Source organism: Hyla sarda, chromosome 5 (genome assembly GCF_029499605.1).
Source record: "Hyla sarda isolate aHylSar1 chromosome 5, aHylSar1.hap1, whole genome shotgun sequence".
Taxonomy (NCBI): Eukaryota; Metazoa; Chordata; class Amphibia; order Anura; family Hylidae; genus Hyla; species Hyla sarda.
The window spans coordinates 142,201,220-142,345,398 of NC_079193.1; the positions used below are offsets into that span (position 1 = coordinate 142,201,220).

The 144,179-nt window shown below is 42.6% G+C and overlaps 3 protein-coding genes and 1 long non-coding RNA gene across 17 annotated transcripts in view; 1 reads left to right on the forward strand and 3 right to left on the reverse strand.

Moving 5' to 3' along the window:
* Positions 1 to 4,350, reverse strand: part of LOC130272594 (uncharacterized) — a 6,608-nt gene extending 2,258 nt beyond the window's left edge. The window contains exons 1-2 of the long non-coding RNA XR_008843633.1: positions 4,294 to 4,350; positions 1,804 to 2,461 (exon numbers count right to left, since the gene is read on the reverse strand). This is a non-coding gene — a long non-coding RNA (uncharacterized LOC130272594). The remainder of the gene's footprint in view (positions 1 to 1,803; positions 2,462 to 4,293) is intronic.
* Positions 4,351 to 37,435: 33,085 nt separating this feature from the next.
* KBTBD2 (kelch repeat and BTB domain containing 2) lies at positions 37,436 to 82,872 on the reverse strand. 3 transcript variants are annotated; one of them, XM_056520417.1, is made up of 4 exons: positions 82,635 to 82,872; positions 48,757 to 49,269; positions 42,466 to 42,631; positions 37,436 to 40,792 (listed from the first exon to the last, which is right to left on the reverse strand). In XM_056520417.1, exons 2-4 carry the CDS (start codon positions 48,924 to 48,926, stop codon positions 39,260 to 39,262), a joined length of 1,869 nt encoding a protein of 622 aa, XP_056376392.1. In that variant the 5' UTR covers positions 48,927 to 49,269; positions 82,635 to 82,872; the 3' UTR covers positions 37,436 to 39,259. The 3 variants fall into 3 exon arrangements, with proteins under 3 accessions (XP_056376392.1, XP_056376393.1, XP_056376394.1); XM_056520418.1 differs by lacking the exon at positions 82,635 to 82,872 and adding an exon at positions 82,298 to 82,423; XM_056520419.1 differs by lacking the exon at positions 82,635 to 82,872 and adding an exon at positions 70,879 to 70,896.
* A 68-nt stretch (positions 82,873 to 82,940) lies between these two features.
* LOC130273487 (uncharacterized) lies at positions 82,941 to 99,096 on the forward strand. Of its 8 annotated transcripts, XM_056520408.1 has the most exons (7): positions 83,458 to 83,537; positions 89,034 to 89,165; positions 91,641 to 91,795; positions 92,610 to 94,466; positions 95,822 to 95,944; positions 98,096 to 98,206; positions 98,749 to 99,096. In XM_056520408.1, exons 2-7 carry the CDS (start codon positions 89,107 to 89,109, stop codon positions 98,781 to 98,783), a joined length of 2,340 nt encoding a protein of 779 aa, XP_056376383.1. In that variant the 5' UTR covers positions 83,458 to 83,537; positions 89,034 to 89,106; the 3' UTR covers positions 98,784 to 99,096. The 8 variants fall into 8 exon arrangements, with proteins under 8 accessions (XP_056376388.1, XP_056376389.1, XP_056376386.1 ...); XM_056520413.1 differs by lacking the exons at positions 83,458 to 83,537; positions 89,034 to 89,165 and adding an exon at positions 82,941 to 83,062; XM_056520414.1 differs by lacking the exons at positions 83,458 to 83,537; positions 89,034 to 89,165 and adding an exon at positions 82,999 to 83,105.
* Positions 99,097 to 112,428: 13,332 nt separating this feature from the next.
* RP9 (RP9 pre-mRNA splicing factor) overlaps positions 112,429 to 144,179 on the reverse strand; it is a 42,302-nt gene continuing 10,551 nt past the window's right edge. Inside the window, exons 2-9 of one of the 5 annotated variants that reach the window (XM_056520420.1) lie at positions 126,727 to 126,858; positions 126,243 to 126,323; positions 125,022 to 125,204; positions 122,115 to 122,145; positions 120,465 to 120,594; positions 119,692 to 119,783; positions 117,810 to 117,871; positions 112,429 to 112,796 (exon numbers count right to left, since the gene is read on the reverse strand). In XM_056520420.1, the coding sequence (XP_056376395.1) occupies positions 112,622 to 112,796; positions 117,810 to 117,871; positions 119,692 to 119,783; positions 120,465 to 120,594; positions 122,115 to 122,145; positions 125,022 to 125,204; positions 126,243 to 126,323; positions 126,727 to 126,858 (886 nt within the window). In that variant the 3' untranslated portion in view covers positions 112,429 to 112,621. Of the gene's footprint in view, positions 112,797 to 117,809; positions 117,872 to 119,691; positions 119,784 to 120,464; positions 120,595 to 122,114; positions 122,146 to 125,021; positions 125,205 to 126,242; positions 126,422 to 126,726; positions 126,859 to 135,486; positions 135,533 to 144,179 lie in introns of those variants that run through there. The other 4 variants (XM_056520424.1, XM_056520423.1, XM_056520425.1 and 1 more) reach the window with 4 other exon arrangements.

Below are 144,179 nucleotides of genomic sequence, written 5' to 3' on the forward strand. Positions count from 1 at the left end.
ACGGGTGCACGCTGCTGTGGCAAGTACAAAACATGTTAAAAAAAAAGAGAAAATGGCAGCAGCACACTTGGTCAACAAAATGGAGGCTCTTAGCACACTTTTTGATCAAAACGTGTCCCCCCATCCACCACGTGGAGGTGGCCTCATATCGGATGGGACCCTAACACAAAAACTGGGCCTAACACTCATAACACTCACCTCTACTGGGCATGCAGCCTCTGACTGGGTGACATGTTGGATCCACTATCAATCCAAACCCCCTCTTGTGAAATAGGGGAGGGGATGCACGGCTACAGAGGGAGCCACTCCGCCCAAAGTGCACAGCAAAAACAAAAAAACAGAACCTATACCCAATACACAGGTGCACGCTGCTGTGGCAAGTACAAAACATGTAAAAAAAAAAAAAAAGAATATGGCAGCAGCACACTTGGTCAACAAAATGGAGTCTCTTAGTGAACTTTTTGATCAAAACATGTCCCTCATCCACCCCCATCTAACACTCACGTTTTGATCAAAAAGTGCGTTAAGAGCCTCCATTTTCTTTTTTCACATGTTTTGTACTTGTCACAGCAGCGTGCACCCGTGTATTGGGTATAGGTGCTGGCCACATTTTTGTTGTGCAATTTGGGGGTAGTGGCTCCCTCTGTAGCCGTGCATCCCCTCCCCTTTTTCAGAGGAGGTGGTTTGGATTGATAGTGGATCCAACATGTCACCCAGTCAGAGGCTGCATGCCCAGCAGAGGTGAGTGTTAGGCTCAGTATTTGTGTTAGGGTCCCATCCGATATGAGGCCACCTCCACGTGGTGGATGGGGGGACTCGTTTTGATCAAAAAGTGCGCTAAGAGCCTCCATTTTGTTGACCAAGTGCGCTGCTGCCATTTTCTCTTTTTTTTTTTTTTTTTTTTACATGTTTTGCATCTTAATTTAAACTTTGTGAAAATGAATAAATTGGGGTTACACTGAAATTTTAGTGTAAGAAATTAAAAACTTTTTACACTAAAATGCTGATGTAACCCTGAATTTTTCACTTTTACAAGAGAAAAAGAAAAAGCCCTTTCAAAATGTGTAACTCAATTTCTCTTATGTATCCAAAGGCTATGCTCCAACCACTATATTACGGACAAGTGAAAATGAGAAATTGAGCCTGTAGAGCAGAAATCTGATGAAAAAATTTCACATTGTCAAAAGTTAAAGGGGTATTCCAGGAAAAAAAAAATTTTTTTTTGTCAACTGGCTCCAGAAAGTTAAACAGATTTGTAAATGACTTCAATTAAAAAATCATAATCCTTTCAATAATTATCAGCTGCTGAAGTTGAGTTGTTGTTTTCTGTCCGTGCTCTCTGCTGACATCTCTGCTTGTCTCTGGAACTGCACAGAGCAGAAGAGGTTTGCTATGGGGGATTTGCTTTTAAACTGGGCGGTTCCCGAGACACGTGTCATCAGAGAGCACTTAGAAAAGAACAACTCAAATTCAGCAGCTCATAAGTACTGAAAGGATTAAGATTTTTTAATGGAAGTAACTCACAAATCTGTTTAACTTTCTGGAGCCAGTTGATATATATATATATATATATATATATATATATATATATATATATATATATATATATATATATATATATATAAAAAGTTTTTTTTCCTGGATAACCCTTTAAATAATGGCCAGAAACAGTATACTTCTTATGTACACACACACAAGGGACAGCTTACACTGAAAAGCTACCTGAATCCACAAATATGCTTTCAAACAAACATTTTGTAGATCATGAGGTATCCATTTTTATACTAAAAGTGTGTTGAAAACCTTATAGATGTAGGAATCCGTTCTGCTCAGTCCTGCAAAGTTGATTCCTTCATTCATAATAACAGCTGTTTTGTAAAGAAAAATAAAGATCATTTAGAAAGTGACAATTGCTGTTTTTAAAGACATATTAAGATCTCTGCATTTACCTAAAAGCTTATCGGAGAAAACATCACAAAGGCTTCCTATAAATCACCACTGCACTTTGCCTATAAACACCAGTGCATTCATTCCAAGGGAACTGAGCCAAGAAAGACTTAGCTAGGAATGGAACCCACTGCCGCAGAGTCATAAAGAAACCAGAGCAGAAGTTGTAACTCCCTAACCCACCTCTCTGGCTGGCTCCTATCCTCAAATAACCCTTTGCATGATGTTCGCGCACAGCCTCTGGTAATGCAATCACAGCCAATCAATTTTATCAGGAGCTCTAGTCATGCGCTCGGATGTCTCGCTTTCTTCTCTTGGCTCCGAGCTGAACATTTGTAGAATATATAGATTATATTTTCCTTTGGCTTCTGTCCAAGCATTCATTTCGTCATTGCGGATGGTTTCTTCAAGCTAAAGGGCTGGTTACATTAACTACTTCAGCTCTAAAAACAATAGGATCTCAGCCAGCGAACTGTTAATTTGATAACGCATCACAATGTTTTCTTTCAAACACCTAAGATTGGAACGGAAAATGTTAAGCTTTAGAAAGGAAACTTATATTTTAATTTAAATGATACTAATAAAACAGACATATGTGAAGGGATTAATCTGAAGCACTCACCAGGTAATCTTGATAGAAGTGTCTTTATTGATGACGATCCAAACAGCTAAAAGCCTGTAACAGGGGAGAGCAGGGAGCGGAGGCAGTAGCGTGCACCGGGCTCGCCCGGTGCGCGCTACTGCCTCCGCTCCCTGCTCTCCCCTTTAGGCTGGGTTCACACCACGTTTTTGCAATACAGTTCCTGTATATGTTTTCAATGTGAAAACCGTACGGAACCGTATTGAAAACCGTATGCCAAAAGATGCACCCGGTTGTGTCCGTTTTGCATCCTGTACGGTTTTGTCAGTTTTTTTTTCCCGTACCCAAAACCGTAGCCCACCATGGTTTTTGGTCCGGGTGAAAAAACCGTATTGAAACATATACGTTTTTTGTAACATGGGAGTCAATGGGAACCGTACAGAACTGTATGTGCGTACTGTTCCATCCGGTTTTCACCATACTGTTTTTGACTTTGCACAGTTTTTTTCTTGGAATTTCAATCAAACAAGTGAAACTTTATTCACAATGGAGTGAAAAGTTAAAAACGTATTAAAAAAAAATTCTTAAAAACCGGACACAATTTTTCAAACCGTATACGGTTTTCAACGGTTTTGATACAGTTTAGTCAGGTTTTGAGGAATCCCCTTTTTTTTAATCAAAAACCTGACACGGGAACTGTATTGTATTGCAAAAACGTGGTGTGAACCCAGCCTTACAGACTTTTAGCTGTTATCCGTTATCAATTAAGAGACACTTTAACCCCTTAAGGACCAGGCTATTTTACACCTTAGGACCAGAGCGTTTTTTGCACATCTGACCACTGTCACTTTAAACATTAATAACTCTGGGATGCTTTTAGTTATCATTCTGATTCTGAGAATGTTTTTTCATGACATTCTACTTTATTTTGGTGGTAAATTTTTGGCGTTACTTGCATCCTTTTTTGGTGAAAAATCCCAAAATTTTGCATTTTTCTAACTTTGAAGCTCTCTGCTTGTAAGGAAAATGGATATTCCCAATAAATGTTATATTGATTCACAAATACAATATGTCCACTTTATTTTGGCATCATAAAATGGACATATTTTTGCTTTTTGAAAAAATTAGAGGGCTTCAAAGTAAAGCAGCAATTTTCAAAAATTTCATGAAAATTGCTAAATCTGAAGGGACAGATGTTACAGAACTACAACTCCCAGCATGCCTGGGCAGTTTAGGCATGCTGAGAGTTGTAGTTTGGCAACATCTGGAGGGCTACCGTTTGGGCACCACTGTAACAGTGGTCTCCAAACTGTGACCCTCCAGATGTTGCAAAACTACAACTCCCAGCATGCCCAGACAGCCTTTGGCTGTCTGGGCATGCTGGGAGTTGCAGTTTGGCCTTTCTAGTGATTGCCACTAGAGATGAGCGAACTTACAGTAAATTCGATTCGTCACGAACTTCTCGGCTCGGCAGTTGATGACTTATCCTGCGTAAATTAGTTCAGCCTTCAGGTGCTCCGGTGGGCTGGAAAAGGTGGATACAGTCCTAGGAAAGAGTCTCCTAGGACTGTATCCACCTTTTCCAGCCCACCGGAGCACCTGAAAGCTGAACTAATTTATGCAGGAAAAGTCATCAACTGCCGAGCCGAGAAGTTTGTGACGAATCGAATTTACTGTAAGTTCGCTCATCTCTAGTTGCCACAGTAAAGATCACTTTACTTTCACTTTCAATTCCCCCCTCCCCCACAGTAGTTACCCTACCTGACCCAGGATACAGCAGTCTCCAGCAACGATCGGGGTCTCCAGGAATCTTCTCCTGCAGGCAGGGCCGGATTAACGTAGGGGCGGATGGAGCTGCCGCTCCAGGCCCCTACATGAAAATAGGCCCAGTGGCCTGCACAGACGGCCCGCATAGGCCGCCCGGCACCCGCGATAAATATGATAACAGAAAAAGAGGGCCGGCCCTGCTTCTTACTTAGGGCCCTGGGTCACTGCAGGCCGCTGCAGCACTGTTTTCTTTTTATAAATAGTTAGCCTCCGGCCCTTTAAGGTGAGTGCAGGGGCCGTGGCCGCAATGCATCTCTGGGAAGAGAGCCGAGGGATGCTCCTCCCCCTCCCCCCACACTCCTCTGTGTGCAGGCTGCAGCCTTATTGGAGCAGGCAGGTGCTTTGCTTCCTGTTCCATTGCTGACTACATCACCCGCCCGCGCCGAAGGGGAACAGGAAGACTTCCCCTGCCCACCGCTGAGGCCCTCCATACAACAGGTAATTTTCTGGGAGGAAAAGGTTGAGGGGCAAATTGCTGTTTGGGAGGTCAGTGGGAGTTAAATGGGCAATTTCTTAATGTTTCCTGACCAGGGTGCCTCCAGCAGTTATAAAAATACAACTCCCAGCATGCCTTTGGCTGTCCAGACATGCTGGGAGTTGTAGTTTTGCAACACTTTATCTATCTCCTATCTATCTATCTATCTATCTATCTGTCTCTCATATCTATCTATCTCCTATCTATCTATCTAATTTCTATCTTATATCTCAGTGTTTGCTGACCATGGTGCCTCCAGCTGTTGCAAAACTATAACTCCCAGCATGCCTTTGGCTGCCCAGACATGCTGGGAGTTGTAGTTTTGCAACACTTTATCTATCTATCTCCTATCTATCTCATATCTATCTATCTCATATCTATCAATTTCTCATATCTATCTATCTATCTATCTCCTATCTATCTACCTATCTATCTATCTATCTCCTATCTATCTATCTCAGTGTTTGCTGACCATGGTGCCTCCAGCTGTTGCAAAACTATAACTCCCAGCATGCCTTTGGCTGTCCAGACATGCTGGGAGTTGTAGTTTTGCAACACTTTATCTATCTCCTATCTATCTATCTATCTGTCTCTCATATCTATCTATCTATCTCATATCTATCCCCTATCTATCTATCTAATTTCTATCTTATATCTCTTTGTTTGCTGACCATGGTGCCTCCAGCTGTTGCAAAACTATAACTCCCAGCATGCGTTTGGCTTTCCAGGCATGCTGAAAGTTATAGTTTAGCAACAGCTGGAGGCACCTGGGTTAGGAAACACTGATCTATCTATGTATCTAATATCTATATTATATCTGTGTTTCCAATATACCATTGTACCCAGTATACCAGTGTACCCAATATAACAGTGTACCCAATATAACAGTGTACCCAGTGATACAGTGTACCCAATATACCAGTGTACCCAATATACCAATGTACCCAATATACCAGTGTACCCAGTGATAGTGTTCCCAATATACCAGTGTACCCAATATACCAGTGTACCCAATATACCAGTGTACCCAATATACCAGTGTACCCAGTGATACAGTGTACCCAATATACCAGTGTACCCAATATACCAGTGTACCCAGTGATAGTGTTTCCAATATACCATTGTACCCAGTATACCAGTGTACCCAATATACCAGTGTACCCAATATACCAGTGTACCCAATATACCAGTGTACCCAATATACCAGTGTACCCAATATACCAATGTACCCAATATACCAGTGTACCCAGTGATAGTGTTCCCAATATACCAGTATACCCAATATACCAGTGTACCCAGTGATACCCTTCCTCATTAAACTAAAGGGCTCTTGTTTTTCTTGTCCTGTGTTTTCAAATATATTTTTTTATAGATAATGTGGAAGTAAGTAGGTGGGGGGGGGGGCCTTGAGTTGTGTAAGGGGCCCCAACATTTCTGATGGCAGCCCTGGTCTTGTATATAATCACTTATATGGTATACAGACCCTGTGTACAGCTGGTAACTTTTGCTATATGGGCACTGTGTGGGGGAATACTGGTCTGTGTATAGTGGTTTTATTCAGTACAGTATGGCGGTATTATCAAGTTATTGTGTGGTGGTATATATTTCCTCCTTGTATACTGGTATTCTTGGTCATGGAAAATTATCTTACCTACGTTAACTTGTTATATATTTTCTTTTCTTTTATTTTGTGTGTAGGTTGGGGCATTAGGAGGCATTTGGATGGGATAGGGGCATGGCAGAGATGTGGCCATGGGTGGAGCCTCACAGGGGGCCCTTGCTTTATTTGGTCCGAGGGCCCTGAGTGTTGTCAGTCGGCCCCTGCCTGGGTGGTCACATGGGCTGGGTAACCTCCTGACCAGCGTGACTCACGTCACGGTATTGTAGGACTCTCCTCCCCCTGTCAGAAAGAGGATGGTATGTGCTGCATTCCTGCCTGGCCCACGCCCGTCAAAAAATTTTACTGTGTGACAGCGGCTGAGGTCCCACTGGCGGTCCTTGTTCTCTGCTTCTGAAGTCCCCCAAAAAGGTACCACCACCAGTCATGAACTGACTTGCAATTCAGGTACATAGAAAAGATAGGTGACAATTTCTCACCTAGATTTTCCATGCTCCTGAATGGCAAGCCTGCCTATAAAAGCTCAGTTTTTATAGGCAGACATGCCATTCAGGAGCATGGAAAACTAGGTGAGAAATTGTCACCTAGCTTTTCTGTGTACCTGAATGGCAATGGTGCTTATCATAGCTCAGCTATTATAGATAGATTTACCTATAACCTTTCTGTCATATCTGTCTATTCTATGGTAAGCAGATATGCCATTCAGGAGCCCAGAAAAGCTAGGTGACAATTTCTCACCTAGCTTTTTCATTCTCCTGAATGGCATATCTGCTTATAATAGCTCAGATTTGACTAAAGGCTATAGGTAAATCCTATAATAACTGAGCTATTATAAGCAGATATGCCATTCAGAAGCATGAAAAATCTAGGCGAGAAATTGTCACCCAGCTTTTCTGTGCTCCTTAGTGCCATTTCTGCTTATATTTTAAGCTAATATAGACAGATTTGCCTATAATTAATAGTAGGTTATCCTTATAGGCTATAAGCAGCAATGGCATTCAGGAGCACAGAAAAGCTAGGTGATAAGTTCTCACCTAGCTTTTTTATGCTCCTGAATGGCATATCTACTTATAATAGCACAGCTATTATAGACAGATTGGCCTAGAAGTTATAGGCAGGTGTGCTTGACCCCTTCCTGCGAAAAAAAAAGTAATAATAAAATTTAATTAACCCTTTCCCTAATAAAAGTTGAATGACCTCCCTTTTCTAATTTTTCAAAGAAACATTTTTTATCCAAAAAAAGTGATATCGCTGCTTATAATGTTGAGTAATCTGCATGGTCAATGGCCCAATTTGGGTATTGTTGTAATCGTATGGACCTACAAAATAAAGCTAATGGGAGAGACTTATCAAAACCTGTGTAGAGTAGTGGTGCAGGTGCCCATAGCAACCAATCAGATCGCTTCTTTCATTTTTTAAAAAGCCTCTGAAAAATGCGATCTGATTGGTTGCTATGGGCAACTGCACCACTCTTCCTCACAGGTTTTGATAAATCTCCCCCAATGTGGGACTGTTTGCAAAAAGTGCACTGTGTACCAATATTGCATTTTTATTCAAGTTTGTCCCACAAATATTTGTTTGTTTGTCATTGCAAAGTATAATTGGTGACGCAAAAAAACAAGCCCTTATGAGTCTGTAGGTAGAAAAATAAGTTATGTCTAGAGATGAGCGAATCGGAGCTGACGATCCAGAATTCATTAAGAATTTCAGAAAATATACGATTCGCAACGAATGTGAATATCGCTGCGATTCTATTGCGCAAATCACTTCATTAAACTCCATTTACTGCGGTGCAGGCTCCAGGGCATCTAAAATGGCCGATCCACATGTCAGTATATGGGGCAAGGAACGCTGGGAAGGCGGGAAGGGAGGTAGACATGATGACCCTGAATCACATGCAGGATGTAGCCAGTCACCCCTGTGATGTCACAGCTCTATATAATCGGTAGCCATCTTGCGGCCAGTCACTTCATTATATTACACTGCAGAAGGATCATAGGACGCAGAGCCTGTGTGTGTTACAGCAGAGAAAAGCGCAGTCCTCCTAACATCCTCCTAGTAACATCAGATAAAAGAAGCGATCTGATTGGTTGCTGTGGGCAACTCAGCAACCAGCATATTCATCTATCCTGGTAATTTAATGTGCATAACGTGACTGATGCGCTTTATTTGTGTTAAACAAAATTGCTTTGTGTTGCTTTTTCATTTTATATATTTCGATAAAAAGGCCCATCAAAATCTTCAGCACCAGGCCCATGATCCTCTTAATCCGGCCCTGCCTGCAGGTACCGACCTCCATCTTCCTCCCACGATCCCCTCGACATCCAGGGTTGGCCAGAACGGGGGTTGCCATGGCAACCCACTGTCCTCCTCTGCCATTGGCCAGAATCAATTCTGACCAATGGCAGGGGATAGGAGGAAATCGCGGCATTGCGACTTCACTCCTACCCTTCAGGATGATCTGGGCTGTCACTGACACCAGAGACCCGATCAGCCCGGAATAGGAGAAAATTGCATGTCTGAATTGACATGCGATTTTCTGCGATCGCCGACATGGGGGGGGTCCCGGGACCCCCTTCGGCATTTGCACGGCATGTCTGCTGAAGGATTTCAGCAGGAATGCCGTTCCGATCTCTGCCCGGCGCGCGGCAGAGACCGGAAATACACCAGGACGTTCTCTAACGTCCTGGGTCCTTAAAGCCCAGGCTGTCAGGACGTTCTCTAACGTCCAAGGTCCTGAACAGGTTAATAAAGACTGTTTAGCTGTTATCCGTTATCAATAAAGACACTACTGGTGAGTGCTCCAGATTAATTTCTTTTTTATCTCTTCATGTTATTGGAATCTTTTTGCTTTCTGTAAAGCCCTGCTAATCTGAATACAGCGCTGGGTCCTCACACAGAGACTCTTACAAGATATGTGGGCTGTAGCCGCTCTCCGTTCTATGAATAAGAAACTGGAATTTACAATACCTGGAACTAATTAACTCGTTTGGTTATATATAGCTCATCTGGCAGCAGCAAACTCAACTATTCTACATGCTGCATTTCAGTTACCCCACATGTATGTTTTGTTAGCAAAGCTTTGTGGAAAGAGAAAAAAAAATCTTTGTAATGGAATGTCTGAGAACAAGATCCTAAAAGTGTATTCCCACCCTTTCTCATTTTCAGCATATCCACAGGATATGCTATCAACATCTGACCCAGAGGTGGAACCTGCACCTATCTCTAGGTCTTGGTAGTGAGGCAGCAGCCACATTCTGGCAAAGAATGAATTAAGTGATGGCCGCACATATCTGTGGTTCTTTATTTACTTCTATGGGAATAACGGAAACAGCTGAGACCTGCATCTAGTTTATATTTTCTCTGGCTGTTTAAAAAAAAACATCCATAGAAAAAACTCTTAGGCTAGTGTCCCACAATTTCATGGGAAAAAACTAATTTAGTTTACTTTTACTTAGCTGAAAAAAGAACACAGCCAGGTATAATCTGTTAATAGGGAAATATAAAATGCCCTATAATGTCTTTGTGAGATGTGTTTTAAAAATGCAGTAGGCTTTAGGTTGTTTTTTTTTTATTTATTTATTTTTTTTCAGGCAATTTGTAGTGTTTTCTGTCCGTGGATCTCCACAGTTTTTTCCCATGTAAAACAAACCCAAAACACTTGATGTGATTCAAGGACAGATCCTCGAATCACATGATCTAGAAATCACTTTACTGGCACATTGTTTTGTAAAAATTAAAAAAGCACATGAAGCACTAAAAAGAGCCAAGGTTTTTTAGAGACATTTTTAAGAATGTGTGAAGAAAACCTTAAAGGAAATCTGTCATCAGTGTCACCTGCACTAATCAGTCGGTACAGACAAGTAGTACAGGTGACACTGATGACAACCATACTTACCTTGTCCCTTTCCATACTTCGGTTCTCCCACTATCTTTCTCCATTGTTTTTGTTCCAAGTCAGACTTAGAGCATAGGAGGAGCTTCCTGATGTCACCACTGCTGTTTGCTAGCAGCGGGACCCAAAGAGAGGCAGCAGCGGTAACGTCAGGAAGCTCCACCCATGCACCAAGTAGGCCCTGGAACGAAAACAATGGAGGAAGATAGTGGGAGAACCAGAGCACAGAACGGGACCAGGTAAGTATGGTTGTTATCAGTGTCACCGGCACTACCTGTCTGTACTGACAGGTTAGTGCAGGTGACACTGATGATAGATATCCTTTCCTGAAGTAACAGTCATTTTTTTCTAAATCTATTATAAAAAGAAAAAAAATTAGGAATGGACTTTTGCTTTTGTGATCTGCGAAGGCTCTTTTGTCACATACTTATACCTGTAATGTTTTGTTAGCTTTTTTGGACTATAGAGCAGCGTTCACTGCAATCATTTTTCTAAATTACTTAACGGAGGCGCCATTGTCTCCGCTCCCTGATGCTTATAGCTGTACAATAGGAGACAGAGCTTCCTGCAAGGGGATGAGCAATGTTATCCTCCGTGAGAGCCCAATGTTGGTGGTGACTCAATCTCACACTTGCTTATCTGCTTTTGGCTATAATGGCAGTGAGTGACGTCAGTACCACACTGGGGCAGTGGCAGGTGAGCAAGAAAACTGAGTTTGCAACATTAAAATCATGTCTGCCCCTCAAGTCACAGACAGTGTTATACACCTTCGGATGTCTCTGCTCCATATCTGCTTGCAGCCAGCTGCCAGTGTAAGGTAGCCAACTCAGACTCAAAAATACATAACTGGATAGATGATAACTAGAGATGAGCGAACTTACAGTAAATTCGATTCGTCACAAACTTCTCGGCTCGGCAGTTGATGACTTATCCTGCATAAATTAATTCAGCTTTCAGGTGCTCCCGTGGGCTGGAAAAGGTGGATACAATCCTAGGAGACTCTTTCCTAGGACTGTATCCACCTTTTCCAGCCCACCGGAGCACCTGAAAGCTGAACTCATTTATGCAGGATAAGTCATCAACTGCCGAGCCGAGAAGTTCGTGACGAATCGAATTTACTGTAAGTTCGCTCATCTCTAATGATGATCGTGGATCATTATGTCAAAACTATGCCAGCCTGAGACCATATATGTTTTTATATACTCAATCTCATACTTTTTCAATAATAAATTATATGTGCGTTTAACAGATTAAAAATTGCAACACTCAAATCAGGCCATGGGAGCGTGATTATTCTATCAATATTTTGCATCAGGTTTCTCAACAGTTTGCATGCATGTCTGGGCTTCATGTAATACAGTGATCCCTCAACTTACAATGGCCTCAACATACAATACTTTCATAATACAATGTTTTTTTCTGGACCATTGTAACGTGAAACCAGACTCAACATACAATGCTACAGACAGTCCAGATCTGTGAAATGTGTCACAACTGGAGGAACTGACCAATCAGAATGGGCATTTTACTGGTAAATCACCTGTATTACTGAAGTGCATGCACTGACTGGATGTCTGGTAGCACCTCCTACAGTACAGGGAGGAACTACAAGTTCTGTACTACTCTTTGCCTGTGCCAGGGTTAGCTGCTCCTTTGGACACCAAGTAAGGGTGGCTCCATTTGGGACACTGTGTGTACTGTACCCTGACGAAGCTCCTGTCCTCTACATAAACCATTGTTTCCCAACCAGGGTGCCTCCAGCTGTTGCAAAACTACAACTCCCAGCATGCCCGGACAGCCAACGGGCATGCTGAGAGTTGTAGTTTTGCAACAGCTGGAGGCACCCTGGTTGGGAAACACTGACATAGACAGTGATTACAGCTTCCAGCAGCTCTTTCTTACTTTTATATGTTAGGATTTGCTTTATCTATATTAGTTATCTACTTATTTTTCTTTAATCCTCCCTTTTTCCTATTTTTGGATGACATTTTGGTGGCTTCAGAACCAATTACCAGGTTTCCATAGAGTTCTGGTCTCAACATACAATGGTTTCAACATACAATGGTCGTCCTGGAACCAATTAATATTGTAACTTGAGGGACCACTGTACTGACTATGTCACTCTCCTTTATAACATTGTCAAAAAGAGGTGGAGCATGAATGACATTAAAATGATGCCCCCCTAAAAAAACGAAATATTTTAAACATACTATGACACATAAGGATGAAAAACAGAATAGGAAACAGAAAGGTGAATGTTCTATGGTTCCACCTACAAAAACAGGTTGGATGAGAGACCTTAAGTCACCTTAAAATATACTATAAAAGGAGTTGAAGCTTGTGAATCACATCTAGTTTGACCAGATTTTTAGGAAATGGCCATTGTTGTCAGTCAACATTTACTTCCTGAGGTAATTCTTGCTTAAAAAGGGATCACTAAAGTCCTTTCGTGGGGAATCACAGCTTATGACAATATCTGGGACAAGCAACGGTTCCTTTTCAAATGATCAGGAGCACCTGGGAGGATGGACTGTAATCAGGGCCGGGTCATCATTGGTGCTCATGGAGCACCCGCTCCGGGCCCCGTGCCCGCAGGGGGCCCCGTCACATTCGGGACATCCCTGGGGGCTGCTGAGTTGCGGATCGGGGCCACCGATAGCTCGGCCGTGGACACTTTAAAACAGTGACCAGCGGCGGCTCCTGTGGGCCCGTCCCGGACTCCACCTGCTTTTTCTATATTTCATATTTCTTTACCTGGCCGCGCTCGGCAGGCTCAGGTGATGCGTCGGGTCATGTGGGCTGTGACGAGTGACGTCGCCTGCGGCTCCTCTGCACAGTGTCAGGGGCGTCACTCGTCATTTCCTGCAGGGCACAGTTTTCTTCATTACACCCCAGCGCTGCAGGAAATGACGAGTGACGTCCCTGACGCTGTGCAGAGGAGCCGCAGGAGACGTAACTTGTCACAGCCCACAAGATCCGATGCATCACCTGAACCTCCTGAGCGCGGCCAGGTAAGGAAATATGAAATATAGAAAAAGCAGGAGGAGTCCGGGGCGGGCCCACAGGAGCCGCCGCTGGTCACTGTTTTAAAGTGGCCACGGCCGGGCTATCGGTGGCCCCGATCCACAACTCAGCAGCCCGCAGGGATGTCCCGAATGAGCATGGGGGGGGGGTAATAATGAGCAAGGGGGGGGTAATAATGAGCAGGGGGGGGGTAATGATGAGCAGGGGGTGTAATAATGAGCAAGGGGGGGGAGAATGATGAGCAGGGGGGGTAATGATGAGCAGGGGGGGAGAATGATGAGCAGGGGGGGAGAATGATGAGCAGGGGGGGTAATGATGAGCAGGGGGGTAATGATGAGCAGGGGCAGGGAATGATGAGTAGGGGGGATGATGAGCAGGAGGGGGGGGGAATGATGAGCAGGGAAAAACGTGGGAAAGGAGGCGGGGGGGGGGGGGGTAAATATGGCACAGAGGCTGATAAACGGGGGAGGAAGGAGGGGGGGAACTGAGGATCAAGGGGAATCAAAGTTGGGGGGATGATGAGGCATATAGTTCAGAGCTATAGTCATTTATTTTACATTAATTTTTTCCCCTCAAATTTTCCTGTGAAAATGAGGGTACGTGTTATATGCCAGTGCGTGTTATACGCAGATAAATACTGTAATTCCCCCTCTCCACCCCCCCCCCCCCCCCCCCCCCCTCACATTCAGCAGGACATCCCTGTGTCCTGAAAGATCTTTTCGGGACACAAGGATGTTCCAACTACCTTTCTGTGGCCCCACAATAAATTTAAAAATGCAGGGAGGTAGCGCATGCAGGGACATCACTGACGTCCTGTGCGTGCGCCCATAGGAGCGGAGCAACAAGGATGCACGCATGGTATGTTACCTACACGTCATCTTCAGTGCTCCAACCACCGCTCCTCCGGTCCTGGGACCTGCTGCTATGACCCCTAGGCCATAGCAGTAGATCATGACCCCGGACCAGAGGAGCGGTGGTCGGAGCACTGAAGTGGGGCAGTAAACAGACATGCAGTTCTCCAGCCATACACTGTATATGATCGGAGGCTGTATGTCTGTAGGGGAACACTGCCAACCTAATGCGGGGGAACTGCAACCTACTGTGGGGGAACTGCAACCTAATGTGGGGGAACTGGGGGTGGGGTTGGTGGAGAAAAGTGTAGTGGAGAAGGACCAGGAGGGCATGGGGGGCTGAAGTGAGGTTGTTTGGGGGTGTGGGGGGGGGGGGGGGGTTAGGTAAGGTAAGTGTGGGTTTGGTAAAGGGGGCAGAGGAGTGTGAATGGGACTGAGGGGGGGTAGGGGGTTCAGAAAAGTGGAATAGTGGAGAAGGACCAGGAGTGTTGAAGGGGGGGACTTAAAGGGGTACTCCACCCCTAGACATCGTATCCCCTATCCTTTGGATAGGAGATAAGATGTCTAGGGGTGGAGTACCCCTTTTAAGGACCAGGGGAGGACTAAGGCTAAGTCTCCAGAGAAGGCAAAAGCACAAGAAAGAAATGCCAAAAAATTACCATAACACAGGAAAAAGCAGTAGCAGTTTTTCTGTGTTTTTGCAGGTAAAAAAAGGGGGAAACCTAGCCTTAGGGGTCTCTGGGAGCAGAAGTCTGGAGGAGGACTTAGGGGTCTGGGGGGTTAGAGGGGTCTGGGGGAATTAGGGCTCATCCACACTATGAACTTCCACCAGCAGAATTTTGCTTGTTTTCAATGGGATGCTGCTGCTCTGTGCACACTACGGAAGACACATTGTGTGGTAGTATTATTTTTAGAGGGCATGATGTTTGGCAGTATAATATACAGGGTACACAGGGTTTGGCAGTATTATATTTAGGAAGAACAGTCTCTTGAAGGGTTATGATGATTGTTGTCTTTATACAGAGGATGAGGATCGGCTGGCAGAGTGAGGAACCATTGATGTCTAGGCATCAAACTTTACAGAGGAAGATGGAGCTGGAAGAAGACCTGGCGTCTGGACCAGATGAAGAAGAAAAGGAAAGACAGCAGAGAAGACGTCTCCTGTGAGTGATTTTATGTTTGTGTATTCTCCTGACTGTCCCATTAGATCTCTCGTCACTTCTAAGTTTTGCAGTAATAATGGATGACACTGAATATGAGGCTCTAGCTGTTACAAAACTACAACTCCTATAATGCCTGAAACTCTCCAGACATAATGGGTGTTGTAGCTTTGCAACAGCTGGAAAGAGTGACTTGAACTGAAGTGATTTTAGACCATGCACCCCATTTTATTTTAACGGGGGCCTGACTCCTGTGACACCCACCAAAAAAAAAAAGGGGACATAGTCTAATATACCCAGGCCTATTTTTGGTCTCAGTCTGTTCCTTACTTGACAGCCCCGCAACAGGTCTCAGTGGAAGGGAAGGGGGACTATCGGGGGGGGGGGGGGGGGTGCGTGGGGGGGCCCCATCATAATGAAGTGCTCCGTCTTCCAGGCAGTCTTAATCTGGCCCTGACTGTAATACAAACGGGTTTACTGTCCAGTGCCTCTCTTTCAAGCCTCTAAAACCGTATACCGAAGGGATTTTATTAGGGAAACACCAAGGGGTCAAGTCCTGGGAAAAAAAGTGTGGGAACTCACCCAAGATTTTCACTTAAAAGGGTACTCTGCCCCTAGACATCTTATCCCCTATCCATAAGATAGGGGATAAGATGTCTGATTGTGGTGGTCCCGCTGCAGGGGACCTCCGCATTCTCCCTGCTGCACCCGGCATTCGTTTAGAGCATTGGGTGCAGCACTGAAGGCTCGTTATGTCAGGGCCACAGCCCCTCAATGCAAGTGGAGGGGGCATAACGACCGTCACGCCCACTCCCATAGACTTGCATTGAGGGGGCATGGCTGTGACGTCACAAGCTTCTTCCCCCCCCCTTCGCCAGTCATTCGGCACGGAGCGAAGTTCACTCCGTGTACCAGTTGTCTGGGGTGCCGCAGCCAAAATCTCTGGGGTCCCCAGCAGCGGGACCCCCGGGATATGATGTCTAGGGGCGGAGTACCCCTTTAAGGGCTGGTCCTGCAGGACTCCTGCTAATGGAAACTGTGTTCCTGCTGTGGAAAAAGTGCAGGAACTCCGTTCCCATGAGTTCCTGCAGGACTTGAGCCCTTGAAACACCCCATAAGATGTGAAGAATGCCGCAACAATCTGCACCATAAGTACATGACACTTTCGGCACTGCAAGCTTGTAGAAATTGACCATCTCAGTATCTATACCAAGGGCACTTATAATTTTTTGTTTTAGAAAATAGATTGTAATGCAAGATTTATTCGCACAATAAACCATTCTAGGGACTGTAAGAGTTCTTTAGACCATTAGACAAAAATACTGCTGTAATGTGAAACCATGAAAAGCAATGCTTAATTCTAGATGCATTGAGTTCCACATGATTGCTTATGCATTTCAGGTTAACTAAGACATTTTATTCATGGGTTACCCAAGGTAACCTGGATAAAACGGGTACTATGATGTCAGGTAAAAACAATATAAATGCTGCAGAAGCATACAGTATTGCTTACCTTTCTACCCCAGTTCTGGAACCACCAAAAATTCATTTGTTTTGGGTTGTTTCGGTATAGTTTTGTACTTTCTGGTTGTTCTTCACAGTACAACAATTCCCAGAATGCATTACTTTCCCTCAGCTCACAAGGGAAAGCAATGCTGTTCCTACTTTGCTCCCACAGCACTCCTGATGTTGCAGAATATCTAATTTCACATCAGACTTTCACACAATCAGTGAGGTTGCAGCACCTGATATTCATTCCCTTTCAGCTCCTCTGTGTCATTGTTCAGCACAAGGCAGCGGAGATGACAATGACAGAGAGATGGTGATGTAGACTGTAGGGGCTGGTCAAAGGGGATGACATCACACAGGGGGGCTCAGAGACAAGATCTATCCACACCTCCAGGGACAGCAGAGGATAATGTCTAGGTAGAGGGGAAGAAGCGGGAGTTGCTGTGACAACATCACACATGCTATGAAAGGACTACACAACTTCCTTATCACTGGTGAATCACGCAAAAGTGTGGTAAAGTACAATTTGTGATAACACTATAATAGTAGGTTATATATCTTGGGGTGATAGTCTATAATTTTCTGATGATGGACTAACTCTTTAAAGTAAGCAAACGATCCATCTAGCGGAAAAGGATTATTTTTGTTCAAAATTATTTACTTCTATTACTTGTATATCTAAAACTCATATATAAACGTATTAAGGAAATGGCATTGTTTTTAACATGCTAACCAGGATAGTGTGTAAACCACAGTGAGTTCTTATAAGAACTACTTGATATAATGTACAAAAGAGTTGTACATGGCAACCTGTACCAAGTAGACCGCAACTCTTTTGTACCATACCCGTTTTTTCCGCATGGTCATGTATGGCTTGAGGACTTGATCAGAAAGATCTACTCCCACCATATACTGATTGTAGCCCAAAATCCAATCAGGCTTGAGGACCAGTGTTGTGGTACCTCGCACAGGGACAGGTGAGCTGCCGTTACCATGAATTGTGGTCAGCATAAGGACATCCCTCTTATCCTTATTCCTGACCAGCAACAGGTTTTCATGGGCAAGGGCACGGGACTCACTCTTGGGCATAGGTGTCTGGAAGAACCAGAGGGGCCTCCCTTTAAATGTGATCCACACGGTCCTACAAAAGGACATGGATCTGGGGGCAAGGGATGTAAACAGAGGGATGCTGGCATAAAAGTTGTCCACATAAAATTAGTAACCCTCATCCAGCAATGGGTGCACAAGGTCCCAAACGATTTTCCCGCTAACAACCTGAGTGGGGGGACATTCTGGGGGTTCAATACGGGAATCTCATCCCTCATATACTCTAAACTTGTAAGTGTACCCGGAGGTACTCTCACATACTTTGAAGAGTTTCATGCCATACCGCGCCCGCTTCGAGGGAATATACTGGCGGAAGATGAGTCTCCACTTAACCCCTTAAAGGGTAACTCTCATCAAAAATAGTTTTTATATATTATAGATTAATGTATGCAAAATAACTTTACAATTGCATGTTAATAAAAAATATGCTTCTTTCTATGTAATTTTCCACTTTGAAGAAATGACCACTTGGGGTCTCCCTACCAGTCCTGGCAGCAAGCATTTCAGACTCATGCTGGAGTCCTAAACACTACGAGCTGCCATTCTGCTTTGTTCACAAAGGAGAACACTCAGAGCTGCCAGCCTGCTTTGTTCCCAGCCTGTTTGGCTGTGAACAAAGCAGGCTGGCAGCTCTGAGTGTTTAGGACTCCAGCATGAGTCAGAAATGCTTGCTGACAGGAATGATCGGGAAAAATACAATAGAAAGAAGCATATTTTTCATTAACATGCTATTGTAAAGTTATTCAACATTCATTAATCTAAAATATATCAAAAGTTTATTTGATGATAGGTACCCTTTAACCCCTTAACGACGCAGGACGTATATTTACGTCCTGTGCCGGCTCCCGCGATATGAAGCGGGATCGCGCCGCGATCCCGCATCATATCGCGTCGGTCCCGGCGCTCATCAACGGCCGGGACCCGCGGCTAATACCACACATCGCCGATCGCGGTGATGTGCGGTATTAACCCTTTAGAAGCGGCGGTCAAAGCTGACCGCCGCTTCTAAAGTGAAAATTAAAGTGACCCGGCTGCTCAGTCGGGCTGTTCGGGACCGCCGCGGTGAAATCGCGGCATCCCGAACAGCTTGCAGGACACCGGGAGGGCCCTTACCTGCCTCCTCTGTGTCCGATCGGCGAATGACTGCTCCGTGCCTGAGATCCAGGCAGGAGCAGTCAAGCACCGATAACACTGATCACCGGCGTGTTAATACACGCCAGTGATCAGCATAGGAGATCAGTGTGTGCAGTGTTATAGGTCCCTATGGGACCTATAACACTGCAAAAAAAAGTTAAAAAAAAGTGTTAATAAAGGTCATTTAACCCGTTCCCTAATAAAAGTTTGAATCACCCCCCTTTTCCCATAAAAAAAATAAAACAGTGTAAAAAAAATAAAAAAAATAAACATATGTGGTATCGCCGCGTGCGTAAATGTCCGAACTATAAAAATATATCATTAATTAAACCGCACGGTCAATGGCGTATGCGCAAAAAAATTCCAAAGTAAAAAAAAATGCACATTTTTGGTCAATTTTTAAACCATTAAAAAATGAATAAAAAGTGATCAAAAAGCCTGATCAGAACAAAAATCATACCGATAAAAACTTCAGATCACGGCGCAAAAAGTGAGTCCACATACCGCCCTGTACGTGGAAAAATAAAAAAGTTATAGGGGTCAGAAGATGACATTTTTAAACGTATACATTTTCCTGCATGTAGTTATGATTTTTTCCAGAAGTGCGACAAAATCAAACCTATATAAGTAGGGTATCATTTTAACCGTATGGACCTACAGAATAATGATAAGGTGTAATTTTTACCGAAATATGCACTGCGTAGAAACGGAAGCCCCCAAAAGTTACAAAATGGCGTTTTTTCTTTGATTTTGTCGCACAATGATTTTTTTTCCTGTTTCGCCGTGCATTTTTGGGTAAAATGACTAATGTCACTGCAAAGTAGAATTGGTGATGCAAAAAATAAGCCATAATATGGATTTTTAGGTGGAAAATTGAAAGGGTTATGATTTTTAAAAGGTAAGGAGGAAAAAACTAAAGTGCAAAAACTGAAAAACCCTGAGTCCTTAAAGGGTTAAGGACCAAGCCCATTAAAAAAAAATCTAAAATTGCTTTATTTTGACCATCTATAACTTTTAAATTTTCTGTATATAGGGCATTATGAGGGCTCATTTTTATTGATACCACATTTGCATATATAAAACTTTTAGATCATTTTTTAATAATTTTTTTGGGAATAAAATGTGACAAAAAAGCAGCATTTTTGAACATTTTTTAATTCTTTACGTTTGCGACGTTCACCGTACAGGATCATTAATATTATATTTTGATAGGTCAGAAAATTACGCACGTGGCGATACCAAATATGTTTATAAAAAATATTTTATGCTTTTTGGGGGTAAAATGGGAAAAACTGACTTTTTTTTTTTTATTTCTAAATTTTTCAACTTTTTTTTTACACTTTTTATGTCCCCATAGAGGACTATCTATATCAATCATTTGATTGCTAATACTGTTCAGTGCTATGCATAGGGCATAGCACTGATCAGTGTTATCGGCAATCTTCTGCTCTGGTCTGCTCGATCTCAAACCAGAGCAGGAGACGCCGGAAGACGGATGGAGGCAGGTGAGGGGACCTCCGTCCGCCATCGCAGATGATCGGATCCCCGCATCAGCGCTGCGGGCGATCCGATCATCTATTTTAACATGCGCATTGCTGTAGATGCCGTGATCGGTACAGATCACGGCATCTGAGGGGTTAATGGCGGACATCCAGCGCGATCGCGGATGTTGGCGATTACCAGCGCAGCGGAGGGGTCCCTGGCTCTTTCTCACAGCTCTGCCCTCTGACTGAATGCAGTGGGTGAGCAGAGCTGAGAGAAGGGGACATTAACCCCTCCTCTGCCGGCTGCTTTTGGTCGGACGATCCTCCGACCATTAGCAGCGCTCCTGGGGGGGGGGGGGGGGGGTGACAGGATCACCACCTTCCCCTAGCTACAGGAGGTGATTGGCAGTGTGTACTACACCGCCAATCACCTTCTAACTCCGGGTCATCAGGTCACACGTGACCCGTATGACCGGAATCGTCGCAAATCGCCGTTGTGAATTCACAAGCGATCGCCTCCTGGGCATTGTCACGGGATGAATTATTTCAGTAGGCATCCCGGTTTGGTCCACACCCAGCACGCGGCGGGACCGAAATTCCCACAGGCGTACAGGTATGCCCTTGGTCCTTAAATATCAGGGCGTACCTGTACGCCCGTGGTCCCTTAGTGTTTAAAGGAGCTTCAATCTCTTTTAGGGTTGCTTTCTTTTTCTACACAAATAATTCCTATGGGGTGTGTCTTTTCTAGCCATCTTTTTGCTGCTACTCGGGAATTGAGTTCTCCTTCTTCCCATATCAGGCTCACCATGTTGCTAAAGGAAGACCTTTCTATTTGGCTTGATTTTTTTATTTTTTTATTTATGGTCATGCAGTTTGGCAAGATGAATTTCTTACTAATGAGGCTTTACACTTTTTTACGGACGCTGCGGGGTCGATTGGTTATGGTGCTTATTTTGATGGTAAGTGGCCTGCTCAATCTTGGCCTGATTACTGGCAATATGCAGGCTTGACAAAGAATATTGTTTCTCTTGAACTTTTTCCAGTTTTAGTTTCTATTGTAATCTGGGGTCATCTTTTTTCTATTAAGCATATTTTATTACATTCAGATAATAAAGGGGTTGTTTTTGCTATCAATACACTTGGTTCAAAATCAGATTCTGTAGTTCGTTTACTTAGACATTTGGTTTTGGTTTGTATGCACCAAAATATCTGTCTTAAAGCTAAATTTGTTTCTGGGATTAATAACCATATTGCGGATGCTTTATCTCGTTTACAGTTCACCAGATTTTGGGAGCTGGCACCATTGGCAGACCAAGAGGGGACTCCATGCCCGCCTCATCTGTTGGACCTGGTATGGGTCAGATCTGTAACGCTATTAGGAATTCTATTTCTTCTAGGTCTTTGCCTGCTTACTCCTCATCCTGGTGTGATTGGTGTCTATTTTGTTCCTCTATTAATCAATCCTTTCTGCAGTCTAATGTTTCATGTTCCCTTTCTGGTGTGTCTTTTTTCCTACAGCTATTTGGTTTGCCTGGTGTGTCTTCCTTTTTCATGTCCGTCAACTCCTTAAAGGTTTTAGGCGATCCCAGCATCGGGTTGATTCTCGTCATCCTATTTCTTTCCATCTCCTATCCTCCTTAGTGTCCTTTCTTTCTTCAGATTGTTCCTCTCGTTTTGAAGAATCTCTTTTTTTGGGGCTCTGCGCCTGTCAGTTTTTTTCTGCTAATAGGTCATCCTCATCTGCTCTCCTTTTTCAGGATGTTCAGTTTGTTGATGGCTCTTTGTTGCTTTACATTCGCAGATCCAAGACCGATCATATGGCCAGGGCCTATTTTTGTCCAGTGGCTGCCATTTTTTATTACTTATCTGTTCGCCCAACTGTCAGTCTTCTTTTTTAATGAAGAAAACAGAAGCACGCTCCAAAAGTCCAGATAAGGAAATTAAAACTTCACCTTTAATCCAACAAGTTAAAATAGGGGTAATCTTTTCATTATGGATATCCCCTGTTTTTTTAACATATCAACCTGGATATGTTTATTTGTGAACCATTCCATTGTAGATTTTGCATTATGTTTTGGATCATTGTCTTATTGGAAGACAAATCTCTGTCCCAGTCTCTTGTCTTTTGCAGACTACATCAGGTTTTCTTCCAGAATGGTCCTGTATTTGGCTCCATCCATCTTCCCATCAATTTTAACATCTTCCCTGTCCCTGCTGAAGAAAAGCAGGCCCAAACCATGATCCTGCCACCACCATATTTGACAGTGGGGATGGTGTGTTCAGGGTTATGAGCTGTGTTGCTTTTACGCCAAACATAACATTTTGCATTGTTGCCAAAAAGTTTGATTTTGGTTTCATGTGACCAGAGCACCTTCTTCCACATGTTTGCTGTGTCTCCCAGGTGGCTTGTGACAAACTTTAAACAACACTTTTTTATGGATATCTTTAAGAAATGGCTTTCTTCTTGCCACTCTTCCATGAAGGCCAGATTTGTGCAGTATACGACTGATTTTTGTCCTATGGACAGAGTCTCCCACCTCAGCTGTAGATCCCCAGAGTGATCATGGGCCTCTTGGCTGGATCTCTGTTCAGTCTTCTCCTTGTATGAGCTGAAAGTTTAGAGGGACGGCCAGGTCTTCGTAGATTTGCAGTGGTCTGATACTCCTTCCATTTCAATCTTATCGCTTGCACAGTGCTCCTTGGGATGTTTAAAGCTTGGAAAATCTTTTTGTATCCAAATCTGGCTTTAAACTTCTCCACAACAGTATCTCGGACGTACCTGGTGTGTTCCTTGTTCTTCATGATGCTCTCTGCTCTTTAAATGGACCTGAGACTATCACAGTGCAGGTACATTTATACAGAGACTTTATTACACACAGGTGGATTCTATTTATCATCATTAGTCATTTAGGCCAACATTGGATCATTCAGAGATCCTCACTGAACTTCTGGAGAGAGTTTGCTGCACTGAAAGTAAAGGGGCTGAATAATTTTGCACGCCCAATTTTTCAGTTTTTTATTTGTTAACAAAGTTTGAAATATCCAATAAATTTTGTTCCACTTCATGATTGTGTCCCACTTGTTGTTGATTCTTCACAAAAAAATTACAGTTTTATATCTTTATGTTTGAAGCCTGACATGTGGCAAAAGGTCAAAAAGTTCAAGGGGCCCGAATACTTTCACTATGCACTGTACATCAGCATCCTATCAAAAAAGAGATGCTAATATATACCACGGTATACTGTCAGCGGCCCAATTCACATTAGGGGAGATTTATCAAAACCTGTGTAGAGGAAGATTGGTGCAGTTGCCCCATGTTAGGAGGTGCCTGCTGATCCTCTCTAGCTTCTGTAATAGAATATGAATATGACCCATCACTGCAAAGTATATGTACTGCACTATAATAAAAATGTAATCATTTCCCATTTTCCCAATAAAAAACCCCTAACAATTTGGCCCCCCATTATTGGTGGGGTACCCCAAGGTTCAGTACCGGGCCCGCTCTTGTTTAATTTATTTATTAATGATATAGAGGATGGAATTAACAGCTCTGTTTCTATCTTTGCAGATGACACCAAGCTTTTTAGCACAGTAGTCTATAGAGGATGTTTATAAGTTACAAGATGACTTGGATAGATAAGTGTCTGGGCAGCCATTAGGCAAATAAGGTTCAATGTGAATAAATGTAAAGTTATGCATATGGGTACTAAAAACCTGCATGTGTCTTGGGGGGGGGGGCAGTTAAACTGGGAGAGTCACTGGTAGAGAAGGATCTGGGTGTATTTGTAGATCATAGACTACAGAATAGCATGCAATGTCAGGCAGCTGCTTCTAAGGCCAGCAGGATATTTCCATGCATCAAATAAGGCATGGACTTGAGGAGCAGGGACATAATACTACCCCTTTATAAAGAATTGGTATGGCCTCTTCTGGAATATACTGTTTAGTTTTGGGCACCAGTTAATAAAAGGGAGGTTGTGGCATGGAACATCTTAGCTATGAGAAAAGATTGAAAGAATTACATGTGTTTAGTCTTGGAAAGAGGTGTTTTAGGGGGATATGATCAATGTATATAAATGTCCCATACAAAAAATATGGGGGAAAACTGTTCCAGGGTAAACCCCCTCAAAAGACAAGGAGGCCTTCCCTCTGTCTGGAGAAGAAAAGGTTTAGTCTCAAGGGGCAACATGCCTTCTTTACCATAAGAACTGTGAATTTATGGAACAGTATACCTCAGGGATTGGTCACAGCAGGAAAAGTTGAAAGCTTCAAAATATCGGGTGGGCCATTTATATGGATACACCTTAATAAAATGGGAATGGTTGGTGATATTAACTTCCTGTTTGTGGCACATTAGCATATGTGAGGGAGGAAACTTTTCAAGATGGGTGGTGACCATGGCAGCCATTTTGAATCCAACTTTTGTTTTTTCAATAGGAAGAGGGTCATGTGACATATCAAACTTATTGCAAATTTCACAAGAAAAACAATGATGTGCTTGGTTTTAACGTAACTTTATTCTTTCATGAGCTATTTACAAGTTTCTGACCACTTATAAAATGTGTTCAATGTGCTGCCCATTGTGTTGGATTGTCAATGCAACCCTCTTCTCCCACTCTTCACACACTGATAGCAACACTGGATACTGGAAGCCTTTGCTAGCAATTCTCCTGTGGTGTTGCTATCAGTGTGTGAAGAGTGGGAGAAGAGGGTTGCATTGACAATCCAACACAATGGGCAGCACATTGAACACATTTTATAAGCGGTCAGAAACTTGTAAATAACTCATGAAAGAATAAAGTTACGTTAAAACCAAGCACATCATTGTTTTTCATGTGAAATTCCCAATAAGTCTGATGTGTCACATGACCCTCTTCTTATTGAAAAAACTAAAGTTGGATTCAAAATGGCCAACTTCAAAATGGCTGCCATGGTCACTGCTAGCCTACCAAGGACCGATCAGAGCGGTCCCTGGTCCAGCCAATACACTTGTAGGGGTGCGGTATTGTTCTGACAACTCCGATCCTTTGCAGGCATAGGGTTGGGGTCTATAATTCATATAATGATGCCCTGAAAGCCAAAGGGGGCTCCTCTCCTTCTCCACTCTTGGTCTAGGTGAATACTTCAGGGGGTGTAGTTTCCAAAATGGGGTCACTTTGTGGGGGTTCTGTATGGTTCTGGCAGGTAAAACCCTTTGCAGGCATGAAGTGCGGCCTATAATCCATTCGGCCTAAAATGATGCCCTGAGAGCCAAATCGCACTCCTCTCCTCCTGGGTCCTACTACGTGGCCAAGGAACCAAATATGGCCTAAGTGGGGATATTTCCAAACACTGGCTGAGCAGCTCAATAAAATATAGGGTGCATTTCTTTCAATATCAGAAGCGATGTACAAAAAATGTCCCAAAAATTATGTATTTGTGAAAAAAAGCATTTTTCCAATTTGTAACACTGACTTTGTAATAATTCCTGCCAAAAAACGATGGTATTAAAATACTCACTGTACCCCCTAGTGAATACCTTTAGGGGTCTAGTTTTTAAAATGGGGTCATTTGGGGGAGGGGGGGGTCCTATGTTCTACCACCTTCAAATGTCTGCAAAACTTGCATAGTTCATAAAATAAAAAAAAGATGTACAAATTTTCTAAAATTTCAAGTTCAGTTGTTAGGCTTCTAATTCATTTAAAACGTTAATTAAAAACAAAAGAAATGCTTTCAAAGTAAAGTAAACACCTGAAAGTATAAGTTTCATAAACTATTAGGTCAGAAAATATAAATATATGTATAAACCTATTAGTGTTAAAATAGCAAAAAAATCTTTGTTTTTTAAAATTTCATATTTTTTGCATTGTAAAAAAAAAGAAAAAACTATAAATGATATCGGCTTACTTTTACTATGTACATGAAGGACAACTTGTGACAAAAAACAATGTCAGAATTATCGTGATTGGCAAAACATTACCAGAGTTATTCCCTAGTAAAGTCAGACATCCCCGATTTGAAAAAACAGGCCTGGTCTTTCAGGGGCGTACAGGTTTCCTTGTATTGGTCCTTAAGGTGTTAAAGAGACTCTGACACCCTGTTCACCTGCACTAAACCCAATATACAGGTTTACAGTGCAGATAAACAGCTTTACAAAAAGTCCTGGCTTTCTTACATACGTGCTGTATCTGCAGAGTTATTGCCAGTTAATCTTCCAGCTGCAGTACACAACACTGTAATGGAGGTGGGAAGCAGGCACTCCTATCTCCTCCATATTCTCTGGCCTGCCCCCGGTGATGAATATGCTAATGTGCTCTCAGAGAGCAGAGTCCTCACCACCAGCATTCATTGGCATATTCATGAGGGGGCGGGCTGAACAGAGAATATGAAGGAGACAGGAGCTGGGGAGAAATTTGCATTGCACAATGCAGCTGGAAGATTAACTGGCAATAACTCTGCAAATACTTAAATAAGAGCTGTAAGTGGGGACATTTTATAAAGCTGTTCACCTGCACTATAACTTAAGATATTGGTTTAGTGTGGGTAAAAAGAACAGAGCACTCCTTCCACCATCCCCTTACCCCACAGGCTCTCATCTCCTAGTGATGTGAAGGTGAAGAACTATTCAGGAAGGGGGTAGCCGGGCAGGGAATATTGATGAGGCAGGGGAGCTCTCTGAGCCGTCTCCCCACCTCCATTGTGCAGAGCTGCATAATAGCTACTGCATTAGGAACAGATAGAACAAAGGAAATAATTGACCAAAATATGTATTTAACCCCTCTTTTTACAGCTATTCACTGCGCACTCTAACCCAGTATATTGGGTTTAGTGTGGGTGAACTGTCAGCGTTTCTTTAAGTAGGGGGACCAATCACAGTCAGATCGATAGCAGCAGGGGCTTTCACATTTATTATGAGTTTTAAACACTTTCTTTAAGCCAGGTCACATAAAATGGACATGGCCTTCATAAAAAGTATCATGGCTGCAAAAATGGTGTATAGTCAACTTACAATATGTCTTAAAACTGCCTGCTGACTAGGCAGTTTTCAGATATGTCAGTCAGCCCAATACATTTTAATAAAACTGGCTTTTTTCAATAACGTCTAGTCTAATTAAGTCTAGTCTGAACTGTTTAGGAATACTGCGGGGCGCATCCACAGTATAATTCACAATCAAAGCTGAAAATACCAGCACATACTAAAAGGGTAGCTATGTGTACCTGCTTGTAGTGGCAGATTTCCACAGCAGGAAATCTGCCACAACAAGCAGACACACAAAGCTACCCGGCCGCAGCCGGGAGCTCGCTCTGCAGTCTGTCTGTGACTGCAGTCAGCATATCTGCAGTGTGAAATCTGCCCCGTGTGACTCTGCCCTTTTGGAAGGTGCTGGTATTTTCAGCTTTGGAACAGCTGAGGGTGGGCTTTAGCCAAGGTGCAGGGCTTAACCCCTTAATGGTGATTTTTCTCTTTCAATTTTCCATCTACAGACCCACATGAGGGCTTATTTTATGCAGGACTAATAGTACTTGACAGCTTTAATTTTTCATGAAATGTACCACAAATCAAAAAAAGAAATTGTGAGGTAAAAATAAAAAAAATCTATTTTGAAAATGGAAGAAGACTTTAAGAGATGAGTGGAGTTACAGTGATTCGATTCTTCACAAACTTCTCGGCTCAGCAGTTGCTGACTTTAGCCTGCATAAATTAGTTCAGCTTTTAGGTGCTCCGGTGGACTGGAAAAGGAAAGAGTCTCCTAGGACTGTATCCACCTTTTCCAGACCACCTAAAAGCTGAACTAATTTATGCAGGCTAAAGTCAGCAACTGCCGAGCAGAGAAGTTTATGAAGAATCGAATCACTGTAACTCCACTCATCTCTAAATACTTTGTTCACTGTGCGGTCAAACTGACATGTTATCTTGGTTCTTCATGGCACAGTTACAAATAGAGCTACATTTTGTATAGTTTCAGTCATCCTTTACTAGTTTAGTGTACATCTTAAATGACCCTGTTCTGACTTGTGTGACATTTTATTTTGCTCACCGTCTTCCATCTTGCCAGAGGGAGGGGGTGTGTTCTACTCCTCCCCTCCCTCACTCTGCTAACTCACTGCTCTCAGGAGCATGGCAGCCCTGCTCTGCAGCCATTTCCTCTCCGAATTTATGCTGTACACGCACACACTGATTACTGGAGATTGCCTGTACGCTACCACCAAAGACAATATGATGAGTGTATAACTTTGATCTTTCTATGTCATTCATGTGAGTCATCCTAAGGCAGTCATGTAATGCTGGGACTTGTAGTTTTGGAATAGTTGGAGGTACAGTGTTTGGATAGCTCTTTTTTGCAGCACTGTTACCTCCAGCTGTGTGCCTACAGCTTTTGCAAAATTACAACTCCCAGCGTGCCCAGACATCCTTTGACTGTTCAGGCATGCTTGGAGTTGTAGTTTTGCAACAGCTGGAGGCATATGTTTGGTAAAACTGTTACAGCAGTGTTGTTGTAAGCGGTGTTCCTCCTGCAGTCTTGTAAATCAGCCATCCCGTGTCCCATGATCCTAGGACACCCTCATGCTGCTGTGGAACTCAATGTGCCAGGAGGTATGAGGACCCCTAGTGGTGGGATTTTCTGAGGCCGTTTTCTTTGATAAAATGTGAAAGTATATTAGAAAAACTATCTTTTTGTCAAGATTTTCAACATATAAAAAGCTTTTATCTGATAGCACCCATTTTGGCCATGAGAACACAGTCAATTTTCATTTTTTGTATAAATTTCCCCCCTCCTCCTTTTAACCCCTTAAAGGGGTATTCCGCACCAATAGACATCTTATCCCCTATCCAAAGGATAAGGGATAAGATGTCAGATCGTGGGGGTCTCGCTGCTGGGAACCCCCAGGCTCTCGGCTGCAGCACCCACCTGTATGGCTTCCACCTCACACGCTGGAGGCTTCGGATCCCGACCACATTGGCGGAAGAGCGTGACGTCACAACTCCGCTCCGTGTGACGTCACGCCCCGCCCCCTCAATGCAAGTCTATAGGAGGGGGCGTGACAGACCTCCCATAGACTTGCATTGAGGGGGCGGGGCGTGACATCATACTGGGCGGAGTCATGACATCACGCTCTTCCGCCATTGTAGTCGGGATCCGAAGCCTCCAGCGCTGCCGGTGGGAGGTGGAAGCCGTACAGGTAGGTGCTGCAGCCGAGATTCTGGGGTTCCCCAGCAGCGGGACCCCCGCGATCTGACATATTATCCCCTATCCTTTGGATAGGGGATAAGATGTCTAGGGGTGCAGAGTACCCCTTTAAGGACACAGTCCATTTGGGCCTTGAGAACACAGCAAGTTTCCAATTTTTGCCATAACTTTATATTATTTTTCCATTCACAGACCCCTGAGGCTTTTTTTTTTTTCAGACCAATTGGATGTTGTAGTGACACCTTTTATTTTACCAAGAAATGTAAGGCACAACTAAAATATAATTGTGTGCGAGTGTGTAGAGATTAGCTTCTCGAGCTATCCGGGACGTAGTATTTAATTCTTTAGACACTGAGAATAGCTAGTGTCATATACCATGGCAAAATATGTATTCATGTTGCATTGTGATTTCTTGTCATTTGTGATACATGTTCTGCAAAATTTCTATCGGCATGCACGACTGTTCATTCCATTACACATCTATCTGCATTACTTAGCATTTGAAAGAATCTAGCCTGTTGTGATCTAGCTGCCAGGAGACGACCGTCTAAGCTATGGCTTCCAGTGACCATTTGGGGGCAATTAACATAACTGTGCTAATCAATGAACACTGCTTGCCTGGATGGTACATTTGACACCTTCCCAGACAAGCAGACTCCAAGGCCTGATGTCAATAGATCAAAGGAATGTTTGGGACGTAGCTCCCTGTAGAAATGCCATATCTTCCAAATATTAAATATGGGGGTCAGGGTAGTATGTATGCAGCCCCTATCTTGTACGGTTAGATTCTCCATCATAATACCTTTAAAATGAGTCCTCACATGACCCTTGTGTATTGGTCCCTGCCCGAACTGTATGCACTGGGTAAATCATACACAAGGGGGTCATGTCAGGTACCCCTAGAAAGAGGATTTGATGCAGAACCCAAATATAACAAAATGATGTGGGTGCCTGACCCATGATAAAAAGTAAGGGGTAATTTCCTATTCTTTGGGCATAAGGTTATCAGGAGGAAGGGGGCAGAATCTATCTCTCCTCCTTGTCCTGACCAGGGGCTGAACATAGGTGTCTCCTGTCCATAGCAGTGTATAAAACTCCAGACCTGGGGGGACGAGATCTAATTTTGGATGCCAGACGCCATTTCCTACCAGACCCCATGGGATAGAACTCTAACTTTTGTAAGTAAGGACTCTATGTTTTTTCCCTTTTATTGTATTTTCTGTGTGGCGAAACTTTGTCTTGTTAACATCTAATTTTACATGCACTGTGAATATTTTCTTTCATAATAAATCATTTTTAAGTACCGCCTTATGTCTGGTAAAACGGACGTACATTGTCCTTGAGGAGATTGAAGTTCGGCTACATTATAGATTTGGATTAATCTTTTTCCTGTTTTTATATACTACTGGGGATAGTAGATTATATTTGGGAATTGTAGCATATCCAGATTGGATTGATAGCTTCCTGTCTGCTTGAAATTGAAAGGTGGTGGCAGCGATTTAATTGGGTGGTGTAAGAGGGATTTTTTTTTATCATTATTTTCTGTCTAGTGAAGACAAATAGTGATTTTATAGATAACCCTTCCACCCGCACGTCTTGGTTCGTGACAGCTAGTAGCCAACACTCACCACTATGAAGCCAGTACAGCTACTTCAAAAGTTAATTAACACTCCAAAATGTACATGTACTCCCTGGTGTGTTAAGTCCCATGCAGGAAGGGTGTACCTGCTCTCCCCTCTAAAATAATACAACTCCCTGCCTGTTTCAATGCTATTACAAATTATATGTAACATCCTAAATCAGGTTATACACAAATTCTCTGTATCCAGACCATCTATTGTGGGACAGAGACTGACAGGACAGGAGCAGGAAAAAAAATAAAAAATAAAAGTTAATCCTTGAAGTCTTGGCTAATGGATTTAGGCACAAGAGGTGGCTATGTCGATTAGTGCCACAAAAGATAAACAGCCATTAGGATAAGGCAAGCACATATCTCCAAAACAGATTAAAAAAGTACACATCACAAGAACAAACAGCTTGCCATACTCTATTCATGTAGATCTGATTAACCCCTTAAAGGGTAGCTCCCACCATCCTCTTTTTTTTTTTTTTCTGTCCCTGCCTATTGCCCATCTATCCCTAACCCCCTCCCTGCCTTTATTTTATTTTTTTATTATCTTAAAAATGGCATTTTGTCTGCCTGGTAGTGTGCTCACTACCAGGCAGACTTCCCCAGCAGGCACCACGTCACTGATGCCTGCTGGGGGCCGAGTTCCGCCCATAGTTCTCCTGACAGGGTGCCTCCAGCTGTTTCACCACTACAACTCCCAGCATGCCCTGACATCTATTTGCTGTCAGGGCATGCTGGGAGTTGTAGTGGGGAAACAACTGGAGGCACCCTGTGTTGGAAGACACCCAGCCCCCGACCAATATCGCCCCCCCCCTCCTCACCTGTGCCGGACCATGAGCGGGGGTCCGTAGCAAGCAACAAGTGTATGCCCGGCTTCCTGTCATGCCCGTACACTCTGGAAACTGTCTCTATGTTTCTGGAGGATTGAAAGTCCTCCAGAACCATAGAGAGAGTTACCAGAGTGTAGGAGCATGACAGGAAGACGGGCATACACTTGTTGCTCCATATAACGCGCTCCCCCCGGCAATGACAGGACACAGCTGCAAGGAGCAGTGAGGAGGCGGCGTATCCCCACTGGAGCCGGGGCTGTAAGCAGAGGTAAGAGCCATGTTCCTCCCTGCTGCAGGGAGAATATGCAGCAGGGAGGCGGACAGTGTGTGAGTCCAGGGAGCCAATGCGCAGCCCTGGATTTCACTGTGCTCGCTCTCGCCTGTTTGACAGGCGGGAGCGAGCACCGCAGTGACTGGAATTTCGACTCATTTGCCAGGCTCAAATGAGACGAAATTCTGTAGTGACGTCACTGCCGAATGCATTCGGCCACTAGGAGGGCGACCCCTAGTGGCCGAATTTAAAAGTGATTTTAAACTGGTTTAAAATCACTTTTTTTAATTAAACTATATTAGAGATATGTTGTAGTACTTATGAAATAAAAAAATTGATATGTTGTAGTACTTGACAGTGCCCATTTAAGGACTCAGCCCACTTGGGCCTTAAGGACTCAAGACAATTTTATCTTTACATTTTAGTTTTTTCCTCACTGCCTTCTAAAAATCATAACTTTTTTTTTCATTTTTCCGTATAAGCAGCAATATGAAGGCTAATTTTTTTGCACCGTGATACGTACTTTTTGATACCACATTTGTGTATATAAAACTTTTCATACATTTTTATGAACTTTATTTGGAATAAAGGGTTATTAAAAAAGGAGCAATTTTTTTACGTTCACGGCGTTGACCGAACTGTATAATTAACATTATATTTTAATAGTTCGGATATTTATGCACGTGGCGATGACAAATGTTTGTTGAAATAAAAAATTTTTTTTTCCCTTTTTGGGGGTAAAAACGGACAATTTTTATTGTGGGAGGGGATTTTTACATTTTTTTTTTTTTAAACATTTATTTTTACACTTCAATACTCCCCATAGGGGACTATTTATAGCAATCATTTGATTGCTAATACTGTTCAGTGCTATGCATAGAGCATAGCACTGATCAGTGGTATCGGTCTTTTCTTCTCTGGTCTGCTCGATCTCAGAACAGAGAGCAGAAAACCTGTGGAAGGCAGCGGAGGCGGGTGAGGGGACCTCAGTCTGCCGTTCTGGATGATCGGATCACTGTGGGCGATCCGATCATCTATTTTAGTGACTGCAGTGCTGCAGATGCCGTGATCTGTATTGATCACGGCACCTGAGGGGTTAATGCGCGATCGCGGATGTCTGTCATTATCGGCGGGTCCCTGGCTGCTATCAGCACTGGGATCTGCCACGCATGACCAGAGCATCGCTCCGATGCTCACGGTTATGTATAGGACGTAAATGTCCAGGTGCGTTAAGTACCACCGCACCAGAAGGTACATTTACGTCCTGCGTCGTTAAGGGGTTAATAGCATACACCCTACATACAGAATATAACACTATAGTATTTTTTTTTTTTTATTGATCAACAACTCCAGATTAAAAGACAATAGGGCTCCTTACTATAAAAGGCTGAGCTATAGCAACCTACAAACAGTCCAATAAGATTTCAAGTCTTCTAACTGAATGCTAAATGGGCACTGTCAGATACAAAAACTTTTATATGTTGAACATTTGATTAAATAGCAGCTCCCAGACTGAAGTTATTCTTGGAAATGAGCAACAGATGTCAAAATTCTCTTATTTGCAGAAATAATAGGATATATTACGTTATAGTTTCTCAAATTAAATGTAACCTCATGAAATATCATTCATTGTACAGATCAAAAAAAGATAACACGGTTTCTCATTTCCACAATGTTAATAAATTATCTAGACATTTACTTACATATAATGTATTCCCCCCCCCCCCCCCCCCCTCATAGTCTTAAATCGAAACCCCAAACAGAGGCAAAATGCATCAAGGTTTTCTTTGTGTAGAATGATAGCTGCATGTGTTTAAAGAAAAAGCACAGCTTTTAGACACTTGAAGAACATTGTGCACTTGTAAGATTTAAAACCTGTGCCTATAGCAACCAGATTGCGTTTCATTATCTGATTGGTTGTTATGGGCAACTGGTCAATTTTTCCTCTGCACAGGTTTTGATAACTCTCTCCCATTATATTCATTCTGTAGGGCCATATGATTACGATACCCAAATTATATAGGTTTTACTTTTTTTTTTTTTATTGAAACTCTTTGTACAAAAATTAGTATGTTTAAAACTGTCCTGTTCTGACCCCTATTACTTTATTTTTCTATATACGGGGATATGTAATTTTTTTTTTTGTGTCATGATCTGTAGTTTTAATTGATACCATTTTTGTTTTATGGCACTTTAATAGCTTTTTATTTAATCTTTTAAGTACCCAAAATTGAGCAATTCTTGACTTCTTACCAAACTCATTGACCGTGCAGTTTAACTTTTTTTTTTTATATATATATAGTTGAGACATTTATGTACGCAACGCTGTGTTTTGTTTACATATTTATTTTTTTCATCGTAAAAGCAGGGTGATTCAAACTAATTATAGATTTTTTACACTATTTTTTAGTCCCCATAGGGAACTATTACATGCAATCCTTAGATTGCATACACTGTACAATGCTATGCCATAGCACAGCATTTATCACTTATTGGCGCTCCATTACTCCAGACTGCCTTTACTCACTCGATCATTGGAACACTGGAGGAGGACATCAAGGAGGAAGGTAAGGGCCCTCCCCATCATCCTCTCATTCAGCTAGGATTAGATTTTTTTTGGCGGCTTCTAAAGGGTTAATGACAGACATTCCCCGCGATTGGTGATGTCCGGCATTAGCCACAGAGCCCATCCCGCTATGACACGAGCTCAGCTCGTGAGCGTTCGTCATAGAAGGGGAGCTGTCATAGAAGAGTACCTGTTATTTGGAAAATCTTTTGACATGTCCTGGCAACGTCAAAAGTTTGACCTCAGGAGTCAAGAGTGTTGAGACCTCAGCCGGGAGAAGTCTGCGATTCCACTCACTCCTTTCTCTGAGCAAGTCTTGATCAGATTAAAGAGAGACATAGACCTACATTGAGAATATGCCTATCACGTGACCCAGAGCCAGGAGTCCAAACTTCTCCCGGTTCGTTTCCTTGAACACTCAGACCCCCGCTGATCAGGTCAAAAGTTTTTCCAAATTACAGTGGCCATTTAAGAATTTCTGGTTTTTTTTTTTATTATAAAAATGTTCTATTTGTTATCTATATTATAATAATCTATATCTATATATAAAAAAAAAAAAAAAAAAAGAAGGCCTGACTCACTGACTCAGCCTAAACCCTTGGCCCTAGAAAGCTGAATTTTTTTCACTGGTGTTTTTTTAAGAAATAGACAAGAAATAAAGGATTTTTCGAAATTCAACCCTTAAGGGGGTGAAAAAGGGGTGTTTGTTTAACCCCTTAACGACGCAGGACCTAAATATACACCCTGGTGAGCTGGTACTTAGCGCAACAGGACGTAAATTAACGTCATATGCATAACCCCTCACCTGCCTCCACTGCCTTCCACGGGTCTTCTGCTCTGGTCTGCGATCGAGTAGACCAGATCAGAAGATAACCGATAATATTGATCAGTGCTAGGTCCCATGCATAGCACTGAACAGTATTAGCAATCGAATGATTGCTATAAATAGTCCCCTATGGGGGCTATTAAAGTGTAAAAATAAAAGTTAAAAAAAAGGAAAGGAAAATTTTATTTTTGAAAAAAACCCTCCCCCAATAAAAAAAAAACGTAAATTGTCCCATTTTCCCTATTTCACCCCCAAAAAGTGTAAAAAAAAAATATTTTATATACATATTTGGTATCACCACATGTGTTAATATGCCAACTATTAAAATAAAATGTTAATGATACTGTACGGTGAACAGTGTGAACGCAAAAAATAAAAAAAAGTCTTTTACCATTTTATTCCAAAAAAAATTAATAAAAAAATGTATTCTAAATTTTATATAAGCAAATATGGTATCAAGAAAAAGTACAGATCACAGCGCAAAAAATGAGCCATCATACCGCCGCTTATACAGAAAAGTGAAAAGTTATAGGTCTTCAAAATAGGGGGATTTAAAACATACTAATTTGGTTAAACAGTTTGCGATTTTTTTAAGCGCAACATTAATAGAAAAGTTAGTTATCATGGGTATAATTGTAATCGTATTGACCCAAAGAATAAAGAACACGTCATTGTTACCGTAAATTGTATGGCGTGAAAACTAAACCTTCCATAATTTGCAAAATTAACCCTTACCTACACCCTTAAAACAAAAACCCATTTTTTATAAGTCCCATGCAAGTATATGGGACTTCCAGTACCTTACCCCACAAGCTCCACTTTGCATTTCCTGGTGAATGTGTCAGTCCGGCTTGCAAGCCATACCCCATCTCACAAAGATATGGGGTCGGGCTATGAGGTAGAGCTAAGAGGACAGGATAGGAGGTCGGGATATGAGGACGGTATAGGAGGTCGAGATAGGAGGACGGGATATGAGTTCCAGATAGGAGGACAGGATATGACCACCATATAGGAGGATGGGATATGACGTCAAAAGCTTCCTCCTTTGTTGATTTCCCCCCCGCAACAAGGATTAGGAAGGAAAAACCGGGCAACTCCGGGTACTCAGCTAGTAAAATAATATTGAAACCTTGCAGTTTTTAAGTCTGGTCACTAAGCTGAGACTTCGTGTGTTAGTTTTACATCACAGACAGAATTACAGTGAAAGGTGAAACCAGTATATAAGACAGGATATTCCTAACAGCTGTTTAGAATGCCCCTCCCCCAGACAATGAACTTTGCACAAGTCACAGGACATGCCTGCAAACCTCTCCCATTCAGGAGAATAGGGTCTGCTCCAGTCCATTGTGCCTATGTCAAGGGGCTTGATGTAAGGGATATCTCTAATAAAAAAGTAAATATCTAGGCGACACATTAACATTAAAATCCAATCAATTCCAGACAGATACTGTCAAAAATTAGAAATTGTGCCCCAAAAAAGTCGGCATTAGAAATCAAAACAGTATCCCAAACAAAATGTATACTTTTTATTAAGAAAAAAATGCAGTCTTATCTAAAACTACTTTTCTAGATGGACAATGATAATGTAAATAAATACATGAGAAGGCTCACTTGTTCAGCAAGTGTATAGTCAAGAACATAAAAAGGTTTAAAACAGTATAACCTAACTATTAAAGCGTATTTGTAAATCACTGGTTTCCTGATGCAGTCATGAAAACCCGTCGTATATGAAAATGAAACATAGGTTACAATGTATAAAAAATGTTGCTCAAACAATCACAACACAACTTTAATTTTAATATTTTTTAATAAATTAAGGTCATTCAAAAAACAGTGCCAGAACATGATGCAGCTGAACATGCTAGTAGGGTTTGTCATGAAGCACCTCTGCTCATGTTGAGTTGGCGGCGGTGCCCCTCTACTGCTAGTGGTTCCTGGGATTGATAGTAATGCCAGAGCAGCACAAGGGCTTCTGCTCTCTCGTGCACTTGCCAAGTAAGTTATTCCTGAACAGTTTGTTTCCCTTCCCCAGAAAAAAAACCTAGGGTATACCAATACACAATCACACTACAGTAAATGCTTGTTAAGTTAAAAATGATAAGACCTGGTAATTCAACACTAAATGTACAAATATGGGAAGGGAAAGAAAGACAGCAGCAGTTTTCTGAATGAATGAGCTCCCATCACTATTACAGAGGGTGAGCGCTCCATTTGTTTAATCCCTTTACAGCATTGTTGCCGTAAAAGGGTTAAAAGTTCCACAGGGACCCGTACTACGAGGGGCTGGCAAATAGATTGGATGCCTGGTTACGCCAGAAAGAACGTTACAAGGCCATATTGGAAGACCTGTATTCTACAACAGAAAAGTACAGGTTATTGACAACATAAACACATGCTCCTTGCACAGCCTGACTGAGCCTGCAGTCATTTTATTGACCTGTGTTACCAAGTGAAACACTACATTTCCCCAGAAGGAATGTTTGAATTTAGCAAAAAATATATTTATATATATATATAATATAGGTTACGTGTTAAAGTGGGACTTTGGTGATAAATCACTTTGTAAAAAATAAAAAGTTTGCAGGTTATCTGCATATTTCATGGACTACTTCCAAGTCAAGCTTGCTCTGGGTCATAAGTTTACATCACACATTTTAAGTTTGTTACATAGCACTGAGAGAAAACAAAGCTTGAGATATGTTCTTTCTGGAGATGAAATCACACCAATAGTTATGCCTCTTTTTGGAGTAAATATTATGGAAAGGAAAAGCTATTTATACAGTAGTCAGTGTACTGAGGAGGCAATCTTGAGGTTGCAAAAACATAGGAGGCCTTATTGAAAGTAAGCACATTCATCCCTGGAGAGAGCGCTAGATATAAAGTAGATCAGGTCTCACTGCACAGAAGTATGTATAGTCCAGCACACAAACTGGATAGATAACTAAAAAGGAATATGGATAATGGAAGATTTTTTTCTCTCAGAAAGCGTTTCTACTTACAATCCCATTAATAGTTTGGGGATTCAATAACTTGCAACTTTATGCAATAAAGGAAGGGGAAGAGGAAGGAAAACATCACAGGGATACAAGGTAAATGCTCTTCGTAAACTGAATGCTAAGGCTGGAATATATAAAGTTTTCTTTTCCCAATAGCTGATCAAATATTTCTGATAATGGAAGCATATCTCCCTATATAAATGCATTAAAAGGTTACAAACATTATGTAGGGAATAAAAATAAGGTTTGAATAGTAAGCAATGCAAACTTATTTCTCCAAGCCCACTTTATGTAGTTCTACGGAATTCTCATTGCGGAAACAGAGCCATGCATACGCGCAGTCTCTTGCTTGTAGATAGCTATACTGGGGGTAATGTAACCATGTTTCCATCAAGTTCAAAGTCATCTGCACCATCTTGTGAAAAAACATGTGTTAGAGGTTTCCATGGTGATACTTCTAGACATGACGGGTAGAGTTTTCCTACAGTGCATCGAAACTCTTTTCCCAAATCCCAAAGCACACGCTCTGATATCTGCTGACGCAGAAACCACTGGTCAAGGTCCATGTCATATTGATAAATGGCATATTTTGCTTTTTCATTCATGAGTGTCTCTCTGATAAAAACACACAAGGAATTTGAGATGACCACTGCTCGAACACAGGGATCGGCATATCGCTTGGCAGGAATATTTGCTGCCATGTACCACTCATTCTTATGCACATCGAACATTTCAACTGCAACAGAAGAGCCATCCAAAGTACTGGATGGCAGCCTTACACCGGAGTTGTTGTCTGTTTGTAGACCCCCGAGGTAGAAGATTTTGCCGTCAAAAGCAGCAGCAGATGCAAAACATCTACTAGTTTGCCTCTTGGCCATTTCTACCCAAATACCAGACCGTGGAATGAAGCAATAGGTCAAGTTATACGCCATGACATAAATGCAATCGTGCACGACAACAGCAACACTCCATTGAAATGCACTTGGAAGAGGGCTCACCAATGTCCACTCATCCTTCTCACAGTCATATCTTTCCACGGTCCTTCGATTGAGTTCTCCACCAACACTATCACCTCCTATTGCATAGATGTATCCATCACACCACACCAAAGAAGGCTTTGCACGAACACATAACATGGGGGTCTTTGGAATCCAAGAATTCTGCTGGGCATCAAACCAGTAAAAACTATTCACAGTCCTGAAAATAGCCTGTAATTTGCCTGGCTTATTGTGATTGCTTTTGGCATTCTTTATGGGCACTTGCCCTCCAGCAATGTAAATATCATTATCAGGAGACACGACAGTCCCTACTTTAAGAAGCTCAGAGGGTGGGTTGCAAAGCTTGTAAACCTTCTCTGCTTGAGGACTGTAACAGATTGTGGAGAAAGAACCAGGGTTTTCCAGAGCAGCTTCTATTATTATGATCATCTCTTCTTTTGTCATGCCAAGCCTTGGTTTAAAGAATCTGGGCATTGATTTGTAAAGTCCTTGAACAACTACAGACTTATCATTTGGTGGTAAACCTTGGAACCACTCCCGCTGAATTACTTCTGACAGAGCATCAATACGTAGGTGGCTAAGCACGGTGGACAAGTATTGTGAACGTGACACTGTGTTGTAATCTAGCCACGACATTGCAGCCTCTCTAACAGTCTCTTCCTTTTCCACATTCAGATTGTCACTGCTTACAACATCGATCAAAAGTTCACTTGATAGCTGCATAAACGCCTCCTGACGGTATACACTAGTAAACTTGTGTTCTACCATTCTTTTGGCGCTCTGCTTCAGCTCTTCACAACTAAACAGGTCAGCAAAACTCATCAGCCGTACACAGTTTTTGGCGTTGACTTTTTTAATTAAATATTCTCTACAGAGTTGCAACACATCATCCACCTGTAAGACAAAGTTGCATAATGTTAGAATTTAAAAATAATGAATGCATATACCTGTAGTTTGACTTGTTGAAAAATATAAAAAATGTCATGTTTCTCATTTTTGCCCAGCAAGAGAATCAACACACGAATGTAGAGAAGGCAAGCAACCTAAAACTTGTCTGCTGCAAATTTGACAGGGGGGATGGGGGGAGAAATGTGTCAGGGGGATGGGGGAGCGAGAAATGTGTCGGGGGTGGAGAAATGTGTCGGGGGTGGAGAACTGTGACATGGGGGGAGAACGTGGCGGTGGGAGAATGTGGCAGGGGGAGGGGAGAATGTAATGGAGAAGATGTGACCATGAGGGGAGAATGTAACAGGGGGAGATAGAAATTAAATGGGGAGATGTGAAATGGTCGGTGGGCGTAAAATGGGTGGATAGTTGTAAAACAGAGGAGATTGGACATGAAATGGCGGGATTTCACCATTTAATTATGATATCGCATTGCATATCGAAATCGTAATATTTAGGCCCAAAATCGCAATCTCACATTTTCCCCATATCAAGCAGCCATATCGTGCAGCCCTATTGTGCACTGTTATTTTGCACTGTTATTTTGTTGTCTGTACAGGGCAGATGCACCGCAGTTTTTCTATCTTTATTCTGCAGTATATATTACTGTACTGTACTAACATTTTAACAAATCCATATGCTGTGGAAAAATCCACATGCCAGTTGACCTGTGGTTCTGATTTAAAAGTGTTATCCAGGAATAGAAAAACAGGTTGTTCCCAGGTTGTGTGTGGTATAACTTTGCTCCATTCACTTCAATGAAACTGAGCTTCAGAAACAAACCCAACCTGGGAGTGGTTTTTCAAAGAAATTAGCTCTTTTTTTCTATTCCTGCAATACCCCTTTAAAACTTGCAGCGGCTGCGGAAACATTGTGGATTTCTTTCAGTCTCCAATGACAAGTCAGAATCTGCAATAAATTTAGGTCAAATTAAATGAATGGAATTCTGTTGTGACCTACAAGTGTCCACGATTGCAACCTGTCAGTGACTTGATTCACTTACATGCGATTAGAGATGAGCGAACTTACAGTTATTCGATTCGTGGATGGAGCACCAATCAGAGCTGTGCTATTGGCAAACATGTACAAGCATAGGTCGACCGCTTGTCTCTCTCTTTAACCCCCACACTTCCCCTTTAAGATCTTATAAAACATGGCAGCCCCCCAGTATCACCATTTATTAAGAAAAAGGAGAGGCCCACCGAGAGACAGAGGCCCACCGAGAGACAGAGGCCCACCGAGAGACAGAGGCCCACCGAGAGACAGAGGCCCACCGAGAGACAGAGGCCCACCGAGAGACAGAGGCCCACCGAGAGACAGAGGCCCACCGAGAGACAGAGGCCCACCGAGAGACAGAGGCCCACCGAGAGACAGAGGCCCACCGAGAGACAGAGGCCCACCGAGAGACAGAGGCCCACCGAGAGACAGAGGCCCACCGAGAGAGTGCGAGTGAAAAAATAGATGACATTTCCTTAAAATTCATCTGGGAAAATGAAAGCTGCATTGTGATCGGTTACAATACTCAATAAGGATATTTTTCTGTTACAGTGACATTTGCCTAATTTCATTGTACTTATTTACCAAACTATCCTAAAATCATAATAGACAAAAGTAAGGTTTACCTGTAAGAAGCAAGCAGTCTCATATAGCTGCTCTACAGTGCTTTCATTTATTGCCAAATTACCCGTGTATGCATATGTTATAATAATCTGCAAAGAAGCCGCATCCACATTTCTCAAATGTACATGTGTTTGCTTACTCTCACTCAGTCCACTCATAAACATTGCCCTGCAAAAGGAAAAAGGAAGCAAAAATATTAAAACACAATAGTAAGCAGATTGCAAGTGAACAGAAAAACAGAGAAGTAGTCCATACAGTCATGGCTAAAGGTTTTGAGACTGACAAATGTTTTTCACAAAGTTATCTACTTCAGTTTTTATAGAGACCATTTACATTGACTGTTATGAAGAGGGATCAGATAAACTGAAACAACTTGTAAGGTCATTCCTTGCCATAAAATTAAATTTATCACAAAACCCTCAAGTTCCATAAAATTTCAGCCCAGCACCAAAGTGTTACTGAGGACAAGGCAGCCACTATATCATGCTGACAGAATTATAAGAGCAGAATGGTTGCTAAGGAGGTATTTTACCATAAAATGTAAGGTGCAACCAGAAGTTATTTATGGTGGGAAATTGATAAGAAACAGTTTTGCAACTTTTGGAGTTTTTTTTTTATCCTGCACGTAGGGTTGGGCGGTATACCGGTTCATACCGAATACCGATTTTTTTCCCCCTCACGATATGAATTTTGCCCATACCGCAATACCAGTTGAGCCCCTCCCCCCCTCGAATGAGTGAATTATCCGCCGCAGCACTCTGTCCCCACATCAAGGAACTAATCATATTTGACCCGCGAGCGATGTCCTGATTACCACCCCCCCCCGAATTATCAGCGCAGATAATCTGTCCCCATAATCTGTCACCGGCGTGCGCTCCTCTGCTCATCCTCATACGATTTGCGGGCCGCTGGCGCTAGAAATCAGTACTATAAATAACGCTGCAAAAATAAACAAAACAAACTTTAACTTACCTTCCGACGTGGTCCCTCCGCTGCGGTCCTGGGGATGGGAACGTCACAGAGCCGTTAGCCTATCACCGGCCGCAGCGATGTCCCGCCTCGGCCGCTGATCGGCTGAGCCCACTGTCATGTATTGAGCATACATGACAGCGCGCTCAGCCTATCACCGGCTGCAGCAATGTCCCGCCCCAGCCGATGATAGGCTGGTAGCTCTCTGACTTTCCCGTCCCAAGGAAACTGCAAGAGGACCACAGTGCAGGACAGTGAAGCGGTAGCAGAGCAATGGGGGAACGTAGGCAGTTTAGTTAAAGTTTATTTTGTTTATTTTTGCAGCCCGGGAAATGTTATTTGTAGTACAGATTTCTAACGCTGCGGCCCGCAACTCATAGGAGGATGAGCAGAGGAGCGCACGCGGGTGACATGATGTGGGGACAGCGCAGCTGGGAGAGAAGCGGCGCCCAGGTCACATGGGGGGGTGGGGATACCGTTAAATACCGTGAAACCGCCATCACTTAAAAAAAATACCGTGATACACGTTTTTGCTCATACCGCCCAGCCTGCACGTTGAACGGCATAAATGTAAAAAAACAACAAACACCCGAATTGTTGACTTTAAATTACATCACAGGTCAGGAAAAAAAATTAAAAGCAATTAAAAAGTCAAAACTAAAAACAGCACCAATAAAAACTACAGTTCACGGAGCAAAAAATACATCCCCATCAATAATAACATACTTATTTTGTCAAAAAAGCTTGACTGTTCATAAAAGTTGGAGAATAAGGACAAACAGCAAAGATGGCTATCATTTTAATAGTGTTGACCCAGAGAATATAGATCAGTTTTATCATAAAGCATACTATGTAAAAAATGCAACACCCCAAAAGTAGCAAAATTGTTGGCAGGGAAATTAAAGGGGTACTCCAGCCCTAAGACATCTTAGGGACCCCAGCAATCTCGCATGCAGCACCCAACTGTGGGAGCTGCATGCAGCTCTGCCGGGTCACGACTACAGGGCCGGAGTTTTGTGACGTCAAGACTCAGTCCCTGTGTGACATCATGCCCCGCCCCCACAATGCAAGTCTATGGGAGGGGGCGTGATGGTAGTCACACCCCCTCCCATAGACTTGCATTGTGGGGGCAGGATGTGATGTCATACGGGGGCAGAGACGTGACATCACGATACTCCGGCCCCAAAAATGAAGCCTGACTGTCCACAAGGTGCAAATGGGCTGTGTCGTTAAGAGGATATAAGCAGTTCACCCCCCCCCATGTGTATAGGCAGCCCCCAATCCCCCTCCGCCATATGTAACATGGGGCCGAGGGAGATTGGGGTCTGCTTATATACATTGGGGGAGAATTGGGGTCTGCATATATACACAGGGAGAGTGCAGATGAGGGGGTTTAGTGTGTATTAATATGAGAGGTTGGTATAAAAGGGAGAAGAGCTGGAATAATGACAAAGTTAGGAGGGGGATTAGCATATTTATGAGGGTTTGGTGTAGTTAGGGGATTTTGATTAGCATTGCCATACCTCCAAGTACACAATATTCTTAAATAAGCTGAACCCCTCTTTTTTTTCTATATACATACTGAATTTTTCCACACCAACCTACTAGTCTGCCTGCCTTCAAGCAACAGTGGCATGCCAGCCGTACACAGCAGTCAACCAAATTAATTAAGGTGCGCTAAGGCTAGAGTCAACTAGGGCTGGGGTATCAACGACAGAGATACCAAGATGTCATGGTAAGGAGGAGGGTATATTGTCTTTGAGGGTATAGTGTAGTTGAAGGGATGGCAATGACAATCCACCAAAGACACCAAACCCACTGCACTCCCTTTCTATGGCAACTTTTCATATACATACTGTATTTCAGAGCAGCCTACCAGCTTAAATTGTATACTATAATTTATATTGCATTTGTTTACATATTTTTGTTCCTTTTTTGTGTGTAAAGATTTTGTTATTAAAAAGTGTTAAAAAGATGGTATTTGTACTGTGAAATATAGCAGTGGGGCATGAGCAGGGGTTTAGGTGTTATAGGTGCAGGACAGAGGTGGGGCCAGGGGTGGAGTCTCACAGGGCCACTTGCTTTATTTGATCCAGGGCCCTGAGTGTTGTCAGTCCACCCCCGAGTTTGGTACATGACGAGGATGAAGAATTTTACATTTTTGATATTTTTTTCCTCCTCACCTTCAAAAAAATCATAACTCTTAAAATGTTCCACCTACAGACCCAAATGAGGGCTCGTTTTTTGCACCACCAATTGCACTTTGTAATGACATGAGGCAAAAAAAAATAAAAAATAAATAAAATTAAAAAAATCATCATCTTTATTCTGTAGGTCCATACGATTACACTTACCCCAACGTACGTTTCACGCTAGTGCGCTTCGCCCCCTTACGAAGCGCACTAGCGCGAAAGGTACGCTGGGGTAAGTGCAGGAGGCATATGGCTCCTCATTGGTGACTATCCTCTTTATGGTATTTTGTATGCTTTTACTCTTCAAATCATTGTTGTTAGGATCTTTGTTTATCCTTTTTCAATATGTTTCATGTTAGAGCTTTTTTTGCATACATATGTATCTGTCCTCACTCAGTTCTCCAATGTATTAGCTATATCTCCTGCCCTCCATTCAGTTCTGTGCACTGTGTCCATTTACTGTTTTTAATATATGTAATTTTGTATTTTCAATAAAGCTTTATATACTTTTGCATACTTTTTGTGTTGCTGAGTATTGTATTTGGGTGTTTAACCAGCCTATTAGTGTGAAAAAATAATTTTTACACTAACATGCTGGTGTTGCCCCATAATTTATATTCACAAGCTGTAAAAGGAGAAAAAAAAAAAAAAAGACCCCCAAAATTTGTAACGCAATTTCTCCTGAGTAAGGAAATACCCCATATGTGGGCGTAAAATGCTCTGCGGACGCACAACAAGGCTCAGGAGTGAGAGCGCACTATGTACAGTTGAGGCCTAAAATTGGTTATTTGCACAGGGGTGGCTGATAGTTACAGCGATTTTGACATAAACGCAAAAAAATACCCACATGTGACCGCATTTTGGAAACTACACCCCTCATGGAATGTTACAAGGGGTATAGTGAGCCTTAACACCCCACAGGTGTTTGAACAATTTTCATTAAAATTGAATGGGAAAATGAAAAAAAAATAAAATAAAAATAAAAAATTCGGGTGTTACCCTAAATTTTTCATTTTCACAAGGTAAAATAGGAAAAAAGTCCCCCAAAATTTGTAACTCAATTTTTTCTGAGTAATAACATAGCCTTAGTGGATGTAAAGTTCTCTGCAGGCAAACTACAATGCTTCGAAGAGAAGGAGTGCCATTGGGCTTTTGAAGAGAAAATTTGTCCAAAATTGAAGGCCACGTGTGTTTACAAAGCCCCCATAGTGCCAGAACAATGGACCCTCCCCCACACGTGACCCCATCTTGGAAACTACACCCCTCATGGAATGTTATAAAGGGTACAGCGAGCATTTACACCCCACAGGTGTCTGACAGATTTTTGGAACAGTGGTCCGTGAAAATGAAAAACTTAATTTTTCATTTGCACAGCCGACTGTTTTAAAGATCTGTCAAACGCCAGTGGGGTGTAAATACTCACTGCACCCCTTATTAAATTCTGTGAGGGGTGTAGTTTCCAAAATGGGGTCACGTGTGTGTGTGTGTGGGGGGGGGGGGGGGGGGGGCTTTGTAAACGCACATGGCCCCTGACTTCCATTCCAAACAAATTCTCTTTCCAAAAGCTCAATGGCGCTGGTCCTCTTATGAGCATTGTAGTTCGCCAGCAGAGCACTTTATGTCCACACATGGGGCATTTCCATACTCAGAAGAAATGGGGTTACAAATTTTGGGGGTAATTTTCTCCTATTACCACTCCTAAAAATGTAAAATTTGGGGAAAAACCTGCATTTTAGTGAAAACATTTTTTTTCTTCTTCATTTACACATCAGACTTACAAAAAGTCATTAAACACCTGTGAGGTGTAAAGACTCACTGTACCCCTTGTTACGTTCCTTGAGGGGTGTATTTCCTCCTATTACTCCTTGTAAAAATAAAAAAATTGGGAAAACTAGCATTTTATTAAAAAAATACAAAAAAAAGATCATTTACACATCCAACTTTCACGAAAAGTCGTCAAACACCTGTGGGGTGTTAAGGCTCACTGGACCACTTGTTACGTTCCTTGAGGGGTGTAGTTTCCAAAATAGTATGCCATGTGGTGTTTTTTTTTTTTGCTGTCCTGGCACCATAGGGGCTTCCTAAATGCGACATGCCCCCCCAAAAACCATTTCAGAAAAACTCACTCTCCAAAATCCCACTGTCGATCCTTCCCTTCTGAGCCCTCTAGTGCACCCACAGAGCACTTGACATACACATATGAGGTATTGCCTTACTCGAGAGAAATAGGGTTACACATTTTAGGAAGATTTCTCTCCTTTTACCTCTTGTAAAAATTCAAAAACTGGGTCTACAAGAACATGCGACGACTGGTCCCTCAAAACTTTCGATTTTGAAAATGTTGTGAAAAATTTGAAATTTGCTGCTATACTTTGAAGCCCTCATAATAATGTGGAATATTTATTCACTTTATAAGCAGAGAGCTTCAAAGTAAAAAAAAAAAAATGCTAAATTTAAAAAATTTTCATAAAATTTTGGAATTTGTCCCCAAGAAATTATGCAAGTATCGACAATATTTTGCCACTAACATAAAGTAGGATATGTCCCGAAAAAGTATCGGAATCAGAATGAAAGGTAAAAGCAGGTAAAAAAAATAACCGGGTCCTACACTGAAAATTGACTGGGTCCTTAAGGGGTTAAAAAGCGGGAGTTGGAGAAGGGTCTACATATATGTTTACATAAATAATTCCTTTGTCCTTACTACCCCCAGCCTATTTTTTATTATATTTTTTTTATTGTTTCAACTTTATGTTAGCATGTTGTTTCTTAGCTCACTCACTGCAAGCCCAGGTGTTCTGGAGTGGCATTCCCCTGCAGAAACAACGTCATCCAAAGCCCTGCCAGAGAGAACTTCTGCACTCTTCTATGCGGCACTCACACTCGAGAGTGTAGCATCGAAGAGGCTGCCCAATTATGGCACCTTTCATTCCCCTCCTCTCTGCCCGTGTAACAGAAGAGAGAGATCAGAGCAGACTGTAGCAATAGGGAAGACAAAACATCTAGCAAAACATATTACTTTTTAGGCTTTGTACTATGATTTGAAACAGGACAAAATTCAAAGAATATCAAAAATAACATCCATTAATTTTCCTATTTTTGTAATTTACACAACAGATGAAAAGCTTTACGTACCTGAAATAAGAGCTGCACGTAGCAAGAACCATTTTGTGACATGGAAATTCAGTGCCCTCCACTATTAACACTATGTCCGTTAGTAGCTGCTGTTCATAGAACAATTTCAGCTGTTCCAGTAAGGAGACTGCATATTCAGTATTGATCTGCCTTTCGTCCTGGGTGGACATGACTGCGTTCCATTAATAGTTACAAATAACAAAATCAAAATGATGACTGTATGTAGTCAAAAATACAAAAAAGAAAAAGATCAATACTTTAGAGATGTTGAAAATGAAAAAAAAAAAAAAAATAATTGTTCCTAGCAGCTTGACAGAGCAGTGCGATGTACAACACAGCTTAAAATAATAATCCAAAAGATTTCAGACTTCATGGTCGGTTGTAAGATTTTTTTACTTTTCTTTTTTTTTTAAAACCTAGGTGAAAAATCCAGTGCTGGTTTTAGAAAAGCTCCTTTAGAAAGCACCGCGGTACAGCGCCTTGATGGAAACTACATGGCAACATTCTTTGAATCTAAAAGGAAATACAAGTATGGTTAATTTAATAAAATCTACCATTGGTGCATCAAAATTAAAATTTTGGGCGAAACCGAAAATTTTGGAAATACTGAAAATTACTTGCCCTCGCCCAATAAAAAAAATTAAAATTAAAAATACGTTTTGTTAGTTTTTATGCTTTATACTTATGCCCATCAGGGGTCTCCCCTCTTGTCCGGAACGCATTCAGTCTGGACAAAATCTCAGATTCTGGTCTCCTGCTTGTAATGACAGGAGACCAAACTCAGGAAGTGTTTCTCTGCATTGAGCTTGATTGACAGCCGCACAGAACCTCACTGACAGCTGCACTGAAAGCTGCAAAGAGCCTCAATGAAAGATCCACAGACTGAAAGCTGCTGCACAGAGCCTGAGGTCTTCTATTCATCACAGCACTGCAACCATGTGAGGGAGGAAGTGGTCACTCAGCAGGCTTCAGTGACGTCATGCCTGCTGGGAAACGCCCACTTTCTCCTGCTGGAAGATTGCACTATGTAAGCATGAATAAAAAAGGTAGGATACACAGCTTTTTTTAAGCTCTGAAATTTTTTTTAAGGGTGGGATGGGTGTTACGAGTAGTCAGGGAACATAGCCTTAGTAAGGTTAGAAAAGTTTACTTGGTACTCTTTCAGGGATGTGAAATTCCTATCGCACCAGGCAGGTGAATTTTTCAGGCCCTTAGCCCTGCTTCAAGCAAGCAGGGCCGCACCTGAAAACCCCCGACAAGCACGGCAGCGCTCAGAGGGTGTATGGAGCGGTCTCCTGACTCTGCAGCCTCAGCTGTTTTCAGTAGCTGGGGCCGCTGCTAAAAGCCAGCATTCAGCTGGCTATTAATTAACCCTTTAGATTGCCGCTGTGAAAGCGGACAGCGGCGTCTAAAGGGACATGTGAATGCTCCCTGGTGGACTAGAGTGCAATCAAGGTAGCCGGAGGGCTTACCTCTGTTTCCCTGATGTCTGTGGCTCTGTTAATAGAGCCTGGCTGGACTAGGCTCTATCAATGGAGCGCAGAGCACACAGATCAATTTAGTTCAATAGAACTCTATTGATCTGTATGAGGAATCTAAAGACACACATTAACCCCTTCCATATCCAAAAAAACATGCAATAAAAATTAACATATTTGGTATCGCTGCGTGCGTAATTGTACAAAACTATTAAAATATAACATTATGTATTCCGTGCGATAAATGACGTAAAAGTAAAAGAAAAAAAACAGACCACAGAATTGCTAATTTTTTTTTTATTATATCCCAGAAAAAAAATTTCAGCACAACTGTCATGAAATCTGGGTGCAATAACCTGCACGCAGCTTTTGTAGTGTGTGCAGGTGGTGGGTATAGCAATGTTTTTACCTGATATTTGAAGGCATTCCATGACCCCAAAAAATGCTTTTGATCAAAGCCACTGACGGTCGGATAGGTGTAGCGTGAGGTACGCGATGCCCTGCCGCCGCCACGCCCACCCTATGTCAGCACTGGGACCGCTGTGTGATTGAGGAAGGGCGATCTCTGCACTTAGCACTGCGCAGGCGCACTGAGGAGGAAGGTGGCGCACACTTTAGATGAGCTGAAGGGCGCAAGCCCTGGGATCTGTGTGTCAATCACACAGCGATCCCAACGCTGACATAAGGGGGGGGGGGGGGAGTGGCGGCGGCGGGGCATCGCTTACCTCGTGCCACGCCTATCCAACCATCAGTGGCTTAGTGCAGGTTATTGCACCCAGATTTCATGACAGTTGTGCTTTAAAAGCGATTAATAAGTCAGATCAATGCCAAAATGCTACAGATGGGGGAAAAAAAAAAAAAAAAAAAAAAAAGGTACAGTTTTAAAAGTTCTGATTGTTTTTTAAATTAGCAAAATATGACGGAAACTATACAAATCTGGTATTGCTGTAATCAGGCCGGCCTAAAGTATCAAAATAACATGTTAGCTCAACCACAAGGTAAATGGTGTAGAAAAGAAAACCAACAAATTTGCTAAATAATCTTTTACTATTTCTACTTCACTTCACCGATATTAAATTTTTTTTGTTTCGTAAAACATCTGGAAAGATTAAAAGGTATCATTATAGTAGTTAGCTATGGCAATTATAGGGAGAGGAGGAAAAAAAGAGTGTAAAAGCGAAAATTGGCCCGGACAAGTGAATAGTCATGAGGGACAAGTAGATTTTGCTCCGTTTTAGTTCCGTGGACAAGTAGTTCTATATTAGATTTTCACACCCCTGTCTTTAACCCCTTAAAGACATACCATTACGTCCTGAGTCCTCCCCCTTACTATAACGCAGGGGCCACAGCGTGGCCCCGCGTCATAGCGGGTCCGGGACCCATGGCTAATAGTGTGCGGCACTGATCGCAGTGCCACGCATTATTAACCCTTTAGATGCAGCGTTCAAAAAGTTGAGTGCCGCGTCTTAAGTGAAAGTAAACCAATGCTGGTTAGCTCAGGGAGCTGTTCGGGATCACTGCGGCATCCCTAGCAGCAAAAGAGTCCCCTACCTTCCACCTCGCTACCCGATCGCCAAATGACTGCTCACTGCCTGAGATCCAGGCATGAGCAGTCAAGTGGCAGAATCATTGATCAATGGTTTCCTATGAGAAACCATTGATCAATGTAAAAGATCAGTGTGTGCAGTGCTCCCTGTGGGAGCTATACAATATTAAAAAAAATGTAAAGATAAATTTAACCCCTTCCCTAAGAAAAGTTTGAATCACCCCCTTATCCCATTTAAAAAAAAAAAAGTGTAAATAAAAATGAACATGTGTTGCCGCGTGTGGAAATGTCCGAATTATAAAAATATATAGTTAAACCGCATGGTCAATGGCATATGCGCAAAAAAATTCCAAAGTCCAAAATAGTGTCTTTTTGGTCACTTTTTATATCATGGAAAAAATGAATAAAAAAATCTATCAAAAAGTCTGATCAATACAAAAATGGTACCGCTAAAAACTTCAGAACAAGGCACAAAAAAATGACCCCTCATACCACCGTGTATGTGAAAAAATAAAAAAGTTATAGGGGTCAGAAGATTACAAACGTATACATTTTCCTGCATGTAGTTATGATTTTTTACAGAAGTACGACAAAAATCAAACCTACCGTATATACTCGAGTATAAGCCGAGACCCCTAATTTCAACCCAAAATCCCAGGAAAAGTTATTGACTCGAGTATAAGCCTGGGGTGGGAAATACATCATCCCCCCCTGTCATCATCCAGACCAGTCATTAACATCCTCATCATCATAACCGCCTGTCATCATCCAGACCCTCATCATCACCTGTCATCATCCCCTTGTCATCATCCCAAACATCCCCCCTTCATCATCCCCTTGTCATCATCCCACACACCCCCCTTCATCATCCCCACCCCCCATCATCATCCCCACCCCCCTTCATCATCCCCCCACCCCCCCTTCATCATCCTCTTATCCCACACCCCCCCCCTTCATCATCCTCTTCTCATCATCCGCCCTCAGTGGTCTTCAACTTGCGGACCTCCAGAGGTTTCAAAACTACAACTCCCAGCAAGCCCGGGCAGCCATCGGCTGTCCGGGCTTGCTGGGAGTTGTAGTTTTGAAACCTCCGGAGGTCCGCAGGTTGAAGACCACTGCGGCCTTCGACATCATCCAGCCCCCTCTCACCCCCCTTTAGTTCTGTACAGTACTCACCTCCGCTCGGCGCTGGTCCGGTCCTGCAGGGCTGTCCGGAGAGGAGGTGGTCCGGTGGGATAGTGGTTCTGGGCTGCTATCTTCACCGGGGGTGCCTCTTCTCCGCGCTTCCGGCCCGGAATAGAGGCGTTGCCTTGACAATGACGCAGAAGTTTGTTGGCAATGAACGTACCTCTGCGTCGTTGTCAAGGCAACGCAACTATTCTGGGGCCGGGCCCGAAGCGCTTAGAAGAGGCCTCCCCGGTGAAGATAGCAGCCCGGAACCACTATCCCACCGGACGACCTCCTCTCCAGACAGTCCTGCAGCAACGGACCAGCGCCGAGCGGAGGCGAGTACTGTACAGAACTAAAGGGGGGTGAGAGGGGGCTGGATGATGTCGAAGGCCGCAGTGGTCTTCAACCTGCGGACCTCCGGAGGTTTCAAAACTACAACTCCCAGCAAGCCCGGACAGCCGATGGCTGCCCGGGCTTGCTGGGAGTTGTAGTTTTGAAACCTCTGGAGGTCCGCAGGTTGAAGACCACTGCGGGTGGAGAGTTCACTCGAGTATAAGCCGAGGGGGGTGTTTTCAGCACGAAAAATCGTGCTGAAAAACTCGGCTTATACGGTATATGTAGGGTATCCTTTTAATCTTATGGACCTATAGAATAAAGATATGGTGTCATTTAGAAACGGTAGAAACGGAAGCCCCCAAAAGTTACAAAATGGTGTTTTTTCTTCAATTTTGTGGCAAAATTTTTTCCCCCCCCACCCCCGTTTTGTTGTAGATTTTGGGGTAAAATGACTGTCATTACAAAGTAGAATTGGCGGCACAAAAAATAAGCCATCATATGGATTTTTAGGTGCAAAATTGAAAGAGTTATGATTTTTTTAAAGGTGAGGTGGAAAAAATGAAAGTGCAAAACGGAAAAACCCCTGGTCCTTAAGGGGTTAAGGAATGACATTAAAGAGGAACTCTGGTACTCAACGTATGCCCTATACACAGGATAGAGGGCAAGTGTCTTATCACAGGAGGTGCAACTTCTGCCCATGCACAGAGCAGCCACGACTATGTACAGAGCTGTGGCGACTACTCCTCTGTGCTCTCTAAGTGTTTTAGAGCAAGATTTTTAGCCAGAAGTTTAAAGAAGTGACTTTTGGCTCAAGTGATTGACTAAAATTTCTTTGGTACTCACTTTCGGTTTTTCACTGGTTGTTGATTTAAGAAGTGCAACTTTTCTTTAAAAAGTCAAAGCCCTCAATTTGTCGCAAATCTACACCAGTCCGGACCTGGCTTACTAAACTGACTGTAGAGCATTTAAAAAAAAAGTTGTAATTTTGATGCGCAATGGGATAAAAATGGGCAGAGTAGATCATTATTATTACACGGAATTATTCATGTCCCCTCTTACGCTTTCTCTTGTATTCATTTAAATACAACCAATATTTTTTTTAATAGAATATAGTATAGACATTTAGGATAGGACGACACGTGGAATACCAAGGTATTCCATGCGCATTGACTGTAACAAGATCCTACAGGGATTTTCTGAGCCTGGAAATAACCACTGCCAAAAGATGAGGGATAATCTCTAGGTAACATGACTCAAGAGGAAACCAAGAAATATTGAAATAAACACAGACGTTCCCAGATATATCATGTGAATTCAATTTGTGTGGGAAACTAAGAAGAAATTGTGCTATGTATGACCAGAAATATTTACCTACATATTTGTCAATGCAATATCACAGTCTGTAAATTAGCCTTGTGATTCTAGATTACCTTCTTTTAGGTGAAGGTTCTATAATCTTCTGCCACCACTTTTCAGAGAACGGCTTAAAGGGGTACTCCGGTGCTTACACATCTTATCCCCTATCCAAAGGATAGGGGATAAGATGCCTGATCGCGGGAGTCCCGCAGCTGGGGACGCCTGTGATCATGCACGAGGCACCCCGTTTGTAATCAGTCCCCGGAGCGTGGTCGCTCCGGGTCTGATTACGCTCGACCACAGGGCCGGCAGCGTGTGACGTCACGCCTCGGCCCCTGTGTGATGTCAATCTCCGCCCCTCAATGCAAGCCTACGGGAGGGGGCGTGATAGCCATCACGCCCCCTCCCGTAGGCTTGCATTGAGGGGCGGAGCGTGACATCACACGGGGGCGGAGGCGTGACGTCACACGCCGCCGGCCCTGCGGTCGACCATAATCAGACCCGGAGCGAACAGGGGACTGATTACAAACGGGGTGCCGCGTGCATGATCACAGGCGTCCCCAGCTGCGGGACTCCCGCAATCAGGCATCTTATCCCCGTTCCTTTGGAAAGGGGGATAAGATGTGTAAGCACCGGAGTATCCCTTTAAACCCCTTCAAGGAATTGTCCTCACAAATTTCCACTTCTGGGTCCTGTATTCACAGAAAGAATGACTGCTCAGATCATTCCTGAAGTAGGCGGTTGCTGCTATTTCCAAAATTTGTTGAGAAGGGACCAGGAAGTAGAGATCAGTGGGGACATGGTTGGTATTGGGATTGTGTGGATTGGAATAGAGTGTAACAATTATATTAAAATTATTAACTTTTTTTAAGCTTGTTTGGTTCTTTTTAACCTCTAAAAGTCTTAAGATTTACCTGTGTGCCCTGGCTGCCAGATACATGAACGTCCAGACTAAAGAAGAAGCGCAGGAGCTGTGCCCGCTTCATAGGCCACGTCTGCTGACTCACTGCTAATGGCAGACATAAGAGATCATCCTGATGCCTGCCATTAAAATTCCATGCTCTCTTTTTCTATAGGTCAATACGATTACAAACAACATCCAATTTATATAGGTTTTGATTTATTTTCCTACTTACAAAATTTTAAGAAAATGAGTATGGTTAAAATTGTCCACAGGGGCTATATAAGGTTGTTTACATGAGACATTTTGATCACATATTCTGATACAAGAGGACACCAAAAAAAAAAAATCAGGACTTTTTTGCGTTTATGCCATTTACCGGTCAGATTGATTAATATATTTTAATAGTTAAATACTGCACACAGCTATAACATTTTTGTTTGTTTTTTTTTTAAGATTTTTTCATTTGAGGGGGGAGATAGATTTAAACTTTTATTAGATTGAGGAGCTCACTCACATTTATTAAAAAGTTTATTTTTATTATTTTTAGCTATTTATTAGTCCTCACGAGGGACTTACACATGCAATCTTTTGATTGCAAACACTGTATGTACAATGTTATGCCATAGCATAGCAGTGATCAGAGTTCCCGATGCTCTGCTTGTCCAGCCTCCTGATACAGACTGGATTTGCAGTGTGAGGATTGGATGACACTGAAGCAGGTAACGGACCTATGGCCCTCGTGTCAGCTGATTGGAAAACCGCAATTACCCTTCAGGGGTCCCGATCAGCCACCCACTGTGATCACTGCCTTTAAAAGGAAAATGGTCCTCCTGTTCACCCACACTAATCCCAATACACTTTGTTATAGTGTGGGTGAACAGGAGTCACTAACATACGTACCTTAGGTCCAAAGTTATGTCCCATAGAAGATCTTCTATCTTCACTGACTGCGCAATGGAGGCGGGCCCCGTCGGCTGTATTTGCATATTCATTGGTGCTGGGTCTCATGTCCTAGTGCTGGTCATGTGAGCACATGCGTCGACTTAGCGCTCACGTGACCAGCGCCGATGAATATGCAAATACAGCAGACTGGGCCTGCGCAATGCAGTGAAGATAGAAGAGAATCTTAGGTGGGGCATAACTCCAGAAGTAAGGTACATATGTTTGTAAGTGACCCCTCAATGGACTCCTGTTCACAAACACTATAACCCAGGACAAAATAGCTTTAGTGTGAAAGAATGCCGACACTGGCAAAGTACAGAATTAGCAGTGAGTCCACTGAGCTGAGGTTGTCTCAAAGTCTCCTATTGCGGCCAGGACAAAAAATAATATGTAAGTCCTTGATAGTCTAGGAGTTGAAAGAGTTTCTGATCCTTCTAAAAAAAAATATATATATATTACTGTGCAGCAGCAGTACCACCACTTGCTATTGCACACTAAGGTGCCAGTGATTGTTAGCAAGAATGTATCTACCATGAGACAAGATGAGTATCTCACCTCAGGAACAGACTAAGGCTGCTTTCACACTATAAAAATACTTCCGTTATAAACGCCCGTCATAAAAATCTTGAAAACTGGCCGTTCGAAAAATCCCATAGACTGTAATGGGATTTTCTAATAGCCGTTTTAATCCGTTATTGTCCGTTTATAACGGCCGTTATTTTGTGACTGGCGATAGTAGCGGAAGAAATATTGCATGCACTATTTCTTCCGTTCATTCACCAGTCACAAAATAATGGCCGTTATTTATAACGGGAGATAACTGGTTAAAACGGCTATTAGAAAAATCCCATAGACTAATGTTTAACGGCCGATTTTCAAGATTTTTATGACGGGCGTTTATAACGGAAGTATTTTTATAGTGTGAAAGCAGCCTAAATCATACTGTCTAGCCTCTTCTGCCAAACATTACATTACAATTTTTTTTTCTACAGTTGGCTGCACTGACCAGATGCAGAATGTAAGAACAGTCAGGACTTGGAATGCTGTAATTATTTGGTAAATGTATAACCGATCTAAAAAGGTATACAGTACACTTCGAAGGTACTCATCTGCACGCAAACCTTTTTTCTTATGATCTTTAACGAGGCAGACAGCACCATTTCATTGTTTTGCCTCAGGCAGCAGATAAGCTATAACTAGTCCTGTAAGCGGTGACGTCACAGAGGCACCCCACCTGTACAGTCTGCAATAGGGCTGGGCGGTATACCGCTTCATACCAAATACCGAAATTGTTGTGCTGCACGATATGAATTTTAACCCATACCACAATACCGGTTTGGCCCCTCCCCCTCGGGAATGAATTATCAGCCCAGCGCTTCCCCATTGGGGAACTAATATGTGACCGGCGAGCGCTGTTCAGCATCCCCCCCCCCCCCCCCCCCCAATTAATTATTAGCCCAGCACTGCGCTGTCCCCATCGGGGTATTACTCACATATCACCCGCAAAGGCTGCCCTCCTCATCCTCCTGTTTGTTGCGGCCGCTGGCACTGACACTATACCAGTGGTCTTCAACCTCCAGATGTTGCAAAACTACAGCATGCTTGGAGTTGTAGTTTGGCAACATCTGGAGGTCCGCAGGTTGAAGACCACTGCTCTATATTGTATCTCTATGCCTGGGCTGCAAAAGGTAAACAAAATAAACTTTAACTCACCTTCCCCGTCGGTCTGGACCAGCTTCCTAGGGAATGGAACATCGGAAAGCCGTCAGCCTATCACCGGCCGCAGCGATGTTCTGCCTCGGCCGGTGATAGGTTGAGCCCACTGTCATGTAAGAAGCCGGCTCCTTACATGACAGTGGGCTCAGCCTATCACCGGCCGAGGCAGAACATTGCTGCGGCCAGTGATAGGCTGACTGCTCTCCGATGTTCACGTCCCCAGGAAGAGCGTAAGGCCAACGTAGGAACATGCGTTAAAGTTTATTTTTATTCACCTTTTGCAGCCCGGGCATAGGGATACAGTATAAAGTCAGCGCCAGGAAAAACAGGAGGACGAGAAGAGCAGCGCTTGTGGGTGACATGAGTAGTATCCCGATGGGGACAGCGCAGCGCTAACAAATTTTTTTTTTTGGGGGGGGGGGGGGGGGGGGGAATACCGTTATATACCGTGGAACCGCCATAAGTTACAAAAATACCACGATACACATATTTGGCCATACCGCCCAGCCCTAGTCTGCAGAGGCATTAAACAAGGAAGAAGCGGAGGGGGAAGCAAGCTTTTCTTCTGCTTGTCACCTCTTAGAAACAGGTTGGCAAAACCTCTTAAGAACATGCACGTCCTTAGCTGGCTAAATGTACATGCGTAGGGGTGATGTCCCATGCCTAAAAAGAGTGTTTACATCACCCCGGTCACATGAAACAAAGTTTCCTCACAGATTTTTGGCATTATTGTGTAGAAATCAGTAGGTTGCTGAGAATGAATCCCCTTCACAGTAGTACAGAATATCTGCAGCATAAGCTGAGGTGTGACAGATCCGGATTGTGAGGAAGTCTAGAGATATTACTACTAGTACCCACTAATACCCCTTCTCTTCTCATAAAATCTTTGCTTCATTATTTGACAGATAACTGCTTCTATTTATGCTTAAAGGGGTACTCCGCTGCCTAGTGCTTATTTCACCAACTTTTTACCTCTTCTTTGATGACTTCACATAACACCCCTGTACTGTATGCGCCTTATCCATTAGCGTTGTCGTTCCGAGTTGGCGTTCTGTCTGGCTCACGTTGTTGCTTATTTCCTGTTGTTCGGTCTGTGAAAACTACCATTCCCCTAACACTTTGCGGCCTGATTATGCGCTTAGGTGCCACCTATTTTTCCTTGTTTTTCCGCCCATCCTTTTTTTGTTCACGCCTATGTGCATGCCTTTTTTTTTTTTTTTTTTTTTTCGCCCATAGGTGTCCTAGCTTCCTCCCCTTGTTTCTTCTTTCTACGCCCATTATGTTCCTTCGTTCGGTAGAGAAATGTGCGCCTGCGCATCCCTACGCTGCCACCGTAGTGCTAACGTAGCATGAGTTAGTAGCGTAGCCATGCACAGTTCTTCTTCCTGTTCAGGGCTTGCGTTCCTAGCGTAGCCCTGCGCAGTTGTCGTTACAGCTCAGGGCTACGCTACTAACGTAAGCCCTTATCTGTAAGGACTACTGCGCATGCACAGGGCTACGCTACTGACGTAGCCGACGTTAGCACTACACTGTAAGCGTAGTGCTGACAACGCGATTCATAAAGTGACCAGACATGCGCACTACGCGCCGAAGACGACTCTCAAAATATACATGACGCATGCGCCTGGCGCAAAGGAGGATTGGACCAGGCTAGGACGCTCACACAAGTGGCGTCAAAGAAAGTGAAAATAGTCATTCCCCCACAATTTCAAAGAATGAATATTCAAGAAGTGGGCCGGCTTGACTACGGACACGGGAGGAGGGAAATGTGGACGTCAACGCCGACACTGCAGGGCGGGCTGACAACAACATGGCCGCAAACGTTGTCAGCAGTCATCAAGCACCAAAAAACTACACTACTTCCTGCACATAGGAACAGTAAGTATAACGGAAATAATATGCATTATTGACACAGCAAGCATATTAGAGAGTTAAACAACTTTACACAATGGGCAAATGTATTGATAAAGTCATAGCAGCGGAGTACCCCTTTAATGCCCTTGATATGGGGGCTGGAAAAAAAATCTGAACTTTCCATCATCTTGACAGCCGGATCTATGCAGATTACCATATTGTAACCTGGTCTTGTTCATATGTAATGTCCTTTGTTTATTATTCTACGTACTTTTATTTTCTTTACTGTCACATATCTGTTTTAAAGAAAATTCTTTAATAAACAGTTGAAAGAAAAAATGAATATCTGCAGCAGAAATACAGAATATCAGCTTCATTTCTGCTGCAGAGTGTGAACCTGTATAAGGCCATAAGGTGTTGGAGAAGACATCCGAATCTCAATGTTGTTAGATCCAGCATTCATCTTTAAATGAAGACTAGACTGGCCTTTGTATAGGAAGGAAAAAAGTTGTGCCCTTGTTTATTAGTAACAATTTACTTGTACTTTAATGCAATGCAAAAACTTAAAAGTCTTTACAAAGGCTAAAAAGATGCTGCCTTGCTACAGTCATTGTAATATACCAGACAGAGCTTGGCCTGAAACACATTTCAGCAAAACCTCCGTCGGTAAGCTCCTGGGAACACAGGACTTCCTTTCTCAGTATCTATAAACAAGGAGCCAATGATCACAATGTCCCCTACATTCTTTGCAGAACAACTTGTTGCCAGGAATGCTGGAGAGGGAAGAATTAACAGGCTGCTGCCTGCAACCAGACACCCAGGTCCCCATGGATGACACTTGTGAAAGGCTCTCATAAAATGGACAGAGAGCTATGCTGACAGATCTGTATAAGATTATCGGCAGATGATAAAGTTACAAGTGCTAGGAAGGCTACGCTACCGTTGTATGATATGTTCTTGGACTTCATCCAGTAATGTTCGGATGAGAATGTTCTCATTCTATTGTAACCAGTACGATACTGTTGTGGGGGGTGGAGAGGGTTGTTCAGAGGCCGGACTCCTCCCGCGATCAGACACCTATCTCCTATCCTGTGGATAGGAGACACACAGTTTGGAAAACACTGCTTTAGGGTCTACTCACACATACCCTGCACATGGTTAATGCAGCAGACTGAGACCAAATTATTAACCCCTTAGGGACCGTGATTTTTTTTCCGTTATTTGCACTTTCGTTTTTTGCTCCTTGCCTTTAAAAAATCATAACTCAATTTTGCACCTAAAAATCCATATGAAGGCTTATTTTTTGCGACACCAATTCTACTTTGTAATGACGTCAGTCATTTTGCCCACAAATCTACGCTGAAACGGAAGTAAAAAAATCATTGTGAGACAAAATTATTTAAAAAAATGCCATTTTGTAACTTTTGGGGGCTTCCGTTTCTACGTAGTAAATTTTTCGGTAAGAATGACACCTTATTATTCTGTAGGTCCATACGGTTAAAATGATACCCTACTTATAGGTTTGATTTTGTCGTACTTCTGGAAAAAATCATAACTACATGCAGGAAAATTAAAATTGTCATCTTCTGACCCCTAACACTTATTTTTCCGTGTATGTGGCCGTATGAGGGCTAATTTTTTTCGCCGTGATCTGAAGTTTTAACGGTACAATTTTTGCATTGATAGGACTAATTGATCGCTTTTTATTCATTTTTTCATGATATAAAAAGTGACCAAAAATGCACTATTTTGGACTTCGGAATTTTTTTGCACGTACGCCATTGACCGTGTGGTTTAATTAACGATCTATTTTTTATAATTCGGATATTTCCGCACGCGGCAATACCATATATGTTTATTTTTATTTACCCTTTTTTATGGGAAAAGGGGGGTGATTCAAACTTTTAATAGGGAAGGGGTTAAATGATGTTTATTCACTTTTTTTTCCCCACTCTTTTTTGCAGTGTTATAGGTCCCATAGGGACCTATAACACTGCACACACTGATCTTTTACATTGATCACTGGTTTCTCATAGGAAACCAGTGATCGATGATTCTGCCGCTTGAATGCGCATGCCTGGATCTCAGGCACTGAGCAGTCATTCGGTGATCGGACAGCGAGGAGGCAGGTAGGGACCCTCCTGCTGTCCTGTAAGCTGTTCGGGATGCCGCGATTTCGCCGCGGCTATCCTGAACAGCCCTCTGAGCTAACCGGCATGGTTTCACTTTCACTTTAGAGGCGGCGTTCAACTTTGAACGCCACGTCTAAAGGGTTAATAGTGTGCGGCACCGCGATCAATGCCACGTGCTATTAGCCGCATTATAGATCGGGAGTGGACACATGACGTTCCAGTACGTCATGTGTCCTTAAGGGGTTAAACACAGCATAAAATCTGCAGCATCAAATATGCATTTGTATAGATTTAAAGCGTACCTGTCAGTTTCCACACAAAAATAATTTTTTTCTTCTTTTTATGCTACTTAGTACCTAATCCTGATCATGTACTATATGTCTCTATCCCCCATATTTCACTAAAAAATTACATATTAAACCTGCTCACTGTCCATTTCATTGAGTCTTGTTCTTTTCTTGCCTGCTTTCTCCCTCACTCTGCTGACTCACATCTCTTGGGAGGGAACCTGGCAACCCTGCTCTATAACCCTTTCCTCCCTGATTTCATGCTGTACACACACACACACACACACACAGAGGAGGAATGATTATTGGAGATTGCCTGTACTTTATAATATGGTGAGTGTATAACTTAAATATTCCAATGTCATTCTTTGGCAGTCCTGCAATGCTGGGACTTGTAGTTTTGGAATAGTTGGAGGTACAGTGTTTAGATAACTTTTTTGCTGCAGTGTTGCCATCAGCTGGTGCTTACAGCTTCTGCAAAACTACTACAACTCCCAGCATGCCCAGAAATGCTTGGAGTTGTAGTTTTGCAACAGCTGGAGGCACATGTTTGGTACAACTCTGTTACAGTAGTGTTGCTGTAAGCTGTGTTCCTCCTGAAGCCTTGTCAATCAGCCATCTTGTGTCCATGACCCTTGAACACCCTCATGCTGCTGTAGTGTCTCAGGAGGTATGGGGACCCCTAGTGGTGGTATTTTCAAAGGTGTTTTCTTTAATAAAATGTGAAAATTTGTAAAGAAGTAGATTAGAAAAACTGTTTTTCAAAGATGTACAAAATCAGGGATGTGGAATTCCTTTCGCCCGATACCCAGGACATGCAGTTCCGGGCGTCGGGCAGGTGAATTTATCCGGCCCTTAGCCCGGCTTTGGGCAAGCAGGGTCGGACCTGATAAGTGCTGCGGCGATCAGCAGACTGTATGGAGTGTGCTCCCGACTCCTGCCCGCTCCATACTCTGCAGCCCCTGGATGTTCTCAGTAGCCAGGGGCCGCCGCTATCGCGGCCACGGCTGGCTATTAACCCTTTAGATCGCCACTGTCAAAGCTGACAGCGGCATCTAAAGGGACAGGTGAATGCTCCCTTGTTGGCTAGTGGGGTGGACCGCCCCCCGCAGAGTGATCGCAGGGGGGGCGATCCACTATAGAGGTAGCCGGAGGGCTTACCTAGGTTTCCTCCCATCCCGTGGCTCTGTCATTGATAGATCCTGGCTGGACCAGCCTCCATCAATGGATCACAGAGCACACAGATCAATGAGTTCAATAGAATATATTCATCTGTATGAGGAATCTAATGATTCCTCTTATAAGTCTAATAAAGTGTAAAAAAAGTTTTAATAAAAGCTTTAAAAAAAAAAAAAAAAAAAAAAAACATTAACCCTTCCATGTTAAAAGTTGAAATCACCCCCTTTTCCTATATAACAACATGCAAACATAATAAAAATAAACATATTTGGTATCGCTTCGTGCGTAATTGTACGAACTGTTAAAATATAACATTATGTATCCCGTACGGCAGATGTAAAAAAAATAAAAATAAAAAAATAAACAGAATTGCAATTTTTATAATTTCCCAGAAAAAAAAGTTAAAAAGTGATTAAAAGGTCAGATCAATACCAAAATGGTACCGATATAAAAAACGATTATGGCGCAAAAAATTTGCCCTCATACTGCCTGGTATGTGGAAAAAAAATAAAGCTACAGGGGTAAAAAAAAAAAAGGCAATTTAAAAAATTCAAAAGAGTTCAGATTTTTTTTTTAAATTTGTAAAACATGACGTAAACTATAGAAATCTGGTATTGCTGTAATCAGGCAGCCTAAAGTATAAAACTAACATGTTACCTCAACCACAAGGTAATTGGACTAGAAAAGAAAACCACGAAATCTGCAAAATTATCTTTTACTATTTCAATTTCACTTCACCTAATATATATTTTTTGGTTCAGAGAATATGTTATTGAAAAATTAAAAGGTATCATTATAGTAGGTAGTTATGGCTATTATAGGGAAGGAGGAAAAAATCAGAGCGTAAAAGCGAAAATTGGCCCGGACAAGTGGATCGTCATGAGGGACAAGTAGATTTTGCTCCATTTTAGTCCTGTCAACAAGTAGTTTTTTATTAAATTTCCACACCCCTGAACATATAAAAAGTTTTTATCTGTCAGTGCCCATTTAAGATCACATAATCTGGAGCAGCAAATCTGCAGCAAAACTTACCCTATGGGGGAGATTTATCAAAACCTGTGCAGATGAAAAGTGGTGCAGTTGCCCATAGCAACCAATCACAATTTTTTCCCCAGGCCATTAAAAAAATTAAAGAAGCGATCTGATTGGTTGCTATGGACAACTGGGCAACTTTTCCTCTGGACAGGTTTTGATAAATCTCCCCCTATGTCTTTCTGATGAAGGCCTAAAAATTCTCTTAGGGCTTTTTCACATTGACGGACTTGCTTGCAAACTTGAGAGTGTGTGTGTGTGTGTGTGTGTGTGTGTGTGTGTGTGTGTGTGTGTGTGTAAAGCACATTTTCGGTAGCGGAATTTCAGCCGCAGACCCCATTGAAGTCAATGGGGTCTGCAGAGCCTGCACCCAATCAAATTTGTAGCGGGAAGCAAATTGCAAGTTTGCTATCAAATCCACCCATGTGAACTAGCCCTTAAAGGACAACTGTAATGGTATAAATTAATATATGCCCGTGCCTCAAAACCAACAAAAAAAAACCTCATACATAAACCTCAGAAATACCTTCCTACGAGCCCCCGTTGGTCCGGCACAGACCTCACGGTCCGGCAGTGCTGACGTAATTCCACTTGGGGACGGGGACGCCGCAGAGCCAGCGGCGTATCACCGGCCGTAGCGATGTCCCATCCCGATCGGTGATAGGGTGAGCCCACTGTCATGTAAGAAGTCGGCCAGAGCTCCTTACATGACAGTGGGCTCAGCCTATCACCGACATCGATACGGCCGATGATACGCCGACGGGTCTGCGGCGTCCCCGTCCCCAGGAAGTGGAATGACGTCAGCACTGCCGGACCAACGGGGGCTCGTAGGAAGGTATGTATGAGTTTAATTTTGTTTGTTTTTGAGGCCCGGGCATATATAAAAAAAAAAATAAAAAAAAATAAAAAGTGTACCACTACAGTTGTCCTTTAAAGAATTTGCAGGAAAAAAAAAAGCATTTTTTTATGAAGGAACATGCAAATATGATATGGTAGAAGGTAAATAAGAAGTTAAATTCTGTTATCACAGGTTAGTACTACAAAACGTACAGAAATAAATAGTGTGCAGGTAACCAAACTCTACACGTCCTAACAACAAGCATAATCTGGAACATTTCAAATGAGTTGGGGCTCCAAACAGTGAAACCATGACACTCTTTGTATATCATACACATGGCACAGCGTCCTTAAAAGACCGCATGATCACACCACCCTTCTGTAGCATAGGCATAGCTATGTGTCCTTACATGGCCCCTCATGTCATGCTGCAAGAGAGAGCGATGAAGCTTTTAAACAGAATAAAACAATCCATTGAAATGTCAGAGAGGAGACGTAATGCAGGATCTCCTCTCCCACACACACTCCCTGTTCCATTCACTTCCTGGATACATTAAAAGCCAAGTATCCCAAACCACACCACGCTCCCCCCTCCTCCGGCCACCTTTAATCAGCCTGTGTCTTTTCATACAACTTCTAGATTCCATTCATTAACAATAGTCTAAAAGTCTGCTCTATCCCTGTGAGGAAACTGTGCAACATTTCCCTGCACATACTGCAAAATTCTTACATAAAAGTCTGAAATTGACAGTGTTTAAATAGATTAGGCTATGTATACACATATCACAAATGTCCCACAGCAATTACAACCAGTGTGAACATACTACAATGTGTACAGATGTGTAAAGTTTGTCTACAAGGGTACATTCACATACATATGTGCAGAGGAAAAGTGGTGCAGTTGTCCATAGCAACCAGATTGCTTTTCATTTTTAAAAAGGCCTCTGAAAGTAATTCGATTGGTTGCTAAGGGCAACTGCTCCACTCTTCTGCACAGGTTTAATTAAAATAGTTTGTACTTGCAAAGACGTGCTGTACCAGCATGTGACCGCTGCCCCCAGTCACTGTCTTTCAGTGGTGATATAAATAATGCACAGTGATAAGCTGCAATAGCCACATGTCGGAAGAGCCCATCATTGCTGGGTTTGTTTTCTCTTTACTCTTAGAGCTGTATGCCAGTTGTGTCAGGTAAATCCAGATATTGATACATTTAATGTAAGCAGACCTATTTCCTTATGCTGTTTTTTCATACACTATTATGGGGCGGTCATTGTGCTTCAGCTGCTCTTAACAGCATTTAGACATGAAGGTGAGGCCAGCTGCCCCTTGTGTAAATACCACTACGTTAAGCCCTTCCCACTGTAGGACATATACATATGTCCCAGCACCCGACAAGTTCACGCTCTGGGACATATGCATATGTCCTAGCGATCTCCTGCACTGCCGCAGGCAGCGCAGGGGATTGGCGGCGGGACCCAGCTGTCAATCGCGCCGATCCCGGCAGCATTAACCCCATAGATGGTGTGATCAATCCTGTCATCTTGGTGTTGACAGGGGGAGTGCGCTCCCCCTGTTTACCAAAGGCGATGCCGCAATGCCATCATAGGTCGCCGTTGGTTGCTATGCCAGCAGGAGGTCAGATGATGACCTCCTGTCTGCCTGCTACGGAAGCCTGTGAGATCCAGCCAGAGACTGGATGGCACAGGCTGTAGTATCTGCAGGAGATCAGGTCATACTGTGCTGCACTACAAATGTATTGCAGCATAGTATAACCTGTAAAAAGTGATAAATAAAAATGTTGTTCAGTACATGTATGAAGTGGAAAACAAAAAGCCAAAAAAAAGCCCCTTTCCCAATAAAAACCTGTATTTTCATCAAAAAAGATCAAAAACACAAATCATATACATAATAGGTATTGCCATGTCCGAAATGACGTGTACTATAAGAGTATAAACCCGAATGGTGGACACCGTAAAAGAAAAAAAAAACAAAGGGCGCTTAATTTGCTAATGGTGGTACAAATAGCGGTACAAATAGCGGAAGATCAAAAAGGTACCAGGTATCGCAAAAATGATACCAGCTCATCCCGCAAAAAATAAGCCAACACTCAATGGCGGACAAAAAAATAAATAAGTTACGGCTGTTGGAAAATGAATGGCAGGAAAAGAATTTTGCTCAGAAAAGGAAGAAAAAAAAGAACATAGAAAGCTATATAAAATGGGTATCGCCATAATCGTACTGGCCCACAGAATAAACATAACACTTACCACACAGTGAACACCATAAAAAAAAATAAAAAATAAAAAAAAAGATATTTTCCAGTTTTTCACAAAAAATGCTACGTGTCAACAAAAATGCACCACTTATATAAAGCACAGTATGTCAGTATGCCAGAATTGCTACGCTCACAAAATGCATTCTAAAGTTATTACCATTTAAAGTAAAAAAATAAATAAATAAAACAAAAGGCCTGGTCATTAAGATAAAAAAGTCCGTCCTTCTACATTAAGCACATAGATGGAGATTTATCAATGTTTGTGTGTGTGCAGCCACTTCACAGACTTGGTTTTTGCTGTGTTTTTAGCTTATGTGCGCCAAATGTATTAAAAGAGCACACAGACTAGATATATTTTGCACAAATGTTAATATAAAAACTGTGCAAAAATTTTGCACCAAATTTCAGCCAATAAAATGTCAGGAAGGATATGATAAATCTCCCCCATAGTGCTGCAGAGTAATCTTCCAATCCCTCTAGGCTGTCATCATCTCCCCCCCCCCCAGTTCAGTGCTTAGTGTAACCTTTTCCTTGAATTTCTGCTCACAGACCCTTTCTCCCGCCACATGCCATCTATATAATGTACTGTGTAAATTAGGGATGCACCAAAAGGGAAATTTGGGGCCAAAACTGAAAACTTAGGTTGTGCTTGGCCGAAAACCAAAACCGAAAATGCATTATCCCGCCCATTTTTTTTCAATATATTTGAAGGGTATGCGTGGTGGGTATAGAAGGTACTGGCAGGGCTTGGTGCCACAGCACTGCCACTTACCATACATTGACTCCAGGACACACTATAGGGGTACACACCTGATTGGTTGCTATGGGCAACTACTCAATTTTTCTTCAGCATATTCAGATAAATCTCCCTTTTATAGCTTTAAAAAAAATAATATTAGAATGCTTAAAATGTTCTCTTCTGACCCCAATAACTTTCTTATTCTTCCACCTACGGGGTTTTATAGGGGCTAATTTTTTGCGCTATCATCTGTATTTTTTATCAGTACCATTTTTTATTTTCTTGGGACTTTTTCATCTGCTACATTAAAGGAAAACGGTCACCCGTACTATAGCCCGATACACCAGATTATAGTTCGGGTGAACGGGAGACCAATGTGGGGTCTCAGACTACTATACCTACCTGTAGTCCAGAGCCTCAATCCCCTGACTTGCGCTGTGAGGCAGTCCCGCCGGCTGGATTTAAATATTCATAAGCGCTGGTCACGTGAGCGCTCCTGCCTACTGAGCGCTGACGTGACCGATGCTTATGAATATTTAAATCCAGCAGGTGAGTCCGCCTCCAGAGCGCAAGTCAGCGCTGGAAGAGGGGGACCTTCAGAGGAACAGGGCTCCGGACTGCAGGTAGGTATAGCAGTCTGAGACCCTGCATCGGTGTATCGGGTTATAGACTGTTTTCCTTTAAGTGAATAAAAATCAGCAATTCTGGATGTAGATTTACATTTACACCATCGACTGTTCAGTTTCATTAACATTATATTTTAATAGTACGGACATTTATGCATGCGGTGTTACTAAATATGTTTATTTTTGTTAACTTAATTTTATTTGAAAAAAAAAAAAAAAAAAGGGGGGGGGGGGGTGATTAAAACTTATTATGGGGGAGGTTTTGTGTGTTTTGTTTTTATTAATTTTCACAAAATGTTTTTGTCCCCATAGGGCAGTGTGCCTCCAGGGGCTGTAGGGCATGCTGGGAGTTTTAGTTTTTTAACACACAGATGCACTCCTGTGCTTGTAGACACTGATCAACACTGTGCCATAGGAGCCTATAGCAGAGCACTGATCAGTGTTTTCGGCGCTCCATTACTACAGGTTCCTAGGCTGCCGGCATTAATAGAGTGTGTCGATCAGACGAGCTGGAGGCAGGTAGGGAACCTCCACTTGTCCTCTCAGCTGTTCGGGAACCCGCAGGTCTCGATTAGCTCCTCTGAGCTACCGTAGATTCTCTTCACCATTTTAGACGATGCAATCAACGTTGATCGCAGCATCTAAAGGATTAATGCCAGACATCACATGGATCGGTGATGTCCAGCATTAGCCAGTATGAAGGGAGCTCAGCTCCATACACCTGCCACACAGCTGTGCTGTATACACATGGCGTCCGGCAGTGGAAGGGTTAAGTCACCTCCTCCCAGCGCTCAGCACTGCTGGGAGGAGTGACAGTGGGCCCGTAATGGAGGGCAGGCCTGGACCGCGCCGCTCGAGACTGCACGGGAAAGTACTGCCGACTGCCCAAGTTCCCACAACACAGGGACACATCGGATTAAGTGGCAGTGTAGCGCCGGGAGTAGTTAGAAGCCATGCCCCCGAAATTAGCGGCAGGAATCCCTTTAGCTTTTTCGGCAGCCGAAATTTCGGTGCATCCCTAGTGTTAATCCTCCAGCAAACTGGTCAATGTGCTTTCACCAGCATTATGTCATAGCAGGTAGGAGTGTGTTCTGCACTAAAATAAACTTGTGACCATTAATTACAGTATATTTTAGCTTCTGTTTTTATAGGGTCCATGACAAATCCATTCTGAGGTTGCACTAAGAACCATCCTTATCAATTTTCACAAATGAGCCATAACATTAAAACCACTGACTGAGGAAATTGATTTCATTGCTTATCCTGTGACAATGGCGCCTGTCAAAAAGGGGGGGGGGGGGGATCTATTAAGCAGGAAGTAAACAGCTCTTAAAGGGATTCTTCTGTATTATAATTTCAGGTGCATGGTGAACAAAAGCTGTATGATCCAATCTCACAGAAACTACTGTGTCACAAATTGCTGATAAATGTAAGCTGGCTATGACAGAAAGGTGTCAGAATAAAACTGCAGTCTTATGTATGGTATGTATGTATGTATGTATGTATGTATGTATGTTGCTGCAGAGGAAAAGAGGGTCTGTGCAGACAACTTCCCACCACCGATAGTGCCAATAGGCATGTTAGCATGAGTAAAGGACCATGGAGCTAAAGAATATGACTGCCTTCGAAACATTCAACCTACTTAAATATTGGTTCCTTCATGGTAAAAGGAATTAATGTCAGTTGCCTCTTATAGTAAAATCATTTCCCTACCATAGTGCAAACATTTTTCAGGAATGGTTTGAGGAATAGGACAAAGGCTTCAAGTTATTGTCTTGGTTGCAATTTCCCAGAACGCAACTCAATTTAGCATCTATGGGGGAAATTTATCAAAACCTGTGCAGAGGAAAAGTTGCCCATAGCAACCAATCAGATCACTACTTTCATTTTGCAGAGGCCTTATTAGAAATGAAAGAAGCAATCTGATTGGTTGCTATGGGCAACTTTTCCTCTGCACAGGATTTGATAAATCTCCCCCTATGAGATTGGTAAAGCTTAAGAAGCAACATTGGGACAGATTTATTATTTTGCCTATAGCATCCAAACAACTCAGCTTTTTGAGAGCAATTTGAGAAATGAAAGGCAAGCCGTTATTGGTTGCTATGGGCAAATCACACATTTTTGTCTCATGCAGATTGATACATTTGGGCCCCTAGATGCCAATAATATACCAAAATTCTGACAAGTTTACACAGTCTAACAACCATAGTTGGAGTCCAGTGTATTCAGGAGGGGAGCAATGGCAAATCCAGGGCCACATGTGCTGTATTTTCTTACCAATGGGTGACAAAATACACAGCTGACTTTGCTACCTTAATGGGTAGGAAATTATGTACACGTGACCCTACCATGTGACCCTGCCGATATTCCGCAGCTGATTTTTTTTACCCATGGAAGTCAATGGGTAGCAAAATATGCATCTGTGAACATACCCTAAAAGTTTGTTATACTACCTAGAAAGTAGAGTGGCTACAAAGTGTATTGTACTTTGGGCTATTCCAGCAAAAAATGTTTTTTTTTTTATATCAACTGGCTACAGAAAGTTAAACAGATTTGTAAATTACTTCTATTAAAAAAATCTTAATCCTTTCAATAATTATCAGCTGCTGAAGTTGAGTTGTTGATTTCTGTCTGGCAACAGTGCTCTCTGCTGACATCTCTGCTTGTCTCGGGAACTGCACAGAGTAGAAGAGGTTTGCTATGGGGATTTGCTTCTAAACTGGGCGGTTCCCGAGACACGTGTCAGAGAGCACTTTGACAGAAAAGAACAACTCAACTTCAGCAGCTCTTAAGTACTGAAAGGATTAAGATTTATTTAATAGAAGTAATTTACAAGTCTGTTTAACTTTCTGGAGCCAGTTGATTGGAATCAAATAGTGCTGGCCAACTTATTTGGCTGTATTACACTGTATCTTTGGTTGTATTACACATACGGGGGAGTGGCTACCTCCATGTTGGCTCTTGCACCCCACCCACCTCTATTAGGTGTATATAAGGTGCCTTGGATGTTTCAGACCTTGCATACCTGCTGTACTGTTCACACAGAGGCATATTCACAGTGTATGGTCCGTCCCAGAATGAGGTCACCTTACCGTGGTGGGACGGTCCACGCTATTTGGCGCCAAATTCGCAATCTAAGTACCTCATCATTTCATATTTTCATTTATTGCATTACTGTATAGCTTTTCATGTTCTATCTATATACTCATGTTTTATCTATATCTTTGTGCTAGCAGTGTGCTGCTGTATTCTCTTGTTGCTGTATATTTAGCCCAGCAGCCTGCACCTGTAAGCCAGGTCTATATAATAGTTTGGAATCAAATAGTGCTGGCCAACTTATTCTTTGGTGCATATATATATATATATATATATATATATATATATATATATATATATAAATAAATGAAAAAAATCTCTGCAGCACTACTTAGCCAATACAGCAGCGGGTGCCAGCGCTTCAGACCCGCTCAAAGTCCATGTAATATAGATGTAGAAAAAGCGCAGCACTCCTCAAATACGTGAAAAAAAGTTGTGGTTTATTGGCTCACATAGCAGCAACGTTTCTGTCCTACCATAGGACCATTTTCAAGCTCAGTGACACAACTCAAGTAACATATGTGTACAATCAACATCATAATCAGTGTAAACAATTATCAAAATAAAGTGCATAAGTGCTAAAAATATGTGTACAATCAATGGGTAATACTTGTAATGCAATATGTTTTTAGCACTTATGCACTTTATTTTGATAATTGTTTACACTGATTATGATGTTGTACACATATGTTTGGGTATTTATACCCCTTACTTGAGTTGTGTCACTGAGCTTGAAAATGGTCCTATGGTAGGACAGAAACGTTGCTGCTATGTGAGCCAATAAACCACTACTTTTTTTTCACGTATTTGAGGAGTGCTGCGCTTTTTCTACACACATACATATACATATATATATATATATACATACATACATACACATATATATATATATACATATATATATATATATATATAAAATATAATATATATAAAATATAATATATATATATATATAAAATATAATATATATAAAATATAAAATATAATATATATAAAATATAATATATATATATATAAAATATAATATATATATATATAAAATATAATTTAATATATATATTAGTTTTTTTCTCCCCTGGATAACCCCTTTAATGCCTGTGCATTATATAGACCCAGAGATCAGTTTGTCATTGGGGAGAACCCTTCTAATGAAAAGAAATAGCTCAAAGTGAAAACCCTCTTTGAAGGGGTTATTCAGTTATTTTAAAGAATACCTTTAAGGCTGGAATTCCATTTTTTGTTGTTGGAAAAACGGCAAGAAAAAAATGCCAATTCTACCGCATGGCGTTTATTTGGCCAAAAAACGCTGCGGCCAGATGTTCACTGTAAATCAATGAGAAGTCGTAAAATTCTTATTCCACTTGGCGTTTTTCACTTTGGCGCTTTTTTAATCCTTTTGGCGTTTTTCCACTCTTTTTTGCGTTTTTGAAATCGTTGGTAATCGCAGCATGTTGAGCCACTGTTTTTTTTTAGTCAAAATTGTGGTGTGTTTCTCCCATAGAAGTCTATCGGACTGAAAAAACGCCAAGAAAAACGATGTGGGTTTTAACTTTGGCGTTTTTTCAGGCGTATTTTATTCTTTCTTTGGACTTAAAGGAGTACTGTAATGTAATGTAAAACAGTTACCCACCATTAGCACTGATTTCGAGTTATATAACACTCCCAATTACCTCTGTAGCGTTCCATGAAAGCATCCATGTTTTCTGGCAAAACCGGAAGTGCAGCCTCTCTCAGTGGATTATGAGTGTCATTCCACACCATCTGTGCGTCCGCGGCCATCTTTGGAACGAATAGTCATCAGGACTTCATTCCTCCTCTCATTTAGCCCGCCCCCGCAAGTGCGATCCTGTCACTCCCCAAGTTGCATATTCGTAAATAACTATTTACTTAGCCGGCATTTGCTGGGCTGAGTAAACGCCTCAGCAACCTCCCTCCAATCATCAAGCGAGTCGCGCGCATGCGCAATCACCTGCATACTAGGACCAGGTATGTGATCAATTACAACCAGTAATATAACAGATAGTTACGCCCCCGTAACTATGTTATATTCACAAAGCAACCTACACAAATACATGTCTCTAAACATGTAGGCAGAGAAGGAGGAGATGGCGTAGTGGCTCGGAGTGGGGTTCGGGACAGGGGAAGGCAAAGAGGAGGAAGAAAGGGGCGTAGTGATGAATATTATTAGGGATGGGGAGCAAGAGTGAGGGAGGGCTTGTGGGCGAAAGGATAGGAGCAATGAATGCTGGGTAATGTGATTGCTGACGTCAGATTCAGACGTACAGTACCCGGAAGTAAGCCAAATTACCGGGGGCTGCAGCGGGAGAACCTCTGGACTGATTCAGGAGATCAGCACCTCTATTGAAAGGTATTTAAACAACCTATTAGATGTTGACATTTTTTTCGTTATCATAGTACTCCTTTAAGTGATCCAAAAAAGTGATTGAGATACCTTTTTTTAATAAAATTTCGTAGGGTACTATAAAAAAAAATTCAAAAGATACAGTAGAGAAGGAAAAAATAGTATCTAACGAAATTCATCTTTTTTATTACAAAAATTAAATTTTTAAACAGGGATCAATTTATGCAGACGGGCGGGGACCTAGAAATGTAGTGTGTGTTTTTCACTTTATTTTTATTTTTTTAGGTAGTACTTCTACTCCCAACATGGAACACACTGTTCCATAATGGGAGTAGTAGTACCTGTACTGACAGATCACCTGTTGCGATCCTCCTGTATAATGTATAGATGCGGCCAGTCGCTCTTCTATGGTCCCCTGCACTGACATATTTATTATTAAATAAATATAAATATATATATATATATATATATATATATATATATATATATATATATACACACACATATATATATATATATATACATATACATACACATACATACATACATACACACACACACACACATTATATATATATATACACATACATACACATATATATATATATATATATATATATATATATATATATATATGTATGTGTATATATATATATATATATATATAATGTGTGTGTGTGTGTGTGTGTATGTATGTATGTGTATATATATATATATATATATATACACACACACATACATCTATACACACACACACACACACACACGTATATATACACACACACGTATATATACACACACACACACGTATATATACATACACACACACACATATATATACACACACACACACACACACACACACACACACCCCTATTCATATTTCCCGCAGGGAGTTGTGATTGGCCAGATGGTTCCTGCCAATCCCAGCTCTCTGTGGGAAATCAGAATGTGCATATATACACGTCAGTGCAGGGGACCATCGTAGAGCGGCCGCTGCATCTATACATTATACAGGAGGATCACCGCGGGTGTCAGCAGAGATACCCACTGTGATCTTTCCTTAACTGCAGGTATTACTACTCCCAACATGGAGCACACTCTGCTTCATGCTGGGAGCTGTAGTACCTGCATTAATAGACAGATCGCAGCGAGTGTCAGAAGTTACACTCGCTGCGATCTGTCTATTAATGCAGGTACTACAGCTCCCAGCATGAAGCAGAGTGTGCTCCATGTTGGTAGTAGTAGTATCTGCAGTTAAGGACACATCACAGTGGATGTCACTACGATTGTCCTGTCTATATCAGAGATGCGGAGCAGCTCTATACAGCCGCATCTCTGCTATATAATGGATGATCGCATCGGGTGTTAGACTGACACCCGGGGCGATATGTATTAGTGCAGGTACTGTTACTCCTATCATGGAACAGTCTGTTCCATGCTGGGAGTGGTAGTACTACCTAAAAAAAAAATGTAAAAAAAAATTGAGAAAAAAGTGAAACACACACACTTTATTAAAAATAATAAAAAAGTTGTTAAAATATATACATTTCATTTAATAAAAAAATTTCCATCACTGCTGCATCCTTTTTTTTGGTACCCAACACCACACAAATGAAAAAATGCCAGACGCAGGACATTGCACTGGCGTTTTTTCAGGCGTTTTTTTAATCCCAAAAAAAAAACAAGTGGAATCCTAGCCTTAACCAGTGGCCCTCCAGATGTTTCAAAATAACAAATCCCAGCATGCCAGGATAGCCACTGGCTATAAAGGGCATGCTAGGAGTTGTAGTTTTGCAACATCTGGAAAGCCAGTTTGGAAACCACAGCTCGAATCCAAACATTTTTATTTTGTATTCATATTTGAAAATTGTGAAAAGGTGGCTGATTTGAACTATTAAAGGGACGGGCTTTTTATATTTTGAAAAATAATTTATATTACATTTTTTGTCTGCTTAGGGGACTTTTAGAGGCAATTGCTTATAGCGAACAACGCTTTGCAATTGCATAGAATTGATCAGTAGAGTCTGCCTGAGGCAAGATCTTCTTGCTTCAGTGCTGAATGGATGATTTTAGTCATGTCATTTTTTCTGAATAAATATTTTACATTTTTATCCATCCCATGTGTTGAACTGATAATCTTTTCACATTGTTACAGAGGCATTACTGGTGAAGTCGATAGGACAGAACAATGGCATTTAAAGTCAATGGGTACAACTTGCAACAAATTTACAGCATATCCACAAACTAAATGGACACTGTGCAGATGAAAATCTGAAATCCACACAAATGTTTTCCGCAGTGCATTGGTGAGATTTATTAACATCTCATGAACTCTGCTGGATGTTATACACTGATGATTTTCTGAAGTTAAGCTACCTCATGTCAACATAAACTTTCGTTTGGAGACTTTTCAGAATAAGGCTACTTTCAAACTGCCGTTCACATCCGGGATGTTCAGGGTCTGTTCTGCACTTTTTTCCCCCCCTTATACTAAAACGGACCTAAAACAGGATGGAGCACAAGGGAAACTGCCAGGTCCTGGAACGGAATCCATTAGGGGACCAGCAGTTTAGCGGAATTTAGTGGTGAGAAAACAGAAGTGTGAAGCTACCCTTACCAGTCATATGTATACATAAGTAATAGAACTGTTTCAATATATAACTTGCACACTGCCCTTTTCTACCAGTCTGTGTCTAAAAAGTGTCTACATTTCTAAAGTTGGCTGGAAAGTGGGGGCCAGCAGCTACAGTCTAAAAAGATCTTGCGCCTCTATATTTCCCACTCAATCAGCACCATGGAGGACATTACACAGCAATAATGAGCAGCAACAGGATAAGGTTAAACACTTACTAGAAGCAATAGCAACAAAATAAAGAAAGGAACAGAGAACACACCTGGAATTCCTCCCCAAGACACAAGCAGAGCTGAAAGGCAGGAGCGTGCACCCGAACGACAGCCATTGTTTCACGCCATTCAGCGTTACATCAGGCCCTGGTGACAGCTTCCTGTTGCTCGTTTACCTATTTAAGAACCACACTTTCAATGGGATACTCCAAAAGAATTGGTTCATGATCCAACGAGATCACAAACTTAGGCGGAGTAAAACCATTGGTAGTACTTTAAAAGCAATAGAACATAAAAGAGGCTGAAGTTAAAAATTTTAACTGGTTAAATCAAGTGGTTTCCATAGGTAATATACAATGCAGGGACTCTTCAGTATGTAATAACAATCTAGCCAAAAGTAGCTTTTCACTTGGTCCATGTAGAGTTAATGTACGTCAGTTAATTACATGTAAAACCACTTTTGTGGTGTACTGTATATTTTGCCCTTGTGGGTTTTCTTACATTGGGAGAACTAAAAGGAAGCTTATGAATAAAAGAACACCTAAGATCAATCAAAACAGGAGTAGGAGCGCCAAGATTCGTCACACACATGCAGGCAAGATAGACGGCCTGAAGTTCGCCAGCATTGAAAGGGTTAACTGCCCAGAGAGCGGTGGTGACAGGTTGGATCTTCTTGCACGCGCATAAACACAATTGATAATACAAGCCGATGCGCTCGGCGCATTGGGGCTAAATGATCGCAATGAATTAGGTTAATTTCTGTAAGTCACTTTTTTTTTTTTTTTTTTTTTTTTTTTGAGTATTCTAATTAGCATTTGTACATGTTTTTGTATAAATTCCTGTATATTTGTATGCCTCACGTTAAGTGGGTGTGCACTACCTAAATAGGTAAACGAGCAACAGGTAGCTATTACTGGGGCCTGATGAAACGCTGAATGGCGTGAAACAGTGGCTGCACACTCCTGCCTTTCAGCTCTGCTCGTGTCTTGGGGAAGATGTCTTATTCATGTTCTGACTGAACTCTAAATAAATCATTGCAGCAGGAATTCCAGGTGTGTGCTCCGTTCCTTTCTTCATTATGTTGCTATTGCATCTGTACATCTCTTCACATGAAGCGCCCCCTATTCTCCTGGTCTGCAAAGGACTCGTACTCCACTATCGACACCTGCCAGATCTATCTTAGGCTACTTTCACACTATAAAATTCTTCCATTTTAAAGATTCGTTTGATGTTCCGTTATGAAAACCCTGAAAATCGGCCATTAAACGTCCGTTAGAAAATCCCATTATAGTCTCTGGGATTTTTACATTAGCCGTTATAGTCCGTTAAGAATAACAGAGGTTATTTTGTGACGGAAGAAATAGTGCATGCACTATTTCTTCCATTCATTCTCCCTTCACAAAATATTGTCCGTTATTCATAATGGACTATAACGGATTAAAACGGATAATGTAAAAATCCCAGAGACTATAATGGGATTTTCTAACAGACATATGGGACTTTCTAACGGACGCTTAATGGCCGATTTTCAGGGTTTTCATAATGGAACATCAAATGGATCTTTAAAACGGATGAATTTTATAGTGTGAAAGCAGCCTAACAAGATCTCAGTTAGCGGTGCCCGGTGTCACCTATTTGTTGGCATTTGTTTACTTACTAGAAGTAGTTGCATCTGTCTCTCTCCTCCATAGACTTGTATGAGCAGCAGCTGCACCTTGATCCCTCAGTGAACATTGTGGGAGATTTATCAAAACCTGTGCAGATAAAAAGTGGAGCAGTTGCCCATAGCAACCAATCAAAAAGTCTTCTGAATTTTAGAGGCCTCTAAAAACAAAATAAGGAATCTGGTTGTTAAAGGCAACTGCTCCAGTTCTCCTGTGCACAGGTTTTAATAAATCTTTCCCATAATCCCTAGTGACCTCTGCTACTCTGAAGACTTTACTATAGAAGTGTAATGATCAGTGCAGCGATAAGAGAAGGAAAATAGTCTCATAAGGGAAGAAAAAGTATAAAAAGTTCTATTAAGAAGAAAATTTAAAAAAAACGCACAACGTGGCATATAAAGACATGGATGGCGACCATATGGATAGGTGAGAGAAAAAAACCTTCCAGGTAACTGCTCACCTGATGCTGTTGTGTGGTAGACGCAACAGGTATATGCGCAATAAGTGAAGAAAACAGGAGTGTGACGCAACGGGTGCCGGAACGACAGGTACCAGACAAATGATGAACAAAAATACCTGGATTTCAGGTGCAGGAACCGCTCCGTAAGGCTAATAATACTTAGCAACAAAAGCACTTTATTATATGCAACTATATTTAATAGCCACACACATGGCCATATATATGTGGCTCTTAAATATTAGTTGCATATAATAAAGTGTGTTTGTTGTTAAGTAATATTAGCCTTACGGAGCGGTTCCTGCACCTGAAATCCGGGTATTTTTCTTCATCATTTGTCTGATAAGTTAAAGGGGTAGTCCAGTGGTGAAAAACCTATCCCCTATTCCAGTGGTTCTCAACCTGGGGTACAAGTACCCCAAGGGGTACTTAGCAGTTCCCCAGGGGGTACTTGAAAAAAAAAAAAATCAGTAATGGCAGCCACAGCGACTGGTTACTGGTCTGGACGACTTTGAAAGAAATGGTAGGCTGACATCACTGTACCGAGGAGCGGAGCAGGAGGACAGCAAAGGGGGAAGGGTGGGCACTGGACTGCTGTGGGCAGTAACTACCATCAGTTTTGTTGCCTCACTGCCCCTGCAGACCGGGGACCTACTGCCATGAGCCATAGCAATAGGTCCCTAGACCAGGGGAGCAGTGGAGCACCAAAGCGGGACAGTATGGTGGCCTGCAACTATATATGGGGGCAGTTTTGGTGCCTACAGCTATATTTGGGGGTCTAACATCTTTATTTGGATGCAAAGCGAGTACTATTACTGTGTGTGACAGTAAACGTGGGGAGTTAGTAAATAGGTGAGTATTGCACTGCAGAAAGGAGCCTAAAATGTTTGTTTGGCTGGTTCTGTGGCGAAGTCTTATATGGGAGAAATCTTAATGGCGGTCTAGGCCAGATAGTGAAGAAAAGAAAAGTAAACAACTCCAGTTAGAGAAGACATCACCTGTAAATCGGGGGACTGGGGAGATAGGGAGAGGAACAGGGGCCTGTTATAGAGGAAAGTAAAGCATATGAATTATACAATAATCATTACAAAATGTCTCTAATATGGGGGTACAATTTTTTGGGAATGAGCGGTCAAGGGGTCCGACCGCTGGGGCCCCCTGCGATCTCTCTGTATGGGGGGGACAGGCTCTCCGGCCAGAAAGCGGGTGTCGACCACCGCACGAAGCGGCGGCCGACACGCCCCCTCAATACATCGCTATGGCAAACCCGGAGATTGCCGGAGGCAGCGTAGAGTTGTACTGAGGGGGCGTGTCGGCCGCCGCTTCGTACGGTGGTCGACAAGCCCTCTTCCCGCGGGCTGTCGGGCCCCCGTACAGGAGATCGCAGGGGGCCCCAGCGGTCGGACCCCCACGATCTGCAACTTATCCCCTACACTAAGGATAGGGGATAAGTTGTTCACCACTGGACTACTCCTTTAAGAAAGAGGCATTTTTCTATTGCATGAAATTTATTATTATTATTTTTTTTTATTACCGCTTAAACTACTGTCTTATGTAAAACATAATATAACTATAACAACGGTTAACCTTTCTGAACGTCTCTCTTTTACCAGAATTCTCTACATGCCACTAAGATGCTGAATAGCTCACATGCCCAATCGCAGCTTTGTTTCTAACAAACAGGACTGAGAACATTATGGGATATCTGATCCACAGGGGGCTCTATGAAGGACAGACAGATACTGTCCTGGGGATCACATTGAGCTGCAGCAACTTTGTGCACCCCAAAGGTTGCAAAAAATAAAAATATAAATCTATGGCTCATATTTGTCTAGCAATCTGGGATTATCCCCAATGGGAACGTTGTTTGCATGCAACATCCTATCTGTTACTCCATAGGCTCAAATAGGGAATGGCTGTGGACTTCTGGACCACGCAGCATATTTGTCATCCATATGCTGGATGAACGGGAAGAAGGCCTTGAGGCTTCTGATCTTATTAATAACTTGTCAATCGGAGATGTGATAAAATGCCGGGGCCCCTGACAAGTGTATTATAGCTGCTTTTCTACATCGTGACAGACAGCTGTCAGGTTGGATCATCAGATCCATGGTCAGGCAGAGACTTGTGGCCCATTCTATATAATGCAATCACAGTAGGGTCATAATATGGCTGTGTGCTGGGTCCTCTAGAGCAGTGTTTCCCAACCAGAGTGCTTCCAGCTGTTGCAAAACTACAACTCCCAGCATGCCCGGACAGCCAACGGCTGGGAGTTGTAGTTTTGCAACAGCTGGAGGCACCCTAGTTGGGAAACACTGCTCTAGACTGATGGCAGGCAGGCATCTGCTATTCTTCACTAGTCTTGGGCGCGAATATTCGCATTTTGAATTTTTATCAGAAATTTGTGAATATTGCACATATATTCGCTATATGTATTCAAAATGACGAATATTCACTTTTTTTCCACATGTGAATATTCGCATATTCCTTCTATTCACTTGTGGGCCAATTAGAATGATGCAAATACACTAGTCAGAGGTTATCAACAACATCCATAGCAACCAACAGTAAAGTTACCCTCCCCCTCAATGTTTTCTTCCTCGAATACGCGAATATAAACAAATACGCAAAATTCACAAATGTAGGATGAATATTCGTCTATATATTCACACAATATCGCAGATGCCGCTCATCACTAGTCTTCACCTGGTATGTGACTATTGTCCATCCACAAGAAGGAGCTTTGCTTCTCAGAAATCCTCAATGAGGGGGGAGATGGGGGTATTCCTGCTCCAGGAACACAAGCCATCTGACTCCTATGGCAAGTCACAAGTGCCTGTGAATGAAGGGAACAACATCCCTGTGAAGAGGCACAAAAACAGAGGTCAATGTGTGACCCCTTCCACCCATCTATGTAGTAGTGCTGGCACCCTAACCTGGAAACAAGGTGTGACACAGCCAGGAGCCCAGCGGCCGATGCAGCCATTGTGTAATAGCCGGTGCCCGGGGCGGATGGAGAGGGCACAGAGATGCTCATACTCACTGAGTGCTGGCGGCGCCGCTCACTGCCGTCCGGATACGTCCCCGCTGCTCCTCCGTCTCTATCCAGCGTCTTTCCTCCAACCCTTTCCTCTTCCTTCCGGGTGTGACCACCGCCGCCCCCTTCCACCAACCAGCGGTGCGTGAGAGAGGAAGAGAACAGACAAACACCGAGGCGGAGAATGCAGGAAGGCGGTGGTGCAATTTTGGGACAAATTTGTGTAAATTTTGAATAAAGTTTTATTTAAAAAAAAAAAAAATTGGGAAGAAGCTTTCGGAAGTACGCAAGAGCGTGTCCAGCCAGTGATTGATGATGGGCAGCGCGCTAAGCCACGCCCACTGCCTCTTGATTGTTTTTTGTCATAGCTTTCATTTCAAATAAAGCTGCACTGCTGGCGCGGACATTTTTGATAAGGGGAACCCCCACCATTGGTGAGCGCTTACTACGACATTAGGAGGAATAAAGAGTCGTACTGTTAGCGTCTCCCTGCGTACTGTTTGATGTACGCAGCATTATACGTGGGGTAACGTCTTGTTGTCCGTCATATATTCTCCACTGCACGCTGCGTCCACCTGAGTGGTTCCTGAATATCTGTCACTGGAAGCGCGCTTATATTTTGCCTTCGCTAAAATGGCGCCAGGAAGATCCTAAGGGCGGGGCTTAGAGAGCGTCACATCTAGTGTTTTGAAATGTTCTATGCAGTGAAGCGCTCAGCCTCGATGCTAATGACGTCACGACATTCCTGGCGTCGTTCCTTTACCTCCTCTAGGCCTTCTCTTGACGTCATCTCGTGAGCACGTGATCGCCCTCGCTGCCCTCCCGCGCTCGGAGTGTTCTAGACTTCGTTACGCGGCTGATGAGTCACTAGAGGCTGCAGGAGATGGCGCCCCCTGCAGCTGACATGCAGTATACACAGCACAGTTCTTACTACAGTATATGCTTCTATATAGTATAAGGCATATTTAGCCCTAATAATACTAGCCTGTTGGAGGAATATACAGTATAATGCGCTGTCACATCACATATGAGACTGCACAGAAATATGGTGGCACATGTTGCCCATAGGCTGTCATGTAAATAAAAAAATTGCAGAAAGCCATTGCACAATAAAGAACAGTCTGCCGTGCTATTCTATACAGCAGTGTTTCCCAACCAGGATCCTTCCAGCTGTTGCAAAACTACAACTCCCAGCATGCTGGGAGTTGTAGTTTTGCAACAGCTGGAGGCACCCTTGTTGGAAAACGCTGCTATACAGCAATGGGGTCCAAATTGTGAACCTCCAGCTGTTGCAAAACTACACCTTCCAGAATGCTCAGCCAATGGCTGTCAAGGCATATTAGAAGTTGTAATTTTGCAGACCACTGCTATACAGTTTAAAAAAAGACACTAAGTCAGTGCACCTGTTAGTCGGATCAGTCATCATCCCCTGAAAACAGGACCCCATAGATCTGGGATCAGTCATCATCCCCTGAAAACAGGACCCCATAGATCTGGGATCAGTCATCATCCCCTGAAAACAGGACCCCATAGATCTGGGATCAGTCATCATACCCTGAAAACAGGACCCCATAGATCTGGGATCAGTCATCATCCCCCGAAAACAGGACCCCATAGATCTGGGATACGTCATCATCCCCTGAAAACAGGACCCCATAGATCTGGGATCAGTCATCATCCCCTGAAAACAGGACCCCATAGATCTGGGATCAGTCATCATCTCCTGAAAACAGGACCCCATAGATCTGGGATCAGTCATCATCCCCTGAAAACAGGACCCCATAGATCTGGGATCAGTCATCATCCCCTGAAAACAGGACCCCATAGATCTGGGATCAGTCATCATCCCCTGAAAACAGGACCCCATAGATCTGGGATCAGTCATCATCCCCTGAAAACAGGACCCCATAGATCTGGGATCAGTCATCATCCCCTGAAAACAGGACCCCATAGATCTAGGATCAGTCATCATCCCCTGAAAACAGGACCCCATAGATCTGGGATCAGTCATCATCCCCCCGAAAACAGGACCCCATAGATCAGGGATCAGTCATCATCCCCCGAAAACAGGACCCCATAGATTACTAAGGCCTAACAGAGTCTCCCATTGACTCCGTACAGGACATATGCGCTATTTTCAGCGCACTCAAAAACACAAGCTGCTGCACTTTTGAAATAGCTCATTTGTCCTACGGCCATAGAAGCATTTTTTTTTTCTGCAACGTTTTTGGGCACGCATTAAATAGCAAATAGCCTCACCTAAGCAACCTTCAGTTGCGAATGTTGCACGTAGGCATACAAAAAGTTGCAAATACCTCCAAAATGTCACAATTTAAAGCCAGGTCAGATGCCAAGGGATAAGCATAGCTTTTTTATGGAATTTTGTAAGGTACCATTAAAAAAGAAGGACTGATACAGTAGGGATGCCTGAATTTGTAGGAAACTATTTTTTTTTTTTCAAATTTTTTTATTTTTTATTTGAATACAGGAAACAATTATGGGGAGCAATTGTTTTTATCATACAAAAACTACACACAAAAAACGCCCCTCATCTCACACTCTCAAAATTCAGTTTTTTAGAGCCAAAAAAAAAAAAAACACCAAAGGAAAAAAAATCTAATTTTTTTTAGGTCAGGTAAAAAAACAAGTAGAAACCTAAGATCCCACATAAAGGGGCAGTTGTTTTGTGTTGTGCGAAAAGTGTGTCTGAAGGAAGCCATAAGGTTAAAACAGACACGGGGAGATTTACCAAAACCTGTGCAGATGAAATGTAGAGCAGTTGCCAATAGCAACCAATTGGATTGCTTCAGACAAATGAAAGAAGCAATCTGGTTGCTATGGGCAACCACACCACTTTTCCTCTGTACAGGTATTGATAAATCTCCCCCACAGTGTTTTTGCATGAAAATGCCCCGAAAAATCTTACTGTATGGCATTTTTTGGCCAACAATTCTGTTAGCTTTGAGTCAAAACAGAAATATGAAATGCTTTACCCACATGGCATATTTTTTGGCATTTCAAACTAAGTGGCAGTTTTCAAAATCACAACATGCTCTGGTTATTGTGCTTTTTTTCAATAAATTGTGGCATTGGGCCTCACATAGATTTCTATGGATAAAAATAAATAAATAAAAACACCAGAAAAAACGTGTGCATGTATGTTAGCGGGTTTTTTTTCCACCAGAAAAAAACGCTGCATGACTTGTAATTAGAAAACTGCACGAGATAAAAGGCCAAATAAAAAATAAAAACTTTTCTAATAGACACTATTTTGGAATTTTCAGGCCAAAAAAATTCCAAGCAAAAGTTGTGTCTGTTCATAGCCTTAGGCCATGTTCACACATAGTATTTTGGTCAGGACTTTGCTCAGTATTTTTAACCAAATCTAAGTGGAAATGACACAGAGAAAAACTATCATGTAAAGATTTGCAGCTTTTTCAGTTGGTTCCACTCCTGGTTTTGGTTAAAAATACTGAGCAAAATCCTGACCAAAATACTATGTGTGAATATGGCCTAAGGGCCCATTTACACTATGGAATGCCGGGGTGGCGTGCATGAGATCGCGGGGGTCCCAGCGGCGGGACTCCTGCAGTGAAAAATCTTATCCCCTATCCTTTGAATATAGGATAAGATGTCTAGGGGCAGAATAGCCCTTTAATTCTGGAAGCCACAGAAAGAATAAACATGTTCATCCTTTCAACAGAATTCTGCCAAGTCATAGTGCCGATGGATTTTAGCAGCGCCTGGGCAGAGATTTTGTTGTGTGTGTGTGCACCCTAAGACCATGTTAACACAGCAAACATTCCGCACATTTGAATGATCTGGTGGGCACTAGGACAGCACAAAAAAAAAGCACCTTCCCATAGACGGCAATGCATTTCTGAGCGGAATCTGCAGAAAGAAAAGACATGAATATTTTTTGTGCGGACGCCCAAATCAGGATTTTCTCTGGGAGAAACATCTGCCTTAGCAATTCCTCTGTTTGAAAAGTGCAGAACAATCCCATTAAAATCAATGGACCTCTGCTGCAGTGGAATTTTCAAGTGTAATGTTCCCGCAGAATTCTGCTCAGAAATTCCACCGTGTGAACATAGCCTAAGATATGTCTATTCTTTCTGCAGAATCTGCTCAGACATGAATTGCCGTCTATGAGACAGAGAATATCGGAGCAGTCCTAGCTTCCGTTGGAACATTCAAATCTGCCAAATGCCCGCCCTTGTTTTCCAGGTGGACATTCCGCACATTTTTGGCCATGTGAACATTCACTGTTGGGGTCTAAAGCTCTATTTTCAGCAAATAAAGAGTCAGAGGGGAGAGGGGGAATAACATAAAGCATGCATTTTCATGGTGACAGCATGTGATCTAGTAATATCGTTTGTAACATTGAAAAAAACAAGAGACCATCAAGTACAACCTAAAGCCCTACTGTGTTGATCCAGAGGAAGGCAAAAAAAAAAAAAAAACATGAGGCTGATGCCAATTGCCCTATGACCGAAGAAAAAAATCTTCCGGACCCCAATATGGCGATCAGAATAAATCCCTGGATCAACGTTCTATCCTCAAATCTCTATCCATAACCTGTAATATAATTAATCTCTAGAAAAAGATCCAGGCCCCCCTTGAACTTGTTTATTGAGTCAGACCTCACAACATCATGTGGCAGAGAGTTCCATCATGTGTGCATTTTCAAAATAAAAAATAAATGCAAAAAAAACACTGTGTGTATGCTGCCTTAGGCTAGGTTCATACTGCATTAATGCTTGTTAGGCTGGGTCCACACTACGTTTTTGCCATACTGTTTTCAATCCGTTTTTCTAAAGAAAACCATATGGCAAAAAAACGGATGGAACAGTATGGAAAAAAGTAAACCGTATGCGTTTTTAAACAGTATACTGTTTTTAAAAGTGCATACAGTTCCGTCAGTTTTTATTAAAAAAAAAATTATACGTTTTTGAAAATTTTGTCCATTTTTAATGAGAGTGGCCCTGGGTGGGGACTTTAGGATTCAAATGTGCATGTGCAAAGTAAAAACGTATACGTTTTTCCCGTATGGAACCGTATACATGTGCGTTTCCCATTGACGTCTATGTTAAAAAAACGTATGCGGTTGCAGTACGGTTTTTAAACCGGAGTCAAAACCGGTACTGCAACCACATACGTTTTTTTTTTAACATGGACATCAATGGGAAACGCACATGTATACAGTTCCATACGGGAAAAACGTATGCGTTTTTACTTTGCACATGCGCATTTGAATCCTAAAGTCCCCACCCAAGACCCCTCCCATTAAAAATGGACAACATTTTCAAAAACGTATGGGTTTTTTTAAAATAAAAACTGACGGAACTGTATGCACTTTTAAAAACAGTATACTGTTTAAAAACGCATACGGTTTACTTTTTCCCATACTGTTCCATCCGTTTTTTTGCCATACAGTTTTCTTTAGAAAAACGGATTGAAAACAGTATGGCAAAAACGTAGTGTGAACCCAACCTTAGTCGTATCTGTCAGCATCCCGCCATCGACATGGCAACATATACTGTTAACGGGAACAATGGACCCCATTGATTTCAATGCTTGAACGTATCCACTATTTTAACCCCAGCCTGCACCTGTGCTTTTGCGTCAGCTTAAAATAGCACATACATCCCAAACTGAGGCACTAGGTAACTCTAATCAGCCATTGAAATCAAAAGGAGTCCATCCCTCCCATTAACAGCATACGTCGTATAAACCTTGTCTCAAAATTATGTATTAAGCATACTGTATGCAAACGTGCTTGCAGAATTTCATCAAGGATCCTCAGACTACTATTAGGCTAAGTTTCCACTTGGTTTTTTTTCTGGCAGTTTTTGGAATACTGCCACTGCAGTTTTTGAGCCAAAGCCAGAAGTGTATTCAAAAGGAATAGAACATATAAAGGAAGGACTTATACTTCTCCTCCCTTATGGATCCACTTCTGACTTTGGCTCAAAAACTGCAGTGGCAGTATTCCAAAAACTGCCAGAAAAAAACCAAGTGGAAACCTAGCCTTAGGCCGGGTTCACACTGTGAAAATTCCAACCGGAAATTCCGCTGCATGAAGCTTAACATGCAGGTGAATGTTTTTTTTTCCATGAACCCATTCACACTGCGAAATTGTCTGGTCAGAATTTCTGGCACAAAATTCAGATGAAAAAAAACTCTGGCAGAATCTGCTTCGCAGACATTGCTGTCTATCAGGATGGAAACATCTGCGTGGTCCTACTAGATTTAGTTGGCCATGCCCATGCTCGGAGGCTCTGGACGGAAAAGTTTGCAAGTGCGAACCCGGCCTTACAGATCTGCCAACAATTCTCTTCTGCAGGTATTTACCATCCCCAGATCCATTATTTATGAACCAAACCATTTCTTTCTCCTGATCAGCCAGAAGTTCAGCTCCATTATCTTCATCTGTCAACTAATTGGCCTTCAGGTCTTCAGCTAAGACAATGTATAAATGTGTCCCAGGTGTAGGGGGAGTGGTGGAAAGTTAGTTGTGCTTTTGAGTGTAGCCAGGTAAGGTCTCCAGTTGTAGCTGCTTGTGTATAGTGCTCAACATTGAGGTGTTAAACAAAATCGATTTGTTTGTGATTATGTGTTTACTAAGAATAATTTAATGTGATAAGAAAAAACTGCACTGGTAATTTTAAATTATTTAATAATCAATGGGGTTTGTTTATCAAAAGTGGTTCAGGTATGCCCCTCTTGTTTGCTGGTGTTCTTGTGTTTTGATTTTAAAGGATGTGCGCCAAACTGATAAATTTGGTGTTTAAACAGCATCCAATAATTTCCCTGCACAGGCACTTTTATAAGTGGGGTTGTGCCTTTTTGTAGGGGGGGGGGGGGGGGGGGAGAGAGAGTGTCTGCTGCCTGTATGAATGTATCCTAAGGCCTACTGAGCTCCCTATTGCTTAGAACCTTGAAGGGGGTTTAAAGGGGTACTCTGCCCCAATAAATCTTATTACCTATCCAAAGAATAGTCGTCATTCTCCTGCCCATAGACATGAATGAAGGGGGTGTGAGGTAACAAACACAGAAGGCCAAGCTTCTGTGTTTGGAATGCTGCAGTGCTGGCCCAGAGATTCCCAGCAGCTGGACCCCCTGCGATCAGACATCTTATCCTTTTGGATAGGGAATAAGATGTATAGAGGTGGAGTACCCCTTTATCTTTTATAGCTATCACTTGAAGCTTAAAAGTAAACTGTGCTTTTCCTCAACAATATGGTAATCCTTGATGCTTCTTTAGTCACTACAATCCAGCAGTTAACTTCAAAAAGTATTATGGCTGTGGGTATAAAGTAACGAAGGGATTGTCTTGCCAGAATGTGGCCCCTGAAATGGTCAGCTGTGGTCAGGGTTGCTGGAGGTGTCAGGATTGGGATGCAACAGTTTCCTACATCAGCTCTTCACTCAGGAGACATCACTTTAACCCCACTTGCCCTAATTGGGTACATGAACAGGGCTGGTCTTAGTGTCAGTCCCATAAATGGAATCTGTTATATAGTTTCACATACTGTAGTTAATCACAATGACCTTTAGCAGTTGAGAGCACATTCACAGACTTTAACTTTTTGGCCTTTTTCTTGTGAGCAGAACACTGATCACCTCAAGTGCCCAGTGTCTTAATCCTGTCACTACTTTTCCTCATTCCAGCATTTAGAAAGGCTTGAAAGCCATGGCTGCAATGAAACTCTTATTTATTTTTTTTTTTTTTTGTTTTGTTTTTCAAAAGAGGTTAAAGGGGTAGTCTGGGGCGGGGGTTCGAACACCCGGGTCCCTCTCTCTCCTCATGCACTAAGAAACAACCTCTCCATGCAGTGTCAACTACCACATGTGTTAGATTCATGGCGCTGACAAGTCGACCATCGCTCCATGCTGTGGTGACACTGATTCATGCATGTGGAGAGCCAAGGTGCTGGGCAGGAGATTGGGGGGTTGCAGTGGTTGGACCCCCCATGGTCAGACACTTATACAATATCCTTTGGATAGGGGATAAGATGACAAGGGGCAGAGTAGCCCTTTAAACCTTGCGAGAACATGGCCTAAGTGTTAATTCACTGATGCTTGCTGTGTTGCTGAATCCAAAAGTATTTGCTTTAGGGCCTTCTTAAAGAGTACCTGTCATCAAAAAAGTTTTTCTATTATACACTAATGTATTCCTAACAACTTTCTTAATTGTATAGTTACATAGTTAGTACGGTCGAAAAAAGACATATGTCCATCAAGTTCAACCAGGGAATTGAAGGGTAGGGGTGTGGCGCGATATTGGGGAAGGGATGGGATTTTATATTTCTTAAGCATTAATGTTGTTTTGTTCCAGGAATGTATCTAATCCTGTATGTTATTAAAGAAAATGTATTTCCTTGTGTAATTTCAGTTAGAAAAAAAAACACCACTAGGTGTCTCTCTACATGAACCGGCCGCTAGTCTTATAGATTTCGGACTCGTGCTGGGCTAGCATGAGTCCGAAATCTCAGGTTGCAGCCAGGACATGTGACGAGCACAGGGCTGCTCCCTGCCTGTCATCAGGCTCTGCCTCCTAAGGAGAGCCGACATACGCTGGACAAATGTCAGTGCAGTGCTGCTCTTCAGTAATAGAAGGTTCAGGTCTGCCTTCCCCCTAGCCTGATCAAGGTCTTGTATAGCTCTGCAAGTAAGTTACATTATATTGCACATAAATTAAGAGGAAGGGTGGAAGTGAGCCCAGGCAGGCCTCAGATGATGTAGCGCCTGTGGGGGCCACACCCCTTTCCTCATTCACACGGCCAGCAACAGGGATACCAGAAGAAAATGTATTTAGCTGCTGTTTTAACAGGAAATAAATGCAGGGATAGTTTCAGTGAGTCAGGGACAGATGGTGGGGGGAGATTAGGGATGGTTTAGTTGATAGGTACTCTTTAATGTCTTCTGTGAGAAATGATATATGAACTCTTATTGTACCATATAACTGTTGCTTTTGTGTAAATTTTTTTTATATATATTTTTTTTTAGAAAAATGAACGCTGCAGCACCTCCTCCGGAAAATGGGCAGTATTCTACATCCCAACAGAGACCCTTCTTTTATGCACAGCCAACAGCACAACTACCTTTCCCAAATCCTTGGTATTTAAGCCAACTGTACAATCCATACTGCATCCCTGGACCAAGTAAGCCCTTTGTGATAAAATTCTTTTAGGGGGTAGTAAAGCATTTTACAATGTCAACAAGGACACCACCTAATCCAAAATGCTAAGCTGATGAATGTGAGGTAGACCTGTGGCAGATGTCTCTATAACATCACGATTGTCTTAAAGGGGTTGTCAGACAATCGCTAGCTGATGCCAGTAACTGGCTACAGCAGTGACATATTAGCCCTGACATACTATTGTAAACACAACCTGCTTTTATCTGGTAATGCCCCACAATTTGGTGCATAGCATCACAAACTGTCTGCACCAGATTATTTGTCATATAGCGCCAAAGTAAACCGACAAACTCAAAAAGGGCTTTGGCTGGACAGAAAAGGGGCATGTTCTCACAACCTGACCTATTTACTATTGAATTCACAGAAAATTCTGTGAATACATGGCTGGAAATTTCCACCAAGAAAAAGCTGGTCAGAAAGCTTTTCCACCTTGTGAATCACCATTGTAAATAGTGAAAGTCTGAAACAACTTTTCACTACAAATCTTGGGATGTTTATTTAAAAAAAAATAAAAAATAAATGTGCAGAGGGAAAGTTCATAATTTTGCCCACAGCAACAAATCAGATTGCTGCTTTTATTTTTAAAAAGGACTCTGTGCACAGGTTTTGATCTCTCCCGTTTTTAGATACTAGGCAGTGAGGGACCAGAAATGGGTTAGAACAGGATTTGGGGGGGGGTGTCTTTAGGCCTATAATGGTGAATAATGTTATTTGTGCAAACTTCATGTCACCCAACTTTGCACTACATAATCTTTTTTTTTTTTTCTTCCTTTCAGGTTACAGAGGAGGGAATCCTTATTTCCCCTACTACTCTGTTGCACTTCATGAGTACCCTGGGTTTTATGTTCCCCAGCAACAAATGAATGTCAGAATGAGTAGAAGACCTCATTTTAATCCGCATCCACCCTCCCCTATGTTTTACCATGCCACACGATTTAGGCATTACAGCAGTCCAGGAAGAAGAACAGAAACTAAAGAAACTCAAACAGACCCAAAACAGCCAGAATATGCAACCAAAAAGCACTTGGGTACAGACAGTAAAGACACTGATGTGGTAAACTTGGTATCCCATTCCTCTGGTATTAGCACAGAGAATGAAAATAACTTGGAGAATGTTGAAATGACAATCTTGCCAGCTCCTGTAATGCCAGAAAGGGACTTTCACAAAAATTCTTGCAGTCAATCACAGTACCGCAACATGCCTCCGGGAAGTTATGCATATGAGAAAGAGGAGGTAAGAATAGAGTATGGAAGTGGTTCCCCTGCTGCCATACAGATGTGGAAGTCTTATAAAGAAACCATTCCAATATATGATGTGGCAGTTGTTAAAGACATACCAGAAAATGTAGTACAGCGTGATCTATTTTGTGAGGGTGTACTATATGGCCCTCAAGCAGAAGGAGAAGAGATTGCAGTACAGAGTGTGTCTTTCTCAAACAAAGAGGAGAATAAGCAATCTCCATCTCCTAAACTCTTAAGTCTAGATGGTGTGCAAGAATCAGAAACTCAGACCCTTCTTACACAGTCAAGGGAGTTGAGTAAGCAAGGCAAACAGAATATGAAAGTAAAGACCTCTCTGGAGGTTGAACCGAAGTCCGTTTTAGTGGAACATGTGGAATTGGTCCATCCGACTTATGATGTCCAGCAAGCTGATGACCAAGAAGACTCAGGAGGAAATGATACGGACAATGAAGAACAGTTAATTGGTCCACATAGATGTCCTGAGAAACTAGTTTCAAACCAGTCTGTATGTAATGGTGAGGTTAAGGTAGCAAACTCCAGTGTATGGGCTGAAGACTCACTACAGAAGTTTATTCCTTCACCAACATGGCTGGCTTGTTTCGATAATGTAGAAACAAACTATGATTATGACTTGTATATGTCTCAGAGAAAACAAAAGCGACCAAGTATATTAAGCATAACTTCCGAGGAGCTTTCATCCAAGGATGAAGGGTCGTCCATGGATAGTGCCTCAGTTTATTTTGTCCCGGATTATATGCTTAGAAAAGGTTTGTATGCTTTCCGAAAACATGCAGAGAGTACTGAAAGGGAGAAAATTCAAAGCAGTGGCTCTCTAAAAGAGGATGATGTGCCACTGAAGCATGCCAGCAGTCAATATGAGAAGAGCTATGGCTCTTCTGGATTAAAGGTTAGAGATGTTTCAAGCAGACACCGCAAAATTGGTGTGCCTGTAAGAGACTTGAGCAAAAGAAAATTATATTCCGTAAAGAAGAAACCAAGGAAGAGTCAATCCTTGTCTGAACCTGAGGATTCTGAGGAATATTGGGTATTGGAGGAGGAGAATTTGCATGATAATGACGATGATCAGAGTGATGATGAATACTTTTTTCATGAAAGCTTACCACACGAGCGACTGGAGCTCAGTAAAGGGAACTACTTCAAGCAGATTGCTCAGAAAAGAATTTTGTGGAAGCCTCCAAAAGGTGTATTTCCAGCCCAGCTTGTTGGATTTCCTGTCAAAGAGAAGCTAAGGGTAAAGAAAAAAGGAACAAGTGAGGCTTTGGGGCAGATGCACCAACTAAAACAGAGTGATTATGTTACCTATGAAAAACCTAAAGGAGGATACAAAGAGGTGACTGAACAGAAGAAGCCTCTGCAAAAGCCATTGGGTGGTAAGTTCATTAATGAAGAGTCTCTGCATTTCGTCTTCCCCCAATTACTGCTCACTTTCAAAAAAAGGCTGCCAATCGGAAAAATCCATATACGTATATTGAAAAATTTTCATCGTTTGACTGCACTGTAGCTTGATACAAGCTGAAAAAGTTCCAAAGTTCTGCAAGATCATTTCCACAATGCAAGTCCAAGAACGTTAGACTTAATGTTTTTTTTTCTAACTTCCTAAATTTTGCAGGCATGTGAACGATCTGAATTTTAGCTGTACATGTGGTATACTTTTAGATGGTAGGTAGAAAATGACTGTTTATAGCACATGGAGGTTAAAGATGCAGTACCAACGGCGTGAACCTTCTTTCATGAGCTAAAATAGGGCAGCTTGTAGAGACTTTGGATATGATTGTAATAGAGAAACATTTTTTTATTTTATTATGGCTGTGAAAGTAGCCACAAAGGCAACCTGTCATTCCTTAATCTTGCCCGAACAGTGAGTCATCTGAGCAGTCCCTCGCAGATGCATCGGCCTTAATTGAGCACTTCCTGTGTAGGTAGAAGGAAAGATCTTTTAATCCAGGCTAGTGGAAGCAGGCAAAAAACTCTGGGGGGCCAATTTGATGACATGTGGTTCAGGCAGCATTAAAGGGGTACTCCCGTGGAAACCTTCCCCCAAACTGGTGCTAGAAAGTTAGATTTGTAAATTACTTCTATTAAAAAAAAAGTTAATCCTTCCAGTACTTTTTATGGGCTGTATACTACGGAGGAAATTTTTTTTCTTTTTTGGGAATTTTCTTATGTCACAATCATGGTGCTCTCTGCTGTCCATTTTTAGGAACTGTCCAGAGCAGGAGAAAATCCCCATAGCAAACATATGATTCTCTGGACAGTTCCTAAAATGGACGGCAGAGGTCAGCAGAGAGCACCTTTGGTCGTGACATAAGAGAAATCCAAAAAACATTTTCCTCTGTAGTATACAGCCCATAAAAAGTACTGGAAGGATTAAGATTTTTTTTTTTTTTTTTTTTTTATAGAAGTAGTTTACAAATCTGTAACTTTCAGGCACCAGTTGATTTAAAAAAAAAAAATTCCACAGGAGTACCCTTTTAAAGTGGTTGGCTCACTTTTATGGTATGGTCAGACACTCTTTATATGCTGGGTATTACTGCCAATTTCTTTAAATATGATTAGCTGTTTATATCGACTTAGTCTGCAGCATATATATAGTCTGTGTAACAACCTCATTCTCTGCAGTGGTAGTAAATTGGCAGTGTTTTTATGGTACGAAGTTAGACCTCTCTAAATGTTGGTGATATCATTTCTAGGGTTCCAATTTATTTTTCTTTCTGCTTCAATTTAGGAAAATCTCAAAAGAAAACCTCTGGGACAACTGTTGAAGAGTACTGGGTTGGACGAGGTGCTAAGCCAAAACTCTCAGAACCTACATATTATCTGCAAGATCCAGCCAAAGTCAAAGAGCAAGGTAAAATACTGAATTTGTTGTGAATGACAATACAATTGGTTGACCTAGCCCCAAAATGCCTTGAATTCTTGACTTGTGCAGCCATGGCACTCGAACAGTAAATGGGGCCCAAAAGAAATTGACTTTGTTCACTGCATTGTGGCCAGGCCTGCCAAGTCTGCCAATAGACAACACCTCTCAATAGTATTTTCCAAGGCAACCACCTAAGGGTACGTTTCAAAGTACAGGATCTCCTGCATATTTTATTTTTTATTTCATTTTTTTTTTTTTTTTGCAGCTGATTTCCAACCCATTGAAGTTAATGGGTAGCAAGATTCAGCTGCACAAAATTTGCAGCAGATCCTGTATGTATGCACGTACCCGAAGAATGTGTGTTTTCACAATTGTCCTGTTTTGGCAATGGCTTAAAGTGGTACTCCACCCCTAGACATCTTATCCCATCTCCTTTTGGACACCGCACCCCACCACCACCGCTTTTTTTGGCATGGAACCCGGAAATCGTCTGCGAACGGTGACCACAGCTGTCATGCTCCCTCCATTCAGGTGTATGGGTGTGGGCGTGATGTCCATTCATAGACATGAGTAGAGGGGGGGGGGGGGGGTGATGTCATAAACACAGAAGCCCCCAAGATTCTGTGATCAGAATGCCATGATGCCGGCCCAGAGATCACATTGGCTGGACCACCACGTAAGCAGACTTCTTATGCCCTAGTCTTTTAAATAAGGCACAAGATGTCTAAGGGCAGAGTGCCCCTTTAAGGTTGCAATCTTGGCTGTGTAAGGCTGGGTTCACAGCACGTTTTTCAAATACGGTAACTGTATATGGTTTTCCGCAAAAAAAGTATACGACTGTATGCATAGAGAATGCATTGTAAACCATATTCCAAATGTTGTGTACGGTTGCATCAGTTTTGCCTCAGATACAGTTTTGCTGATTTTTCTACAGTTTTTGTCTCCGGTTGGAAAACCGTATGCGGTTCTTTAAACATTGTTGTCTATGAGAACCGTACACAGAATTTCAGAATACAGTTGCACACGGTTTTTTGGAGTTGACACATGCGCAGATCTTTCTAGAATTCCTCCCAGACATCCCACTCCCACATCCTATGGTATTTCAATAGAACAATAGTAACTTTATTAATTTGCTGGAAAACTAATTCCAACAAAATGGCAAAAACGGATAGAACCGTACATACGTTTTTGGAACCGTATATGGGGAAAACCGTATACATTTTAATCTGGAGTCATATGGTTGCATACGGTTTTAGCCATACGTTTTTAGCGGAAAACCGTATACGGTAACCGTATCTGAAAAACGTGGTGTGAACCCAGCCTTAAAGATTCCTATGATGATGGGCGAGTCATTAGCCCAGCATCGCTCAGAACTACAAGCTCAATACTAACAAAGATGTTTCTATATTCATGTGGCACTGGCTTTAAGATGACCTATAAACTCTCTTGCTATGTCTATTTTAGTAAATGCTTGTACTAGAAGAATTTATTTTTTTATATAGTGCTATATTTGTTACTCCCACTAGAAATAAAGTGTTTTTTTTTTTTTTTTTTTTTTTTTTTAAAAGGGGTTATCTAGCAATGGAAAACGAGCTAATTTGTTATAAACAGCACCTCATTGGTCCCTTGTCCCTTTTTATTTTTATTTTTTGCACGCTCCTGACCCAAGGTCCAAATTACGTAGGTAAAGCAAAAAACCTAAGGGTTCGTTCACACATGCGTATTTTGCTGCCTATAGACTTTAAGGCAGATCTGCAGCAAAAATACACAGGTGTGAACTGACCCTAAAAATACTAACTCCCCATCCCCAGGGTTCAATTGGAAAATAGTAGTTTATCCAGCCATGCAGTGAAAAATGACTTAATCCCTCAATGTAATCTCCCTCAAGCAATCAGTATAAATATTAGCTAATGTTGCTTGTTAAAACTGAAATACAATCTTTACTGTATGATCTACACAAATTTAGATAAGTTATCCTGTGGAGTTGCCTGTATACACTGTAGTAGTACTGTCATTAAACAGATTGCAGAAAATGGCAATTACACATCCCAACAGTGATTTAGAACAGTTTTGTTATAATATAATTTAGTGAGCATGACTTTTTTTTTTTTTTTTTTCTTCCTCCTCTCCCTCCTATAGACAAGCCTCCAAAAAAGAAGGGAACGCTCAAGTCTTCTAAAAGAAAACAAAATAGAACTGATACAGAAGAAATAGAAACGTGGGAGATACCCAGATCATTTTTGTACAGAGGTATACACTTTATTTAAAATATTTTTTTTTAAGGTTCATTTAAGAACTTCAAATGGGTAGAAACAGATCTGTAATTAGAAATAATTTAGCTGAAGTGTGTGAAGAAATCTTCCGAAGATGCTAATTACTTGCTGAGGCGAGTAGTTTAATATTTAATGGGGGACACAGGTGGGTGAATTTGGTAGGGGAGTCAAAGTATTCTTCCCCCCCCCCCTGTTCAGAACCTTTGAAAGCTACCAGAAACCCCCTCCCCCCCCCCCCTTTTTTTTTTTTTTTTCTTCAAGCTAGCACGAGGAAATGCTTAACATTTAGGCTCCAATTGATTCATATTAAACTGTACAATATTATATATTTGCTTTCAAGAAAGATATCCAATGTGCCTCTCTTTAAAAGTGCAAGAATACTATATATATATATATATATATATATATATATATATATATATATATATATATATATATATATATATATATATATATATATATATATATATATTATTCTCTATCACACCTTTTAAATATCTCCCCTTTTTATCCTCACAGGTCACAAGATAAGGAAAAATGGCACAAAGAAGTAGCACAACTGCTTATTATGTGTATTTAATATATTTATTAATGTATTTGTGTGAATGAGTTTTGCATGAAACCTTTTTTACTCCAATAAGGGAGTCCTACCTACTAGTCCACAAATTGTTTTCTAACCTTATGGTTTATAATGCACAGCAAAGGGGGAAAGAGCATAGGAATATGATTAAAGGGCACAGTAAAGATATAAAATGTTATGCTTATAATAATAATGTACTAAAAAGTTACACTTATATGAAATTGAAAACACGTATGTAAATAGCACCGAATTCACAAATGTGAAACAGCATTCAATAAAAGCTAATAAACTTGCATCCATTGTGGATTAATCTTTCACAATATACTGATTTCCTAATATAATTTTGTTACTAGAAATACTTGCACGAGTTGGAGACAGGTTGGGGTGGGGGGCTCCAAGTGCTTGTGTTCTTTCCATAGAAGGGGATAATCTGTTGTGATGGTATACCTGCTTTACTCAGCTTACAAAATTCAGGCTACTGTAATGTTGGTGCCAGGGGATTGGGATGGATCGCTGTCAGCAGCGGTGATGTCGTGAAGCTCTGCCCATGCTTCAAATCTGCCCCAGAATAAAACATATGAAGACAGGATAGCAGGCACCCAGGATTAGGTAAGTATGGTTGTCATCAGTGTCACTTGCACTACCTGTCTGTACCAACAGGAGAGTGCAGGTAACTGACAGATTTCTCCGCTGCTTATAGGGGCTAAGAGGCCTAATCACAAGAATCCCGCCGCTGGGGACCCCAGGGATCTTGCACGCGGCACCCCGTTTGTAATCGTCCCCGGCGCATGTTCGCTCCCGGGTCTGATGGCCGGCGGCATGTGACGTCATGCCTCCACCCCCCGTGTGACGTCACGCTCCGCCCCTCAATGCAAGCCTACGGGAGGGGGCGTGATAGCTGTTACAGCCCCTCCCGTAGGCTTGCATTGAGGGGCGGAGCGTGACGTCACACTCCGCCGGCTGTGTCGTTGCCAGTAATCGGACCCGGAGCGAACACGCTCCAGGGACTGATTACAAACGGGGTGCCGCGTGCAAGATCCCGGGGGTCTTCAGCGGCGGGACTCCCACGATCAGGCATCTTATCCCCTATCCTTTGGATAGGGAATAAGATATCTAAGCACCAGAGAACCCCTTTAAAGTTCTGTGTGTACATAGCCCTTCATGTATGTATCTGCTGCTAAAATTTGACCCAAGCTGTGGTATAGTTGCATAATGCATTACCTGTTTTTTTATTTTATTTTTTTTAGTTTTTTTTAAATCAAATAATTGTGACATTCCTGTCATTTGCACCTGTCTACCTTAATTCATCGAACATAGAACGAATGTGATCCAGAAGCTGGCAAATTGACAAGTCCTGTATGAGTGCTGGGTGGGATTAGACATGTAACTGCTCAATCTTTAGTTCCTTTTCTTCTTTATGCCTACAGCTTCCTTTACGGACAAAAGGAACCAGGAAATCCTGAGGCTACCCAGAATGATCCTGGTTTCACTTAAAAGCTAAAAATACACAGATCTACTCTCTCTTGCCAATACAAGTGTTTATCATTGAAGTCCTGACACATTGCATGATACCAATGTTTGGCTCAACTGTAGTAGCTGCATTTGAAACTATTCTATAGTACATAGGAATTACGGGCAGCTTCCCTTTGGTACATGAATATGGTTACTGAATGTAAGGATACCCCTATATTTTTCCATATACAGAAATGAGGGCTCATGTTTTGCTCCATTAGCTGTCATTTGAATTTGTACTACTTTTGCGTATGACTTTTAATTTAACACCATTCACCGTACAGTGTCAGTAATATTACATCTAATACTACAGCGTGGTGCACTAAGTACTACTAGGGCACCATGGTGTACAGGTATGTACAATGTTCTCTATGGGTTTTAACATGAAAAAGCAAAACCTAATTTTTTTTTTTTTACTTTGTCAGGCCCAATGCCTCGGTAAGAGATCAATCTTTGTTGTGTATCTTGTCTAGTCAAAACCTGAATGAAAATCCACTCATTAGGAGTTTTGTGTATTGTACAGTTTTAATAGGGGGTGAATTGTACCCCATTTTTATTTAAGTGGTTTAAGCTCTGGTCTTTGATCTCTAAATGTAAGATCACCTTTCTGAAGGAAGCTTTTAGAGATGAGTGAACTAACAGTAAATTCGATTAGTCACAAACTTCTCGGCTCGGCAGTTGATGACTTATCCTGCATAAATGAGTTCAGCTTTCCGGTGCTCCCGTGGGCTGGAAAAGGTGGATACAGTCCTAGGAGACTCTTTCCTAGGACTGTATCCCTTTTCCAGTCCACGGGAGCACCTGAAAGCTTAACTAATTTATGCAGGAAAAGCCATCAACTGCCGAGCCGAGAAGTTCGTGACTAATCGAATTTACTGTAAGTTCGCTCATCTCTAGAAGCTTTGGTAGAATACATTTGCAAAAGGGTTAATTTAGACTTGCTGGGACTAGCAACAGGTACCCAGAGGTCTTGAGGCATTAACCTTTGCACACTTCAGTGTTACAGCTGAACTGATTGATGTAAATGTGTAATTTATTTTAAATAGCCTGTGAAATTGTACACCTGTTCACTAGTGATAAAGTAGTTGTAATATAGAAGTTATGGCTTAAACAAAACATTTAATAACATTAACATTTATGACTTTCGTATAAATATAAAACGCAAAATAGAGAAATATTCAATCTGCACATTAAAATTATAAAGTTAAGTCCAAATGCATAGATATATTGGATGGGCCATTTCATAGTTAAACTTTATATGTCGACTAATACTCTGCACATGAGTAACCAGAAGGGGCAACCCCCCCCCCACATTTATTTTTATGCATCTTGAGTAAGGGTGGGTTCACACTAAGTTTTGTAGTGTACGGGTGCTGGATCCGGTTGGGAGGGGTGAAAACTGTTCGCTCCCGTATCCCATCTAAAGCCGTCCCGAACCCCATTCATTTCAATGAGCTGACCAGAGTCAAACACTGACTCCGGGTTGTCTCATTTTTGCCCCGTATACTGTTTTCTGACCAGACCTAAAACCGTGGCTTTTGGTCCGGTCAGAAAACCGTATACAGGGGGAAAAAAGACAACCGGAGTCAGCATTTGACTCCGGTCGGCTCATTGAAATGAATGGGGTTTGGGCCGGATCCAAGAGCGGATAGTTTTCGCCCCTCCCAACCGGATCCAGCACCCGTACACTACAATCGTAGTGTGAACCCACCCTGAGCGATACATATAAATTAAGATCAGGCCTACACATATTGTGGTAGACTTAATAAAATCTGTGTGAAGAGTGGTGCAGTTGCCTATAGCAACCAGATTGCTTCTTCCTCCAAATCATTAAGAAGCAATCTGGAATTGTCCAGAGCTGGATAGGTTTGCTATGAGGATGATTTTTTTTATTACATATTGTACTTTATATTAGTGGTAAATATTTGATAACATGCAGTATTTTTAGTGAAATAACTCATATTGTGAATTTTTTTTTATGGCATTCATTGTAAAAACTCTTCTGTGGGTCAGTACAATTATGGCAATACCTGATAGCTCTGCATCTCGTTATTTCCCCCAGCTTCAGCGGCATTAGAGGTGAAGTAGTGTGGTTTCCGCTGGCTCTCCTGACGTCAGCCCGGCGGCACTCCCGGTTCTGGCTCCATTCAAAAGGGGTGCAGGATTTTTCCATCTTGGATTCCATGTCTGCGTTTTTTTTTTTTTTTTCCCCAGCGTCCAGGACTCTGTGGACCACAGGCAGCCAGCCAGCCTGCAGCAGTACGAAAGCCCACAGCAGCTGAGCAGACCGTTCCTGATTTCCTGCAGTGGGTTTTTTCTGCTGAAAAACTTCCTCCAGCATGTCGGAGCTTTCAACAGAGGGAGGTGGATGCTCCAAAAAGAGTAGTTCCAGCCTGGCTACGGAGGCAGTGGAAGGGTGATGTGGGCTCAAAAGGCAAACTATGTTCCATCCCTTGCATATCGCCTTTTTAGTCTACTCATAGACAAAGTACTTGAGAATGCTTCTGATAGGAAGAAAGGGTTTCCCATGCACGATCATGCCCCTCATTCCTTCCGTAACACAAAACAACCCAGAAGTTTCAGGACAATAGGAAATTTAATGTCTCTGGCAAAGGTAGAGGTTTCCTCTTCAATGCCAATGAGTCGAATTCCAAAGATCCCAAGCAATAATGGCTTTCTCCCAGTGGGCGGAAGTCTGTCCCGGCTTGCGGTTGCCTGGGAGAAAATTTCTTCCAGTCCCTAGGTTCTATCCACTCTGAGATCAGGCCTCCTGTTGGAGATCCAGTCTTTTCCTCCGGACAGATTCTTCCCCACTAGGATAGTGAAAGATTCCCTGAAACAAGAAGCCATGATAACAGAAATAAAAAGTCCTGGTTCCCGTCCAGGAGCATGGGTCCATTAACAGCAGGGGTCTCAAACTCCCAGCCCGCCTCTGCATCTCCGGTTGGCTGGCCCGAGTCTGATGAGGGATGTCACGCATGTGACGTCCCTCCACAGACCCGCACAGGAGGAAGTTAGTGATGTCACTCGTCAGGCCGCCGCCGGAGAGAAGTGCAGCGCAGGACAGGTAAGTGTGTGTGTGTCTGTCTGTCTTTTGAGGGGGGAACCCCCAGAAGTAGCACCCCCATCATCCGTCAGCTCATGCTATTACCACATGGGGTAGGGGGAATGGGGGGGGGGGGTTGCTGGTGGATGATTGGGGTTGTATTGCTGGTGGGGGGTGTTGCTGGTAGATAAGGGGCGCATGCTGGGGGCATTATATGTAAGGGGCACATGTGGCCCAGCCTCACCCAGCTGCTACCTCCAGTGCCCCCGAGATAATTTGAGTTTGAGACCCCTGATTTACAGTATCAGGCCCAAGGGTATGTACCAGACTCCTCCAGAAACCCTTCATTTACATATTCAAGGAGGTTGCTCCATACTAAAAGGCCTGTGTTTGGAATCTGAACCTAAAAAAGTCAAACTTAACCCCTTTTCAGGCAGTGCATTTTCTTGGGCATCCTTCTGGATTTAGTGTCTCCGCTTTATCTCCTGCCTCTAGCCAAACAGATCCTCATCAAGGACAGAGTAGAAATTGTTTCCAGTCTCACTTATTCACCATCAGGGAAGCAATGTCAGTACTAGGTCTGATGACTTCTTGTATTGTAGCAGTGAAATGGGCTCAGTACAGATCCAGGATGTTACAGACAGATATCCTTCAAAAGTGGTATGGCAATCACTCATCACTAAACCAAAAAATGCCACTTTCCTCAAAAGCAAGGGTCTCGTTGATATGGTGGATGAACCCCAACAACCTATCTCAAGGGGTACCTTGGTCTCCCTCATCGGTAGTGAGTATAACTACAGATGCCAGTCCTTGGGGTTGGGGTGCCTCCTGCGGTCAGCATCTCCTTTTAAGGCAGATGGTCTCCTCTGATGCATAAGTCTACATCAAATTACAAAGAGCTCTATGCAGTGTTCCAGGCAATATCTTTGAATATATCAGCACATCCTTCCCTTGGATTTGAGGAATAAGCAGACAACACCACCGCCGTAGCTTACTTAAACAGGGGGACAAGATCAGACTCCTTGTTAAATCTCTCATTCCAGATTTTTTCCTTTGCAGAATCTAGCATCTTTCTCCGCGGTTCACCTGAAAGGGGAAGACAACAAGGTGGCAGACTTCCTGAGCAGAGTTCATCTTCTTCAGTCCGAATGGTGTCTAAACAAGGAAATATTTGCAATGATAGAGAAAAAGTTTGGAAAATTCTCTTGAGATCTCTTTGCTTCCAGAAACAGGAAGATTCACAGGTTCTATTCTCTCAACCTTCTGGATTATCTGACAGCAGTGGACGCCTTCTCTCAGGATTGGGGAAAAGAGGATATGCTTTCCCAACTCTTTGCCTTATTCCTCGGGTCTTGAAAAAGATAAGACAAGACAGAGCCTTAATACTATTGATAGCACCCTTCTGGCCTCGAAGGCCCTGGTTTACCTTGCTAAGGACCATGTCAGTCTCACAGCCGTGGGTTCTTCTGGACAGGGAGGATCTACTGTACCAGGGACCAGTTCATCATCCTCAGTCGGCTCACTTTCATCTAACAGCCTGGATGCTGAGAAGTTAATTTTAAAAGCTAAAGGCCTATCTGACCAAGTAATAGACACCTTACTTGCAAGTAGGAAAGAAGTAACATCCGCCATATACAAGAACATGGAGAGCCTTCTTCATAATAGTGGGACCTGCAGTCGATCCATGGGGAGATCCTAATATCCCTCAAATCCTTCATTTTCTCCAGTTAGGACTGGATAAGAAGCTCCTAGTACCCTTAAAGTACAAATTTCAGCACTTAGTTCCTTTTTTAACTGCAAGTTAGCTGATAATATCTTAAACCTTTTATTTCTGGGTCAATAAGATTAAATCCTCTATCAAGACCTACCGTTCCCCCTTGGGACTTGAATCTTGTGTTAGATGCCATGTCAGGACCACCATTTGAACGTCTGGATTCTATTTCCATCAAGTTGCTCACCCTCAAGATGTGCTTCCTCCTGGCAATAACAACTAGGAGGGTAGAATTACAAGCGCTCTCTGCCTTTCCTCCTTATACCAAGATATTAGATGACAGAGTAGTAATGAGAGTTTTGCCATCTTTTCTGACGAAAGTGGTCTCAGAGTTTCATAAATCTCAGGAGATTATTCTTCCCTCTTTTTGCGATGAGCTGAGACACGAAGGGGAAGTCGAGTTCCATAACCTTGATGTCAGAAGATGCCTCCTAAAGTATCTGGACTCTACTAAGGACTTTTGTTCTACAGAAAATCTTTTAGTCCAATTTTCTGGCCCTACCAAAGGCAAAACTGCTTACAAACCGTCTGTTAGGAGATGGATCAGGATCTACTTTCCTTTTTTTCAGCTCACTCTACCAGAGCAGCGGCTTCTTCCTGGGCTGAGAAGGCTGAAGCCTCTTTGGACCAGACCTGAAGGGCAGCTCATGCTTTTTTTTTTAAACACACTAGGTTGCAATTAATCCCTGTTTCTGATCTTTCCTCAGTCCCGCCCTGATTGGTTACTATTCTAAGTCTCGAGGGGTGCTGTCGTGAGCGATTAGGTAAAGAGAGATTACTTACCGAGTAATCTGTTTTTCATTAGCTCATGACAGCACCCCTCATTTATCCCCGCCCTAAAAAAAAATCACCGATACTTGCATAATTTCTTGGTGAAAAATTCCAAAATTTTATTTTAAAAATTTAGCATTTTTCTAACTTTGAAGCTCTCTGCTTGTAAGGAAAGTGGACATTCCAAATAAATTTATATATTGATTCACATATACAGTGGTCCCTCAAGTTACAATATTAATTGGTTCCAGGATGACCATTGCATGTTGAAACCATTGTATGTTGAGATCATAACTCTACGGAGACCTGTTAATTGGTTCTGAAGCCCCAAAATGTCATCCAAAAATAGGAAAAAGGGAGAATTAAAGATAAATAAGTAGATAACTAATACAGATAAAGCAAATCCTTATATATAAAAGTAATAAAGAGCTGCTGGAAGCTGTAATCACTGTCTATATCAGTGTTTCCCAACCAGGGTGCCTCCAGCTGTTGCAAAACTACAACTCCCAGCATGACCGGACAGCCAACGGCTGTCCGGTCATGCTGGGAGTTGTAGTTTTGCAACAGCTGGAGGCACCCTGGTTGGGAAACAATGGTTTATGTAGAGGACAGGAGCTTCTTCAGGGTCCTATACAGTACACACAGTGTCCCAAATGGAGCTGCCCTTACTTGGTGTCCAAAGGAGCAGCTAACCCTGGCACAGGTAAGGAGTAGTACAGAACTTGTAGTTCCTCCCTGTACTGTAGGGGGCGCTACCAGACAGCCAGTCAGTGCAGGCACTTCAGTAATACAGGTGATTTACCAGTAAAATGTCCATTCTGATTGGTCAGTTCCTCGAGTTGTGAAATGTTTCACAGATCTGGACTGTCTGTACATTGTATGTTGAGTCTGGTTTCAAGTTACAATGGTCCAGAAAAGACTATTGTATGTTGAGGCCATTGTACATTGAGGGATCCCTGTACAATATGTCTATTTTATGTTGGCAACATAGCAGCAATTTTTCACGTAAATTACCAAATCTGAATTTTTCAAGGAGCAGTTCAGTTTTTAAGTGAATTTGAGGGTCTTTATGTTAGAAATATGCAATAATGGACTCCATTATGAAAACTGCACCCCTCAAAGTATTCAAAATGTTTGTTAACCCTTTAGGTGCTTCACAGGAATAGCAGCAAAGTGGAGGCAAAAATTCAAAATCTTCATATTGTAGACCCATATTTTTTATTTTTACAAGGAGTAAAAGGAGAAAAAGCCCCCCAAAATTTGTAACCCAATTTCTCTTGAGTAGGAAAATACCTCATATGTGGATGGGAAGCACACTAGAGGACTCAGAAGGGAAGGAGCGACAGTAGGATTATGGAGAGCAAATTTTGCTGAAATGGTTTTTAGGAGCCAGTGAGCCATGTTTTTTTTTTTTTGGGGGGGAAACTACACTCCTCAAGGAACGTAACAAGGGGTACAGCAAGCCTTAACACCCCACAGGTGATTGACGAATTTACGTTAAAATGGGATGTGAACATGAATTTTTTTCATTTCCACTAAAATACTGATGTTACCGCAAATTTTTCATTTTCACAAGGGGTAATAGGTGAATGTTCCCCGAAAATTTGTAACCCTATTTCTCTTGAGTAAGGAAATACCTCATATGTGGATGTAAAGTGCTCTGTGGGTGCACTAGAGGGCTCAGAAGGGAAGGAGCGACAATGGGATTTTGGAGAGCGAATTTTGCTAAAATGGTTTTTGGGGGGCATGTCTCATTAAGGAAGGCCCCATGATGCCAGAACAAAAAAAAAAAAAAAAAAACATGGCACACTATTTGGGGAAACTACACCCCTCAAGGAATGTAACAAGGGGTACAGCAAGCCTTAACACCCCACAGGTGATTGACGAATTTTCACAAAAGTTTTTTTTACAAAAATGCTGGTGTTACCCCAAATTCATTTTTACAAGGGCTAATAGGAGAAAAAGCCCCCCCCCCCAAATTTTTAACACCATTTCTTCTGAGTATGGAAATACCCCATATGTGGATTTACATTGCTCTGCGGGCGCACTACAGGGCTCAGAAGAGAAGGAGCCATTGGGCTTTTGGAGAGAGTATTTGGTTGTAATAGAAGTTGTGGGCCATGTGCGTTTACAAAGCCCCCATGGTGCCAGAACAGTGGACCCCCCCATTTTGGAAAACACACCCCTCCCGATGTGTAACAAGGGGTGCAGTGAACTTTTACACCTCACTGGCGTTTGACAGATCTTTAGAAGAGTGGGCTATGCAAATGAAAAATACATTTTTTTCATTTTCACGGACCACTGCTTCAAAAATCTGTCAGACACCAGTGGGGTGTAAATGCTCACTGCACCCCTTGTTACATATCGTGAGGGGTGTAGTTTCCGAAATGGGGTCACATGTGGGTGTTTTTTTTTGCATTTGTCAGAACCACTGTAACCAGCAGCCACCCCAAATCGCCAGTTTAGGCCTCAAATGTACATGGGGCGCTCGCACTCCTGAGCCCTGTTGTGTGCCCGCAGAGCACTTTACGCCCACATATGAGATGTTTCCATACTTGGGAGAAATTGCATTACAAATTTTGGGAGTCCTTTTTTTTTTATCCTTTTACCTCTTATGAAAATAAAAAGTATGGGGCAACACCAGCATGTTTAGTGTCATTTTTCTTTTCTTTTTACAGTAACATGCTGGTGTAGCCCCCAACTTTACAGGGTAAAAGGAGAAATTGTAACGCAATTTCTCCCGAGTACAGAGATACCCCATGTGTAGCCCTAAACTGTTGCCTTGAAATACAACAGTGCTCTGGAGTGCAAGAGCACAATGCCCATTTGAAGCCTAAATTAGGGATTTTCATAGGGGTGCACCCGGATGCAACCATGGCGCTTGCCTCTTCAAACCAAAAATACTGTGCGGCAGTTTTCCCCCATACAGGGTACCTCCAGCTGTTGCAAAACTCCCAACATGCCTGGACAGTCAATGGCTATCCGGCAATACGGGGGGGCTCCGTTTTGAAAACAGTGCCGTACGAGACCATTTTAATTTTAATGGGGGGGGGGGGGGGGGGGGGGGGGGGCGGGAGCGCGACAGTGTGAGGGTGTGTCTATATATAGTGTTTTTCTCTTTATTTTGTGTAGTGTAGTGTTTTTAGGGTACATTTACACGGGTGGGGGTTTACATCAAGTTTCCCGCTGGCGGTTTGAGCTGCAGTGGAAAATTTCAAACTTGAAACTCGCTGTTAACCCCCCCCCCCCCCCCTGTGTGAATGTACCCTGTACATGGGAGTGGGGCACGTGGCAAGCCTTCAGCTGTTGCAAAACTACAATTCCCAGCAAGCACTGACAGACCGTGCATGCTGGGAGTTGTAGTTATGCAACAGCTGAAGGCTTGCAGGCACATGGGTTGTGTAACACTGAGTTAGGTAACAGACTACCGCAGTGTTTCCGCACCACTGTCTGTTTCCTAACTCAGTGTTTCCCAACCTGTGTGCCTCCAGCTGTTGCAAACCTACAACTACCAGCATGCATGGTCAGTCAGTGGATGCTGGGAGTTAGTTTTGCAACAGCTGGACACACACGGGTTGGGTAGCACTGAGTAAGGTAACAATGTTTCCCAACCAGTGGGCCTCCAGGTGTTGCAAAACTACAACTCCCACCATGCCCAGACAGCCGAAAGGCATGCTGGAAGTTGTGGTTATGCAACAACTGGAGAACAGTTTGGAGACCACTGTATAGTGGTCTCCAAACTGTAACCCTCCAGCTGTTGCAAAACTTCAACTCCAAGCATGCAGAGACTGCCCAGGCATGCTGGAAGTTGTAGTTCGGCAACATCTAAAAGGGCCAGATGTTGTCGAACTACAACACGCAACATGCCTGGACAGTCTCAGCATGCTTTGAATTGTAGTTTTGCAACATCTGGAGCGCTATAGTTTGGACATCACTGTATAGTGGTCTCTAAACTGTGCCCTTCCAGATGTTGTAGAACTACAACTCCCAGCATGCCTGGACTATCTGGGTATGCTGAGAGTTGTAGTTTTGCAACATCTGGAAGGGCACAGTTTGGAGACCATTGCACAGTGGTCTCTAAACTGTGGCCCTCCAGATGTTGCAAAACTACAACTTCCATCATGCCCAGATAGCCAAAGGCTGTCTGGGCATGCTGGGAGTTGTAGTTGTGAAACTCCAAACAATGTTCACTGTTGCCGCCGACGATGCAGGCTGTCGCTGGTCCTCCAGGTATATGCCGCCGGTCATGTGATCCTCCGGCGTTTTCTGCATCTTCTCCAGGGTCCGGGCCTCGCTTTCTGGCGTCGTTATTACGTCACTACGCACGCCGCGCCGGCGCAGCAGCGTAATAACGTCACCAGAAAGCGAGGCCCGGACCCTGCAGAAGATGCGGAAGAAGCCGGAGGATCCCAAAGAAGACAGCGGAGCAGCGGGACAGCATCGAGAGCAGTGAGGACCTGGTCCGGAGCGACGGGGACAGGTGAGTATAACTTCCTATACTTTACATTGCACGGATCCCTCAACATACGATGGATTCGACAAACGATGGGTCGTTTGGAACGAATTACCATCGTATGTTGAGGGACCACTGTATATATACATACATGCACATATATATAGATATATATATATATATATATATGCCCTTTTCCACATAAAGTGTATGTAACGATATATAACGTATTAGTGATGTTAACATAGGCTTACAGTTAAAAAAGGAAGGGGAAGCGCTAAGAGAGCAGATAAGCCTCAATAGTCAGCTATGTACATAACCTGTAGACTCTAAAGCAGTGTTTCCCAACCAGGGTGCCTCCAGGTGTTGCAAAACTACAACTCACAGCATGCCTGGACAGCCAAAGTTTAGCAACATCTGGAGCAGTGTTTCCCAAGTGCGGTCCTCAAGTCCCCCCAACAGGTCATGTTTTCTGGATTTCCTTAGTCTTTCACAGGTGATATAATTCTGGTCAGTGAATCGGACATCACCACAGTTATATCACCTATGAAAGACTAAGGAAATCCTGAAAACATGACCTGTTGGGGGTGCTTGAGGACCGCATTTGGGAAACACTGCTCTGGAGTCACTCAGTTTGAAGACCGCTGCTTTAGAGCAGTGTTTCTCAATCAGTGGCCCTCCAGATGAGGCAAAACTACAACTCCCAGCATGCCCGGACAGCCGAAGGCTGTCTGGGCATGCTGGGAGCTGTAGTTTTGCAACATCTGGAGGGCCACAGTTTGAAGACCACTGCTCTAAAGCATTGACGTTTTAAGGATGCAAGACATAAATGTATGTCCTGTGCCCACTCTCACCCTCTGAAGTGCGCTTTATACCTGGTGAGTCCCAGTTGCTATCAGCAAATGGGACCCACAGCTAATGCCAGACATTGACGATCAGGGCAATATTTGGCATTAACCCTTTAGATGCTGCAATCAAAGTTAATGGCAGCATCTAAATGTGGTAAATGTTGTTCTATGCTAGCTCATGGATCTGATCAGCTGAGAGGACGGTGGGAGGGCCCTTATCTGCCTCCTCGCCATCCGTTCAGCACTACAATGCTCCAGGAAGCCATGGCAGCCTGAAGCAATGGAGCACCAATAACACCGATCAATGCTGTGCTATAGATTGCATGTAATAGTTCCTTACAGGGACTCAAAGTGGTACTCCGCTGAAAATATATATATTTTTTAATCAATTGGTGCCAGAAAGTTAAACAGATTTGTAAATTACTTCTATTAAAAAAATCTTAATCCTTCCAGTATCAGTATCCAGTATCAGCTGCTGTATGACCACAGTGCTCTCTGCTGACACCTCTGTCCAGAGTATGAACAATAGCATCTGAACAGCAAACCTATCCTGCTCTGTACAGTTCCTGACATGGAAAGAGGTGTCAGCACTGTGGTCAGAAATTCAAAAATATAAGAACTCCCCATGGAGCATACAGCAGCTGATAAGTACTAGAAGGATTAAGATTTTTTTTAATAGTAATTAAAGTAATTTATCTAAAATGTAAAATTATCTGTTTCTGGCACCAGTTGATAAAAAAAATATATATATGTTTTCCAACAAATTTTAATAAATGTGAATTAACCCCTTCAATAATAAAAGTTTGAATCACCCTCCTTTTCCCATTGTTCAAATTAAATAGTGTAAACAAAAAACTGCACAATGTGGTAAACATAAAAAATGTAATCCCGAAATGCTTACATTTGGTCAATTCATATGCTAGTAAAATGTTGTCAATTTTGCCCGACAAATATATTTTATTTTGTTTTACAGTAGATTTGATGGTAAAATGAGTGATGTCATTGCAAAATACAATTGGTGGCACAAAAAACAAGCCTCATATTGGTCTGTAGGTGAAAAATCGAAAGCGTTATGGCTCTTAGAAGGCGAGAAGGAAACATGCAAAAAAACTAAAATTGCCTCAAGGAGTTAAATGGTAGAAAGTTTTTAATTTACCCTATGCAGAAAGGTTTTTCATTTTATATTCATCAAGCAAACAAAAAAATGACAGAGATTAGTTAATAAATGTTATTTAAACAGGGTTTATTAAATTACTTTATATGGACATCCTGCCCACAGTCCTGAATACTTTATACACAAAGTTAATGTCAAGTCTTCGGCTTCCACCATTCAGATTTCAATCTCTCCATCTACTGAGACTATTCTTCCAGAAAGAATATACAGTATATGCAATATGCTTCTTTCATACATTTAATCGGAATCTGAGTTTCTATGGGAAGATTTGCGTTTTTTCTTCTTTTTCTTTTTATTGTCTTTTTTCTTTTTTTTCTTCTTTCGTTTTTCTCGGGAGTGATTTGAGCTGCTGCTGCTGTCACTGCTTTCTTCAGATGTTGAATCCTCAAGCAACTTTTTTAGCTGCTGAATCCTGTAAAGTCAGAGAAATTCAAAATAGAGCACACATGTAGGCCATACTATATGTTTCCTAATATACTTAAAGGAGTACTCCGGTGCTTAGACATCTTATCCCTTATGCAAAGGATCGGGGATAAGATGCCTGATCGCGGGAGTCTCGCAGCTGGGGACCCCCAGGATCATGCACGCGGCACCCCGTTTGTAATCAGACCCGGAGCGTGTTCGATTATGGTCGACCGCAGGGCGGGCGGCGTGTGACGTCACGCTCCGCCCCTCAATGCAAGCCTACGGGAGGGGGCGTGACGTCACACGCCGCCGGCAATCAGTCCCGGAGCGAACACGCTCCGGGCACTGATTACAAACGGGGTGCCACGTGCATGATCCCGGGCGTCCCCAGCGGCAGGACTCCCGCGATCAGGCCTCTTATCCCCTATCCTTTGGATAGGGGATAAGATGTCTAGGCACCAGAGTACCCCTTTAATGACATTGTTCACTTTATAAACAGAAGCAATACAATTAGGATAGGTTCAGACTACGGAATCTCCGGGCAGAAAATTTCCGCCCGGAGATTCCGAGTGCAGCCAGCGCTGACTGAATCAGTCGGCGCTAGGACCGTGCAGACACTGCACTCTCCAATAGACTGCAATGTGTTCCGCGCGGACTTCCGCCTGAAGAAAGAGCAACCCCTTTTCTTCAGGCGGAAATTTCAAACGGGTTTTCCCGTTCACAAATTCCGAAGTGTGAATTTGTGAACGGAAAACCATTCACTACACCATACATTTTAGCAAGCGGAATTTCCGACTGCAATTTCCAAGCGGAATTGCAGGCGGAAAATCCATAGTCTGAACCTAGCAACAGATCATCACACTGCTGCAGCATCAGCAAAAAAAAAAAAGTCACACTGCTATTTCACCTCTGCTGCCATGCTCTATTATCACCACACTACTGCTGACAGTGAACATTTCTCTTAATAGAGATAAGTGTACAATGGTCCCTCAACATACGCTGGTAATCCGTTCCAAACAGACCATCGTTTGTTGAAACCATCGTATGTTGAGGGATCCGTGCAATGTAAAGTATAGGACAGTGGTCTACAACCTGCGGACCTCCAGATGTTGCAAAACTACAACACCCAGCATACCCGGACAGCCAACAGCTGTCCGGGCATGCTGGGAGTTGTAGTTTTGCAACATCTGGAGGTCCGCAGGTTGAAGACCACTGTTAGAGGAAGTTGTACTCACCTGTCCCCGCCGCTCCGGACCGTCACCGCTGCCCGGGATGTCGCCGTCCATCGATGTCGCCGCGTCCCCGAGGTGTCCCCGACGCTCCGGCAAGGCCTCTGCTTCCCCGGCATCCGCGCGCTCCGTTGCCGCCATCACGTCGCTACGCACGCCGCTCCTATTGGATGATGGGACGGTGTACGCAGCAACGTGATGGAGAGCGCCGACGATGCAGGGGATCCCGAAGAGGACGCGCCCGAGGACAGGTAAGTGATCGTCAGCGGACCATACGGGGCACCGTAAACGGCCATCCGGCGGCAGCTGAAGCAGTTTATGCGATGGCCCCGACATACAAAAGCATCGTATGTTGATGCTGCCTTTAACATGCGATGGCCTCTGAGAGGCCATCGCATGTTAAAATTATCGTAGGTCGAGGGGTCACTGTATTCTAAATGAATGGCAGGTTAGCAATGGAAAACCCATGCTTTACATGTGACGGGAGAGAGAAAATTCATCCTTCTGTTCCACCTAAGTACCGTATTTTTCGCCGTATAAGACGCACATTTTCTGGGGGGATAAAAGTTGGTGCGTCTTATACGGCAAATACACATTAAAACCCTGTCCTTTCGCGGCGGCCCCTGCGGCCATCAACGGCCAGGACCCACGGCAAATACAGGACATCACCGATCGCGGTGATGCCCTGTATTAACCCTTCAGATGCGGCGATCAAGGCTGACCGCCGCGTCGGAAGCGAAAGTGACACTCAGCGGCGTCCCGAACAACTTACAGGACACCGGGAGGGACCTTACCTGCCTCTTCGGTGTCTGATCGGTGAATGACTGCTCCGTGCCGGGATTCCCTACATGGCCGGCGCTCTCCGTCGTCATCACGTCGAGCGAGGATACCGGGCAGCAGAGATGTTTCGGAGCGACGGGGACACCCCGGGGACGCGGCGACAGCGATGGAGGGTGACATCCAGGGCAGCGGTGACGGGTCCGGAGCGGCGGGGACACATGAGTATTACCTCCTATACCAGTGGTCTTCAACCTGCGGACCTCCAGATGTTGCAAAACTACAACTCCCATCATGCCCGGACAGCAAACAGCTGTCCGGGCATGCTGGGAGTTGTAGTTTTGAAACATCTGGAGGTCCACAGGTTGAAGATCACTGTCCTATACTTTACATTGTATTTGGTTCAGAATCCTTTTTTTCTAGATTTTCATCCTTTAAAATTGGGTGCGTCTTATATGCCGGAGCGTCTTATATGAAGAAAAATACGGTAGTTCATCTGTAAAAGGCAATTCAGGCTGTAGGCATTTTTAAATAATCACTAACAAAGCAATTCCTGAACATATAGGGGAACTCCAGCAGCACAACATCATTACTCTGATGAAGTGTCCTATTTCCGATTTAAATAATACACAAATAACAGCCTATTAGGGATGTATAATAGCAAAATACACAATACTTACCTTGCCCAGTCCAACATAGGAGCTCTGGTCTGTCCCAATGCATAGGTTTACTTTTGCTGATGACGTCTGTTGTTGCTCTGCTGATAACATTCTGAACCCGCGGATCACAGCAGGTTAGGGACAACATCAGGAAAGCTGGGAGAGTGCATCATCAGGAAGTAAACAAAGAAGCTGCCACTGGACTGGGCAAGGATGAGTATTCTGGATTTTAGTATTTTACACCTGCCTGTCAGATGTTTTTTTTTTATTTAAATCTAGAAAAAAAAATAACAACATATCCCCTATCCACAGAGAGGTAGGTGTCTGATTGCGGTCAACTGCGATCTCTAGAAAGGGGCCAGGGCTCTCCGTGCGTACTGGATCTGCAGACTGCATGTTATCTTTCCATTTCTATGGGGGCGCCGAAGATATACCTAGGTAACTGACTCTTCCTTATAAATCAATGAATCACATGGCATCTACAGCTTCAGAATGCCATGAGAGTCAGGGCCTCGTTCTGGAGACTACAGGGGGTCCCAACAGTTGGACCCCCATGATCAGACAATTCTACCCTATCCATGAGTTTTCTTTTTTTTTTTTTTTTTTTTGGCTTGACAATCCCTTTAAAGTGGTACTTTCGTGGAAAACTTTTTAATTTTTATTTTTATTTTTTAACCCCTTAAGGACTCAGGGTTTTTCCGTTTTTGCACTTTAGTTTTTTCCTCCTAACCTTTTAAAAATCATAACCCTTTAAATTTTCCACCTAAAAATCCATATTATGGCTTATTTTTGGCGTCACCAATACTACTTTGCAGTGACAGTCATTTTACCCAAAAATGCACAGCGAAACGGAAAAAAAAATCATTGTGCGACAAAATCGGAAAAAAAAACGCCATTTTGTAACTTTTGGGGGCTTCCGTTTCTACGCAGTGCATATTTCGGTAAAAATTACACGTTATCATTATTCTGTAGGTCCATATGGTTAAAATGATACCCTACTTAAATAGGTTTGATTTTGTCGCACTTCTGGAAAAAATCATAACTACATGCAGGAAAATGTATACGTTTAAAAATGTCATCTTCTGACCCCTATAACTTTTTTATTTTTCCATGTACAGGGCGGTATGAGGACTCATTTTTTGCGCCGTGATCTGAAGTTTTTATCGGTATGATTTTTGTTTTGATCGGACTTTTTGATCACTTTTTATTCATTTTTTTAATGGTATAAAAAGTGACCAAAATACGCTTTTTTGGACTTTGGAATTTTTTTGCGCGTACGCCATTGACCGTGCGGTTTAATTAATTATATATTTTTATAGTTCGGACATTTACGCACGCGGCGATACCACATATGTTTATTTATTTATTTTTTTTACACTGTTTTATTTTTTTTATGGGAAAAGGGGGGGGGGGTGATTCAAACTTTTATTAGGGAAGGGGTTAAATGACCTTTATTAACACTTTTTTTTACATTTTGTCTGCAGTGTTATAGGTCCCATAGGGACCTATAACACTGCACACACTGATCTCTCATGCTGATCACTGGCATGTATTAACACGCCTCTGATCAGCATTATCGGCGCTTGCCTGCTCCTGCCTGGATCTCAGGCACGGAGAAGTCATTCGTCGATCGGACACCGAGGAGGCAGGTAAGAGCCCTCCCAGTGTCCGATCAGCTGTTCGGGACGCCGCGATTTCACCGCGGCGGTCCCGAACAGCCCGACTGAGCAGCCGGGTCACTTTCAGTTTCACTTTAGAAGCGGCGGTCAGCTTTGACCGCCGCTTCTAAAGGGTTAATACCGCACATCGCCGCGATCAGCGATGTGTGGCATTAGCCGCGGGTCCCGGCCGTTGATGAGCACCGGGACCGACGCGATATGATGCAGGATCGCGGCGCGATCCCGCTTCATATCGCGGGAGCCAGCGCAGGACGTAAATATACGTCCTGCGTCATTAAGGGGTTAAATCAACTGGTGCCAGAAAGTTAAACAGATTTGTAAATCACTTTAGGAACTGTCCAGAGCAGCATATGTTTGCTATGGGGATTTTTTCCTGTTCTGGACAGTTCCTAAAATGGACAGCAGAGGTCAGCAGAGAGCACTGTGGTCAGGACATCACAGGAAATGCATTTCTTTTTTGGATTTCTCTTTAGTATACAGCCCCTAAAAAGTACTGGAAGGATTAATATTTTTTAATAGAAGTGATTTACAAATCTGTTTAACTTTCTGGCACCAGTTGATTTAAAAAAAAAATAAAAAAATAAAAAAAAAAGGTTTCCACGGGAGTACCCCTTTAAGTTCTGAATGCTGTTTAACTGGAGTTACTCTTTAAAGCAAAACCTTGCAGAATTATTACCTCATCTGTTTTTCCTGATTTTCTTTCTCCTTTAGTAAGCCATACATTGGGTCTTCATGAGCCTACAGAAGGGAAAACGTACACATAAAACAATAAAAACATTTACCGAGTCATGTTTAATCTTGATGAAAGAAGATTTATGTAGCATGGACCTGGAAAGGTTATGGAAAAGTCATGATTTACAAGAGGATAATCCTTATGTATAGTAACTGCTTGAAGGAGCATGGTAATTTAATGTATAGACGTGAATCTGGCAGCTGTTGCATAGCTGTTATGGAATAAAAGCAAACTGCATATTTTCTGGAAATGATGGTGGTTCCCAAACTTATAAAATCACCTTTTTCATTTCACAGCCAAGTGTTAAGGAGGCAGAGCCAAGCTGCTCAATTTCCATAGCCTGGCACACCTCCTCACTTACTCCCAGTGCCTCCTTGACTGATGTACAGGGCTCTGTATGTCCATCAAGGAGAGGCTGGGCGCTGGAGCGTACCAGGCTAAGGCACTGGAGCAGCCCTGCCTGGCTGAGAAATAAGAAGGAGATTTTATAATTTTGGACACCACCATCAGCTCCGGAAAAGGTACAGTTTGCTTTTCTACCATAAAAGCTATCCAGTGGTGCCTCACCTTTAAAAATACTAAGCAAAAAGAAGGTTTTCAAAAGGGACATAGCCACTTTATATACCCCAGTGAGAGATATTATCCACAAAAGAGAGAAAACCTGGAACAGTGGTGACCTGGTGTGACTGGCCTACTAAAATGTCTAAGATAACTCATCCAGGAGGTCACAAGAGAACCCAGAGGAACATCTTAAGAACTGATGGAATAACATGCCTCTGTTAAGGTCAAAGTACATGATTCCATAATAAGAAAAGAAAAACAGCACACGTCATCCATGGGAGAGTTGCAAGGTTCAAACCAAAACTGCTGACCAAGAAGAATACAAAGGTTTGTCTCACACTTTCAAAAAACATCTAGCTGACCCCTTAGACTTTTGGAATAATATTCTTTGATTTAATGAGTCAAAGGTGGGACTTTTTGGAAGACATGGGTCTTGTTACATCTGGCATAAAGCTAACACTACATTAAACAATAAGAACATAATACAAACAGTCAATCGTGGTGGTGGCAGTGTGAAAGTTGTGGGCTGCTTTGCTTCTGCAGAAGCTAAACAACTTGTCATAATTGATGAAAACATGAATGAAATAATGTCTGCCATCAGTTTGTGACCTAAAGCTCAAGATCGGCTGGGATGCCCTGCAGGACTATGATCCACTGCACACAAGCAGGTCTACCTCTGAATGAGTCAAAGCCCTGACATAAAATTACTAGAGATGCTGTGGCAACTGTTAATATGTTGCTGAGGCAAAAAGACCCATACTTACCTACTTCACCCCTTGGATCCCCCTGTGATGTCTTCTGGTTCCCTGCTGAATGCTCAGGCTTCTAATTCCAAGACGGACTCATCTCGGCAGTGATGGCCCCTTAGTATCTGAATAACCCTTTTTATTTCATGCTCGAAAAGCCCTTTAAAGTAACCAGACTAAAACTATTCTTAAGGGTGGGCCAAAATTCCTCAACAGCAATGTAAAAGATTCATTTCATGTTCTCACAAATAGTTGATTGCAATTGTTACTACCAATGGTGGCACAACCAGTTATTAGGTTGGGGGGCAATTACTTTTCCACATATAGATTTTGAATAAATCTTTATTTACAATAGATGGAATGAGCATTTAAAAGCTAAAAATATAAAAGTTTTGTGCTTGGGTAAAACTAATTATTTCTATAAGATAATGCCACTTTTTTGATGCAATTTATTTAAATGTGCTCAAACACGCGTGAATTAAAAAAACAATATGCCACTTAGGGATATAATTACTTACCACCCTAAACTGCTCAATCTTTTGATTGCCTTTGAAGAAATAGGGACACTCACGATCGCCAGTCCTGTGACCATATTGCTTACATCTCCAACCTAACAAAAAAATTAAGAAATGATGCCTGGTTTATGGACACAAAATCTGTGGCTTTCCCACAACAGAGGCAGACCACGCACATGCTAGGGAGCCTCCGATACAAAATGGCCCTGTCCAGATGTGTAGCTAGCAAGGTCAGGGGGCAGCAGACACAACCTGCAAAACTGTCAGACGTTTTAGCATTTGGCGCAAGAATAAAGGATGCATCCTCCACAGTTCTCTTCCCCATGAGGTGCCCGAGCTCCCACCAGCCATCAGATCAGAGAACAGGTTGGGGAGAATGACTCACAGCATGGTAGCCTGCAGAGCTGAAGAGTATAATTTAGTCTGCACTAACAAATTGTGAGTTAAATCCTGCGGTTTGCAGCCTCTAAGGGATACATCAAGTCTAGTATGAGTACCACAATTGATGCCTATTGTTTTGGTCAGGTGACTAGTAGCAAGTCATCAAGATAGTTTGGGAATACTGTGTTAAAGCTTTGACAAGCAGAATTTATATTGTATGTTTTATGCCTGACGGTAAAGGCTATATTTTGTTTTTGATTAAAAATAAAGACATGAAAAAGATTGTTTGACCTATACAACTATACGTCTGTGTCACTTGTCTCTGCTGTTTTGCTGTTATTTGCCTGGCTCTACAGTTCTATCTCCAACAGTGTATATATAGCCAATAAACTTACACTGCATAACCTTTACTTCTTTACCCAAAGGCATCCATAGTCCTTTTGTAGGAGCATGGGCAAGGAAATCTCTGGCATGTTCATTACCAGGCAAATCAGGAATACAGTCTTCAGGTTTAGGTTCATCTTCCTAAGATGAAAAAGGCAAAGATAAAAACAAGTCAACAAATGTGACAGGATGCATTCAGTTGTTTTGTGCAATGTAGACTTGCCATAAAGTTTTGAGATGGACAGTTCTGTCACAACTATAGTAATAGTAAAGAATATTTACAAAGAATATAATCAAAGTTCCTTTGAAAAAAACAAGGAAGACTTACATCAGGACCTTATACAGAAAAAGGACTAATATAAATATACAGACAATATTACAAGGTGGGCGTGCTCACTCCGGGTCTGATTACTGGTGATCACGGGGACGGAGCATAGTGACGTCACGGCTCTGCCCCCGTGTGACGTCACGCTCCGCCCCCGTGTGACATCACACTCCACCCCCTCAATGCAAGCCTATGGCGTAGAGCGTGACGTCACACGGGGGCAGAGCTGTGACATCACTATCCTCCGTCCCCGCGATCGCCAGTAATCAGACCCGGAGTGAGCACGCTCCGGGGGCTGATTCTAGCGGGGTGCGGCGTGGAAGATCACGGGGGTCCCCAGCAGCGGGACCCCTGCGATCAGGCATCTTATCCCCTATCCTTTGGTTAGGGGATAAGATGTCTTAGCGCTGGAGTAACCCTTTAAATCTATTACATAGTATATTTCATTCAATAATTTACATTAAACACATTTCTTGTTAATCATGTATGCTTCTGTTATTCTGTAAAAGCTATTAAAGGAAAAAAGACATTCTAGTATGTGTAGGACCACCGACCTCTGTTGTATTACTATCCCGTGGGACGTCAAAATAATTCATTATGGAATTAGAATGCATGATTTTGGAGAATGCTACCAGCAGAAGAGTCTTTTTCTGGGCACGTACTGAACTGTGCCTGGAATACTTTCAGCTTGTTTACATGGGGGGCTAAATTATTTTCATTGTTACATTAACTTTATTATTGTACTTCTAATGGGGTGTCATTAAGGCCTTGGGAATTCTTTACCTAACTAGCTGTTGCTGTTTTCTCTTTGGGTTATTAAAGGGGTACTCACGGCCGTCACGCCCCCTCCCATAGACTTGCATTGAGGGGATGGGGCGTGACGTCACAGACTTCCGTTCCCGTGGTCGTGACCCAGACCCTCCAGCGCTTCCGGACAAGAAACAGGTGGGTGCCGCATGCTATATTGCGGGGGTCCCCAGCAACGGGACCCCCGCGATCAGACATCTTATCCCCTATCCTTTGGATAGGGGATAAGATGTCTAGGGGTGGAGTACCCTTTTAAGGCACTCCTTGTTTTAGTCAGCTAGGTCCTCCATTGTGTTTTCTGTGAGGTCGCTATTATTCTGGTTTTGGCAATTTACTGTGCCTGTTAAACAGGAGTTTGCTACCTGCAACTTACACACAATCTTTTCTTAAAGAGTAGCCTTAGTGTACCCCTGCACCTGATGGGACACATTTCCATAAAGGAGATTAACAACCGTGGTGCATAGAAAGGCAAAGCTCTGATAAGCTGAGGTATGGTGTACCAATGTGGTATGCTGAAATGATTTCATACCTTAATAAGTCCCGGTGGAGGTTTCTCATAGCTTTAAAAAAATAAATAAAAAAAAACACACACATTAAGAAAGCTAAATAAATACATCAATGCTTAAATCTTTGAACAGTATGCGAGTTTGTCATATCTTGGTACCTTCTGGTCAAAACAAAAACTGGACTGATTTGTCCAAAATCAGACCAAATCCTGCTCAGTCTGGATTTTGGTCATGAGAAATGTATGATGATCATTGGCGTATATATTTCTATGTAGTACCTGCTTCATAGGATGTGCCTCTGGTCAAAAAATAAATAAATCAAGTTTGTATATTGTTGTGCAGCCTGATTCCAACTCTGCTTTTTATTTTGTTGCTACAACCCTCCATTCCCAAGATATAGAAGATTTACTATTTGGTTGCCAATCTGCACTTTTCCCTGTATAGTCACACAGCTGGTAACTTTATTTACCAGCTCAAATTGTGTGCCTTCCTTGGCACGATTGTTTTTGCAGCCAATGCTTGTACGTCGGCTGACCGCTGGCTCTTTTCCAAAGCGCAAGTCTTAGAAATTAGCGTTAGTAGGGATTATTATTCGCCCGATATTTGTTCCAATAAGAGGATCTTAAGAGGTTGAGGGGGCGTGAATCAGACTGACTCCCCACACACACACAGATAACCTAAAATTCAAATGTTTAAAGCGGTACTCCGCCCCTAGACATGTAATCCCCTATCCAAAGGATAGTGGATAAGATGTCTGATCGCGGGGGTCCAGCCACTGAGACCCCCGCGATCTCTCTGCAGCAGCCGGCGTTCATTTGGAATGCCGGCTGCTGCGCCGGAGGCTCGTGACGTCACGAGCAAGCCCCCTCAATGCAAGTCTATGGGAGGGGGCGTGGCAGCAGTCACATCCCCTTCCATATACTTGCATTGAGAAAGATGGCATAGCCGTGACGTCAGCGAAGTTTGCTCGTGCACCTGATGACTGTGGTGCCGCAGCAGAGGTCGTGGGGGTTCCAGAGGTGGGACCCCCGCCATCAGAAATCTTATGCCCTATCCTTTGGATAGGGGATAAGATGTGTTGGGGCGGAGTCCCCCTTTAAATAAAGTTCCCACCCATCTGACAATTCGGTTAAACATCTATCTAGTGAACCAAGTAGTGAAATCCCCATATCTCGGGAATGGAGGGTTGTAGCAACAAATATATAACATGATATAAAAACTTCATATTTTGTATACTGACCGCAGGTTCCCTTTAAAGGGGTACTCTGGAGGAAAAAAAAATCGTCTAATGCTGTTACAAATGGATCTGGATAGGTTGGAGGTTTGGGCTGGGAAGTGGCAGATGAGGTTCAACACTGATAAATGTAAGGTAATGCACATGGGGAGGAAAAATCTGTGCTGGGATTATGTATTAAATGGGAGCACACTTGGGACGACTGACGTGGAAAAGGACTTAGGAGTCTTAGTTAACAGTAAATTTAGCTGTAGTGACCAGTGTCGGGGAGCTGCTGCCAAGGCAAATAAAATCATGGGGTGCATCAATAGGGGCATAGATGCCCATGACAAGGAAATAATTCTACCGCTGTACAAATCACTAGTCAGATCACACATGGAATACTGTGTACAGTACTGGGCACCAGTGTACAAGAAAGATACAGTGGAGCTGGAGAGGGTTCAAAGACAGGCAACCAGGGTAATACGGGGAATGGGAGGATTACAGTACCCAGAAAGATTATCAGAATTAGGGTTATTTAGTTTAGAAAAAAGAAGGTTTAGGAGAGACCTAATAACTATGTATAAATATATCAGGGGACAGTACAGAGATCTTTCCCATGATCTATTTATACCCAGGACTGTATCTATAACAAGGGGGCATTCTCTACGTTTAGAGGAAAGAAGGTTTCTACACCAGCACAGATGGGGGTTCTTTACTGTAAGAGCAGTGATACTGTGGAATTCTCTCCTGGAGGAGGTGGTCATGGGGAACACAATGAAAAAAAAGAGTTCAAAAGAGGCCTTGACATGTTTATTATAAGAATGTATACTAGATTAATTGGGACAGAAAGTTGATCCAGGGATTTATTCTGACTGCCATATTTGGAGTTGGGAAGGAATTTTTTTCCCTAGTATGGGGCAATTGGCATCAGCCTCATAAGTTTTCTTTGCATTCTTAAGAGGCAAAATAAGGTTATAATATATGTTGAACTTAATGGACTCTGGTCTTTTTTTCAACCTTAAGAACTATGTAACTATGTAAACAGAAGTAATTTGCTAATATAACTTTCTGGCACCAGTTGATTAGAATTTTTTTTCCCTCCGGAGTACCTCTTTATCCATTTCTAGACCAAGCTCATTAACCACCTTCCTGACAAGATACATTTTCAGAAAAGTTAAAAAAATATTCTCACCCTTCTCAAAGTTCTCACCCACAGCAAAAGCTTCAACATGTTACATGCTACAATGTTCCTCATATATAAAATGATAGTGTGTGTATATAGAGATAAATTATGATTATTCAAGGGAGCAGGCAGGGGAAAAACTTAGCTGGTACACTAAAGCCCCAATCCTTGCACCCACAGTGCCAGCTCTGTGGTCCACCTCTGAATCTCTTGAGTGTGTACTATAGTGTTTGGAATAAACTGTTCCAAACGCTGGAGCCGGCGCCGACAGCTCGTGATGTTATAGCCTGCCCCTCTCATGACGTCACACCCCGCCCCCTCAAAGCAAGTCTATGGGAGGGGGCGTGAAAGCCGCCACGCCCCCTCCTATAGACTTGCATTGAGAAGGCGGGGTGTGACCTCATGAGGGGGCGGGGCTATGACATCACAATCTCCCGGCACCGGCTTCAACATTCGGAACAGTTTGTTCCAAACGCTGCGCAGCGGAGTACGCCTTTTATGAAAATCTGGTCCCAGGTGCCATGTACTTACAAGATCTCAACATGTTTGATCTTCTGTATCTCCTGGGAAGTATGGACACTACCACTGCTACTTCTCCTCCTTTTTCTGTCACTCCGATGGCTGCTACTACTGCTTCCTGGAGTCACAGGCTCTTCATCCTCTTCACTTCTGTGCCTTCGCTCTTCTTTTTTTCTGTGGGACATTTTGTATTTTCTGTAGTACAACCACATTACTTAGACATAGGTATAGGCATTGAGGTTAGAACCCTGTCTATTCACACACATCATTTTGGGGGAGATTTATCAAAACCTGGACAAAGGAAAAGTTGACCAGTTGCCCATAGCAACCAATCAGCTTGCTTCTTTCATTTTTGAAAATGCCTCCAAAAAATGGAAGAAGCGATCTGATTGGTTGCTTTGAGCACCTGGTCAACTTTTGTTCTGCACAGATTTTGAGAAATCTCCTCCTTTGGGTTCTCAATGGGTATGTGTTAAATGCATACGATTTATACTCATTGTAACATCTTTTTTGTTTAAACAAGAGAGTAGTCAACTATGCTTTTTTATACAGCACAATAAAACATTATGAAACAGAAACAGTAAAATGGAAACACAAAACACAATAGGGGTACTCCAGCTATAAAAACGTTTCCCTAATCCACAGGCTATGGGATGTGTACAACCTCCGAGACCAATCTTCCCGTAAAATTGTGAGAACAGGACCATGACACACTCTGCAAAATGCGAGGGTGGGTCAACACACATTCCATTCATTCGCTTTGGAGCCAGCTGAGATAGCAAGTACAGCATTTATTTATTGCTGTGGCTCCATAAAGAATTATGCAAGGCAGGTATAGGAGGCACTCACCACCGAATTTCGTGATAAAAAATTTGCTTCTTTATTTTAGAATATGCAGCAGCAGACAGGACATGTGTGGACACAGCACACTACAGACAGTTAACAGCTTTTTCACGCCCCTTCTGGGCGCTTCATCAGCCCCCAGAAGGGGCATAGTTGTTACCTGTCTGTAGTGTGCTGCGTCCACACATGTCCTGTCTGCTGCTGCATATTCTAAAATAAAGAAGCACATTTTTTATCCCGAAATTCGGTGGTGAGTGCCTCCTATACCTGCCTTGCATATTTCTATATGAACTCTGCTTTATGGACTGAGCACCCAAAGACGTTACGTGTATGAGGTCCATATATACTATACCAACTATTACCTGCCTATGAACTGTGTTAAAGCTATACCTGTGCTGAAGCTGTGCCGGCTTTTTCCTTTTCTTCACCTGTGCTCCATAAAGAATGACTGGACCGACTGGGTGCGTGTCCCAACCGGCAGCTCCATTCAGTGAAGAGTCAGATAACCACTGTGATCGAATGGGGTCCCAGAGGTCATAACCCCGCAATCAGACACCTATTTTTTTATCCTGTGAAATGGAGGAAATAGCTTGAGTACCCCTTTAAAGGGAACTTGTCATCAACTTTTTGCTGCCTGAACTAAGATGGGATGAAGTAGACACAGGGTCCATACTTCAGAATAGAAGTGTAAAAAAACTTACAATCAGAAAGTAAAAACAGTAGAAAAAAAAAATCAGTTTTAGTATCTGGCTCTAAACTTTTTACAGTCTTCTTTAAGGGGTTTTCCAGGAAAAACTAATAGTTAACTATCTGTCTCCCTGTGCTTTGAATGAACAAAAGCCTGCATACTTACCTCCCCACTCGCCCAGCGCTGCAGCTGTCATATCTTCCTCCTTCCGATGACGTTCCGCTTCCTACCCAGTTAATCACAGAGCTTAGCGGGGCAGTGAGACATATTCTGAAGGAACAGGAGCAGTACAAGAGCAGGGGCCAGAAGATCTCACAGCTGCAGCACCAGGGAAGAAGGTGAGGTAAGTATTATAACTTTTGTCATTTTAATGCACAGGGATGCTGAGAGGTACAGGGGTTTCCAGGAAAAACTACGCCCCTCAGTTTTCCCAACTAAAAAAAAAGTCAGGAATCATGTTCTCTCACTGAAAGGTGTCAATGAGAAAGTCAAGGGACCATTTCAGCAAGTTAGAGATGCTTAGTTACACACGGTGGATGCATCCTACTGAGTCTCTCACTGGAGGTTGGGCTCATGAATGCTTTAATAGCAATGCTAATAATGATATCAAAAAGTATTATAAAAATAATAACATATTTATTAATATTGTTTACAGTTCATCCCTTAACGACATATATTCATGTCTGTGGCCGGGTCCTGTTATGCAAAGCGCGCTCAGGAGCTGAGTGCACTTTATACCTGGTGGGTCCTGGTTGCTATCAGCAACCAGGACCCGCGGCTATTACTTGACATCGCCGATCAGGCGGATGTCCGGTATTAACCCTTTATTTGCCACAATCAACGGCTTTATCGCCTCATCTAAAACGGGAGAAAACACTTGCCAGTTAGCTCAGCGGGCTGTTTGGGTGAAATCGCGGCATCCCAAACAGCTGAAAGGACAGCGGGATGTTGCTTACCTTCCTCCTCGCTGTCTGATCTGAGTTCTCCATGCAGGCAGGCTGGAGCAATTAAGCACAAATAACACTGATTAATGCTATGCTATAGCATAGCATTGATCAGTATTTGCAATCAAAGAATTGCATGTAATTGTCCCCTATGGGGACTTAAAAAAAAAGTTAATAAAATGTGATTTAACCCCTTCAGTAATAAAAGTTTGAATCACCCCCCTTTTCCCATAAAAAAAAAAAATTGTAAACAAAAATAAACATGTGGTATCGCCTCATGCGTAAATGTCAGAGCTATATAAATATAATGTTAATTAAACCGCACGGTCAATGGAGTACACATAAAAAAATTCCAAAGTCCAAAATTACGTATTTTTGGTCACTTTGTATACCCTAAAAATGTTTACGAAAAGCGATCACAAAGACCTATCACAACAAAAATGGTATCAATAAAAACTCCAGATCACGGCACAAAAAATTAGCTCTCCTATATCCCTGTATATGGAAAAATAAAAAAGTTATAGGGGTCAGAAGATGACAAATTTTGGTGCATGTAGTTATAATTTTTTTAAAGTAGTAAAATAAAATAAAACCTATATACCGTATTTATCGGGGTATACCACGCACCGGCCTATAACACGCACCCTCATTTTACCAAGGATATTTGGGTAAAAAAAGTTTTTTACCCAAATATCCATGGTAAAATGAGGGTGCGTGTGTGCGCGTATATACCCCGATATACCCCCAGGAAAGGCAGGGGGAGAGAGGCCGTCGCTGCCCGCTTCTCTCCCCCTGCCTTTCCTGGGGTCTAGAGCGCTGCTGTCGGCCCTTTTCACCCCCTGGTTATCGGCGCCGCTGCCCGTTCTGTCCCCCTGACTATCGGTGCCGGCGCCGATAGCCAGGGAGAGAGAAGCGGCGCCGACAGCCAGGGGGAGAGAAGGGGCAGCGGCACCCATTGCCGGCGCCGCTGCCCCGTTGCCTCCCCCCATCCCCGGTGGCATAATTACCTGAGTCGGATCCGCGCTGCTCCAGGCCTCCGTCGTGCGTCCCCAGCGTCGTTGTTATGCACGGCGCGGCGCTCTGACGTCATGCGCCACGCCGTTCAGCGCATAGCAACGACGCCGGGGACGCACGCCGGAGGCCTGGAGCAGCGCGGACCCGACTCAGGTAATTATGCCACCGGGGATGGGGGGAGGCAACGGGCAGCGGCGCCGGCAATGGGTGCCGCTGCCCCTTCTCTCCCCCTGGCTGTCGGCGCCGCTTCTCTCTCCCTGGCTATCGGCGCCGATAATCAGGGGGACAGAACGGGCAGCGGCGCCGATAACCAGGGGGTGAAAAGGGCCGACAGCAGCGCTCTAGACCCCAGGAAAGGCAGGGGGAGAGAAGCGGGCAGCGACGGCCTCTCTCCCCCTGCCTTTCCTGGGGGTGTATCGGCGTATAACACGCACACAGACTTTAGGCTAAAAATTTTAGCCTAAAAAGTGCGTGTTATACGCCGATAAATACGGTAAATAAGGAATCTTTGTAACTGTAGAAATATATATTAGGGCTCAGGGTTTGAGACAACTGGACAGGTTGTGTTTCAAGTAATATTTCAATTTATTGATTATATATAGTGTGACAATAGAATATAAGATAAAATGTAAATAGCAGCAACTGCGTCTCACAGGGCCCTTGTGTAGGTGCTGCACCAACTATTAAGGATTATAACATATGTATAGTACAGTATATAAAATATAAAAATATACTTGTAAAAAATTGTAAAAAATATAAAATATAAAATAAAGAGACCACCATAAACATATATAGTCCATCCACAATGGTCAATATCTCCTCTCATAAAAAAGTCCTGCTAATATAGACCGATTCCGATATTGTGGTAACCAATGGCAACCATAAGGTTAGTAACCCGTAGCAACTGTTCAGATGAGTCCGGCTATTTTAGCACTTCAACGTTTAAGTAGAAGATATACTTGCTATTTGTAGACAATATTCAACATGAACAGCTAGTGTGCAGTCACTGTTAATATGCATGCATCTTTGTATGATACTTTGTATCTCACCGCTCCCGGACACTGATGCAATTGAACTTCACGGGGATTCTGCGATCTCCTCCTGTTGCGCTGTGTAATCCCACAGTGTGTTAGCACTGAGTAGCTGTCTTGGCATGCGACAGCATCACCGGAGACTCGGCCGTCTCCCACAGTGGTGATGTTGGTAGATGGTGGGTTGCGGGTGGTGTTGTCGCAGCGGTTCTGCGGATGCGCACGTACATGTGCCGGTGGCGTCCTCGTGGCAGCGAGGCGCGGATGTCTCCTTCACCGGGTGTCGGGTGATTGACAGTTTATTGTCCGGTATCGGACTGCTATTGACTAAGCAGGGCAAGTACACTGGTGGTCTTTGGTAGGTATTGAGGGGACGCTGGACGTGTTTCAGGACTGTCTCAGTCCTTTCTTCAGCAGCTAAGAATAGGTGTAATGGGGGGTCACTGTATCGTATTTTATATATTTAACTCCTCCTCTATCAATTAGTGACATCAGATCCAGAGTAAACAAAGTAAACAAAACAAAATAGTGGTGTTAGATTTATGAATGAAAGTAGTAGAGCTCAGTACTAAATGAATAGGACTGCTTTGAATTACATATACTCTGCTGTGGAATGCATTGAAAATAAAAAGACTTGTATTAAATAATATACGTGAGTGAATTAATAAGTGATATCTATTTGTGTGAATGGAATGTTGAGATATTAGATGAGGTAAATACATTGTGTGCCAATAGTAATAACTGACCATAAATGTAAAATCATGGTAACTGTGTACAATTGTATAAAAGTATATGAATACTATATGAAAGTATAAAAATATTGATAATATTGAAAATATTGAAAATATTGGTGTGGTGTGAAATAGGTTATGTGTCTTGCTGTGAGTATGATTGTGATGGTGAAGCCTAATATGAAAATGTGGTGATTGTGGATTACCAGAGACCAGGTATCTAAAGAATGGTATCTATACTCTTAGTGTCCTACAGTCAGTATATCTGTTGCAGTATAAAAGAAGGGACTAGATAGTGTACATATGGCATATGGATAAGATTGAATACAAAAGTTTATAGACAATAGAGATACAAATAACCCAACTCGGTTATTTATATCTCTATTGTCTATAACTTTTGTATTCAATCTTATCAATATGCCATATGTACACTATCTAGTCCCTTCTTTTATACTGCAACAGATATACTGACTGTAGGACACTAAGAGTATAGATACCATTCTTTAGATACCTGGTCTCTGGTAATCCACAATCACCACATTTTCATATTAGGCTTCACCATCACAATCATACTCACAGCAAGACACATAACCTATTTCACACCACACCAATATTTTCAATATTTTCAATATTATCAATATTTTTATACTTTCATATAGTATTCATATACTTTTATAAAATTGTACACAGTTACCATGATTTTACATTTATGGTCAGTTATTACTATTGGCACACAATGTATTTACCTCATCTAATATCTCAACATTCCATTCATACAAATAGATATCACTTATTAATTCACTCACGTATATTATTTAATACAAGTCTTTTTATTTTCAATGCATTCCACAGCAGAGTATATGTAATTCGAAGCAGTCCTATTCATTTAGTACTGAGCTCTACTACTTTCATTCATAAATCTAACACCACTATTTTGTTTTGTTTACTCTGGATCTGATGTCACTAATTCATAGAGGAGGAGTTAAATATATAAAATACGATACAGTGACCCCCCATTACACCTATTCTTAGCTGCTGAAGAAAGGACTGAGACAGTCCTGAAACGCGTCCAGCGTCCCCTCAATACCTATTGAGACCACCAGTGTACTTGCCCTGCTTAGTCAATAGCAGTCCGATACCGGACAATAAACTGTCAATCACCCGACACCCGGTGAAGGAGACATCCGCGCCTCGCTGCCACGAGGACACCACCGGCACATGTACGTGCGCATCCGCAGAACCGCTGCGACAACACCACCCGCAACCCACCATCTACCAACATCACCACCGTGGGAGACGGCCGAGTCTCCGGTGATGCTGTCGCATGCCAAGACAGCTACTCAGTGCTAACACACTATGGGATTACACAGCGCAACAGGAGGAGATCGCAGCATCCCCGTGAAGTTCAGTGCATCAGTGTCCGGGAGCGGTGAGATACAAAGTATCATACAAATATGCATGCATATTAACACTGACTGCACACTAGCTGTTTATGTTGAATATTGTCTACAAATAGCAAGTATATCTTCTACTTAAACGTTGAAGTGCTAAAATAGCCGGACTCATCTGAACGGTTGCTATGGGTTACTAACCTTATGGTTGCCATTGGTTACCACAATCCCGGAATCGGTCTATATTAGCAGGACTTTTTTATGAGAGGAGATATTGACCATTGTGGATGGACTAAGACTTTCCCACCCAGATCCCTCTCTCTATATATGTTTATGGTGGTCTCTATATTTTATATTTTTTACAATTTTTTACAAGTATATTTTTATATTTTATATACTGTACTATACATATGTTATAATCCTTAATAGTTGGTGCTGCGCCTACACAAGGGCCCTGTGAGACGCAGTTGCTGCTATTTACATTTTATCTTATATTCTATTGTCACACTATATACAATCAATAAATTGAAATATTACTTGAAACACAACCTGTCCAGTTGTCTCAAACCCTGAGCCCTAATATATATATTTCTACAGACAAACTACAATCTGACACCTTGGGTATAGGTGTCTAATTAGGTAGCCTGGGTTTATTTGGTGGGTAGTCAGACAAGAGCCTCTCCAACTCTTTTATATTATAATCTTTGTAACTGTATGGACCTACAGAATAAAGATACGGTGTCATTTTTATCGAAAAGTGCACTACGTAGAATCGGAAGCCCCCAAAAGTTACAAAATGGCGTCTTCTTTCCAATTTTGCCCCACAAATATTTTTCTCCTGGTTTCGCTGTAAATTTTGTAGTGAAATGATTGATGTCATTACAAAGTACAATTGGTGGTGCAAAAAAAAACAAGCCCTCATATGGGTCTGTAGGTGCAAAATTGAAAGCATTCTGATTTTTAGAAGGCGAGGTGGAAAATACAAAAGTGCAAAAATGAAAAAAACCTGTGGTCCTTAAGGGGTCAAAGGAGAAGTATAGTCAGCGTATCACCGGCTGCAGCGATGTCCCGCCTCAGTCGGTGATAGGCGGAGCCCAGTGTCATGTAAGGAGCCCGGGCAGCAGGGAGAACGCGGGGGCCAGGCTCCTTACATGACACTGTGCTCAGCCTATCACCGACTGAGGCGGGACATCGCTGCGGCTGGGGATAACCTGACCGCAGTGTGACGTTCTGTGCACACGGAAGAAGACCGGATTGGAGGACTGAACAGCTATAGCAGTTCAACAGGGAATGGAGGGAGGTGAGTTAATGATTTTTTTCCTTTTTTTTTTTTGCAGCCTGTGCACAACGGGATGGAGATCATTTTGACTATACTATTCCTTTAAGTGGCATTTATATGAGGGTATTTTATAGTCAGTAATGGTCATGGCAGTCTCCATTGATGAATGTTATACGTGACATAACAGGAGGCACCAGATGACTGCAGGACGATACATCACTATGGGTCACATGGCCCTGTATATGGTGTGAAAATGTGATATGTTATGAATGCTATATAATGTATTAAGTGCGTGAAAAATCTGAAGTTGCCATTTTATTACAGGTAATGTATTATACCTGGAGGAGTTGATGTGCGAAAAATACAGGGGGTGGAAGTTTGACTGGGGGATGCCAGCTAAGATCATGTGATCAACCATTCATTTCTATGGGTGCCATAGTTTTGCAACATCTGGGGAGGGACATACTAAAATGAATGACAAAGGGAATGCCCATAGAGAATAACGGCCCAGAGGGGAATGGCCATAGAGAATAATGGCCCAGAGGGGAATGCCCATAGAGAATAATGGCCCAGAGGGGAATGCCCATAGAGAATAATGGCCCAGAGGGGAATGCCCATAGAGAAAAATGGCCCAGAGGGGAATGCCCATAGAGAATAATGGCCCAGAGGGGAATGCCCATAGAGAATAATGGAAATGTAATATTTGAATTAGAGACAAACCTATATCTTTTAAATTTAAATCAGACATACTCTCCAAACTAATATTCTGATTAAATGGAATTATCACTGTTTTCTGCAGAATGAGTATGGAAGTATGGAATGCCCATAGATTATAATGAGAAACAAATTTTGATGTGGAGTCTAAACCATTTAACAAATCAAATAAATATTTAGCCGGCAGTGGGATTATTTAAAATTAAGTTTGAGTGGGATTAAAATAGTTTTTTATGAAATGACATGGTGAATGACAAAATGGAATGCCCATAGACTATTATGGGAAGAAAAATACAAGCTCATTTGCACTTAAATCTGTGTTATTTAGGAAATTAAACTTTACCACAAGTGTTCCCCAGGTAGAGTAGCACATTGTTAAAGGAAAATTACTTGGGATTATAGCTGTTTTCTATGGAATGCAAAATTGAATGACAAAATAGAATGCCCATAGACTAAAATGGGAAGCAAAATTTTATGTGGAGTCTGAACCATTTAAGATATCAAATACATCTTTAGCAGGCATACTGTGTGAGTTCAGTGGGACTATAATTGTTTTCTATGAAATCACCGGGGGGGGGGGGGGGGGGATGGAATGCCCGTAGAGTATAATGGGAAGTAAAATATGAGCTCATTTCCACATAAGTCTGTGTTATTTAGTAAATTAAACTCTACCATAAGTATTCCCCGGGTAGAGAAGCACATTGAAAAATGGAAATCACCTTTGATTATTGCCGTTTTCCATAGGATGCAAAGGTGAATGACAAAATGGAATGCCCATAGACTAGAATGGGAAGCAGAATTTGATGTGGAGCCTGAATCATTTAAAGGACATCTGCAGCGCTGGTACTTAAAAAAAAAAGTTTACCTAATCTGATAGCTCATTAGAAGACCTTTCCAAAGATACCTCATTTGTCCAAAACGGTCCAGCCGTTCTCTGGTAATTGCTACCCAAAGCAGTAAGCAGCCATGTCATAAAGACTACATTTCCCATGATCCCCTGCGCCTGCTTCCTGTGAGCTGCTGCTCCCCCCCCCTCCTCTCCCCCCCAAGGAAATTATAATAAATTATAATAAAGTGACGCCCACAGCTCCTTCCCTTGTTGTTATCCCCTCCCATCCTCACCACATGTTCTCCCCTGTCCAATAGGAGAGCCGGCTGCGGCTGCCTGGAAAACAGCTTACATAGCTATAATGTACAGTGTGGAGTTGCAGGGGTGCCTCCAGCTGTTGCAAAACTACAATTTCCAGCATGTCTGGACAACGGATGTCAGGGCATGCTGGGAGTTGTAGTTTTGCAACCGCTGGAGGTGCTCTGGTTAGGAAACACTGGTATAGATTATGGTGCAACATTTAGGGACTGAGGACAGGGGGACAATGTGGACTTATGGACCTCTCAGCAGCAGTGACCCACAGGAATGCTATGCTTTCTCTCAGCAGCACACTGCTGTAAACTTTATTCCAAGAGGCCAGTGAGAAAAGGGACACACAGTACAATAGCTAACATGGTTGTGAGAGGCAGGCACATAACGGTTACTGTCTTCACTGACAGCAGCACACTTTAGCACCCAGGCAGATGTCACCACGGAGACCGAGGGGGGAGCCGGCCATGCTGAAGCTGATTGCAGACACAGGCTCTGTTTCTGCTCACATTCAAACGGCTCAGCTCACCGCCCTGAAACTCCCCTTCTGTGCGCTCAGCCAATTAGAGCAGAGCACATAACAGCCTAATGAATATGTATGAGGTTGGAGGAGCTGCAGGGGGAGTGAAGGATCCTGGGAGTTTGTGACGTAGCGTCGACCCAGCTGACAGCCCCATAGGGAATAACAGGTAGACACTACTCACATTAGAGCCCCAGGCAGCAACTTTCTTTAACAGCAAAGCAGCTAAACTGTGCAGAAAAGGTAATGGAGCACAATTAGCAAGTTGCATAACTTCTTATTTCATGACATTAGAGCACTACTTCATTAGCACTACAGTTGTCCTTTAACATATTAAATAAATGTTTAGCAGGCATATTCTTCATATTCAGTGGGATTATTTTAAACTGAGATTTAGAGGGATTATCATTGGTTTCAGGGGTAATGACAAAATGGAGTGCCCATAGACTATAATGGGAAGCAAAATATGAGCCCATTAGCACGTAAAGCTGTGTTATTTAGAAAATTCAACTTTACCACAAGTATTCCCCAGGTAGAGTAGCACATCATAAAATGAAAATGACCTGGAATAACATTTGTTTTCTATGGACTAGCAGGAGAATGGCAGAATGGGATGCCCATAGACTATAATGGGAAGCAAAATGTGATTTGAAGCATAAACCATTTAACATATCAAATTAGCCTTGTTCCCTGGGTAGAGTAGCACATTGTAAAAAAAGGAAAATTACCTTGGATTATAGCTGTTTTCTGTGGAATGCAAAGGTGAATAACAAAATGGAATGCACATAGACTATAATGGGAAGCAAAATTTGATGTGGAGCCTGAACCATTTAACCTGTTGGGGACCACGGGCGTATGGGTACGCCCTTGCGTCCTGGTACTTAAGGACCAAGGGCGTACCTGTACACCCCTGGGAATTTCGATCCCCGCCGGTAACAGGACGGGGATCGGAACAAGATGCCCGCAGAAATCATTTAGCAGGCATCATGTGCAAATGTCGGCAATCGGCGATTCGCGGCTATTCCGGGCTGATGACCTGATAGCCCGGAAAATAGGGATGATCGGAGCTGTCAGAGACAGCCCCAATCATCCTAAAGGATAGGAACGAGGCGGCAGGGGTAACACCTCCTCCTATCCCCTGCGATTGGCCGATGTGACCAATCAGCGAATTGCAGGGCAGGGGCAGGGGGGAACATTCATTTCCCCTGTTCTGCCCACCCCTGGATATCAGGGCAGAGCAGGGGAAGATGGCGGCGATGAGCGGGGGCCATTGCGGGGAATGCCAGCACCAGTTACCTGGGCTCACACGGCGACTGAGGACCAGGGACCGGCGGCTGACAGGAGGCGCAGGCAAGTGGAGGCAGTGGTGGTTTCACAGATACAGCTGTGAAGATCGCCGTAAAGTGATCTTCACTGCTGTATCTAGGAGTTTCAAAACAACAACTCCCAGCATGCTGGGAATTGTAGTTTTGCAACATCTTGAGGGCCACAGTTTGGAGACCACTGTCCTTCCAGATGTTGTAAAACTACAACTCTCAGCATGCCCAGACTGTCCAAGCATGCTGGGAGTTGTAGTTCTGTAACATCTGGCCCTTCAGATGTTGCAGAACTACAACTCCCAGCATGCTTGGACAGTCTCAGCATGCTGGGAGTTGTAGTTTTGCAACATCTGGAAGGGCAGTTTGGAGACCACTATACAGTGTTGTCCAAACTGAAGCGCTCCAGATGTTGCAAAACTACAACTCCATATGTGGGCATAAAATGCTCTGCGGGCGCACAATAAGGCTCAGGAGTGAGAGCGCACTATGTACATTTGAGGCCTAAACTGGTGATTTGCACAGGGGTGGCTGCTGGTAACAGCGGTTCTGACATAGACGCAAAATAAATAAATACCCACACGTGACCCCTTTTTGGAAACTACACCCCTCACAGAACGTAACAAGGGGTATAGTCAGCATTTACACCCCACAGGTGACTGTGGTCTGTGAAAACGAAGAATGTAATTTTTCATTTGCACAGCCCATTGTTACAAAGATCTGTCAAACGCCAGTGGGGTATAAATGCTAACTTCACCCCTTGTTAATTTCCTTGAGGGGTGTAGTGTCACAAATAGTGTGCCATGTGGGGTGTTTTTCGCTGTTCTGGCACCATTGGGGCTTCCTAAATGTGACATGCCCCCCAAAAACCATTTCAGCATAATTTGCTTTCCAAAAGCCCAATGTCGCTCCTTCCCTTCTGACCTTTGTAGAGCACCCATAGAGCACTTTACATTCACATTTGAAGTATTTCCTTACTCGAGAGAAATGGTGTTTCAAATTTTGGGGGACATTTTCAACTATTACCCCTTGTGAAAATTAAAAATTTGGGGTAACACCTGCATTTTAGTGAAAACATTTTTTTTTTCATTTTCACGTCCAACTTTATTGAAAATTCGTCAAACACCTGAGGGGAGTTAAGGCTCACTGAAATAGAATGCCATGTAAGGTGTTTTACGCTGTTCTGGCACCGTAGGGGCTTCATAAATGTGGCATGCCCCCCAAAAACAATTTTAGCAAAATTCGCTCTCCAAAATCCCATCATCGCTCTTTCCCTTCTGAGCCCTCTAGTGCACCCACAGAGCACTTTACATCCACATATGAGGTATTTCCTTACTCAAGATAAATTGGGTTACATATTTTGGGGGCTTTTTCTCCTTTTACCCCTTGTAAAAATAAAAAATATGGGTATACAAGAACATGTTAGAGTAAAAAATGAAGATTTAGAATTTTCGCCTCCACTTTGCTGCTATTCCTGTGAAACACCTAAAGGGTTAACAAACTTTTTGAATGTCATTTTGAATACGTTGAGGGGTGCAGTTTTCATGATGGGGTATTTCTAACATAAATACCCTCAAATTCCCTTCAAAACTGAACTGGTCCCTGAAAAATTCTGATTTTGAAATTTACTTGAAAAATTGGAAAATTGCTGCTGAACTTTGAAGCCTCTGATGTCTCCAAAAGTAAAAACATGACAACTTTATGATGCAAATATAAAGTAGACGTATTGTAATTTATTTGGAATATCCATTTTCCTTACAAGCAGAGAGCTTCAAAGTTAGAAAAATGCTAACTTTTCTAATTTTACATGAAATTTTTTAATGCAAGTATCAATGAAAATTTATCACTTACATATGTCACGAAAAAACAATCTTGGAATCAAATTCATAAGTACAAGCATGCCAGAGTTATTAAGTGACAGTGGTCAGAATTGAAAAAAATGCTCTGGTCCTTAGGGTCAAAATGGGCTCAGTCCCCAAGGGGTTAAAGGGGTACTCCGCTGGAAAACATTTTTCTTTAAATCAACCTGAGGCAGAAAGTTTAACAGATTTGTAAATTACTTCTATTAAAAAAATCTTAATCCTTCCAGTATTTATCAGCTGCTATTTGCTGCACAGGAAGTTCTTTTCTTTTTAGATTTCCTTTCTGTCTGACCACAGTGCTCTCTGCTGACACCTCTGTCCATTTTAGGAACTGTCCAGAGAAAGAACAAATCCCCATGGCAAACCTATCCTGCTCTGGACAGTTCCTGACATAGTCTACTCTACTTGGGAAAAGCTTGCAGTATAGATTAATTTGATATGTTAAAGGGGTACTCCGCCCCTAGACATCTTATCCCCTATCCAAAGGATAGGGGACAAGATGTCAGATCGCCGCGGTCCCGCTGCTGGGGAGCCCTGGGATCCCCGCTGCAGCACCGTGCTATCATTACAGCACACAGCGAGATCGCTCTGCAGGTAATGACGGGCAGTACAGGGGCCGGAGCATCGTGATGCCACGGCTCCGCCCCTCGTGACATCACAATCCGCCCCTTTCAATACAAGTCTATGGGAGGGGGCGTGGCGCTCGTCACGCCCCTCACATAGACTTGCATTAAGGGGACGGGCTGTGATGTCATGAGGGGCGGGACCATGACGTCACGCTGCTCCGGCCCCTGTATCGCCCGTCATTACGCACAAGGCGAACTCGCTCTGCGCAGTAATGATAGCGGGGTGCCGCAGCGGGGATCCCAGGGCTCCCCAGCAGTGGGACCGCGGCGATCTAACATCTTATCCCCTATCCTTTGGATAGGGGATAAGATGTCTAGGGGCGGAGTACCCCTTTAAATGGTTCAGGCTCCAAATCCCATTTTGCTTCCCATTATAGTCTATGGGCATTCCACTGTGTCATTACTCTTGTCATTTCATAGAAACCAATGATAATCTCACGTTTAAATAATTACACTGAATATGAAGAGTATGCCTGCAAAACATTTATTTAAAGGGGTATTCCAGGCAAAAACTTTTTTATATATATCAACTGTCTCCAGAAAGTTAAACATATTTGTAAATTACTTCTATTAAAAAAATCTTAATCCTTTCAGTACTTATGGGCTTCTGAAGTTAAGGTTGTTCTTTTCTGTCTAAGTGCTCTCTGATGACACCCGTCTCGGGAAACACCCAGTTTAGAAGAGGTTTGCTATGGGAATTTGCTACTAAACTGGGCGTTTCCCGAGACAGGTGTCATCAGAGAGGACTTAGACAGAAAAGAACAACCTTAACTTCAGAAGCTCATAAGTACTGAAAGGATTAAGATTTGTTAATAGACGTAATTTACAAATCTGTTCAACTTTCTGGAGCCAGTTGATAGTCCCATTATAGTCTATGGTCATTCCACTTCCCTGTTATAGTCTATGGGCATTCCACTTCCCTGTTATAGTCTATGGGCATTCCACTTCCCTGTTATAGTCTATGGGCATTCCACTTCCCTGTTATAGTCTATGGGCATTCCACTTCCCTGTTATAGTCTATGGGCATTCCACTTCCCTGTTATAGTCTATGGGCATTCCAATTCCCTGTTATATTCTATGGGCATTCCACTTCCCTGTTATAGTCTATGGGCATTCCACTTCCCTCTTATATTCTATGGGCATGCCACTTCCCTGTTATATTCTATGGGCATGCCACTTCCCTGTTATAGTCTATGGGCATTCCACTTCCCTGTTATAGTCTATGGGCATTCCACTTCCCTGTTATAGTCTATGGGCATTCCACTTCCCTGTTATAGTCTATGGGCATTCCACTTCCCTGTTATAGTCTATGGGCATTCCACTTCCCTGTTATAGTCTATGGGCATTCCAATTCCCTGTTATATTCTATGGGCATTCCACTTCCCTGTTATAGTCTATGGGCATTCCACTTCCCTGTTATAGTCTATGGGCATTCCACTTCCCTGTTATAGTCTATGGGCATTCCACTTCCCTGTTATAGTCTATGGGCATTCCACTTCCCTGTTATAGTCTATGGGCATTCCACTTCCCTGTTATAGTCTATGGGCATTCCACTTCCCTGTTATAGTCTATGGGCATTCCACTTCCCTGTTATTGTCTATGGGCATTCCACTTCCCTGTTATAGTCTATGGGCATTCCACTTCCCTGTTATAGTCTATGGGCATTCCACTTCCCTGTTATAGTCTATGGGCATTCCACTTCCCTGTTATAGTCTATGGGCATTCCACTTCCCTGTTATAGTCTATGGGCATTCCACTTCCCTGTTATAGTCTATGGGCATTCCACTTCCCTGTTATAGTCTATGGGCATTCCACTTCCCTGTTATAGTCTATGGGCATTCCACTTCCCTGTTATAGTCTATGGGCATTCCACTTCCCTGTTATAGTCTATGGGCATTCCACTTCCCTGTTATAGTCTATGGGCATTCCACTTCCCTGTTATAGTCTATGGGCATTCCACTTCCCTGTTATTGTCTATGGGCATTCCACTTCCCTGTTATTGTCTATGGGCATTCCACTTCCCTGTTATATTCTATGGGCATTCCACTTCCCTGTTATATTCTATGGGCATTCCACTTCCCTGTTATAGTCTATGGGCATTCCACTTCCCTGTTATAGTCTATGGGCATTCCACTTCCCTGTTATATTCTATGGGCATTCCACTTCCCTGTTATAGTCTATGGGCATTCCACTTCCCTGTTATAGTCTATGGGCATTCCACTTCCCTGTTATAGTCTATGGGCATTCCACTTCCCTGTTATAGTCTATGGGCATTCCACTTCCCTGTTATAGTCTATGGGCATTCCACTTCCCTGTTATAGTCTATGGGCATTCCACTTCCCTGTTATTGTCTATGGGCATTCCACTTCCCTGTTATAGTCTATGGGCATTCCACTTCCCTGTTATAGTCTATGGGCATTCCACTTCCCTGTTATAGTCTATGGGCATTCCACTTCCCTGTTATAGTCTATGGGCATTCCAATTCCCTGTTATATTCTATGGGCATTCCACTTCCCTGTTATAGTCTATGGGCATTCCACTTCTCTGTTATAGTCTATGGGCATTCCACTTCCCTGTTATAGTCTATGGGCATTCCACTTCCCTGTTATAGTCTATGGGCATTCCACTTCCCTGTTATAGTCTATGGGCATTCCACTTCCCTGTTATAGTCTATGGGCATTCCACTTCCCTGTTATAGTCTATGGGCATTCCACTTCCCTGTTATAGTCTATGGGCATTCCACTTCCCTGTTATAGTCTATGGGCATTCCACTTCCCTGTTATAGTCTATGGGCATTCCAATTCCCTGTTATATTCTATGGGCATTCCACTTCCCTGTTATAGTCTATGGGCATTCCACTTCCCTGTTATAGTCTATGGGCATTCCACTTCCCTGTTATAGTCTATGGGCATTCCACTTCCCTGTTATAGTCTATGGGCATTCCACTTCCCTGTTATAGTCTATGGGCATTCCACTTCCCTGTTATAGTCTATGGGCATTCCACTTCCCTGTTATAGTCTATGGGCATTCCACTTCCCTGTTATAGTCTATGGGCATTCCACTTCCCTGTTATAGTCTATGGGCATTCCACTTCCCTGTTATAGTCTATGGGCATTCCACTTCCCTGTTATAGTCTATGGGCATTCCACTTCCCTGTTATAGTCTATGGGCATTCCACTTCCCTGTTATAGTCTATGGGCATTCCACTTCCCTGTTATTGTCTATGGGCATTCCACTTCCCTGTTATAGTCTATGGGCATTCCACTTCCCTGTTATAGTCTATGGGCATTCCACTTCCCTGTTATAGTCTATGGGCATTCCACTTCCCTGTTATAGTCTATGGGCATTCCAATTCCCTGTTATATTCTATGGGCATTCCACTTCCCTGTTATAGTCTATGGGCATTCCACTTCTCTGTTATAGTCTATGGGCATTCCACTTCCCTGTTATAGTCTATGGGCATTCCACTTCCCTGTTATAGTCTATGGGCATTCCACTTCCCTGTTATAGTCTATGGGCATTCCACTTCCCTGTTATAGTCTATGGGCATTCCACTTCCCTGTTATAGTCTATGGGCATTCCACTTCCCTGTTATAGTCTATGGGCATTCCACTTCCCTGTTATAGTCTATGGGCATTCCACTTCCCTGTTATAGTCTATGGGCATTCCACTTCCCTGTTATAGTCTATGGGCATTCCACTTCCCTGTTATAGTCTATGGGCATTCCACTTCCCTGTTATAGTCTATGGGCATTCCACTTCCCTGTTATAGTCTATGGGCATTCCACTTCCCTGTTATAGTCTATGGGCATTCCACTTCCCTGTTATAGTCTATGGGCATTCCACTTCCCTGTTATAGTCTATGGGCATTCCACTTCCCTGTTATAGTCTATGGGCATTCCACTTCCCTGTTATAGTCTATGGGCATTCCACTTCCCTGTTATAGTCTATGGGCATTCCACTTCCCTGTTATAGTCTATGGGCATTCCACTTCCCTGTTATATTCTATGGGCATTCCACTTCCCTGTTATAGTCTATGGGCATTCCACTTCCCTGTTATAGTCTATGGGCATTCCACTTCCCTGTTATATTCTATGGGCATTCCACTTCCCTGTTATAGTCTATGGGCATTCCACTTCCCTGTTATAGTCTATGGGCATTCCACTTCCCTGTTATAGTCTATGGGCATTCCACTTCCCTGTTATAGTCTATGGGCATTCCACTTCCCTGTTATAGTCTATGGGCATTCCACTTCCCTGTTATAGTCTATGGGCATTCCACTTCCCTGTTATAGTCTATGGGCATTCCACTTCCCTGTTATAGTCTATGGGCATTCCACTTCCCTGTTATATTCTATGGGCATTCCACTTCCCTGTTATAGTCTATGGGCATTCCACTTCCCTGTTATAGTCTATGGGCATTCCACTTCCCTCTTATAGTCTATGGGCATTCCACTTCCCTGTTATTGTCTATGGGCATTCCACTTCCCTGTTATAGTCTATGGGCATTCCACTTCCCTGTTATAGTCTATGGGCATTCCACTTCCCTGTTATAGTCTATGGGCATTCCAATTCCCTGTTATATTCTATGGGCATTCCACTTCCCTGTTATAGTCTATGGGCATTCCACTTCCCTGTTATAGTCTATGGGCATTCCACTTCCCTGTTATAGTCTATGGGCATTCCACTTCCCTGTTATAGTCTATGGGCATTCCACTTCCCTGTTATAGTCTATGGGCATTCCACTTCCTGTTATAGTCTATGGGCATTCCACTTCCCTGTTATAGTCTATGGGCATTCCACTTCCCTGTTATAGTCTATGGGCATTCCACTTCCCTGTTATAGTCTATGGGCATTCCACTTCCCTGTTATAGTCTATGGGCATTCCACTTCCCTGTTATAGTCTATGGGCATTCCACTTCCCTGTTATAGTCTATGGGCATTCCACTTCCCTGTTATAGTCTATGGGCATTCCACTTCCCTGTTATAGTCTATGGGCATTCCACTTCCCTGTTATAGTCTATGGGCATTCCACTTCCCTGTTATAGTCTATGGGCATTCCACTTCCCTGTTAT

Excerpts from the sequence above, each read along its gene's own strand:
- LOC130273487 (XM_056520408.1), top strand. The coding sequence starts at position 89,107 with ATGTGTCCCAGGTGTAGGGGGAGTGGTGGAAAGTTAGTTGTGCTTTTG. Across the intron at positions 95,945-98,095 it reads AGCCAAAGTCAAAGAGCAAG|ACAAGCCTCCAAAAAAGAAG; the intron begins GTAAAATACTGA and ends TCCCTCCTATAG. Across the intron at positions 98,207-98,748 it reads CAGATCATTTTTGTACAGAG|GTCACAAGATAAGGAAAAAT; the intron begins GTATACACTTTA and ends TTATCCTCACAG.
- KBTBD2 (XM_056520417.1), bottom strand. The coding sequence starts at position 48,926 with ATGTCCACCCAGGACGAAAGGCAGATCAATACTGAATATGCAGTCTCC. Across the intron at positions 42,632-48,756 it reads ACGTGCAGCTCTTATTTCAG|GGCAATGTTTATGAGTGGAC; the intron begins GTACGTAAAGCT and ends TTCCTTTTGCAG. Across the intron at positions 40,793-42,465 it reads AGACTGCTTGCTTCTTACAG|GTGGATGATGTGTTGCAACT; the intron begins GTAAACCTTACT and ends TTTGTCTTACAG.